General features: G+C 45.9%; 7 protein-coding genes across 14 annotated transcripts in view; 4 read left to right on the forward strand and 3 right to left on the reverse strand.

Annotated features, from left to right (window-relative positions):
• Positions 1 to 7,668: 7,668 nt before the first annotated feature.
• LOC144113438 (uncharacterized) lies at positions 7,669 to 18,945 on the forward strand. 2 transcript variants are annotated; one of them, XM_077646512.1, is made up of 5 exons: positions 7,669 to 7,937; positions 10,647 to 10,662; positions 13,070 to 13,217; positions 16,863 to 17,265; positions 18,454 to 18,945. In XM_077646512.1, the coding sequence occupies exons 1-5, from the start codon at positions 7,875 to 7,877 to the stop codon at positions 18,778 to 18,780; spliced, it is 957 nt and encodes a 318-aa protein (XP_077502638.1). In that variant the 5' UTR covers positions 7,669 to 7,874; the 3' UTR covers positions 18,781 to 18,945. The 2 variants fall into 2 exon arrangements, with proteins under 2 accessions (XP_077502638.1, XP_077502639.1); XM_077646513.1 differs by lacking the exon at positions 7,669 to 7,937 and adding an exon at positions 9,066 to 9,143.
• Positions 18,946 to 22,465: 3,520 nt separating this feature from the next.
• LOC144113437 (uncharacterized) lies at positions 22,466 to 31,905 on the forward strand. The gene is made up of 2 exons (XM_077646511.1): positions 22,466 to 22,728; positions 30,387 to 31,905. The coding sequence occupies exon 2, from the start codon at positions 30,443 to 30,445 to the stop codon at positions 31,859 to 31,861; it is 1,419 nt and encodes a 472-aa protein (XP_077502637.1). The 5' UTR covers positions 22,466 to 22,728; positions 30,387 to 30,442; the 3' UTR covers positions 31,862 to 31,905.
• Positions 31,906 to 32,158: 253 nt separating this feature from the next.
• Positions 32,159 to 34,676, reverse strand: LOC144134849 (uncharacterized). The gene is made up of 2 exons (XM_077667663.1): positions 34,012 to 34,676; positions 32,159 to 33,387 (listed from the first exon to the last, which is right to left on the reverse strand). The coding sequence occupies exons 1-2, from the start codon at positions 34,379 to 34,381 to the stop codon at positions 32,618 to 32,620; spliced, it is 1,140 nt and encodes a 379-aa protein (XP_077523789.1). The 5' UTR covers positions 34,382 to 34,676; the 3' UTR covers positions 32,159 to 32,617.
• Positions 34,677 to 39,568: 4,892 nt separating this feature from the next.
• Positions 39,569 to 87,605, reverse strand: LOC144113439 (alanine--tRNA ligase, cytoplasmic-like). 2 transcript variants are annotated; one of them, XM_077646514.1, is made up of 21 exons: positions 87,495 to 87,605; positions 86,775 to 87,024; positions 84,438 to 84,626; positions 80,890 to 81,035; positions 78,914 to 79,117; positions 75,630 to 75,774; positions 73,221 to 73,360; positions 72,493 to 72,634; positions 69,413 to 69,512; positions 68,380 to 68,504; positions 67,705 to 67,849; positions 64,397 to 64,557; positions 62,080 to 62,196; positions 56,842 to 56,979; positions 53,570 to 53,710; positions 52,555 to 52,631; positions 46,864 to 47,053; positions 46,634 to 46,687; positions 46,277 to 46,399; positions 46,009 to 46,197; positions 39,569 to 39,851 (listed from the first exon to the last, which is right to left on the reverse strand). In XM_077646514.1, exons 2-21 carry the CDS (start codon positions 87,003 to 87,005, stop codon positions 39,624 to 39,626), a joined length of 2,985 nt encoding a protein of 994 aa, XP_077502640.1. In that variant the 5' UTR covers positions 87,006 to 87,024; positions 87,495 to 87,605; the 3' UTR covers positions 39,569 to 39,623. The 2 variants fall into 2 exon arrangements, with proteins under 2 accessions (XP_077502640.1, XP_077502641.1); XM_077646515.1 differs by having other exon boundaries at positions 87,485 to 87,599.
• Positions 87,606 to 102,253: 14,648 nt separating this feature from the next.
• LOC144113094 (uncharacterized) lies at positions 102,254 to 103,839 on the forward strand. Its single transcript, XM_077646016.1, has 2 exons — positions 102,254 to 102,543; positions 103,571 to 103,839. Exons 1-2 carry the CDS (start codon positions 102,254 to 102,256, stop codon positions 103,635 to 103,637), a joined length of 357 nt encoding a protein of 118 aa, XP_077502142.1. The 3' UTR covers positions 103,638 to 103,839.
• Positions 103,840 to 117,153: 13,314 nt separating this feature from the next.
• Positions 117,154 to 117,870, forward strand: LOC144134857 (uncharacterized). The gene has a single exon (XM_077667671.1). It carries the CDS (start codon positions 117,177 to 117,179, stop codon positions 117,687 to 117,689), a length of 513 nt encoding a protein of 170 aa, XP_077523797.1. The 5' UTR covers positions 117,154 to 117,176; the 3' UTR covers positions 117,690 to 117,870.
• A 12,697-nt stretch (positions 117,871 to 130,567) lies between these two features.
• The window catches only part of LOC144113440 (LIM domain-binding protein 2-like), a 302,492-nt gene continuing 288,880 nt past the window's right edge, over positions 130,568 to 144,179 (reverse strand). For all 6 annotated transcript variants that reach the window (XM_077646521.1, XM_077646520.1, XM_077646517.1 and 3 more), the window contains one exon: positions 130,568 to 132,793. In XM_077646521.1, coding sequence (XP_077502647.1) covers positions 132,512 to 132,793 — 282 coding nt within the window. In that variant the 3' untranslated portion in view covers positions 130,568 to 132,511. The remainder of the gene's footprint in view (positions 132,794 to 144,179) is intronic.

Genomic DNA, 144,179 nt, shown 5'->3' on the forward strand with positions numbered 1-144,179 from the left:
TTCACACTTGTCCAAAAATCCGGCGAGCGAAGCGGATTCGGCCGCTTTTGACGCCGAGCGATGCGGAAAGCGGCGAGGGCGATCGGGCTGGACCCAAATTTTTCGTGTTCGCCGCCGCCGCGGCGAAAAACATGGCGGCGCCCTTCGACGCAGGACCCCTCGCCTCGGAATGAATTCGTCGTTGTTGCGGCCTTTTCAGCGCGTTCACTGGCCATAAATCGGACACCGGTACATTGCTTCGTCTCACCTCACCTATAAGCAAAAGTATAAGTGATATATTTGCTTTATTTTTTGTTTAAAGTGACGATGCTGCTGCTACTAGGCTTAAGAGGAGCGCCGGTTTTGTTGACAGTACTAGTTCACGTCCTGACAAGCAGATGACGCCACTACGCTGGATGTTTCGTTGCGAGTCTGCACACGCTGAACTAAAAATGGGAATGTGCCTGCGTTTGCGTACGCAAGCGTGCATACAGTTATGGTACACAGGCAGCATCGATTTATGCTCTTTTCTAACCATATCTGTGTACGCCGCGAGCGGTGACGTGTTGGCCGGGAAGTGTGTGGAAAAGCGAGAAACAGCAGCGGCGCGGCGGTTCCGCCTCGCCCGGGCGTCAACAGATGTGAACGGGCCCTAGTTTTTCCGGCGAGCGAAGCGGACAAGTGTGAACGCGCCCTCCCCTTTCACGCTGCCGCGGTGGCTCAGTGGTTATGCCGCTCGGCTGCTGGCCCGAAAGACGCGGGTTCAATCCCGGGTCGCGGCTGTCGCATTTCGATGGAGGCGAAATGCCAGAGGCCCGTGTACTGCGCGATACCAGTGCATGTGAAAGAACCCCAGGTGGTCAAAATTATCCGGAGCCCTTCACTACGCCGTCCCTCATAGCCCGAGTCGTTTTGGGACGTTAAACTTCATAAAGCCAAACCAAACCTTCGAGCTTTCGCTTTAATACTTACATCCGACGCCAGTGGAGTTCCATCACAGAAATGTTTACCCGTTCCCTTTTAACTACCGTCGAAGACGTTCGTGCGGGTTCATGTGCGTGAAGAAAAAAGACTGGTATAAGGTCGGTTGAAATTGTGCGAGAGCATGCAACGGACATGTGAGACGCCCCACCGGGGCAGTCGCGAGGGAGCGAGGAGGTTTTAAACTGAAGGCACAGCACACAGTTTCCCAGAACGGCACTCGCAGAGCACCATAGAAGCGACTGAATGCCGCTCGGCAAATGGCTGCACCGACCAGATCGGCACAACGGAGGCGACTCTCGCTCCCCGAGCGAGCCTTCTAATCCGTGCCAGCGCTCACACGCGGCGCTCCGATTAATTAGCAGCCAGCTGCGGCGCAGATCAAGGCTTCGCCTCACCGGCTGCACGCTCTGGCCGCCGGCACGCTAAGCTGTCACGCTAAGCGTTTCGGTTTGATGAAGCGTTGAAGCTAAGCGCATAGTTGGCCCTTCAATCCCTCAGTTGGGCGTCGTCAAACTTAAGTATAGCATGTAGTTCTCGCTTCAAAAAAATGTAGGGAAGCTGGTGTTCCATCGCAACCACACACGACATAAACATAGTCATAGCATCGAGCCTTTATTTTGCCCGCACGAATTTCTACAAATATTCATTTTTCCCTAAAACAATGTCCGACTGGAATTCCCTGCCTCATGATTCACCTCTCCTTCCTTCGACCTTTTGAGAGCCCATATATCTGACTGTGTGGTTAGAAATGATGATTATTATTGCGAAGCAATACTACTTTAGGTCGCACTTCAGCCCGTTCCGTGGCGAGGCGGTGGTAGGCACCATTGACCTTTAGCGTGACCTCGCTGCGTGACGTCACACCACGTGACCTAGAGTGACGTCACACCAGCTGTGTAAAAACAGGGCCCCATCTCACGCCATCGCGAGGCGAGGCGGTAGCCACCAACGGCGGCCTAACTCCCGCTCCTCTCACCAGGGGCGCTACGGTCAGAGTGACGTCACACCAGCTGTATAAACCAGCTCCGCTCCTCTCGCCAAGGCAGTCATACAGCCAGATGTTACGATGGTGCCTACGAACAAGGCAGCTGGGCAGAATGCAAAGAGGAAGCATCAGCGAGCTACGGAGACGGAAGAAGAACGACTTTCTAAGCGGCGTGCCCAGTATGCAGCTCGGCGACAACGTGCAACCTCCTCTGTGGAAACAGCAGAAGCAAAGGAAGAAATTATGCCCGACAGTGAGTCTCCTTCTACTAGTTCAGAACGCGACTAAACGGCAGAGGCGTGTCCAAGAAACCCCGGAACAGCGGCAGCAGCTGCTCGAGAAGGAACGTGCGTTTCGAGAGAAGGAAAACGAAAAGCGAAGAAAACAGCTTCGCAATCACCAGGCTTAACCAAGCTAAGCCACGGCCGTTTTTTATTAACTGTGCATAGTGTGCTTCTTTGCCTATGTGCCTGTGTTTGGGGCATGTACTCCCGCAAAGTGTATTTGCTTTGTAACCTTGTTTATTTTTGTTATTATATTTCTTGTTGTAAATTGTAACTTCACCATTGTTGGTGATCCTAAGGCATAGTGCTTACTAACAAACGTATGTACCCTCTCCTGCTTGGACCGATTCGGTCTGCAGTATTCTGTAAATAAATAAATAACGAAAAGACACGTATAGCAAAATGCGTTGTGCCGATTGGTTTGTCACTGCATTCTCACAATGAGTGCATCGTTTCCACGCCCTGCACTCACTGTGTCAATGGATGTGAGGGCTCGCGAGAACACCGGTGAGAAACCAGTGCGTTCACACTGGACACCAGAGGAGGACACCAGAGTGTAATGTCCTCATCATGTTCTCGAATTCAGGAGAGCAAGCTGCCGGGCTAGTTGGTGATGCGTGTTGTAAACTTGGAAGCGCAAAAAACTGGACGACGGACAGAGTAAGGGAACACAAAAAACAGGTTCACGAGCGCTACTACCAACTGTTTATTCATGCTGAGGTACAGAAGTTATATAGGAACAGAATTGTCGAGCATGCGCGTGGAAAAGGCACACAAACCGCACAATCACACAAACCGCACATCAGACATGCGCACAAGCTAATCAAAAAAAGAAGATTCATCGGAATGTGCCTTTTTAGATTCTTTTTTTGATTAACTTGTGCGCATGTCTGATGTGCGGTTTGTGTGCCTTTTCCACGCGCATGCTCGACAATTCTGTTCCTATATAACTTCTGTACCTCAGCATGAATAAACAGTTGGTAGTAGCGCTCGTGAACCTGTTTTTTGTGTTCCCTTACTCTGTCCGTCGTCCGGTTTTTTGCGCTTCCAAGTTTACAACATGTTCTCGAATCTACACCCGCCAGCCTAACCACACACTGCTGATGTGAAGGCAGTCCGGAAGGCCACCGCAGTGAGTGCAGACCGAACGGCCCGATCTGTGCAGCTAGGACTTGGAGTCTGCAAGTGAACAAATAAATTTTCCTCACGCACCCACGCGCCCAGTGGGGTGGCGAGGAGAAGCAGAAAGGGGAGGGGGGTAGAAGGGGTAAAAGTCAAGTTTAGAGCATGCATAGCGCCTCGGCGGCAATTACCTCGTGTCTTTTTCGTGATCTCTGAGGCTTGTTTCCTTGCGGCCCTTCTGCCCTGTTTCCTCCGGAGGTGGAGTGCACAAAGCAGCGGTGCACCACAGTGCAGTCGGTAGCGAAAATTTACGGGATGCGGGTGAGCGAGAAGAGAGAGAGAAATAACTTCATTACGCGATAGCGTATACAGCTCGTTCGGTCGAAAAGCCGTCGGCGTAGAAGTAGTCGGCATCGCGTGTCGGAAATAATGGGGGGCTGAGTAAAAAAATCGTATCATGGTAATTTGTGGTTCTAGTGATTGATCATTGATTGGTGTGTAATAGGCGATTACGAGTTAATGAAATCATTGTAATGAATTGATTAATTAAACGAAATACAAAATTGAAAAGGGGGTTTAAAGGCATCAAAATGCTGAGAATGAAAAGGCAATGCTTGATGATGCTAATTAAGAAATTTTAGAGTGCGCAATTGATCAACTAATTGATTTAAACAATTAAAAGTTCAAAGGTGTCAAACTGCTCAGAATGGACAGCCTAATCCACTACGCTATCGCTTCATACCCTTAAGGCGGAGTTTAAGTGTCCTCTACAATTTTGACCAAAAGGTATTGGAGACACGTAGGGCCCTGTGTCACGTAGGTCCCTGTGCCACGTAGGTCCCTGTGGCATGTAGGTCCCTGTGGCACGTAGGTCCCTGTGTCACGTAGGTCCCCGTGTCACGTAGGTCCCTGTGGCACGTAGGTCCCTGTGCCACGTAGGTCCCTGTGGCACGACCACACTGCACTACACGTTCATGAGTTCAGTGAGGTCATGAGGGGGCCCAGGGACCTACGTGTCCCAAAGAAATCTCTTTAGGGGCCGTCATGCAATTGAATCCACGGAAACGCCTTGCAGTACGGGGGAACGTGCATGTTCCCTACCCTGTATCAATACTAGGCGATTTGGCCGCGAAGCAGCTCAGCAATAAATTTGTGCCCAAGTACACGCACCCCGTAATATTTTTTTTCTGCCCACTATACGTGTGGTGACGCCTGATCGCGTACGTGAGGTGAGAGCTTAGAGCGAGCCCTCCGGCTCGCGTTAATTTTGAACCCGCGATGGTGGATGGTGGTCCTGCGCGCTCCGCACAGCACACGAAAATGCGCACACACCTAAGCGCAAGCACGCACATAATGTATTTCGAATAGCGGTAGTGCATGTCAAGCAATCTAAACAGTGATGACGAAGCCATATTGCAAGATTTCAAAAATCCACTGCCAACAACGGTGTTGACACGACATTCTAGTTATTCCTAATTTTCAAGAGCGCTTTCCAAACGTGCTGCATTTCCCCGTTACTTCCTCAACATTTCTCAAACATGTCCTTCAAAGCAATTCACACAGCATTCTGCGCAGAATGGCAAGTGCACCCGCGTACAGCAATCGCGCAGCAATTTGTATGCTCAGGAGAAGCAAAAATTTCACAAGATCACGGCAGTGCCTTTCAGGAACTTTTAGCGTCGACGAAAAAAATACGAATAAGCCCACGTGCCCCTCAGTCGTGAAAAAACGGTAATTAGCGGAACAAATTGTCTACAATTTCCTAGGGCGTACGTTGCTTTTTACCTGTAACTCCTGAGAGCAAGCTTGAGCGATTAGTGTTTTTTTTTTTGTCAGAAGCGAATTCGAAGCAAATAGTAATTACATTCGATCGAATCGAATAGTTCGAATACTTCTGGCAAAAAAAAAAGGTTGATCGGCACAACATGGAATTTCAAAAACAATATATTTTTCCAACACACAAGGTTATTAAAAGAAAATAAGGAGTGCACTGAAACTGGTTAAAAAACAATGTTTATCTGCATGATCGTACATAAGTACTGTATTTACTCGAATGTAAGGTGAGCCTTTTTCACTGATAATAGAAGTGAAAGGTCACACCTCGCTTCATATTTGAATCTTATGCAGATGTAGTTGCAAATACTATACCGCATTTACTCGCATCTGTAGGTCGACAACCCCCAACCTCGAGAACCGGAAATAAAAATAATGAAGTCGAAATGTAGTCTAGGTTGACCAACTAGGTTTACATTCAACTAAGGCGACCGGCACAGCGCATCATATATTGGTGCATCAGCAGCGCAGTGAGTTAAACTGGTCACCGTAGACGGTGACCAGTTCGCGCACCGAGCGTGAAATCGACGCTTCGACGCGAGAGGAACGCGCGACAGAACACGCCAGATGCAAAGAGATTCGTTTCGTTCCGCTAAAGTTCGGCAGACACCCCGACCATCTCCGCAACGCAGCCGAAGTCACACGATAACGACAGGCGCGCGGAAAGTTTGGTGTTGCTGCTGCACATCAAAAAACACGCTCGGTGCTTCACTCAGTGCCTCATCGGAATCGGTATCTGGCGCACTTTTCGGCGACATCGAATTCGAGTGCTGCCGCCTAATTTTTCCACGCCTCTGCGCGTAAGCCGACGGTTCGCTTAAAATCTGCCGCGCGGCTGACTGAGATAAGTTTCGTTTTCACGACGAGACCGCCAAACCGGTGCATGCATGGTGAAACTTCCGCGTGCTTATCTTCGCATCGGCCTTGTCTGGGAACGTTTTTTGTCCGGCTCCCTAGAAGGTGGGCCGCGTGTCACCTTCGCGACGTTAGCAACTGTCGTTGTTTGTGGAGGCTCGAAGGCGGTTATGACTGTCCGCGGCAGCCATGGTTCTCTCCCTTCCTTTCAGTCTGCGTTTGTGGCAGCATTTGCGCCTGCACCTGGCCGCTATTCGTGCACTGACCGACCCCCGAGTTTAAGGAGTGTGATTAGAAAAAAAAACAATAAGCCGACTTATACACGAGATAATAGGGCTACTCTCGAAACCGAAACCACACAAAGCAAGTTTTTATGATGCGCTATTCCCCTGAGACAAATACTTCGATATTTAAGAGCCGCGAGTGGTTACGGCGCTCGGCTGCTGGCCCGAAAGACGCGGGTTCGATCCCGGCCGCGGCGGTCGAATTTCGATGGAGGCGAAATTCTAGAGGCCTGTGTACTGTGCGATGTCAGTGCACGTTAAAGACCCCCAGGTGGTCGAAATTTCCGGAGCCCTTCACTACGGCGTCTCTCATAGCCTGAGTCGCTTTGGGACGTTAAGCCCCCATAAACCAAACCAACTTCGATATTTCGGATGCCAAGCATTCGAATCGAGTATTGGATAGGTTATTATTCGACCGCATATTCTAAATTATCGAATATTAGCACAACCCTAGCTCAGGGCCATTTGAGATCTGGGTGTATCTTTGGAACCGCAACCACGCACTCGGCATACCTTGGAAGCTGCAGCTCCGCTTTTCGCATTTATTTTTACAGTTGTGCGTTCCTTAGAATGCGCAGGATATTATCGCCGACTGATACCGAAAGCAGCTCTCTCTCTCTCTCTTTTTCTTCACACAGTCTACAATCTGGCTTTCACATGCTGGTAGAACTTTGCCGTTCAACATTTTCTCTAAGCGGCCGAGCAAACCGTACAGCCTTTGTCAAAAGTACAGAGCCCAAGCGCTTTCATAACGGGTCATGCTGTGTGTCTCGTTATGCATCGCCAGCGTCCCAAGCCTCTTGAAGGTGACAAACTTTTGTGCTAACCCCTGCGAAACTTGGGACTTACACGAATGCTACAGCAGCCGCACTACGCGGCTTGGAAGGAAACCCGTTGGACTCTATAAACACAAACGAGAGCGCATACGCGCGTGAAAAGAGCGGTTCGGTGGAGCGATAGCGAGCGGCAACGTCTCAAAAGGGAGAAACTTCCTGCTCCAAAGATTTATCATCAAGGCGGAAGATAAATATATGCCGACTGAAGCAGATAACCGACGGACGAAGAAACGCCGCCATCAGTTGCTTTTCACCGCTTGACCCTAACAAAACTCTCGTCTGCGGCTATCGTATAGCGTGCATAAAACACTTGTAGAGGAACCAGTTAGGGAGGAGGGTGACAAGGGGACGGTCAAATGACCCGTGCAGGAGCCCGCGTGCGGGCAAGCCGCCAGTTACGCCGCGAAGGGCTGCAACTGCTCACAAGATGGCTCTCTTTTTCAACGATCGCGGCAACCAGGAACCGCTGTCGATATTTTCCAGCTGCTCCACGCGGGATATATTAAGCGCGCAGGATCTGCTGAAGGTTGCCTCGGCTCCCGTTCCTTTGTTGTTCTGTGGTATCTATCCTTATCGTACCTGCCCTATCAGAGAACAATGCGCAGTGTCGGATTGTGAGGGAATAAGAAAGAAAGGTGGCCTGCATGGCGCCACCAATGTCCCCTACTCGCTAGGTGCATACAGAAGTGCTCGAGGCAGGGTGCCCTGAAGCATGGACATGGCGTCGCTGCTCAACTCTGTTCTCGGAATCTGCGGAGTAGTTCTCGTTCTTATCGTAAGTGCCTCCAATTCGCGAGTTTCCTGTCAGAGGAACCTCGGTGCAGCGTTTTGCGTTCAGGGCTCATAATTGTAATCTTGTGCATGTTCAATATGTAGGGTTTGGGCCCTATAGATGTGATATAGCGTCTTTCTGCTTGGAGGAAATCATGAAGCGAAACGATGCCAACGCTTATGAGCAGTCGCACATGCTATACTGTGCAGTGCAGTACGCTTCGCTCTTGTGTAGAGCGGTATGCTGCAAAACAATCAAAAGCGAAACTATACTGCAACTATTCTATCGGCTTGAGGTAGCGTGTTCGTGCCCATCTGGCCCGTAGGTCCAAGTGGCTACACTTCCAAGCAATCATTGTCTTTACAACCTGGCAGCTCCGGCGAGACGTCATTTTGCTAGCAGAGCGCTCTACACAAGACTGATTCGCACTGTACAGACGTCACCTCGCATTTCGCTTCCGTTTAAGCGCAGGAATGTGCATTTTCCAACTTGTTCGCCTCTGATATACTCGACAATGTCAGTGCGTGATAAAGACGTGCATTATGCGTTCGCGAGCCGCAAGCTCTGCACTGTGTACCGATGCTGTCTTTATCGCTCTGCTTTCGCTAGCTCTGCGTTCAGCCACAAATATTCTGCTGTCCGCATGGAAGCTAGAGGCTATAGTGTTTCCACGTCTATAACATTTTCCGCATGAAAAAAAAACGACTTGTCAAAAAAAAAACAAATAGCGAAACTTGGCTGAGCTATAACAAAGTGGATTCGAACTCATCTCGATTTTTCCCAAGCATTTACGAGGTTTGGTTTACTGGGTTTAACGTCCCAAAGCGACTCAGTCCATGAGGGGCGCAGTAGTGAAGGGCTCCGGAAATTTCGACCACCTGGGGTTCTTTAACGAGCACTGGCATCGCACAGTACACGGGCCTCTAGAATTTCGCCTCCATCGAAATTCGACCGCCGCGGCCGGGAACGAACCCGCGTCTTTCGGGCCAGCAGCCGAGCGCCGTAACCACTGAGCCACCGCGGCGGCCATTTACGAGGTAAAAAGACTAAACGTATCGACGCTAGTTATTTGCAGTTTTTCTTTATTTTCTTCCAATTTCCGGCAGGATGTCTACATAGGCACAGTAACCTCCATAACATCTGCAGATGACGGCCACACAACACGAACCAGTTTATTTTACTACGTGCCCACAATTCGCAGATAAGAGGGTGAATATTTGCTTTTCATCTTTTACGGGGTTTATGTGACCCTGAACAGCGCATACGGCGAGACAAAGCGAATAGGATGCGTGGACCTTTTTGAGTCCTCTGTTTCGCTTAGCGATATTCCACGCTGAATGATGCTTAAAAAAAAAAGAAAGCTTGGCAAGTCCCTGTAAGCAGAGTCACGGCTGATCTGCCATGCGCCACAATTAGCGCAGCCACCCTTTTGAAGGAATCTGTACTTACACCTCCACATTGTTTTTGGCCAACTTGCACCGCAAGATTAGGGAGCGCACTGAAAAGTGCACGCGATTTGTGTAAACGTAAGCACTCGGGTCAAGTGGGTACAAAAGCTTTTGTCCGTACGCGGACAACTGTCGAAACCAGGTTTGTTTACATTTTGAAGGCCAAGTTGGAAAAAAGAATGGCGCTAAAAAACCTCTCGGCCTTGTCGCCCGCCCCGGAAGCGTGGAAGTGACAATGGTAGCTGCACAGCAACGGCACCCCCTCCCTGGAGCGCCCACTTCAGACCAGCCATTGCTGTCAAAGTTTGCCGGAGCGGCTACAGCATGCTGCTGCAGCTGAGCACAAGGTCTCATGCAGCAGCTGCGGTCGAGTTACGAAAGAAGCGAAACGCATAACCGTCCGTGGGCTGCAATTTTTGTTATTCGTTATTTTTGGAACAACTCCCCAGTAGCGACGCAGATACGTGCCGCAAAAGTTTGCTACCTCTCCGCATTTCCTCACATGAAAGCTTTTTTTCTCTCTCATTGAAGGCAAGTCTCCTAGGTATACATCTCCAAGGGAGGTTATACAGCAACCCAACGAGCAGCTTGCAAATTTGCTTACCTTGCAGTGCGAACGATGAAAAATAAAGAAAACACGTATACTGCCATGGCGACTTAAGTTAGGACGCGGGTTTTCTGATACGCCCTATAATTCAAGGACGATATACACATGTAAATAAGGAGTTTTAGAATAGAGGGACCCTATCGATTACGGAGATAGGAAGGTATATACATTTGCACCTGAAACACGCGAGAGCACTCCTTGTGTTTAGTTAGTCAACAGGTGCGTGCCTTGCGATTGAACGATGCATTAACTTATTTTCGAGCCTTTTGTGCCTCGCTTTCAGTTTGTGATTAGTTTACCGAGTGGTGGGTTTTCGCGTCCCACATCAACATTGCGCTCCGAATTAATTTATGCCATCCGGGGGTTCTGCAGTGGGCACCGATATATCAGTAGATGGGCGTTTTGCATTTCACTGCCATCTAAATGTAGCCGTCGAGGCCCGGATCGAACCCGCAACCATGGGCTCGGAAGCCAAACGCCACGCACACTGAGCCACCACAGGTAGTCGCGTATGAGTGTACCGTTCAAAGTCGCGAAACGTTTCGGTCTAGGTCATCGCTAACGTGATTCTAACCACTAGTTTCCGACTGCGCTTTAAAAGAAAAAAAATCGATGCGCGCTCCAAATCGAATTTAACTGTGCCTTTCTTATTTGCAGGTACTGCAAAACACCGGTGAGTGAACCAGCGATCTACTTGCTTGTCTTTACGCTGTTGCTGCTGCCGCCTTCATAAAGGCATCCTCCCACCAATTGTTCACTGTCTCCTTTATTCTGCCATTTTCCCTTTCCCCAGCGTGGAGCAGTAGTCCAGAGACATGTTGCTCCGTCTGCTCTCTCCTCCTTTCCAAGAAATAAGGCTTTCTCTCTCTCTTTCTCTCAAATCACATTCACGCATAAATCTTGAATTTCATGTTCAACACCTCTGTGGTGTCGTCGTCTATAGTCCGTAACAATATTAAGAGCGAAAAGGTGTGTAGAATGAAGCAATACGTCCCGTTCCCCTAACGGCTAGCATAAATTAACATCCTAGGCTTGTGTGTAATATTCGTGTTCTAAAAAAAAAACAATAAGTGCTCGCATCGTTTTACAGCGAAAGGAATTGAAATGCATTACGTGTTACCTTTTTATAAGGATACTGAACGTTACCATCCAAATGCGGCAACATAAAAGCGTACAGAGGGCAAAACGCTTGTCTAGAACACGTTCTGGGCGTGCTTCGGGCTGAACACGCGACAGCAAGCGATAACATTTGGTTAAAAATGGTCTGGATGTAAGCATGTGCAGTTGAAATCATATGTGATTTCATTGTCTTTTTTGTTTGCCTTCCCGGTCGCAGTGGCTTTGGGAACTGCGGAACACACAGTTTGGTCGTTCTAGACAAGTGTTTTGCCCTCTGTACGAAAACAGTATTACCTATACCACTTCATCAGCAATGTGTATTGCATTAAAACATCGCAAAATACAGTTTCAGCTTCCACCGGGCGCTAGCTAGAGTCACACATATGAAGCCAGCATGCTCAGTAAGCTTCCTCGTGGGTAAAACTCGCGGCGGCATGGAGTAGCGGCGGCACAGTAACAGGATCTTCGGACGGTGTAGTTCGGACTCGAGCCGAAGGCAGTGCCTGCTCACGTTAATCCCATTATTGTCCGCTGCAGTCCCAACCAGTGTGGTCTTGAAATATATGAGTGATTTGCGTTTGTAATGAGCTAGCGTTTGACTCCTTCCACAAGGATATATCAACAACCGTCGCATAAACGTTTCGGTCAGTATTCCGTCAGAGGAAAGCAACTAATAAAGAGACACTGCACAGCACCCTTCGTTTCTTATGCTCCAGCTCAGTCAGTGCAAAAATCAAATTTTATGTATTAATCTAATTACTCAACAGCCAACAACCGTATACATACAAGAGAGCGCACATGAGTTTAAAAACAAACATTGGCTGAAGCTAAGATGGTCTGTTGCGATAAACTGCGTAAGCGGAATGCACATTTATGATGACGTGCTTTTTTATTTGATGTATAGTTTAAAATAACTTTGATGTTTTTTTCCCTTTTGCGCATCCCACTGCCTGAAAGCTGCTCCCGTTAATTTCGCTTTACTCTGGCTGGCTTTTAAAGGGACACTGAGGAGAAATTGAAGTTGGCATGTATCAATAGAATAGCAGCTCCTGATCACAAAAACGTCACTCTTCCTGAAAACAAAGCTCTTGCAATGTAGAAAATAGCAAGAACCAAAATACAGGTATCGCCGCCACAGGTCAATCTCGCAAGTACAAGCGTGATGACTTCCTAGGACAAGAGGCGCCACCTTGGAGGAATTTTCCTTACTTCATGTAAACCACGAATCTCTGAGGCTGGCAAAGAAAGGTTGCGCACCGCACCGCTAGCCGTCAGAAATCACGGAGTCTGCGTTTACGTCACGTTTCACGTCACTCCGTTCTGTGACGTCATAAGAGTTGCCGTGACGTCATAAAAGTTCCCTGAGTTTGAATCAGAGCGGCGGGAAAAACTTTTTCAACTTCGAATCGAAATTTCTTTGAAATAAATGCATCTTCCGCGCCCGGACAAGCGGCAACAAAGCCATGAAATGCCGAACTATCAGATTTTGCTAACAAAAAAAATGATAGAGTTCTCCTCAGTGTCCCTTTAAGGCTCGCTAAAACCTTTTTTAATGCTTTCGCATTTGTTGCATTATACATATATGACCTTACTTGGTGCGCTCGCTGTTGCGTTGTTTAAAGATGTGACAAACCAACTAGCCCGCACCTCTATCCTTGTGATCTATGTCGCTTTCCTCTCTCCGATGTCGCCGCCTCACTTGGAGGCGCCGTCTGCCGATTTCCCCTCTCGTCTCTCGTCGGGGGTGGCTCTGACGCTCGGTTAGCCGGAGGCTTCACTCTGCGGTCACACAAGCCGGCATTTGTGTTTACACTGCTCACACAGTAAAAATTTAAAAAATTACTGTACGTTTGATCAATTGTTGTAATCAACGGTGGTTTTATGAACCGTAAACGCCGGCGCAGAGCAACGTCTCAGTGCTTGACTTCTTTTTTTTTTTCATCTTTTTTCCTGCGTCAAAGCGGTCGACGCAAAGAAGGTGTTCGATGTCAACAGTAAGGTGAAGGATTTCATCCGAAAACTGGAGAGACAACACAAGACAAAAGTTTCTTGGTGGGACATGTACGGCAAGCAGAGGTGGCTTGTAGACAGAGGCGACCAGTATAAAAAGTGAGTCAAATGAAGTTACTCCTTGTGTAAAGCGGTATATGCATTTTGCATGTGCGTGCGTGCGTGCGCGCTACAGCCGAACTATTTGCCGGAATGAAAGCGGAGCCAGTAGTTTTAGGCATTCATTAGTGTCTTTGCATGCCAGGATGCCCTCGCATCTCAGCCATTATTTCACGTTACTCAAGAGATCATGCGTGTTTTGTGTTACGAGTGAATCCTTGACGTGATTACTAATTTACATATGACTTAAACAAGCGGAACGCTTTCCGGCAAGACACTTGAAGTTAAAAAGCACAAATCATTATTTTTTTTTTCTTCGGTGGTGCCGTGGTCGTCACCAAGGGGTTTCACTGCTTCGCCTCGCTAAGAAGTGTTCCAACAAATCGTAGTTAATGAAATGCAGCAGCGCCTCTTTTCTGGACCAAGGCAACGCGCCGCAGCAAAGTGATTCTGTGGACGCGGCTTGCTCTCATTCTGAAAGCGTGTGCCTTGGATGAAAGTAACAAACGGACAAAGCACTTCAAGCTAAATCAGCAGAGAGAAAGCCGCTAGCAAAGGCTTCGATTTTCATATCTTTCACATATATATGAAAATAAATCAAACATTACACACACACCACACACACACACACACACACACACACACACACACACACACACACACACACACACACACACACACACACACACACACACACACATATATATATATATATATATATATATATATATATATATATATATATATATATATATATATATATATATATATATATATATATATATATATATATATATATATATATATATATATACACGAAATATTTCCGCATTTCATATCTTCTGATGGCATTTGTTATCTGAGAGGCCAGTCATGGATGTGGTGCACGCAAAGAAGACCACATTAAAAACGTGAGGTCTTAAAAACCGGCTAACTATGAGGGACGAGGCGTTCGTTAAAATACACCAGAGGCCAACAACAGTCTCTGAAACAAAGAAAAACAGGAAAATGCAAACACAGCCAGGAGCGCATTAACCAACATAACTCGTGACTGCGATGGCTGATGTGGAAAGTCATTTAAACCGCGGTACCACATGGGGGGAAAAAGAGTCATAGACACACCGTGAAACTAAAAAAGGCGACAGAGGGCCAGTACAACATCGCATAAACAGGCTGTGGATTCGGACCCAGTGGAGATGGGTCCTCTTTTCTATAAATTCAACCGCGTCCTATAAAGGAAGGTCAGATCACCGACCAAACGGTTGGATATATAATCTAGGATGGCCATGAAAGTTGTGACCCCTTCATTCTTATGCACTTATTGTGTCTGCGCCTATTATGCTACCATGTAATTTTAAACCTTGGCTAAAGTTAGCTGGAACACTTGATATATTAACCTGTGTCATGATTGGATAACGCGCGCGTCTTGACAGAATTTTATCTTGGTGTGACAAATGGAAGACGGATCTTATCAGAGCAGAATGTTCGAAACAACACATATGCGACAACAGACGGAACACAGAGAAGATGCTTATGAAACTAATGCGCACATTCAACTAGTGTTTATTCGACCGACCAGCACCTGTCTTCCTACCATGAGCAGCACGCGCGTGCACTTTCACGGAGCACATTAAAGAAAGCGCCGCCGATATCAGATCAGGCCATACTGAGAAATTTCAAGTTCTCTACATGGAACACTTCAATTACAGTCGCGCTAACGCATGTGTGAAGGCGATATTGTGCTATCTTCTGGCCCCAAGAATTTCTCACGCTGTCTGACCGTTTGCACATCATTTAGAGTATCCGTATCAATGAAGAGCCGTGTAGGCACGACCGCAAGAATGGCAGCGCACCACTCACTCACGAAGCATGCTCGCGTAGGCGATGATCATCACTGCGCCCCGTCTGGCCTATGTAAACATTTCCGTAGCCAAACGGTACCACGGACATCGTGCGCATCTTCTACTGCACAAACTTATTTTTGTGGTCAGCTTTGCAAGCTTTGTTTTTGTTTGCTAGACAGCACAAACGAGACGATCTACAGGAAGTGGAGAGACCGAGAACTTATGCTATAAACATCCTGATATTTTTTGCACCTTGGAGCTAGCTTCGTTGCGACAAAAAGACCACAGCAAACACTCATAAACGGACTGAAGAAGACTAGGCAGAAGACGAGCCAATCCGAGGCGACCCATTAGTTGATATTTGTGCGAATATGAAATCCATGGCTTTTAACTCAGATTCACTTGTGCATTGAAACTAAACTGAACCACGAGTGCGCATGATTTAGAAAGAGACCTAAGACAAGATGATGTTTTTCCCCTTTTGACAACCCTATAAAGCGGCAGCAATCGTGCGGCAACAGCACATTTTTTTGTGTGTGTCATTGTCACGTGTAGTCCCAAAAATAAGCACAGCATCGCCTGTTGAGCAAAGTGGTACACTGCCAGTCTTGCGCGCACACACCGCTTCTCAGGGACACAGGGGCCGCCGGGCGCGCGCACGACCAAACAGCGCGAGAAATTCATGAAACCTCGCAGATAGCAAAATGCAGTCTTGGCAGGCTGGCACATGCTTTAGCCATGGTTCTTTGTTTCATAATGAGTTGGAATTTCTCGGTTCACCCTTATCCGATTTCCGTAGTGCTTTTTTTGCTGTACTCCTCCGTGAAAGAGTGTGCTACTGTTGGTAGGAATTCAGCAGCTTGTTTTTCGCATAAACACAAAATTAAAGTCTACGTCTGTCCGGTACGCTTCGCTATCTCATCTCCTGGCGCAGTTTTCAGTCATGTCGCACCAAATACCCTCTCATCGCCCGCTCCTCGAATAGCGAAATGAAGCACTGTACAATTTACGCTGAGAAAAAGATACCTGATCCGCTATCTTGTGCTGCAGAGGTAACAGTCGACCGATATTTCTTAAATAATGGTGCAGTACAATCTGCAGACGAAGTGAAATATCTGGTCGTTACGTTAACCGCAACAACGGACCACTGAACGGCTCGCAGTGATGCCCTGTTGTACAAATGGCATGCTTTAGCTCACACACTTGCTGTTTTACTCTTCCCTTTTTAACAAAATTTGCCTGTTTGGATGCTTTTTGCCTTCTTGAAAATGTCCTATGAGAGTTACTAGTACTGTTGACTTCGCAACTGATTTTATGCCTTTGTTTGCGAATTTCTTATCATTAAGTATGTAAATAACTCACTACGGCAAAGCGCAATGAGCGCGGTAGGCATTTCAAATAAAAGACAAAAATCATTAAGAAAGTAAGACGAAGAACAGGTAAGAAAAGCACACAGCAGCGCCAGTATTCGTAACAGCAGTGGTGCACGTTTCTCTTATCTATTCCTAATTCGTACTGAGCGCGCTGATTCGTTTCCGTCATAAATTCCCACCTTATGGCCCAATTAGCGATTTTAGAGCAGTGTAAATGAGTAAATAAATAAGTAAAGAAATAAATAAAACAGAACGGAAACGCTTATACTTTGTATATTTACTGTTCCTTGCCGCGGTGAGTGACCAAATCTCAAATATCTCAGCCCAGCCTTCTTACCATGTTTATCGCTTCCTTTTCCAAGCTGCTGCCGTTCAGTGCCGCTTGATGCGAATGTTCGGGTACAAATCGCCCACTGTGCACCCTGCAGGTACCAAGTGACGGCCAAGGCGGATCCCATGACTTTAGACGCCGAGTCGAACAGGACGCTGGAATCGGACAGGACAGTGAAGTCTTACACCGTCTACGTGAACAGATTCGAGAATCATCAGCCCGATCACGAGCAAAAAACCTTAATTAGGCGCACTACGCGCCGAGAAAAGGAGGTGTCCTGGTTCTCCACGAAAAGCATCAACATCGACGTGGATGTGAGGGCGACGCTTTCGCTGTTCGGCGTCTTCAACTTGGGTGGCAGCTTCGAGTACAGCTACGATCTGAGGAGCGGCGAGAGGCACGTGGAGAAGGAAGTAGAGGAGTTCAGCATCGAAAAGGAGATAACCATTCCTCCTCGCTCCACAGTGGAAGTAGAATGGGTCATCACCGAGACCGTAGAGGTTTGTACCCACGCACTCGGTACTCTCTCATGTCCCTCTTCATTCATGTCAGCCGACAAGAATGCGTTAAACTCCACAACACAATGTCCAGCTGCGTGTGCCCCGCCGCGTCAAAGAGAATAATTAATTAATAATTGGTTTTTTTGGGGAAAGGAAATGGCGCAGTATCTGTCTCATATATCGTTGGACACCTGAACCGCGCCGTAAGGGAAGTGATAAGGGAGGGAGTGAAAGAGGAAAGGAAGAAGAAGGTGCCGCAGTGGAGGGCTCCGGAATAATTTCGACCACCTGGGGATCTTTAACGTGCACTGACATCACAATGCACACGGGCGCCTTAGCGTTTTTCCTCCATAGAAACGCAGCCGACGCGGTCCGGTTCGAACCCGGGAACTCCAAAAGCATTACAAGTCAAGCATGCCGCGGTCGCTCTTCTGTGTCACGTGGGGCAGCCTTCGTCGACCTGCGACCATCGCAGAGCCACAGAGACGCGACGCTAACGCTTTCGAGACGACCCGTATCTCGAGAAAAGTGCTTCACCTTACTTCGCCTAGGAGTGCGGCATTGACAGTAGCCGGGCGCAGTAAGCTGTCAGTGGGTGAAGTTTAGGCTGTTTCGCGAGGGGAGGGAAGAGTGCTGGGGTGGTTAGCAATGCTGATGCTAGTCGCTGGGTAGGCGTGTGGTGTAGGGTATGCCTGTGCGCCATGACTGGGAGCGGGGGCTGCAGGGTTGCAGCGTGCGCGGACGACGCTAACGACACAAACTCGCACAACACCAGTACAGCTATCGCTGCACAATTACATACGCGCAGGCACGAAAAGAAGAAAATCCCCGTGTATGTGAATCAGCTGCTACATGTTATAAAATATTGCGCTTACATTTCCGACCGACCAACGCATTCGACGCGCGGTAGGCTTGACGCTTATCAGGAAAACGCTTTGTAGAGTCGCAGCTGCCGCAACGCTTGACGATCAGACACCGAAGGTCACATGCTGCTATACCGGGTTTCTATAGAGATCAACAGTGTAGTATTTTTTTTTTCGCGACCTTTTCATCCTTTTTCTCCACCGGCTAGCACAAAAGCTGCTATAGCGCCGATAATTCCACTGGAGTTTCTGATAAGCACGAGGAGTAATGTATTGCCATACCCTGATTTGACGTGCATTTACTGCTATTTTTTTCTTCTTTCAGAGTTGCCCGTGGAAATCGGACGTCGTCCTCGACGGATGGTTCGCGATATGGTTCGAGAGGCCGGTGCAACGCCACCACCTCTGGTTCCACCCCATCGACGCGGTCCGCGACCCCGACCTCAAGTTGCACGACCCCTCGGGGGTTGTGTACACCACCGAAGGATTCGCTGTGGGAGTCACCACAGTCAGAAACGACCTGCGAGTCAGGCAGTACAGTCACGAGGGGCCGCAGAATGAGACCATTTATGCAGTGCCGCTGAACGAGAGCGACGTCGTGTCCACGACTCTCATCAGGACGCCACTAGACGACGCGGAAGATGAGCACTAGTGCGATCAAGCATTTTTTGGGGGGCAGCGCATCGGCTTCGTTTTCGTCGCTGGCCACACGCGAGTCAATATCCACGGCAGGGATGCAGAGCGACTTTCTAATCCGGCAAGTCCGGCAAGTGAAGCAAACGAGTTGCCTTTTATTAAACACCTTAGTTTAAGGGGCTCTGAAACACCTTCTGAGCAGTGTACATAAACTCGCTCAATCACTACATTCTCTCGTCATGAACACCTGTGACAAATAATACACTTCTATACACAGCAGAGAACCCACAATCCCACGCGAAAGTTGGCGAGTCCTTTCCGGCGACTTTTCCACGCTCTCGCCCTCCACTGTCGCACGCTCCTGCGTAATTCTGTTCGGAGATGGCTATTGTTTACATTATCTCAGGTGTAACGCAGCCACCATGGCAGCGGCCAGACAGCAGCGTCACTCCGGCGGCTCACGCAGCTCCCCCCCCCCCCCCCCCCCGGGAAATTCCCGCGCCCGTCGGCGGTGGGGTCGGTGGAGGAGCGCCGACCTTTGGGCGTGCAGAAAGTGACGAGAGGAGAGGAAAAGGTACGAAGACGCTGAAATTCAGATTTATATATGAGACAGATACTGCGCCATTTCCTTTCCCCAAAAACCAATTATTATTATTATTATTATTACAGATCTACAAAACGCATTAAAAAATTCTTGCTGGAGGATATTCGTGAAGCAGCGTCCTTTAACTTCCCAGGAATACCCCACCTTTATTGAGAGCCCCTTTCAGAGGCTCTTTACATCTTCGACAAGGAAACGGTGCCTGTATGCCCAAGCGCGAATTAACGTAGAGTCTTAAAAGAAGGGTTGAGCTAGGTTGTTTTTTTTAATTATCCACGAAAAGGCAGGTCTGCGCTGGTACTATTTGTCCGATTGTAAAGTGCAAGCGTTAAAGGCCCCGTTCACCAGAAAATCCGGTGTCGGCGTTGTGAGCGAAAAATCACGGGCATGGCTCTGGCAGGCGGTTCCCAGAGAGCAACCTAGGAGGCAGGTGGGCCACCCAGGTCACGTGACCTTGCGGCGTCATCACGACCTGCTCACCGGATAGTGAGCAAAGTGCCCACCGTGGCAGATCGCAGTTAATGATTGGCCGTTTGGGGAGAACAACCTGGGCCGCACCAGGCCCATCGCTGGGAGCACCTGCCATCGCAGGGCAGTGGCAAATCGTTAAACTGCTGCACCACTGTTCCAGGAGTGGTATGAGGACTCCCAGGGATCTATGAATGTAGAGAATGGACCTTCTGCATATATGAGAACTAACCCATTACGCTATCGCGTCATGCCCTTAAAGGGACTATGCAGTGAATTAAAAGTCGCTTGTAAATGTTTTCGGTGCTTAGAAATGATGCTAAGGAGCATTTACACTAAATATGAACCTTCGGAACTGAGCCAGCAATTTATTATGAATTTCTAAAAACCGGGTTTTTTTTTTTTTTCAAAATTCGCGGCCCGATTGGTGGTCTCGTAGCGACGGATTTTGCAACTAAAATCGTGAAAATAGACGTCACTAGTTCCGTGACGTCGGCAGGCAGGCCACCACATGCTGTCATTCGCTGGAGCCACGGCAGCCACGACGTCACGGGCACACTTCCGGTAGCCGTGAAAGTCGTCTGCTCGTGCCGCCGCGTGAGCCCCTCGGGCAAGCGCGAACCAGGTCACTGCCTTCGCGTATGTGGTTTCAATTTACCTCTGCCGCCGCTTTCTGTCGGAAGTTCCGGAGCCACCCGCAGTGTATTTTTCGTCCGCAACAACAGACAAGCAAAAGAATGCAACGCTCGCCGCAATCCAGAAAGGCGAAGAGAGACCGCGGAGACGCTGCCGATGCTGCTGCTGGGGCGCTGAGTCGCTGAGTGCGACAAACGGAAGTCGCAAAGCGAACGTCAGCGGATGACGTATTCATAGGCGGGGCCCAGTTCCAGAGCTGTTTTCTTTATTTTCTTCTGGTGCCCCGCTTGTACGAAATGAGGGGGGAGAGGAGGAGCGGAATTTTTAATTGTCTATATCTTGGTTCTTATATGCTAGCTCAAAAATTCTTGCACTGGAGTGACGAGTGATCGAATGCCAATCTATCGTCTGCTTTACGTAACCTTAATTAATTTATTGCATAGTCACTCTAAGGCGGAGCTTAGGTGTCCCCTCCAATTATTTTTTTCTTCTTATCGTACAATGAACAGTGTCAGTGCACTTTTGTAAAGAAGTAAGATTCCGAGCTTTGGCACTGCTGTTAACACAATGCTCCACAGCACGCTCCGCTGCTTTGTCATGAGGACCAGTCATGGCAAATCATGGCCCTGACTCACGCGGCGCGACAAACAAGCAGCGGAGGCCAACAAAAAACACTGTAATACGAGCGGTGCATTAACGAACCTTTGACGGCGCAGAATTACGGACAACCGAGTAAAATTCTGGGCAAAAAATGTGACATTGACAAGGAAACAACGAAGTGATTATGATGATGATGATGAATTTTCATGGCGCAAGGGCATCTCTGTCCAAAGAGTGCCATGGCACAAGGTTTTTCTTTTTCTCAAGGTGGGGTCAAAGAACAATTTCCCAGGCATTTCACCCTAAAGAAGCCGAGCACCAAGCAGGGGAAAGCTTGTACCGATTGTATCACCGGTGGGTACCCGGCGCCACTGGAGATCGAACCCCGCACCTCCCGCATGCGAGGCGGATGGAAACAACGAAGTGCTGATTGTTTTGCAGAAACTAGATACCGCACAGTCAAGCCATTTACTTGAGGCAAGTACCTGTCCTTGCAAAGAGACACAAATGTTTCGCAATCAGCGTTTATTGCAGGGGAATTCTCATTTCACACAAACAAGCGACCTCTTAGCGCCGCGTAGATGCATCCATGAATACTCGTGATTACGGCAGTCCATAAAGCATATAAAACAACCGAGATCAAAGAATATTCAATTCTAACTCATCCAGAGAGCAAAACATACGCACTGTTCATGCTTCTGGAGCTCCAGTAACAGTTTATACATTGATAACGATTAGGTCAGCGCTCATTAAATCAACATCCGTTCAACACAAAGGAAACTATTCGCTCTGAGGGGCAATATGACGTTCTTTGCAGCATCCCGAGGAGCGTCATGTATAGCCACGACCTCATCAACAAAAATGACTATATGATGCACGGTGTAGAGCTCACGATTTGGTCAGGAAGCTGGTCAAGGCCATTTTTTTTATGTACTGTTTAATGAAGAAAGTTCACATCTAAGTTTGTTCGATAACAAGAACACCCGCCAGCGACCGTAATTCAAGCCACAGGCAAGAATAGACTCCCATTTTTCTGAGCAGGAAACCCTCTAGCTTGACCTTCGTTGAACGCATGCACGTGCGTTTCGGTAATTCCCCTAGTGCGATACAGAACGGTGCGCGCACTACGAAATGGCAGCCCCTTGAGGTCGTCTTTAGGAAACGTTGTCATACAGCTCGCCAAAGATGGTGCAGCGCATTATCTACACACTGTTGGATGTGGGGTTCGGGGTCGCTACTCGACGCAACCACGGTCAAGGCGACGCCCGCTCCGACCCGGACAGGAGTGCCGCTGAGGGAAGGGGTTCGGTAGGGGAGAAAGAAGACTTGGTTTTAATTACATATTTGCAAGCATCAGAGATCAAAAGTGAGCTGCCTCAACTGCACCCGCCGTCCAGTTTCATACCCTTCTTCTTCCCTAAATTCCCCAGGTTGAGGACGTCTTCGCCGTGGTGGGAGGGGCCGGAAACTTTCACTCGCACGCACTGACATCTCCGCACACATGGATACGCCCCCAGCATAAGTTGAGCCCGAGAGGAGGATGCTGTCGGGGTCCCGCCGAGCCGCGGTAGGTGACGTCAGCTGGCCCGGCAAATCTCCCACGGTCGGCGACACCTGCTCTTCATTCGAAGAAGCTGACGTGCAAGGCAGGAGCACCAGGTCAGGACCGCGACCACCTGCTGGCGGCGGCATCGGAGACGTCAGAAAGGGGTTGTTCTCAAGCTTGAGCTCTGCGCTTGTTCGGGTCCCGGGAAGCCATAAGTATAGTTGTGTAGTTAGATATGCCGGCGAAGGTTTGTGCACGGCAACGGCCGCTTGCTGGCTGCGGCGGCGTCGGGAACTTCTGAAAGGGGATGTTCTCAGAATTCTGCTCCCGGCTTTTTCGGGTCCCACGCCACGACCGGGCGAGGCACGGTAATTGTAGCCCGTTGACACGGATCCACTCAGTGAAGCAGCACTCAGTGCGGCCTGGGAGTGATCTGTCGTGAAGTTGCCCGGAGTTGCTCGGAGCCACACAATAGAATACAGATGTGCTCGCTGACAACAGGCGAGGGTTGCTGTCTCGGTTGCTAATGATGAGAGCCGCTGTCGCCGACCTTAACAACACGAAGTGAAAGAAAAAGCGCTCATGTAAGAGCGGAAAGTGTCGCTATACCACTGTTTCGACACATGTCCCTCGTTAGTTTTGAACGGTTTACTGTATAGTCTGGTAATCGAAGCAATGAGTCTTGGTGCAGGCTGCACTGACACCAACGCAATAGGATCGGCAACCTTATGCGGCGCAGAAGTTATAGCACGCAGCGAATGACGTATTCTGCCGCGATCACTTTCAGCGGGCGTCGATTGGCTCGAGCAGCGGAACCAGCGAAAAAAATTTGTAGATAGGCACACTTTCTGTAGGCGTCATTCTGACATCACGCTGCTGTTTAACGCACTGAGAGAGATTAAGGAACGCAAGAGATGCTGCCCAGTCTCTGAAAAAAGTCGAACGGCCGCCATATGGTGAGCCATTCATCCTTGCGCGTTGACCCGTCGCCGAAAACAGCAAGCCTGAATAACGCAGCCCGACTGACCAACACCTTCCAGGCTAGGCAAGGCCTCTCTGCTCCTCCGTGGCGTCATCACACTACGACGGCGCCGGAGTTCGTGTTCTTCATGAAGGGACGGTGCTGCGCGCTCGTTCGTTCTTGTGTAACTGCAGCGCTACGTGAAATCGTCCTTTGAAGATTTTGGCCCCATGATTTAATGCTGGCATATATGTATGATGTCATTTCCGGTACATAGTCCACGGTGATTAGGTTTAAAAACTGAAAGTTAGCGGTTTCTGGATTATGAATATATGTTGGCTATTCAGTATCTTTTACTATCGCCTAATGTTGCCTGAAAGTCCGCATTTTTTTTTTCCGCGGGCCATTGATATTCCGCTGTGCGTTCATATATATCTTTATTTTTGTTAATAGCTCGTTGCATGACGCGGACTTGGAAATTAATTTCGGGCAAAAATTGAACCGTGTGGTATATCACAGAGCGCCAACTATTTTCCAGGAATCTGACTACTACTTGTAACCTTTTTCTTCCAAACAAACGCTCACCCTCCCTCCACAAACACACGCAAAAAAAAAAAACATTGCCATAAGGTATGGCTCTCAGAACAGCTTACAGCTCCATGCATGGCATCTGAACTGAGCGACTGAGCAGATGCCTTTCGATTTGATAAAATTGAAGCAAGCTGTGTTGCATAAAAAGGATATGTTTATTAAGAAGTACTTGCAGCTGGGCTTGTTGGTGCGTATTCGTGAAAGACACGAGAGCGCAAAATGGCAACACCGACGAGTAAGAGAACAGGACGAGCGCTGCACTTTCAACAGGATTTATTCAAGGAAGAGCGTTTATATAGCCTCTGCCCTTATCCATGCTCTTAATCGCAGTTGACAAACATTGTCAAGTGGCGTCCACATAGACGCCAGGGGTGGATGGGCGGTAACGCTTGTGAAGGGCCTTATCTCTTGCAATGCGTCCTTCGTGATGTACACCGGGTGAGTGTTTTTCGGGAGTGGCGCGGGATGTAAATATTTGCGCTGATGGTCTCGGGGGGAGGTGGGTGGAATACAGAGCAGTGACTTGACCAGGGAGGTGATTTTGTGGTCCATTTAAGATTTGTTGCCTGGTTATCGTCCGAGAGAGTCGGTGGTATTGCCCCATTAAGTGTGCTTCGACTAGCTCTTGTAAGGTGTTCTGTATGTACCCCTAGCTGAAGAAGCTTGCGGTAGCTGTGGTTTTGGGTAGAATGGCCTTTTTGTAGGCCGTTCTTATTAGACTGTTCAACTACTCTGTATCTGAGGGGGAGATGTAGAGGAAGGGGACATGTAATTATTTACAGGCAGAAGGCCTGAATGAGGCGGCGCGTGTCCGCCTCTCTCATGCCCTTGTGGCGGTTGGAGATGCGTTCCATTAGCGTGGCGATGTTTTGCACAGATTTGCGAATAGCTTTTAAGGCATTGGTGTTAGTGCCATTGTTAGAAATGTAGATGCCTAGAACCATAATGTTTTCGACTGTTTGGATCGTGCTTTATCCAGGGTGGTGTGAATTGCAGGAGGGCGATGTTATTTAAGATTTATTACTTATAGTTCCGACTTGGATTCCGAACAACGTAGGTCGCTTGCTGCAGATAGATTTCTGTATCTTCGTGATTACCGGTGTTAGTCCAGACTGTGATGTCGTCGGCGTGCAGGGAGTGCTGCAGTGCCACGATTGCTGCGAATTTGCGCGCTAGTGCAATGAGGGCAATACTAAATAGGAAGGAGAGGACTGGCACCCTGGGGGGTTCCTCTACTTTCCAGCGTGAAGGTTTGGGCCATGCCTAGTTGCAGGCAGCCGGTCCTTTCACGCAAGAAAGCAGTTATGTACCGATGCGTACGGAAGCTGACGTTTAGTGTGCTCAGGGACTGAAGGATGGCGGTGTGATAGACAGTATCAAAGTCTTTGGTAAGGTCCAGAGCCAGGATAGCTCTGGTAAGATTAAAGAAAACTGGGTTGAGTACTTCTTCCTTTAGCTGGAGCATGACGTCCTGAATCGAGAGCCCTGCTCGAAAGCTGAACATGGTGAGGGGAAAGATTATTTTTCAATGTAACGGTTGAGGCTATTCAGAACCACATGCTCCATAAGCTTCCCCGTGCACGATGTCAGGGAGACTGGGCGCATGTTTTTCAGGTCAAGAGGTTTATTTGGCTTAAGTATGAAAGTCACTTTGGCCGACTTCCATTCATGGGATAGGGTGCCGCTCTTTCAATGCTCGTTCACAAATTTGGAGAAGGATGCTATTGAACCTGCATCCGATTGCGGAGTGCCTTATTGGTAATGCCGTTCAGGCCCGGGGCAGAGGTGGTGCGTAGCTGCTGTATAGTGCAGCCCATACCTCTACCTGCGTTCAGGGGACATCCAAGACTGGATTTGGAGTTCCCGTATATGCTGTTAAGCACTCTTGCTTTAAATCTGGGAAGGAGGTGGCAATGAAAGTCGATTCAAGATCCACGCCCTGCCGCTCGACAGTGTGTAAGAGTTTAGTAATTTGCTTGCTGCTGTCTGCGCACGAGGAGCTGGGGTCAAGCATATGGCGTAGGAGTGGCCAGGTGTTTTTCGTGTGGAGGTTGCAGTCACGGCGGTTACAAGGCTGATTCCATTGTTCTGAGGTCAGAATGGCAGCATGCTGGAAGGTCCACCTAAGTACCGTGTGGGCTGCCCGCACTATGCCCATGTTGGGCCTACTGCGGGAAGCCCATATTGTCCACACTGCCTCAACAATCGTGGGACCATTCTTGCGGACAACTTAGGAACAAAGAGGAAGTGTCATTGTCCTGAGGACAATGATGAGGAGCACGAGCCCAACAAGTTTATACATAAAATTCTACCCCTCTTTCCCGCTCAACAAGAGAACGATCCCGCGAACACCCTTTGCAATTATAGCACAATGCGGAAGGGAGAAAGCGGCGGACAAGGCATCGTGTCCGTGACCGAAGCATCATTCTGATTTCCGGAAAGGGGAGGAGTAGGAGGAGGAGAAAAAGCAAAAACTGTTAACTGAGCTGGTGGTTGAAGTCCCCAGTCCAGGACCCGTGGCCTTGGCCGACGGCCTGTCTTGGCCACTCCCCCGTAGTGGTGGGTATGGGCATTTCATGGGCATTTAACGATGAATACGCTGTATGCATTTTAGCAAGATGCAGATGAGCCCTCCCAACAAGTAAGGTGCTATGTAACCTCCTGTATCAGTCCATAAGGACGTGTGGTAACGGGAAGCGCAAACTGCCCCCCCCCCCTAAAGCGCTCTATTCCGCGCATCAACGCTACCTAGCTGTTCGCGTTGCCATGCAAAATATCAGGGGGATAATTGACTGCAGGAAATGGGAAGGGTTGGAGAACGTCTCGTTAGGAGGGGAAGGCGGGCTGCGAGAAACAGGGTCTACAGCAGATGCATGAGCTCGGATTCTCTGGCCTTGGTCAAGAGAGAATCTAGGACTCCGCAACGGTCATCTAGGCCATCCAGCGACCGGGTCCTGTGTCCTGTCATCACAGCCCGACGGCTGTCCCTGGCAGGGGTGCTCCCTGCGTGCAGTCTCGTGGACATGGCAGTACCCTACCAAGTGTCTTACCTTGAGCTGAACGGGTTCGCTGCAATGTTGGCGGGGCCCTTGTTACGTGGTCTGTGGTTGTCGTCACTTGTGGGCTGCGAACTGCCCGTGATGGAAGCCGCTCCTTTTGAAGCCGTGAACGTCCACGGATTCCCCGCTGATGCGAGTGTGGCATATAGTGTGGGCGCGCCAGTTCTCCAACAAATATGCTGTGAGGTCAAACCATGACTAAGCAGGAATAGGAAGACATCCGAGCCGAGTTAGGCTTATAGGCAGGGTAGGGCTAGACGTATGGCGTCACGCCTGTGCTTCTTCCCCTGCACACTGCGGGAGCGCAGCATTCTGTCATGATCGTGGAGACCGGGCTAGACCATGTTGAAGGCGATGCGGGTCACATTGCAGCGACGGTGAGGCGTAGCCCTGAGATTGTTCCATTGCGGGCGGGCGGTTGATAGTTCGAAACGCTTCGTAGGCCTTCTCGACACCTCGATTCGAAGCGTGACCCAAAGCTCTGTGCACCACAACTTTCTTGCTCGAAATCTCGTCTTCGGCTGCTCTATCCACACTCTACTGATCCTGTGGACGGTCTGGTGAACGTATTACCGGGTCTTGGCAAACGTGATAACGTCCTGCGGGCCTGCCTTAGCGCCAGTGGTGTCGGCGTCACCCGTGGCACGTAGTATGCAGTCGGCAATACAAATAAAGCCTCAAGTTCTGTTTTTTCTGGGTATTTGGTAGCAGCGCTGCAAACTTCTTCCTTTTCATCTTCTTGACCGGCCTCCCACCCTACTACAGATATGTTTATTCTGCTGTTCAAAATTTCTTGCTGCAATCTCAACTGCCTTGTTAAACCTTACAATATTTTCTTTTCTTTGTATTATTACATTTTGACTTATTCCATAAACCTTTTTTTTATCCAAATTCTTTTCCCTTTTCAGTTCATGCTCTACTTTAATTAGAGCCCACCCGTGTTGCTCTCTCGCATGCATTTCATCTGCCTTTCTTATAAACACGTGAATAGCAGTCTGTGCCTCCAGATTATTGGCCGATCTCCCAGTGTGGGTATGCGCCATCTTTTGTAAGTACAACAAAACAACTTGAACCTTCAAGTGTGCAAATTTATAACATACTTCCGGCGCCGGACAGTGGGTGCCCGATTCAAATTGTTTTAGACATTTCCTCCGAAAATGCAAAACCTTCCCCACCCCACATTCTAAATGATAACTATAGATCATTGAAGGAGCCCTGCTACTAACGTTGATAGCAATAGGCGCCTCGCATTTTAACGAAAACGTAAACGTGAATATTCTGTCCGCCTCTAGACTGGTCCTTTTCCTGCGTCTTCTGGATTACGCTCCAATTTTTCAAGCAGAGTTTCTGGCAGTAGCGCTTGCTCCACGCAAACTAGGGCCCTCCTTCCGGAGTGGCAGTCATTACTGATTATCTCTGTGCTCGTCCCTCGTTTCGCCTGTTGACTCTTTCATCTTAACACTCTTTATATAAAATCACTGCTTTCACCACATTTGAGACTCGTACATTTCATGAGTATCCGGTCACAGCGACATTAAATGAGGTTGCTAATAATCTGAAAAAGGCGTCCCTTGGCGGCCCCGTGTTACCTCTCCTCCCGCCTATACAGCGAATATCGCAGCAGCTAGGTTTCGGAGATGTACTGTTGGGGACAAAAGTCGCCAGGATATGTCATCAGGAACCGAAGTTGATAGCTCTGTGATTATCCGCGGGCTGGAGACCACACTTGTCGAGGTGAAAGTCAGACTCGCGTGCTGTGTAGTCTGCTAGTGATAGCAGGTGATCGCTAAAAAGCATGGCAGCTATTAGCCAAAATCGTTTGTCGCGCGTCCTGGAGAATTTTGTCCCCTATAGTACATTATTAAGCGCGCAAAACAGGTATCTTTTAGCTTCAATTGATTATCAACATCTAAGACATTCCTGGAACTGGAAATTTTGTATAGCAACACATGGTGAAGTCTCTCTGACGAGGCTGGGCTGCCGCATTCCTCCTCTATATTTCTATTTGCACATTTCTGATCTGGCGCTTCCTACACTCTGTACACTTTGCCGTGAGCCCGAATCTACAGATCATTTTTGGCTCTTTTACCACCGATTCACCTCTCTGAGACGAAGGTCATTGAAATAGCCCTTGCAGCAACTTGGCCTTAATTTCAGCAGACCGCCCTAGCTATCATTTGGCGCTATTACCTTCGCGTATCGCCACAGGTCTGTTTGTTCCACCGTTCAAACTTTCTTGCTGGAATTTCATCGACTGCCTTGCTAAATTTCTCCTGCCACAACCTCTCAAGAAGTTGATGGGACAAAAAGCTTGCACTGAGAAAATGTTCTTTTCTAAACTCTAACTTGCGGTCAAGTTTTCGAATGGTAGCAATAGAAAGCAACCTGACGTTACAACGAAAGAACATCGACAACAGAAATATTGCCTCGGAAACAATGGCAATGACACATCAGGATTCGCGCTGTCCGGTCAACTTGACATTAATCCATAAGTGTGTCGAGTATACCCTTTGTGAAAAATATACAGGTTACGGCCGGGATTTGCTGTTGAGAGTATTGCAGCACCTCTGAAATTTTAAAGCTCCGAAGATGTGAGGGCTATGGCTACCTTAACCATCCGAGCGATTTTGAGAGCTGGCGATGCAAGACGAGCCACACTATGTGGTCCAGAAGCGATCGCGGCGTATATATAAATTTCGACAAAGTCGTTGCACCCTCCAGCCAATAACGTATACTGGTCACAAAAATTGCACCTAAGTGTTAGTGCACAACACTGTCAATTGAAATGAGGAAAGAGAACACAAAATAACCAAATGTCGAAATAAAATAACTAATAAAAAATACAAAACCAGCCGTTTACTGCATAGACGGCACCCTCAAGAGTGAAACCTTTCGGAATGAGTTATTAGCTTTTAAACACCGAAGCAAGCAGAATGTCGCTTGACGCAGACTTTAGTAAAAAAAATAAAAAGTGGAAGAGACACAGATGGCGTTTCTTCTTCCTTCAGACTGCCCGCGCAAGCGGACGGTGGATGCAGAGAACGATGAAGGGCAGAATGCCTCGCGAGCGCGTGGTGACACGTGTCGCAAACAGGGGCCGCCGCATAAGAGCCCGAGTAGCCCGAGCGCACGGTCGTTCCAGTCTCGTTCTCGCGCGCAGCTCGGTCGGCGGTCTGCCAGCGCCCTGCTCCTTGGAACGTAGCTCCTGCCCCGAAGATGGCCAAGCTCCCGACCCTGCTGCTCCTGGTCGCGGCGGCGGCGGTTCCGCTGGCGGCGGTCGCCGATGCGCCGACTACGACGCAGCCCGCGGGTGGGCCCAGGCACGACGGCAGCGGCGGCGGACTGCACCGGGCCGGGCTGGCGCAGGCTGGCGAGGCTCCCGGAACCCTGGCGGGGGCCCTCCCTCCCGGCCAGCGGCACAGCGCGGCAAGCCTGACAGCCCTGGCGGCACAGGGGGTTCGAGGCGGCAAGCGTGACGACTACGAGGAGCAGTACGATGACGACGACGACGAGATCATGGGCATGTCGGGCGTAGCGCGCCTCAAAAAAGGCGAGCAAATGGACAAGCTTCAGCCGTTCCTGAGGGATATCGAGAAGCTCTACTCGCGCGGTTTTCGGCGCTCGCACGTGATGCGCAGCAAGGCGGCTCACGACGGCTGGAAGGACCTGATCCGCATCCAGCATAATGAAGACCAACAGCTCTTGGCCGCCGACGCCCAAGACAGGAATGCCACCGTGGGCGGAGAGGCGCTACCGAACGTCTTCCTGGCAGGCCGCAAGCAGGTAAACATATCGGCTCTGCCCTACTTACTCAAGCAGCCCACGCTGACTGTTCAAGCCAGGGACCTCAGCCACGACGACAAGGTATCGTTCTACATGTCCGTGTCGTTCGAAGACCAGGTAGCGTTCCATTGGTATCTGAACGGCCGCCCGCTCGAGGAGTACGACAGCATGCAGATCCTGGACATGAACACAGTCATCGATGCCGCGAACAAGAGCACCCATTCCCGAGTCTCGCAAATCGAAATAGAGCACCTCCTCAAGCTGCCCACCAGCACCGGCAAGTACGAGATCAACTGCACGGCTACTGTCGACTACACGCAGCACAGCCTGAAGTACGTCATCGAGCCCCAGCTAACCGACGACTGTCCACCAGCAAACTGCTACGACCGTCATGCCATCTGCCGAAACGGCAAATGCGTCTGCGACTCGCCCTACCCGGTCAGGCTTAGTTCCGTACACACCACCTGCCGCACCGAGTCGTTCCTGGAGACCCCTTGCCACCATCACGAACAGTGCCAGTACACAACGAACAACAGTGAGTGCCTCGAGCAAGGCTGGTGCGCCTGTAAGAGAAGCTTCGGGCGAACGCCGCAGCATGTATGCGTCAAGAAGACCGGCGTCAACGCACGCTGTGACACCGACGGGCAATGTGCACTATACAACGCGACCTGCATCCTCAGCCATTGCACTTGCAACTCGGACTCCATGGAAGAGAATGACCACTGCGTCGTCGTAAGCCGCTCGGTGAACCACCTCCACTCGGCCACCACTGCCGTCAAGCCTCGTTCTGCTACCGCAGCTCTCGCGGTAGCCGTCGCCCTCGGCGGATTCTGCGGTCTGCTCGTCTCGTGAGCCTGCACTCTCGCACTCAAGAAAATAAATTCCCTCTGAAAGCAGTCTTGAGTTCTTTTCTGCCAGTAGGCCAGACAAAACTTGCGCGCTGCCACCGTGCATTTAGCAGCGCCTCTGGCACAGCACGGCGTTGCAGGTATTATTCAGTGCAATTTACAAACTAGTTCGGCCCAGTTTAAAATGTTCCTGAAGCCTTTTACGTCCAGATCACCGAGTCTCACCCTTGAGCTAGCACGTACGAAGGAAGGCTACGAAAGTTTGCAGCATCATTTATTAAACTCTCAGCATATACCGAGTAGCACCTTAACGTAAAGCCCGGCCGAGAGCAGCAAACTGTCACCCGGTAGCTGCCAACCTTGATCTGCTAGAGGCGCCTGTGCAGTGCTGGCACCCAAGGTGGTCATAAACCTCCTTGCTGGCACCCATTTCTACAACTGCTGTGGACAACAATGGTACCGCGAGCATCTCCGCTACCTCGTTTACAAGATCCGCCATAGCGGCCGCGCATAATAACGTGGCATAGCTCCTCTTTGCTCAACGCCGGCGTCTCAACATAACTCCGAGCTACAAAACGGGCCTTTGAATACGTGTTCCAGACAAGTTTATGCGCTCCAGCAAACAAATGTTATGCCTCACATTCTGTACCACCTGCGTCTCTCGAACCGAAGTGCAGTCATGTCAGCCCCACTCGTCGCAGTTCCTTCAACGCTGTGACCCACTGTCCGGCCACTATGTACAGCGCGCATCCTCGCGGCACTAGGCAAACCTTAGCAGCGCGACTAGGACGACGAGCAGCTTCACCGGGGAGCGGCGCACTCCCCTGCCGTACGGCAGTTTGTTGGCTTCCAGATGCTCGGCCAAATTGACGCAGCGATCGTTGAGTTCCTTTTTGTGGCTAAAGCAGGTGCAGTGGTTCAGGATGCACGTGGCGTCGTAGTCGGCGCACTCCTCTTCCGAGTTGCACCGTGATCGCGCCCCGACCTTCGGCACACACTTGTGCTCTTCTGTGCGGCCGTAGCCCTTGAGACAAGCACACCAGCCGTGGCCGGTGCACTCGCTATGTTCGGTGGTGTTCAAGCATTGTTCGTCATACATGCAGGGCGTCTCCAGGTAGGCCTCGCTGCGGCACGTCACGTGCTTGGACAGGAGCCGCACCTTGTAGTAGCCCTCACAGACGCACGCCGAGTTCTTGCAGACGGCCATGCGGTCAGCGCACTCGGTGCTGGTATCCTGGCATGCGTCGCTCAGTGGCATGTTCACGTCCAGATGCACTGTGGCCAAATCGTAGTCGGTGAGCGTGGTGCAGTTGAACGTGTACACGCCTGTCATGGTAGGCAACCGCGTCACGCTCTTGATAAGCACGCTTGACACGCGTCCCTCCGGCACAGTCTCTTCGGAGAGAGAATCGTAGTCCTCCAGCGGCTTGCCGTTTAGCGTCCAGAAAATGGACACCTGGGACTGGTACGCGACGCTGCAGAACAGCTGCACGCTCTTGCCCATGTGTACATCGTAGATGTTCGGTTTGCCTATAAGGAGGGAAAAATCGTGCTCGAGTGAAAAGACCGGCAGTGCCTATGTGTATGGTTATGTGTAACTGCGCTGTTGAGATATTGAGCCCGAAGTTTGCCGAATCATAAGAGCGAAAGGTTTACTCACTCATAACCTGGTCAAATACGTCATGAGCTGATGCGTTTTTTTTTTTCAGCAACAGAAACCAACCAGATATCTGCGTGTAAGGCAATAAGGTCGCTCTGCATCTCTTCAGGCAGCACTTGCTGATAAACAAACGAACCCTGCCACCCCACATTTACGCAGGGTGCACAAAATGTCCATGAAGTGCCGGCAAACTTCGCCCCCAAGTGAACTACGCCAATAAAAGGTTCGAGGAACCGCCGTCTTCAACCAGCGGCTCACGCCTAACACGCACATCCCCTTAACGACTATCCCCTTAAGTGATTATAGAATTAACAGTCCGTTTCCTACGTAATGTCATAGACTTTGCAAGAAAACACACACGAAAATTTGCTTATTACCAGACCTCTGAATGAAACGAAAGCCGACTGCAACTTATTCTCTTAAGCGCCACCTCTAGAAGTGCACCAAAAGAGTGCCTGCAAACACAGTGCGAGGTTGTAAGCGGGAATGTGTACCTCTTTCGAATTTCATATTCTGCGGCCTGTTCTTGGCGGTGAGAATGGAGCCCCCGACGGGTAACCCCGAGTGGTGGTCGGTCCTGCTCCTCGGCGACCGGGACACCCTACCGGCCAAGCTGCCGAACACCGGCAGCTCGCCAATCGGCCGAAATGGCACTCGCCGCCGGTGCAGCAGGCCCGGTGAGGGCTGTCGCCCGAGAATGCCCAACACTGACTTGCGCAGCTCCTCAGAGATGTGCGGGTCGTGCTGCCACGACATGTTCTGCAGGAACTGCGACAGCTCCGCCCTGGGCCCCCAGGCCCAGCGGGCACCGCCCGACGGGGCCACCAACAGCGGCAGAAGGACCGAGAATCGCAGCGACAGCATGGCGCGGACGGGCCGCGGCTGGACACTTTTTCTGCCTCCCCGTTAGAGCAGCGAGGACGACGAAGAGCTGGCTGTCCGAAGGCGCGCGCTTGCTACTCGCCGCTCCTTGCCCAGAGGGCCACGAATGGCTCGTAAGCAGGGCCGCCGCAGCAGCTCCGACCAAGAGTCCTGGAAGTGGGACTCCAACCACAAAAAACATTGTCAACAAGCTGGTCCTTTGGCGCCGACACTGCAGCCCACGCACGTCGGTGGCTCGTGACCAGTTGCTCCGCACAATACCGCTATGATACATCATAACCACGTTCCCAAATTAGTGCCGTGTTATGACGCGCGGGAGCTATACCTTCAATGGCTGTAGTAGATATGCATAACAGTCCACGGTACAAGATGGGTTTAGAGCATATCAAACCGGTAACCATCGGGTACTGCACTGAAGGCCAGCCTTAATTAGCATCAAATGAATCGACTATACATATATTCAAAAAAAGGTGGCCCAGGTGTGTGACTCAGTCACTGGGAAGTGTATAGAAAGGAACCAGGCAGCCTCCCGTGTTTTGAAAGAGACGGGAAACATCTAACACCTGGCTACTGTGGATCTAGTTGTCCAATTTCATTTTCTTACGGTTATGCACTGTGCAAAATTGTAGCAACAAATATGTACTGCCTTTTCCAGGTGTCCTGCTCAGATAACTCGCTACTGAGTCATGCACTGGAATACTCACTTTACCCTCTACCCCTGAAGTTTCAAAGCTAAGCAGGAGCGAGGATGAGTCGTCTGCTTACCCTCCTGCGATAGGATCTGCACGGGTGCCGAAGCGCCCTGCTACACGAGTCAACAATGAACACTGTGAATGGGACACCTTTGTTAAAGAATGTAAATGCTGATGCAAGCAGCATATAACAATTTAAATATAATTTGATGTGCCCCACAGTGCGAGAGGTGACATGGCAGTTCACTTTTCAGTAACACTGGGCTGCGGCATGCTCACCAAGTGCGTTGCCCCCTAATTATATCAAATAGAAGACTGGCTTAGTTGCACCTCAGCCGATGACTCACCAGGGGTTTCTACGGGTGCGTCTCCAATGTGCGCAATAAGATGGATCACCACGCCGACCATACTCATGTAACTAAGGCAGATAGCACAGAACATTTGCAGCCTAAAGTCAAGTTTCGTATTACCTTCTGTAACTCCAGGGCTCGTCCTCGTAAAAACCAGCTGGAAAAGCAAAACCATGTCCCGCCAGCAGAAGAGCAGGCTGTAGGTGTACGGTATTATGTTAAAAATAATGTGTGATGAAAGGCATCATGAACCGAGGAGCTGGTAAGTTTCTTAACACAATATGACATATTTTTCTTCCCTCGGGCAATCCGTTGAGCAAGAAGTGTTCTTGGATCATGCGGCGCATGTCAAACGATCAAGCCTGTTGCTTTGAGTGGCCACGCAATTGAGTAAAAAACATCGAAGTGGTCATCGATTGTCCACCCGCTCTTGATTCAGCTGAATGACGACGAGTGTGTTTAGCTGGCCTGGCTGGCCCGTTTCCGCACAATTAATGATACCGCACAACGATATAATACACGGCTAATGAGGTGAAAGCAGCCAATGACTCGATTTTACTACGTCATAGTCATGACTGTCATCCATGCCACGGCGGTGGGGATGTAAAATAGCGATTGGTCCGGAACAGATTTCTGCTGGCAGAAAATGCGGTTGGTTGTTTGCGTTTGTCGCTAGTCAATAGTAACGTGAGGAAGAGGTTTGCCGGGTTTACAAACCTAGGAGGCCATGGTAGCCACCCCGGTGGCTATAGTTGGATACAACTGAAGATTGCAGTGAAGCTCTGCCCACATTCAGGGCCGCTGCATAGAATTCCTCCATGACAAAAGAAGCAGTTCGTTGTTGGAACTTTTCTTGTTACCTAAACAAAAAGCTAAGAAAAAAATCATGAGCGCTATAATTTTGATATCTGGCTTGTTTATAAAGTCAAACATCAAAAAGCTGATTTCGTTTACTGCTGCGATTGGCTAGCAGAGTAATACAGGACGCCGCGGACCGTGACCCAGTGTTTAGTGCTAACAACTGCTGTTGCTTTTTTACTTTTAAGCTGTATCTTCCAGCGGCTCTACCGGAGGTGGCTGGGAGTATTTGTGCACAGTCTTCCCCTATATACAGTGCGCGGTTTGCTTTAGTTCACTTACCATGCAATTTGAAAACTGCTTTTTCGTATCAAGCTATGTAAGCTGTCTGAATTATTTCAACCACTGTATTAGTAAGCAAATGTTGCGCACACGGCAGCATGTGCGACTCCCAAGCTTGTGCGATTAAGAGAAATAACCAGCTGATCTAGTGCCTGTTGGGGTATGTACTGCATCATAACACACATTTATCGCGACATTTTAAAGATATCAGCTTCGAAATGTCGTTGCACACTGTCACACTTCTTCAAAGTACCTTGCTGAGAGCTAACGAATGGTTGCCTTCATGGGTGTACCTTGTGAAGCCTGAAAAATCTTTCGGAAATTTTGTTTAGATATGTTCCTGTATGTACTGCACCCCGTCTAGTACCCCCAGCGAAGTATATTGCGGTGTTTTAAAAATACATTGACCAAATTACGTTTCATACTTCCACATTTTGTTCTAGGATGTACTTGGCTTTTCTTCACGAATGAAAGCTGCTTTGACAGCTTTTGTTTCCATACATTTTTTCCCTCACTGTTACTCCCAGCTAGGGGGCCTAACCCCAGTGCAGACGTACCCAGCCGCTGACATCAAGTGAACAAAACAGCGCAAAAGACAAGGATGTGACACGACAACACAGGCACAGCCGCTGACTCAGCTGGCGACAGCAGCGTCACTACATCTTGCTTGCGTCGCAGATTTATGTTGGTTGCGCCCGCATCCTTGCCCATCCACAACTCGACAACCCTGCAGTAGCACCACGGCCATTTTTCAATGGAGTTGACCAGTACGACAAGAGGATCAGGTACAGGTCTTGGGTCTTCTTCAATGAAGTTTTGATGATTTTCACTGCGTTACATCGCTGAAGCATCTGGACCCCACAGCAAAGGTGGATTTATCGGAACCGTCTCGTCCTTCGAGTTTCCTTCAAGACCGTGGGAGAGAGTTGCAATGGACCTGTTCTTCTTCAATAGCCACTGGTGGTTAATCGTGACTGATTATTACTCCAGATATCCGGAACTGACTCGTCTAGAGAAGCTATCATCTTGTACAGTGATCAATCACTGCAAATCAATTTTCGCCCGGCACGGCATTCCAGAGGTGGTGGTCTCCGATAATGGTCCGCAGTTCTCATCCTCCGACTTCACTAAGTTTGCTCAAGAATACGGGTTCAAGCACGTCACATCAAGCCCACAATACCCTCAGAGCAATGGACTCGCTGAGGCTGCGGTGAAAATCATCAAAACTTCAATGAAGATGACCCAAGACCCGTACATGATCCTCTTGTCCTACAGGTCAACTCCATTGAAAAATGGCTACAGCCCCTCTGAACTATTGATGAGGAGGCGGTTGCGGACAGATTCCTCTGAATCCCAGAAGGCTTGTTCCCCGTTTGCCAGACGCCAGTAAACTTCGGAATTTTGAAACCCAATACCGCGAACAGCAGCGAAGAGATTATGATAGACGACATGGCGTACGGCAATTTCCGACCTTTCTGGAAAGAGATGAAGTCTGGGTTACAGACTTAAAGCGAAAAGGAAACGTGGTGGCGCCCGCAAGCGAGCCTAGGTCATATATAGTTGACACTGGGAACGGCACTATACAGCGAAAACAAACCCATCTTATCCATTTTCTCAAGCCTGCGGAAGAGGAGAGAGACAACCAAGACGTTGTGTATGACGAACCTCTCCCTGAGACTTCAGTTTCTCAAGAAGATTCACAAACAACCAGCGCCGACGCCTCCCATCAGCACACCAGGTGTGACGTTGCGTCATTCCTCCCAAGAGTTTGCTTTTCTGTCAGGGGAGATGTGGTAGGTAGTAGCCACATGCAGTGACTAGGCCGTCTGTGTGGCTTGGCTAGGCTACGTTGCTGCGCGCTCGCGAAGGCTCGCGGCGGAGGGCACATGTCTCGGGCTTGTGCCGGGATTCGGCTGGCTGGAATAAAGATGTCCGGTTGGCGTCTCAACGGTCCTGCTTTCCTCAACTCGACACGTAGGGCCCCTCAGCATATAACTGATATAAAGCCATTTGTAGTCGATTCTCGAGGCACTGTGATTTCAAATGATATCGCAACAATGCAGCGGCAAGGAAAGAAAAGTAAGTAGACAGGACCAGCGCTGTGTCAACTGCAGGTTCATTGGCAGCACAGTTGTGCATGTTTATCAGAATGTACCAACTAGCTGAACACTTCATTTCACTAAGTGATGTAACTGATTTCATATATTTGATTCGGTTACCTCTTACTCATAGCGCAAAGAAGACATGGACAACATAACAGACGGGACTGTTCCGCCTATTGTGTTGTCCTTTTTTTGCGCTGTTTCCAAGAAACATGAACGGCCACTACCACGCAAAGTGAGCAAACCGATAAGGCGGAATGGACAAAAATTGCAGAAGCTAAACAGTGTGTCGGCGCACGCTATTATGAAATGCGACAATATTAATGGGTTTATCTGAGGCTTGCCATGTGGCAAAACCAAGAAGTGGGTTCTCAGCAAGCAAAGGGTAATCAAGAACATGCGAGTGGCGCTGGACAGCCCGTGCTTGCATTCAGACATGACACGAAAGGGTAGACAGCGGAAATCTGTTCTTGTTGCAGCCGAAGTGCAGCGCTTCTTCAGTTTCGCGAGCCGCATTCGTCGACCTGACGTCTCGCTTCCCAAATCAGGCAGGTAGGGGCAGCAAGGGTGGCTTCTTTTGAAGTTCGTCGCCTTCGAGCACTCTAAGCAGCACTTCGCTTGCGCTCTTTTTCAGCGACTGCATTTGCATTGCCCATTGCAACGGCACCGTGGCGAATCAGCGGTGCCCACAAAACTATACTCGAAGATGCCTTCACGCAAAGCAAACCCAGCACATGATGAGGGCAACACGCCGACTGACTGCATGCACCCAAGCCCCCACTCCGTTCACCTGCCTCCTTTCCCAATCAAATCGTTTTGTTCTGAGTATCCAGAATTTTTCAGAGTTTACTTAGAGAAATGTTTTGCAGTTAATAGAAAGAAATAAGAAATAAGGTACGAGGTTGCTTGAACAACTGTACAATGAACTTTATGCCTTAATTCATAGATGGACATTTGATTGTTTTTTGCTTACTTGCCCACAGTGAGCTTTAGCAAAACTGACAGCAGCTTCTTCAACCGCCTTGATGTTCAGATCTCCAAATGATGCCTTCACGTTGCAGTAAGTCTCAGTAGTGTGTGATTTGGAGGACATGAACTTCTTTAACATCACATAGGGCCCCACGGCATTTACCCAAGCTTCTGCGCGAAATGTGCTGGTCAAGTATTCCTGCAAATAAAAAGTGTACAGAAGCATAAGCAAACCTTTACTATGACAACATATGTGGAACAAAAAATAGACTAAAAGTCTTATCTGTCATCCTTAAGCCCTTTTGTTCTTTACTTAACCTCCCATGACATGTACCAACATAACTTTTTTCACTACTGGTACGAAGCCTCAGTGCTGATTTTAGTAGGAAATGAATATAAGGCATAACCCAGGGTTTGTTGTGAAAGAGTTTCCAGAAGACGTGCAACACAAGAGTCATGCACATATATTGATGTCTAAAGCTGAACTTCTGCTCTCGCAAAAGACAACACAATAAAGATCAATGCAAGCAGTGAAAAATATGCTACAATTCTGATGCATGAAATGAGCCACTTGAGAAAACTACTACACACATTTATATATTAAAGATTGGTTTGGTCTATAGGGGTTTAACGTCCCAAACGACTCAGGCTATGAGAGACGCCGTAGTGAAGGGCTGCGGGAATTTCGACCACCTGGGGTTCTTTAACGTGCACTGACATCGCACAGTACATGGGCCTCTAGAATTTCGCCTCCATCGAAATTCGACCGCCGCGGCCAGGATCGAACCCGCGTCTTTCGGGCCAGCAGTCGAGCGCCATCACCACTAAGCCACCACGGCGGCTTTATATATTAAAGAAGGGTATCAAACACCAAGCAAAGGGGGAAGATGATAACAAAGATGAGAAGAAAGGTGTTCAAAAGGATGGCCACATTCTTCTTGATCATCACAAGCCTCACTTGCCTTTACTATACAGTATTGTGCATTTTTATCCTGAAGACTTTCAAAAATTTCCCAGCCTTAACCGCTGGCTCATTTGCGATGAAACTGCACACAGAGCTTGTGTATTATGGTAACTTTTGTACTGCAGCAAGTTTGACAACTGTACTTACTTAGTTGAGCCATGCATGATGCAAAAACATTATTGCCTGTGTCGAGATTGGCGAACTGAAACCCACAAATGCCGTTTTTTCGAAGGGCAGCAGTGGCGCCATCTGTTTTCTGCTGTCAGCCTGCGACGCTTTCGGAGAGTACGAAAGCAGACGATATGAGCTGAACTGGATAAAGTCACTCCGCAGAAAAAGAGATCAAACAATATTCTTTGAAAGGTAAAGTCTCATTAAATCAGTTCTGATATTTTTTCCTCTGAGTTAGGCAAAAATGTTGAGACCGCTTCAGTTGAAGCAGACGAAACAGCCAGAACTGTGTAATCAAAGGGCCAACTACTTGCAACACTCGCCTTGACGCCTTGTAGTAACGCTTTCCACTGCAGAAAACAGATAGCGCCACTGCCGCCCTTCAGCGAAAAAAACGCCGTTTGCGGGTTTTCGGTTTGCCGATCTTGATGCAGACAATTATGTTTTTGCATCATGCACGGCTCAACTAAGTAGGTACCGTTGTCAAATTTGCTACGATACAAGAGTTACCATAATATGCAAGCTCTGTGTGCAGTTTCACCACAAACAAGCCCGCGGTTGAGGTGAGAAAATTTTTTAGTCTTCACAATAAAAATGCACAATACTGTATACAAACATATACTGCGAGAGAACAGAACGGTGTCGACGCTTCGACTTTTGAAAGATGAAGCTAATAAATATGTAAGCCTTTTGGCAACAACAAAAAAAACATGCTCCAAATTGTATGCTGTAAAGCACAGTCATAGCTGTAGATGTGGCATGTTAAAAACTGCATGCTAAGCACTGCAAGGCTGAGTGGTCTAGTTACTTGTTTCGTCAGCTTGCAAAGTTCAATTGAAAAAGAACTGGTTCACAGCCAGCCTGAGCTTGCTCTTTCGACCATTTTTCTTTCTTTCTTTCCTACATGCCCAACTAACTGAAAATAAGACACCTTCATGCTGCGGCCACTGAAACATTAGTTGGTACATGTCTCAAAAAGCTGGAGACAAGACAATAAAAACAAAAGCCATTCTCAGATCAGTTTTAGGCAACAGATAACATTTTTTGTGCGAGTTCAACAGAACACAAAAATAATAAACCAAATAATACCCCAAACACTACAGTAAGATACAACTCAAGAACGAAGCAGCAAATGCCCCTCAAAGGGGGCCCTCCAGCCATTGGTGTACGGGTTAACCCCGTTGGACCTGCTAGTGTGACATCAAAGAGTGTGGCAGATGAAAGGGGATTCACCACGGCTTAATCGGATCAACTGTGACATCATAAAAATTGGTCAACGCCATTGGCTGGAAGGCCTCTTCTGAGGTGCACCTGCCACTCATTCTTGAGTTGTGTCCGACTATAAATCACAAGCAAAAAAATTCAATGCAGCAAAGAAAAGTCACAATAACAATGCGGCACAAATGCAGACATTTAAACAAGTAGCTTCACAATATTTCCTGCAGTGCATAATGACTAAATGTAGCAGACAAATCACTGTACCTTTAAACTTGACTACAAAAAATTGTGACGTTTATATTACTTAAAGTCTAGAAACATACACGAGTTTCAGCACACCAACAGCATATCAAATGACCACAAGTAAAGATAATAATTAAGGTGCACACTATACGTTCTTACATTCTCAAAGACTCAACAGACATTCAAATGCATATATGTCTGCAACATTAAACTTTATGGAGCAAATTTTGAAGGAGAAATCGCAGTTTGGAAGTGCCAAGCTATTCCAATGTGCAATCTGGAGGTGAAAAAATCATTAAAGCAACTCAAGAATATTACTTATCTCTATGATTAATTATAGCAAACATAATATAGTAACAGGAATGTCAAGAAATTGCTGTTTTTTGAGACTGGCTACTGGCATAAAGTGCTTGCAGCACAGACAGGCAGCAACCTGGGTGTTCCCTTTTTAATAATTTCTGCATATTCATATTCAACACCTTTTTGTTTGCCCAAAGGCGAAACTACCTTTTAATAACGTAATTATTTTGCTAGCCAACATAGAGCTGAATGCATAGGCTGCCTTCAACTTCAACTAGCAAATGACAGAATATACAAAAGACAAAGCTTATGTTCAGGCATGGCAATAGCACCAATGCAGCAGTTCCTACACTGAATCTGAAAAACTAAGAAAATAGCAAAAGAAAACTAGCCCTTGCCACTAATCCTGCCTCCTACGCTCTTTGGTTTCGCTGACTGTTGGCTTCCGTCACCTTGCCACTAATGCAATTTTTAGCATAGCAGTAGGCAGAGCAGAGGTGTCAGCCCTCGTGTCAACACAGAAAAAGCCTTCATTATAACTTTAACCAATTATCCCCTTCGTGGATTACTGTAAATTCAATGTTAAGTGCAATATACCTCAAGCAGAGAAACTTCTTTGCAGAGGTGCTAGGAAGCAATTCTTTGTTTTTATGCCCTTTTTAAACACTGGTGCAATGAGAACTGAAATTTCTCTCCAGTGGACTACTCTGGCATGTGTTTTTTGTTATTTATTATTTTTGTTTTTTAGCTTCTTTATTTATGGGTCATTCCACGCCAAACGTCCCAGACGTTGCGCTCGACCATCTCCAATTTGTTTAAAAAAATTCATGGAAACTTACCGCAATATGTGTAATGAAAGCCAGAAATATTTTTGCCGAAAAAAATTTATTCATGAGGTGAGGGCAGTTTGAATATTTAGAAAAGGCGAGAAACCAGGCACTGCTCAATAATTAATAAGTTCAAATTTTAAAAACACTTCAAAAATTTTGTCATTGAAATTTGCACAGATTCTGCCTTTCGATATAATTTGGAGGATGCAGCTTTACATGGCATAAAGATTTTTAAAGAATCGAGAAAATTATGAAAATGTGTCATTTTTGTCGTTTTTTGTTTTAAATATCAACTTGCTCTCCGAAATTCGGAAAAAGCCATTTTGTTCCCCTATATGTCTAGTACCTATAATAAATGTTACAGAGCATGAAACTGCATGCACCAATGTAAAAAAAATACTAAATTTGCAAAAAGTGTGTTTTGAGTCAAAAATACTTGTTAATTTCACCCTGAGGTGGTCCAAGTAAAAATACAAACAATAACGGGTCACATAGAACGGTTTATTGCCTTTCATTTCTGAAACTTTTATCGAAGTAATTTTTGTTTAAAGAGAGAAAAGAATTTTTGAAGTTGAGCTCTCGGGTCGCAAGCTGTGTTGTTTCTTAACGCCTCTTCACTGCAGAACACAGCACCTGGCATGGCACGACACTTATGGCCAGATAACTTCGTTTGCTGTCGTTCGCTGTCGTGCATTTTTAGGGCTGGAGCTAAAGAAGATATCACGTGACATTCGGCGGATGGTATGCAATAAACGAGATTGTTTTCGCTTTCGAAGTTCGAACAAACCCGCTTTGGTGCGGGGTGGCCAAGAGAAGAAAAAAAAAAGGCATTAAGCGTGCTGTCTCGCATGGACCATGAGGAGGGCTGACCAGCTGGCATGGCAGGCGTATCACAAGTGCTTTATATCCAAATAAGGTCACGGAGAGCGGTCGCCTCGAAGCACATGCACGTGAAGGTGCGAAGTGCACACCGCTGCGGCGAGTAACGCGACATGCTCTGGCAGTAAACGCGGCCCGTTCGCGCATAGGTGTGTCGCTCGCATGAATGTGCTTCACCAGCATAGTGGCTTGTCTACAGTTGTCGCTGGAGTATTAATGCAGAAATTGCACTGATTAAACCAAATACAACAAACACATCACATTGGAAACAACTGGGCATGAGCCTCTGACGGCCACAAGGGTCAGGTACCATGTGGTGCGGTTGCGTCGCGGATTGTTTGAACACCGGATCGTTCTGGTCATTTCCAGATCGGTGTCTCACAAGCTCTTATGCTGGTGATTATGTCTGTCATGGCGCCAACAACAATGACTGACTGCGACAGAACCACACTGAACAACTAGCTCACTTGGGCATGTGCCGCCCCAGCAACGTTAAGAAAATCTTTTCCCGCGAATACCTGTCTGACTACTCAACGTTCACATGCTTGCCTGCAGTGCAAACCTCACTTAAGAGCTAGAACTATAGATTTCGTTTGGCTACAGTGTCAGCAGTATCGTGCTCTGCGGCGAAGAGACGTTAAGAGACGACGCAACTTGCGGCCTGAGAGCTCAATTTCAAAAATTCTTTCCTCGCTTTAAACAAAAATTACTTAGATAAAAGTTTCAGAAATGAAAAGCAATAAACCGTTCTATGTAACCCGTTGTTTTTTGTATTTTTACTTGGACCACCTCAGGGTGAAATTAACGAGTGTTTTTGACTCAAAACACACTTTTTGCAAATTTAGTATTTTTTTTTTACATTGGTGAATGCAGTTTCATCCGCTGTAACATTTATTATAGGTACTAGACATTCAGGGGAACAAAATGGCTGTTTCCGAATTTCCGAGAGCAAGTTGATATTTAAAACAAAAAACGACAAAAATGATATTTTCATAATTTTATCGATTTTCAAAAAATCTTTATGCCATGTAAAGCTGCATCCTCCGAATTATATCGAAAGGCAGAATCTGTGCAAATGTCAATGAAAAAATTTTTGAAGTGTTTTCTAAAAATTTGAACTCGTTATTCATTATTGAGCACTGCCTGGTTTCTCGCCTTTTCTAAATATTCAAACTGCCCTCACCTCACGAATAAATTTTTTTGGGCAAAATTGTTTCAGGCTTTCATTACGCACATTACGGTAAGTTTCCATGAATTTTTCTGAACAAATTGGGGATGGTCGAGCGCAACGTCTGGGACGTTTGGCATGGAATGACCCTTATATTTTGATTCATTTTCAATGTTTTTTGCTTTTATTCTACTTTATTTATTTTAGTTTTGATCACGTCATTTGATTGGTAGGTGAGGTGAACACTTCCTGCCAACGGACACTGCCTACGGACACTCATGAGGCAAGTAAGGCTTTCGCCTTAATAAAGCAGGTAAAGGAAAGCGGGGGTAGACGCATACATGGGTTTAGATGTTCGTGGAATCCAAAAAGCACTTCAAGGAACCGAAGGGTTCGATGGAACCCAGTTCAAGAACCCCCCATGGCTTAGGCACTAGAAGAGTGCAATTATTCGTGCAAATGCCTGTTTGATGCTACAAGCAGCAGAATTTCTTTTCTGCCACAGCTTGCCACAATTGCCACAGCCTGCCACAACTGCCACACTTCCTTCACTCCAAATGACAAAGTGCTACGGTTGTCGTACCTGCGGAACAGCGCAGTCTATCCGAAGTTCGTCAGGATGAGTGTAAACTGCAACAAAGTATGGCTTAGGTTTGCATTTCTTGAATGCCAACTTAGATACAAGGTTTCCATCAGCACAAAAGTCAAGGCAGGAGACAACGAAGCTTGAACTCTCCCAAATTTCCAAGGCTTCATTCAAATGAGCCAATACCTGGAAGAGGTGTTTAAAACATATCTATTAACTCAAGCCAGCAATGAAATAATAACACACAGCAGACTATAAAACATACCCTTGCTTCTCCAAAACTCCGATTGTACTTTCGGATGATGCTGTCTATACAGCGTTCCATCTTCAGAAGCTCTGACTCGGATTTCCTCTGAAGCAGCAGAGAAATTTCACGTGCAGCTGCAATCTGGTTCAATGTAACAAGCAGCCAGAAAAAAAATTAATACAATTCTTGAAGACATGCACCCAATGTAATATTGTGTCCACAAGCGTAAGAAGAAATCTGGTACCCTCAATGCTATTCTGTTTTTGATGAACACAAGAAATACAAAAATAAAACGGACATTTATTCTTTTGCTTATTGCATTGAAGCATATTGGACAACACTTAATTTAAGAAAAATGGCCTATGAAAGGCTTACCTTTCGGATTGAAGTCAGCTTTCTCTTGCAGGCTGCCATTCTTATGTAGTTATCCTGGAACAAAAAGCATAAACAGAGATCACATGCTGCCTGCAGCCCACCAAAAGCCAAATGAGCAGTGATCTGAATAGGTGGTTTTATGCATTCTTACAAAGCAGTTAAATGCAGACACATATGCTCTATCTTTGAGGTAACATGACAAAAGAAATGATCTTCTGAAAAGTACCTACCAAAGGTATATGGGCCAAAGTGTCAATCTCTTCAGCAAGCTCATGCATTTGCCTCTGGATACTCTCATCCTGGGAACGCACAGCAACAGCCAAGGGCCCAGCCACAGCACAGACAGACCTTACCATGGTGCCCATAGACTGGTGCGATGTCACCACAATATCGCCAAGGTCAGACAAGGATGAGACGTGCCTTTAAGCAACATGAAAGACCACATTTAAAATCCACAATGCAGAGAGTGAGCACTGCTTTCATATGGCCAAAGCCTCATTCCATACGGTCAACGACACAGAGTTTGTGACAGATACAGCAAAATACAACAGTAATAGGAAAAAATTTAGAACTTCTTCCTTGTGACATAAAACCTACTATATAAAAGGTGAAAAATGTGAACTTATACGGGCACTCATATGAAGCAAGTTGCACTGTTGACTGTGTAATTAAGGACTGCAAAATAATTAACCAGATAGGAACATAATCATTTTCCAGTTGATACATTATCCCTCACATAAGGCCCACAACTAGTTGACAAAACGGCTGGCTGTCTGGTCATGGTGCACAAACCTCACAATATACAGCTGGCTGTTTCTTGTTGCATGTGCCTCATATAGCTTTGCAACTACTGAACATTGTTGGCCATACTGTTTCTAGCTGAAATCTGAATCTGGCTGACGCAAACAGTGCACACTCACAGACAAAAGTTTGCAGCATACGGATTCACAGGAAAAAAAATTATTTCTGTGTTGCCACGGTCGGCAGTCAGCTAAATGTTGATTGAGCACCTCCGTCTCCTCATGATTCGAGGCTTCTCAATAGACTGCTTTTGCAGGCACCACATAAATGAATTTTTTTACAACTCAAATCTCGCAAACTTTTGTCCATGACTAGTATATGTGTCTTTTATGACCCGATTATTTGCAATATAGCATAGTAATTTAAACTGACATGTGAGGTCATTCCTTTGCGTTACTGACTTCCAACGTTTTTAGATTCCATCTTTTAATTCCTGCTGTTCCACTTGTAATTCTGGAAAACCTCATTGCAAACATTAACCCACTCTTCATTCAGTACACAAAATTTTCATATCACAACACTTTTTTCTTGTGCCCCTGCTAACTCAAAACTTGACTCTGGTGATGACAGCTTTTCTAAAAAAGGCTTACACACTCAGCCAAGCATGGCCACAGAGCCAAACAGAGCTGGAAGTATATGTAATGATCTTGTACTATCCTCTAGTCTCCACTCCTTGTACTATCATCTAGTCTTGTACTATCCTCTAGTCTCCACTATCCATAGCCTCCACTTAATAACCTGGGTCCTACTAAATACTTTGTTACGATTAATAACTTGATCGCTATCTAATTTCTTGTGAGTTATGGGAAAAAGAAGGCAAGGGACATCAATACTACTTAAACCATATTATATGGTTTCACCACATAGACTTTTTCGCCAGTACCCTTCATCAACAGGGGGGATGCGTAGATGTTCTGTGCATAATACTTCTTCATGTATACCCACCCACCACATGTAAGCATAAGAAATGGTCTAGATCAGAACTGCTTTGTGATGGCCAGTCTTTTCTCGCTTGGGGCATTATAAAGGTCTCCCCATGCAGAAATCAGCCTTTTCTCAAATATCCACAGCATCCTTCAGGACCACTCGAAGTGTTCTTCCAATGATGTGTTGGCAGGCAAATCTAATTCAGCTCATATTGATTGGAACAGCGTGATATTTAGAGGGAAGTGCAATCATTCCAATGTACTCATTGATATAGCATTTTTCCATAATCTTAGGCACTTTGTTATCACACAAAACACTCCTTACGTAAGACTGCACTTCACTGCTGAACTTAGGCTTTATTTCGGAGCCCCTGGAGTGCCTCAGTGTGTCTGCCAGCGTAACAGAGGGAGTGCCTGACCACAAGCTTGTAGTGTACGATTTGGTCACCACCTCACAGCCCACTGAAAACTGAAAAGCAAAGCAAAGCAATTTTTTTACCCTCCGCAGTGGATCAGCGCTAGTCTACTGAGCTGGAGTACCCAGGTTCGAACCCGACCGCAGCGGCCGCATTTCGATGGAGGCGAAATGTAAAAAAGCTTCCCTAAGCTGTGCGATGAACACATGAAATACAAAAATAAAACGGACATTTATTCTGTTGCTTATTGCATCCATCGAAATTATTCCGGAGACCTCCACTATGGCACTTCTTTCTTCCTTTCTTCTTTCACTCCCATCTTCATCCCTTCCTTTACAGCATGGTGAGACAGTAACTGCGTCATTTCCTTTCCTCAAAACAATTTTGGGATTAGAATCAGGCAAGCGATGTCAATATTCTGCGTTATTTAGCAATGTCATTTGACAAATTTTCACAGTTATGAAAGCAGCATAATGGTGCAACAACAGATGATATGGGCTTTCTGCAAAGAAACAGTTCATACGTGCATTAAAAAGTTAATTTCCCTGCAGAAAAAGAAAATAAAGAAGCACAATCCATGGGTAACATACAAAATACTCTACCTTAAACACAAGGCAGCAGATTAAGAAAAACAAAAGGTAAGCAATGGCATTAGTGCCGGCACACTTCGCACTTGTCTACACACCAGGATAAAATGTGCAGGATTTCATTTATTTTTTTAACATAACAATGCACTTTCCTGAAAAGACAACCCTAGAAAATTCTGGGCACATCTATCAAAGAAAAAAGAGCCACTGATTACCAACAGGCACAATAACAACATAGTTAAGAACAGCATAGCTGACAACAGCAAGAAAATAGCGAACATGCCCAATGCCATTTTTTCGTGTGCCTTCACCACCAACAATGCCCGGTTGCCAGTGGAAGGCATATCTGACTGCTCACTTCGGCTGGACACTATGTCATGCGGGCATGACAATATACCCAACAGTTTTATCCTGAAATACACAAAACAATAATAAAAATTCTGTGCATCATTTTCAATTTCAGCCTTTTCACCAGCGTTGTGACCAGAGATGAGAAAATAACCAGAGTAATGCTAATTCATAAGATTGGCAGTTTACTAAGCGGACAAAACTATAGACCAGTCTCATTACTGTACTCCTGTAGCAAAGTTCTTGAACCCTTCCACAATCACTCATCAGCAGAGGTGTGAGAATACTGAAATTTTCTAATACTACTCAAATATGAAAATGGAGAAAAAATTCCTTGCAATGTTGAATACTTGTGCAGCATGGAAAAAATTTCAGAAAAAGATAGACAAGGAAACATTGTTGCCCTTACTTTTTCAAAATGGTTCACGGTCTTTGCAACTGAAATTATACTGATTCAGCACCGTACAAAAATATGACATGCACAGAAATGTACAATGCCTTATCATAATACAGCACAACAGAATGCAACCTATGATGCGGTCATGCAAAACTACTAACAAAATGTACTTAATGAATTGACGTGACTAGCAATTAAAAATAATATATGACAGGTGTAAGACTGGCCTTCGGCTTTGGAATCTTCAGAGGCTGGCGCTTAACAAAGAAGACGAAGAGAAGCGCTGAACGCTCCGTCCCTCGTGCGTGCTCTGGACTGACTGCTGCCTCTTGTCTGTGTCTGGGCTGTACCGCTGGTTGTTTGCGACGCAGTGCTTTGGAAGACATTCCTTATTACACAGGTAGTAAAAACCCCATTATTCGGACTTTAAAAGACTTCTTGAAATTCCTCAATTATCTGCAGGTTGCATTATTAAATACCACTACCCTCCAGCAATAAAAAAAAAACTGCCAAAAATGTGAAAATGTGGTGAAGTCTTGTGGAAGGTTCCATCACACAAACAGCGAAAAAGCCCACAAGGACGTGCAATTCTGGCGAGCTAGAAGAACAACGCAGACATAAGAACAAGGAATGCACACAGGCATTGGAACAGCGAGAAGAATGACTAGCAATGCACCAGTCGGTGTTTGAAAGCAGTGTGCAGCTGAGTTTGGATGGCTCGCAAACACGTAGCCTATAGCCACCGTTGCTGTGGCTTGGCGGTGGAGCTCAGAAACCCAAGCTGCGCAGCCAGGCTATTTTCCTATCGTCGTTACACCCGCCTTTACGCGCACATCAGAGGTGCACGGGTTACAATGCACCGTGCAATACGCAACATATTCATTTGATCGCTTACCATGCCGGTGACACTTCGATTCAGGCTCCCTTCGGGAGCCCCATACGAAATGTCGCAAGTGGGCTTTTCCACACGCCATAATTGACCAAAACGCAGTGGCGGAGCTCACGCTTTCACAGTTGCGAAGGTGACAGGATGAGCGGTGCGAGTGATGGGTGTGGGTGTTAAGTATACGTCACTCATTATGGAAGGATCAAACAAGCAAAAATAACCACACGCTTTCATGCTGTGATTGTTCAAAGTGGGTAGTCAGCCACCTTGTTCTGATCACATGTAATATGTAGGAAAGCCAACTTGCAGAATTCCGCACAAGGTCCGAGCCTATTAGTTGGTTTATGGGAGTTCAACGTTCCAAAGCGACTCAGGCTATGAGAGACACCGTAGTGAAGGTCTCCGGAAATTTCGACCACTTGGGGTTGGTTCTTTAACGTGCACTGACATCGCACAGTACACGAGCCTCTAGAATTTCGCCTCCATCGAAATTCGACCACCACGACCGGGATCGAACCTGCGTCTTTCAGGCCAGCAGCCGAGCGCCGTAACCACTCAGCCACCGCGGCGCCGAGCCTATTAGTGTACGAATGTGGCTTGTCCACGCAATAAATGATGACGAAAGCGAAATGGATGCCTTTGTACTGTTTTCCTGGCACTTTCAACTCTATCTTCAGATAATTTGCGAAGACACTAAGGTTTTGCCACAATCAGATTTATGAAAGTCAGCTCGGTATTCAATTACTGCTGAATAGTTGCGAATTTTGAATTACCTCAAACATCAATTTCTTGAATAGATATGAACCGAACAATGAACACATTCGATTCGTATTCAAAATTTTGAATATTCGCACACCCCTACTTATCTGCCTTCCTGAGAACAATCAACTCTTGCATATAATTGACATGCTAGCAAATATAATATATGAATCTGGGATGCCGATTTGACATTTTTCGACTTCACGAAAGCTTTCGCTGGGTTCACGGTTTATGGGGGTTTAACGTGCCAAAGCGACTCAGGCTATGATGGACACCGTAGTGAAGGGCTCCGGAAATTTCGACCACCTGGGGTTCTTTAATGCGCACTGACATCGCATAGTACATGAGCCTCTAGAATCTCGCCTCCATCAAAATTTGACCACCGCGGCCGGCATTGAACCAGTGTCTTTCGGGTCAGCAGCCAAGCACCATAACCACCAAGCCACCGCAGCGGCTGGCGAAAGCTTAGAATCTGGTGTCACATTATAAGTTGGTATACAAGCTAATCTATGTTCTAAAAAATGGTAGAACAGTGCAATGGCTTGACTCCTGTTTAACCAATTGCACCCAGTTTGTAACAATTAACAGACACAAGCCACAAAATGTGCATGCTCTCTCCAGAGTCCCATAAGGCTCTGTTACTGAGCACCCCTTTACTTAGCATTTGTTCACACCTAGATGCCAGCGATATCTGCGTACAATGCCATTTCTCTGAAGACAGCATGTTGTTTCAGACCACATTAGAACTCACTCAGATACTAGGTTAGACACACCTCATAGCTATTATTGAACTGAACTTACGTTCCACAACAGAGCTCTTGAGAAAAGAGATCTCCTCCATTTCCAATGCTTATAACAGTAACTGTACTGGGATAAGTCTGGATTGAATAGGATTGGGAAGAAAAAAGGCACATGTATATAGATAACAACTGCCATGAACATGATCTGCAACTGCTGTCATCATTCTACGGTATGCACTGCAGTAACTTAAATATGTCGTAATTATTCTATATTAAACTGAAAATAGCATATTGCTCCCATTTACCAAATTAAATTAAATTCAGAATAAATATAAGAAACATAATTTTTCAACCCTATATAGTACTATAGTGGATAGAATCAGACTAACATTAATAGAAGCCCTTATATAAAATCCTTCTTATTGTGCTCAGTACAAGCTCTGCATACAACCTCTACACAGTGGTCTAGCACAGTGGTGTAGCAAGAAATATTACATTGCTGATGCCGCAACAGGCTAAAATTTGCCCATTCCATAGGACGAGGAGTTGGTCGCACTTCGAGAAGAGGGTGGGGAGAGGGGGGGGACTTCAGCTTCATAGAAAGAAAAACTGTAGGGGACACTTAAGCCCTTCCTTAAGGATATGACGTGATAGCGTTAAAGGGAAAATGCCCATATATGCTGAACTGGTCATTCTCTACTTAACATTCATAGACACCTGGGAGTCCTCATACCCCTCCTGGTACAGTGGTGCAGTGTTTAAGCGATACTCCACTGCCTTGCCATGGCAGCTGCTACCACGGTGGGGCTCACGAGACCCAGGTTGCTCTTACCAAGTAACCTCTCGTGAAAAATCATTAACTGCCACTTGGGTCCACGCAGAGGGTCCATGCAGAGCTTTCAAATTTGGCTCGAATGCCCGCAAAGACCACTTCTACAGATCTGTTGCACTAGAAAATGCCCATCGAAATCATTTCAGGGCCCCTTTAAAGCTACTGCATTAAGATAATATACAACAACTAAAGTTATGATTAAAGCACAGAAACTTGGAAGTGTGCAAGCAATGTGTAGCCATACCTCATTTGGAACTTTCACTAGCTTCGGAAGAGCCAATGCATCTGCTTGCAGCATAACTGTTCTAGTAACAGTGCAACCATCTTGAATCATTTCCCGGCAGATATCCTGAACCTCTGCAATCTGTTCATTTGTCAAATTTTTCTGAAAAAATATTATGCAGAGAGATCAAATGCACAAAAGCAACCAAACTATAGCAAATGGCATATATTTTACTGCATATAAAAAAAGCCAAACTTAAAATACTAATGCATTCCCAATTGTGAACTATTGGCTCACAAGTGGGAATGCATTAGTTCACAATTGGCAACGAGGTGCTGGAAGTGGTAAAGTACTTAGGGCAGGTAGTGACAGCTAATCCGGATCATGAGAGGGAAATAACTAGAAGGATAAGAATGGGGTGGAGCGCATATGGCAGGTTCTCTCAGATCGTGAATAGCAGATTATCAATATCCCTCAAGAGAAAAGTGTACAACAGCTGTATCTTACCGGTACTCACCAACAGGGCAGAAACGTGGAGGCTAACGAAAAGGGTTCAGCTGAAGTAAAGGACAGCACAGCGAGCCAAGGAAAGGAAAATGATAGGTGTAACATTAAGAGACCGGAAGCGGGCAGAGTGGGTGAGGCAACAAACGCGTGTAAATGACATCCTAGTCGAAATCAAGAGGAAGAAATGGGCTTGGGCAGGGCATGAAATGCGAAGGCAAGATAACCGCTGGTCCTTAAAAGTAACGGAGTGGATCCCAAGAGAAGGCAAGCGTAGCAGGGGGCGACAGAAGGTTAGGTGGGCGGATGAGATTAGGAAGTTTGTAGGCATAGGGTGGGCGCAGCTGGCAAAGGACAGGGTTAATTGGAGAGACATGGGAGAGGCCTTTGCCCTGCAGTGGGTGTAGTCAGGCTGCTGCTGCTGCTGATGATGATGATGGTGGTGGTGCATTCCCAATTACAGCCTCTCACCGAAATGGCTGTCACACTTGTAACAATAAAGACCACAGCCTGGGGAGTATGACTTCTTTTTATTTTCCTATCTTAACCTTGCGGTCACCGAAATATACAATGGCCAGACAGCACACCTGCAGTCTTTTTCAATTAAATTAACACAGTCAAGACATGATTAACTAGTTAAGAATAATGAAGGCACTCTAAATCTCCAGTGAATAAAACTTTCCTTCAGCTGAAAGTACTTTGTGGTTGTAGCCTGTATTTGTCGTCCTGCAATAGCGGCATCCACTGCAAGGCCTGGGTGGCACTGTCTTCATACGCAAAATAGAAACGTAGCTGCCACTTAAACAGCAGTTTCTAATTGCTCCTTGACACCTTTGTGATTGTAGATTCAGCTGTTATCTCACCAATAGCGTTGTTAAAGCAATGCCTAGCATCACCTAAATAACAACTCTGCTTACAGAGCTGTTTTAATGTAAAAATGGTATTTGACTGCTCAGGGCCCGTGCACTGGTGAACACAAAAAGCAAGCCACCAGTTAGTCACAAAGAATTCTTACATTACATGCAAACAGCTTTGTGAATTCATCCACTGATTAACTCACACTATGCAAAGATATAATAGAATTGTACAATCAAGTGCAGTCAAATATATTTGACACTTTCCCCTTCTCAACAGGGCCCTTTTAGTCCTTCTTGCAATTTGATACCTTCGGCATTCCACTATAGTCACATGCAACTTAAGAATGAAGCGGCAAATGCCCCTCAAAGGAAGCTGCCCATCAATGCAATCCACCAAATGTCATAACATGGCAGTTAATCCGGTTAATCCGTTAGTGTCACACTACCTAGTGCAAGGAGTTTGACCACGATGCCAGGACAATTGGCCGATGCCATTGGTCGGAGGGCTTCTTTTGAGGAGCACTTGCCACTCTGTTCTAGAGTTATCCCACTATCACGGTCATGGTCAGGCTAAATATATTATTATTATTTGATGCCAAATTAATACAAGTCAGCTGTGTGGATAATATTGCAACATTCAACGTGCATCATGATGATGATGATGATGCTACGCAGTTAAAATTCCAAGTTGACAGAAGTAACCCACAGCGGAAATCGGCAAATGTGCCAGTGGACACCTCTGGTGATTTTACACATTCTTTGTACACATTTATTAAAATTATTTACCAAGAATTTTATGAAAAAATAGCTCTGCACAAGGAAGCATGCAACATTAAAAAACTTCAAAAAACAAAAGCACTTGAATTCTCAATATCTATTGGTAACAATGCACCGCCACGAACAAAAGTTAACATTATGTGGATTCACAGAATTTAAAAGCCAGGAAGCATGAAAGGACGTAATGCTCTATCCACTGGAATGAATAGCAGCTGACTGCATAGTACGGCAACACAGAAGAGCACATATTTTTCTGCTAACCTGCATCCCATAACCTTTTGTCAACAACTTTCCCTATAGTCAGATACAGCTTAAGTCTGCAGTGAAGCTCCGCCCACATTCAGGACCGCCGTACAGAATTCCTCTATGACAAAAAAGTAGACCGTTGTTAAAACTTTTTCTTCTTGCCAGAACCAGAAGCTAATCGCAAGAAAAAAAATTATAACCTCTTGAATTATGACACCTGGATTATGACACCTGATTTCGTTTACTGTTGTGATCGGCTAGCGAAGAAATACAGGATGCTGCGGACCGCGGCCCAGTGTTAACAACTGCTGTGCTGTTTTTTTAAGTTGTATCCTACTATAAGCATCAGCCACTATTCAACACAAATGCATTGAATATCACTCCTATATTAAGAAAGACTGACCACAAATAACCCTGAGAGTTAAGCTAGTTAGAGGCAAATCGTGATTAAAAATTTCATACAGCATCAAAAAATAAGCGATCACAGAATAATGAACCTAAACATACACATATACACACACCAGTATTAGTGTGTATTCTTAGCTAAATCAGCATCATAGCTAGATGTTTACACATCTATGAATCTATGAATATAAAGTACATCTTTGTACAAAAGTAGGCGAAATATGTATAAAAAATACCACTAACCCTGTTTGTGAAATTTAGCAAATCAGCTGTTCTCTTCGCAACAGCAGTGCACAGAGATGCGAGTACACCTTAAGCCCTAATTGTCACAATGGTTATTACAAGCCAGCATATCACAGGAAGCGCTGCTTACTGAAGCATGATGGCAACTAACGCAACTTACAGTGCACAAGCGAAAAGCATGTACAATATTGAAAACTGCTCCAGACTTCACGTTAAACCACCCAAGTAAAACTATGCTGACAGAAAATTAAAAAGGCTCACCTCAGCCATGAAGTCAAACCGCAAGTGGTCGCTATCAACCAATGATGACCTCTGTTCAGTAGAACCAAGCACCATTCTTAGCGCAGCATTCAAGCAGTGTGTAGCAGTGTGATGCATCATGCACCTAGTCCGGTGTTGCTAAAAAAAGTAATGTGAAAAAATATAAATAGAAAAGAATATAACTCAAAAAAGCCCCTGAAGTTACTCTAAGGATCAGAAGTGTGCAAGCATTAAGCAGAAACAAAAATTACGTTAACCTTTATACTGATAACTTGTCAGCTAATACACCTCAAAAGCAAGCAGTTATTTAAGAAGCTAAAAAGGAGCACTTTGATAGTGAAGTTACAGCACCAACAGTGCTCTTGAGTCTCTTGAGCGACACTTCCAATCATGTAAAAACTGACTTGAGATGAAAAACAGAAGCACTGCACATACAGAAACATGGCATCAACTGTTGACAGATTTCAAAACGTGAGGCAGTTAGCACTAAAGAACTACTATTGACCTTGGAGTGCAGAAGACTGCCCCTAGGAAAATTCGACGATGACACTCCTCACTACACTCACTATCAGTCCCAAGGCATTCCTCATAATCAACAACAATGCATTTCAGGGTCTATTTAACCCTGTAATGCCCAGGAATGGAAAATGTCAGATAAAAGTCATGGACATTAAATTTAGCAAACTTTGATGATTTCTGTATGTCTAAGGACAATAAAACTCCCCAAAAATGTGCAAGCACGTATCTGTGTGGAGCAAAATTAAAAACTGTTTCATTCCTTCTAATTCAATGTTACAACCACAGAAATTTTGGCTGTTTTGATTTTGGGTTAGCCTTTGCATGAATTTATCGTTCAGCAAACCTTCCGCATCTCTGGCAGCTGACAGTTATAACATTCTTGGATAAATATGTCGCAAAAGATATTTTCTGCAATTATGTTAGCAATTCATGTAATTCTGTGAACTGAAATGAAAGACATTCACATTTATGTGGGGCTTTACAGGTTTAAGCTGAACAACCGATTAACAGTGTTTTGTCATTTTTGTATAAAAGAGACAACTGCTTTTATCTCCAACTTAGACAAGTAGTATCTGCACAGTAAAGAGTATTGTAGCATCTGTAAAGCAGATAAGGTGATGCTGCAGTTTATTTTCAACACTTGAGCTATAACAAAAATGAAGATGCTCAATATGCTGCAGATAGAGCAATAGGTCCATTGCTAGCAGAGTTGCACTATACTATGCATAGAGAGTTTACTGGAAATGGTGGAACGTTTTAGAGTGTTACTCAGGTGTGCCTGGCCCATAAAGACCATGTGAGCCAGGTAGTGGCCCCCCTTGAGAATGGGTCATCTGTAGCCATGCGATACAGGAAGACATGGGAGTGGAAGATCTTGGTAAGGCTGCCGTACAACTACTGTGGTCTTTGATGGCAAAATATCTCGTACCCAAGTACAAATTAAATAGCCAGACACAACTGTGCAACTTCATTTTGCCCTCCTTGGACAACAAAGATGAGAATTGTCCTAACAGAATCCCACAAATAAATACAAATGCCAGATGTCAGTGTCAATACAGGAGTTTGAAACTAAATTTTCGCATGCCACGAAATTTGGATTCCACGGTGAATATTTTGCTGCACTTGGAGAAAGTGCATATTTCCAGTGTCTCTGCTTAACTGTGCTCTGAGAAGTGAAGCTACTAAAATAGGCTCTAGTTAAAATTTTGCTTTTCATTAGCCGATGGAAAAAATGCCGGAGTGAGTGCACAAGAAAGTAAGCAAAGCAAAACTTGCAAATTTTGAATAAACTTGACCTTCAGTGGGATAAGCCCCAATAGTACACCTTTTTCACAAGATGTGGTGCCCTCTGGAGAGTGGCGAAAATTCATCTGCTATGGGCTGAAATAAATATGCACGTGGGAGACGGAGGCGCGATCTGGTTCCACGAGGAGCCAGCTGCACCTGTGAGGTGGCAAGTATGTGCGCTTTACAGCTGCCGCCATCTGTTGCATGCACCTGTTACTAACATGAACTGCGCGTGCACAGTAGGAGCAGGCGGTTTCATTTGCAACCAGTGGAGCTGGAGGAGAAGAGACGCCATGTGCAGAGCTGGCTTGTGAAAAAGGCGCATTTTCATCAACCAAGCTAACTCCACCACAAGATTACTGCCTCTCCAACTGATTTCCAATTAGCTCTCCACTGCACCAGCTGCAGCCACCCTATTGCACCCAATTTCCCAACCTCACTACTCAACCTGATTCTCTACCACTCCCAAAAACATTTCTTTGGCTTGGTATTCACTCTGTTACCTTAATGGGCCACCAGTTATCTGTTCCACTGACTACAATGTATTACCATCAGGCCAATCTCATTGGTGATTTTGGCATCATGGTATGTGACAAGCACATTACGTTTGTTCACATTCACATTTTGTATTCTTATAAATTCCTTAATCAAATGAGAGACTGCCCATACTTTTATGTTAAAATAATTAAAAAATCATAATCTGAACGATGAAGCCGTCGGATAAAAATATTTAGTGCAGCATGATTGCTAACTTAGAAAAGCAGAACTATAAAACATATTTCCACTTTTGACGTCAGTAGGGGTGTGCAAACATTACTATCTGATTCAATCTGCACCACACTTTTACTATTCGAAGTATACAAACCTCTTAAACATTCAGAAATTATGAAATTTCCTGTTAATGCAGCCAAATGTCGTGGAGTTCATTTCATTATTTATTCAACATACCTTACAGGGCCCAGAAGGGCATTGAGTAAGGGGGGCAAAATAATGGATTAAGTACGATAGGAACAATGTGTTAAATACAACACGCAGTACAAGGCAAAAAAGTAAAAGCAATTATACTTATACAGGGCAAATCATAAAGACAAGGCACACATCGCTGCGAGCAACAAAAAAGTGCACAGAAGATAGCAAGAATGCTTCGCATGTGCCGAATACATATCTAAAGAAAAAGCAGTAGCCATAATAAAAATGCGAATTATTGAAACAGCACAAGAAAGCTAAACATAATACATTAGCAGCGAGGAGAAAAAGAACTTATGGGACACAACAACATATAAAAAGACACCATGTCGTTAAAGAAGATGTTTGTGCAGCTGGTCTTGGAATGGTTGGTGGTAGCAGATAGATGCGATACTGTCGGGAAGATCATTCCAAAGAACAATGGCAAACGGAAGTGCAGAAGAATTGAAGGCTTGGGTTCTTCCGTATATGCGTCTAATGCTATACTGATTATGTAGGCGGCGTGACATGCGTGAAGGCTCTTCAAGGGGCAGAGAAGATGGCCTGGTGCTGTGTCGATATTTATGAAGTAAGCATAAAAGAGCGATGGAGTGACGAATATCTAATGGTTCGAGGGAGATATCAAGTTTGACCTTAGTGATTCTGAAATGGCGATTGTAATTTTGTGTGATGAAACGAGCGGCTCTATTTTGTATGGCTTCAACCATGTTGATAAGGTAGTTTTGATAAGTGACACTCACTGGTTACAACTTTCAAACTCATATCGCAAAATCAACTTCCAGCACATGATAAAAGCGCACGTGAGGTAGTCATAGATAGTCATCCTGCACCAGTGCTTATGTCGTTTTCGGTAATACAACAATAACTGGCGCGATACGCACAGAAACGAGGCTTGCAGAGTGTAAAAAATGTGCAAAACTGCAATGCATGTGCGTTGTTTCATGGTAACTGCCATCATCCTACAGAATTTCCACCACTAAGAACCTAGAGACTGCAAATTTTGTCACACGGTACAAGAAAAAAGTGGATGATAGAAACAAATGCCTCGGAGCCAGCCTGCACAACTGCATCTTGCGCGGTATGACCCGCATGCTGTCTTTCGTGGTGTAGTTTAGTTTTCGCACCATCACGAGCTCATCACAAGGCTGGCAGTGTGATGAAACTGATACACAAGAGCTAAGCGAGCTGTCTCATCAAGAATGTTGCATTCAGTGTGGCATTTCATGGCCAGCGCTTTGTCGTCAGGTGTTGCGAGGAGTGTGGAAGGGCTCGTTCCATTCGCACTGTAGACCAAGCTGCTACTTTTCACCCATTTCACGAGCCACCTTGCTGCATTTTGCTAGCAATGCATTCTGCCATGCCCTCCCAGTAGCAGCCTCTGACACCACCTGAGATATCTGGGCCCCTTACAATACTGCATGCCAACATTCAGTACTGAACAGCTGCTTAGGAGCACTTCCAACATTCAGTAAGCTCTTTTGTGTTGTACGCATCGAGTCGAACTGTCTATCATATTATACTTTTTTTTTTCACCAAAAACAGAATGTTATTACAAAATTGCACCAAACTTATTAGTCTCCTAATGAATAAAGTTACACGATACACTCTCCCTTACTTTAATGCCTGGTAAGGCATAAAAAGAAAAATTATGCCAATGATGAGTAAAATACAAAACATGAGTAATACATCCATTTCTCTTCACAGCTCTGTTTCGCTAAAAAGTTCTTGTTTTTAATTTAGGCTGCCTGCATTCATATTAAAAACGATTTAAAAATATTCAATTCTCAGCCAGTTTTCACCTTTCTCAATTGCTTCGCAGCCACACCATTAGACGCCAGTCATGTGACAGATGCTTCAAAGAAGCCATCTTATGTTGTTTGTGTCTTTTTTATGCCACAATACAGCCGTTTATAAGTAATCTACATAGTGCTGCATTTAGAAGCTCCCATTTCTGTATGCAATTAGCTTTATTTCCAGGTAAAATGTGTAGTGCCCCTTTCAGGCATTTCAGTGACTGAAATGCAACTTAAAGAACTTAACAAAAAATATTTGTGCAAAGTGCTTCAATACATACAATGAGAAAAAGAAATATGAAAGACAAGAATTTTTTTTTCTGTTTCTATGTGCAGGACAAATATACAATAATGTGCCTTCATTAAATCTCAACAAACTTAACCTGTAACAAGTGTTAGTAAACTATGTAGCAGCCTAGTTTTAATACCAAAAACACACATTTTTGGCATAGTCTTTCAACTTATGACTTACATCACCACAGGTAAGCAAACTAACATACAGAAAGAAGGTAATAAGATATGTTACCACCAAAAAGAAAAATAGTGGTGTAATGGCACACGAAGATGAATGCATAAAAAAATTACTAACACTAAAAAATAGCACAGTTAGTGGACAACATAAGACTAAACAATAACAAGTGACTGAAATAGCAAACTCCAATCAGTTTCTCACTTTGTCAATGCACATTTCTGCCACGTCATCCCTATGGACTAATCCAGCTGTGACCAGGCCTTCGTGAAAAACAAAGCCACCACAGTCTTTCACATTTTGAACGGTGACCTCACCATTCTGAAAAGAAAAAAAATGAAAGAATATTATAATGGCAAACTCGCAAACACAAAGTAACAACTTGGCACTCTTTGTAGGTGGCCCAGGGATGCATGGGTAGCAAAAAGGCAATGCTTCCCATATGACAAAGGCTTGTTGACCCTGACCTCGGAAATGATAAGTATAGGTAAGAAGCTGATTAGCATGTTTACTATATCCTGAAGTACCAATGAGTGATGCTGCGTATGCCAGCTGTGCTACTTGAATATTCAGCCTTTTCATGAAGTGTGGGCATAACATCATTAAAAAGATAAGTGCAGATTAAGAGCGACCAACCTCCTTACTGGGCAGAGTAGCCATGACTTCCTAGCAATCCACTACACATGCTATGTTCCATATTTACACAATTGTAAGGTGATCTATTCCTCAAAATTTGAAAATCCGAAGCGAGGAGTCGACTTAAGATCGAAACTAAAGCATTGCACCATAAATAAAGGCGAGACAAACGAGATAACAAGCAGGCGATAAGCGGAGACTGCAGGATAGTGCTATCGCGTTCTATTATTAAAGGCCAAGAGTAAACCACTTCCAAGTTTTTTTTTCCAGAAATCTGATATAGGGGGGTCGATTTACATTTGAGTCAACTTACAATCATGCAAATACGGTAGTATGTCATGGGTGCCTTGGATGGAGAAAGCATGCTAACTGGAGAAGGCTGATGGACATGCACAAAAAATTTAAAGAATGTGCTGTGTTTTTTTTTTTTTAATGGCATCTATCAGGGCAAGTTCCAGCTTAAGAGAAGCCAGGGTGATAGCAAAGAAGGCTGTCACATTTTTTGACGACTCTTCAGGGAGCCCATTCATACAGTATCTACATACTTCAAGGCAGAGCAGAGATGGGAACCTTCCTGTAATGAACTAACCTCTTACAATAACTGATACACGAGTGATATAAGGCTTTATGTACTTGAACAAAACCTTGAAATTCAGCAATATGCTCATATTCACCCAAGTGTTATGGACCTCCCTTCAATCCATCATATTAAAGCACACATTTGTAAACAGTACATAATCAGGCATTGGCTGCACTGAAATCTTTACATACAGAAAACAGAATAAAAGACTTATAATTTAAAGAAAGGACTGATCTCTATCAATAGTTAACCAATTAGAAGCGTGAAGTTAGCAACCAGTAGATCACATGATTAGGCACTCAAGTTTCTGACCAAGTTTCAAAGAGCCTGAACAAAGCACAGGTGAAAAGCTGCTTTGTAGCCGTTATGGAACATGACAGATGGAACATGACAGAGGAAAACTGCAATGGCCTCAATGATGATTCAGGATGTACAATGCCACATTTTGCAATCAGCTTGCAGAGAGAATGTGGTAAACAAAATAACCTGCTCCATTTTCCCACTAATTCCTTACGCTATGTATGTAAACCCCTGCGCAAAAGCAGAGAGACCTGGCGAGCTGCCACAAATGCATGCCAGTGCTTTCTCAAGATGCAGCGCCTGTTTTCAAGGTATGCATAGGGTTCCTCAGCAAATATGTTAGCCTGCTTGTCCACACACTTCTGCCAGACACACCTTTATACACAGAAAAATCGCATTCAAAGCCATTCCCATGGTCTCTCCACTTTTGCGCACGATTGTATCACCTTTTACTGTGGTCTTACGGAGTTGTTCAAGACATTAGCAAGGTCACAATAAGCCCATGAATGCTCTTACAGCATGTGCATCTGCCACAATTCATAACGCAAAAATAAGCACTCCCGAACCTAGCTGTTAGCTTGCTTTCATTTCTGAACTGGTTGCAATATGCCACAAGGGAATGCCCAGCCACACTAAATGGAGTTCAACACAAATTTTTCATGTCATTCTCTCCGCACTAACTAAAGTGCTTTCATATAGCAGTTGTCACATCTGCCTGCAACCAACAGTTAGCAACAGCAACCACATGAAGCTAAAATTTGCAATGTTTATAATCATACCTAAGCCCACATTACAGTGCTTCTTATTAATTACTTGCGAAGTACTCATGCAAAGTATGGTCCCCAGCATGTGGCACAAGATCAAACAGTAAAATTCAAATAAATGGTTAAAAGATCCAGAACAGCAATGCAAAACACTGCAAAAGAAGTGTAGTCATAAACCAAGAAGGAAGTTGGTTATGTGTCAGCGAACAGTACATCTAAACAGTGCACATGGGGCAAGTACCTTAGTTTTAATGCATCCAATGTCAGAAACTTGGCCTCCACTTTCAAAGTAAAAGTTTGTGGCATCAGTCACAATAAGACACTGCTCCCCATGTCTGACACTGGCAACATTCTGGCCATTAAAAAATATAGCCTTGACAGTTGCCTTTAATGAAGGGAACTCTGAAATAAAAACAAAAGTTACTGAACACTGTTGGTACAATTCTAATTGCGAGCATGCATAACACTGAAAGACAAGCAAAACGCTGGAAGACCAACCATGTGTAATGCTTTTGCAACATGTGATGCAAGTAAATAGATGCAGTCACTTGCAGAGTTCACAGAAATGAATATGTCACATTTCCGGCACTGTACCTACTTCGTTTCATGTGCACCTGTCAAGCAACTTCTACAGTAAGCATAAAAACTTTTGGGGGGTATCTATTAGTAACAATCACAGATGGTTTCAAATTCAGCATTTAACACCAAATATTTTTTTTTTGACAGAATCTAAACAGAACAAAAAGAATCAGCACATAAGTACACGGTGAGTACGAGAGTTAGGAGCAAAACAAGTCTGTTCACATTCACAAAAATGAGCTGAGGAACTGCAAAACATTTCTCAGGCTAAAAGTTTAATGTGAACGACGACCATTAATACATATCACACTGCCCACTTGACAGACAGCATTGTTATTTCATCTGGTAACTTGTTTTCATGGTAGAAACTGTGCTGCATATTCGAAGAAGGAAAATAATGTGTGAAAAATTAGACTGCCACACCTTACATATTAGATTTATAAAAAAATTAGAAGAAAACTATTAATTAGTTTAGCTATTTATATAATTCGAGACACCTAATTACACTGTGTTGGCAATGCAATGATATTCGAAGCTTTCGATGCCTTTGCTGGACATGACTGGTGAGGCCTGCAAGACCCTGGGTTGCTTTTCCCGCGCAAGGCTTTTCCCAAGCTCTTCCCATACAACATCTGCCACATGATTAAAAAGAAATAATAGTGCACAAAAGAAGATGGGACAAACAAGAAGACACGGACAAGCACTACCTTTCAACTGTCTTCTTTTGTACGATATTAATGCTTTTTAAGTATGAACAGTCAACATGCCCAGACTCATTCTCTTCTGATGACCTGCCACATGAGAATTATGTGACCTCGCTTTTTTTTCCCTGCTGAGCTTTCTAATGCTATTGCCTTAAAACTAGTTCGCCTAACAAATCCCTTTCCTATGGTCACTCTCACTTGGCACTAGACAAGCTTTGCTTCACAGCCTACCACGCAAACGGCTGACTTTCCACTGCTGCACATATATGGCCTTCCTCACTCTACCACAGATGAGTTGAAACTAGTCTGTCTCTCTCTGTCTGTGCATGTGCATGCGTGTGCACGTGTGTATTCCTTCTATCTGAAATCTGCCTGTTCGGTCAGTCATTCATAGTGCAAATCCAACACGGCCACTTAAATTTTCTCATGAACAAGTGCAGTCTAGTGGCCACATTTGTTATTGTGGCCACCAGACTGTTATTGTTATGGAGTCAATTACCATCACTATTTCGCTACCACACCATAGGCTATTGGTCATATATGACCGACAGTTTGAACCTGCCACCAAAAAGTTCAAGTTGGAGCTCCTGAACAAGGTGAGCCATCTAGTTTGCTTCTACAACACCAACTTTTTGATTTCAGTTTTTTTTTTTCTCATTTTCTAACGCAAAAAGGTGACGTGAAAAATGAAATTTTGACCAGATGTAGCCTGCCGGTCAGCGGTCATGGCATCAAATTCGCCGCGCACTCTTCAAAAGCAAAAGACTACAGCGAGCACTTTAGTTGATTCTGATGCCAACATTTTTTTTTTTTTTTAGAGCAGCAGTTGCGAGTTAGACAACGATCTGGAATGGTCAGATTTTAATCATGAGACTGAGTCTTAGAAGCCCCAGACATCAGCCAGTGCTCGCACGTGTTATCATTAATGTCGTTTTTTAGGTAGTGCACTTGATTGATAAATATTGAGAGTGATTTTATTTGGTATTTCAGGGTCTTTGCAACATACTGCCAAGATATTTTACCAAATGTGCCAGCCGATGTTTGATTACGATGATGTCAAGGAAGGCCATGCCCCCTTTTCACCCATAGAATTCATTCGCTATCAACCAAAAAAAAAAGTAAATGAAGAAAAGGAGGAACTGCAAGATCTGCTATAAGAAAACAAAAACAGAACTCAGAACAAGTATCATGAGCAGCATGTTCCAGATTTATCTCCATTTCACGTCCTCACGCAAATGCTTTCTCTAGTGGCACAGCAATCATATTCCCTAACTTGAAAGGTCACGAAAAGTGCAGTCTATTATGTATGCAGCTGAAAATGACAAGGATGGTAGCTAAGAACATCTGCAACGTTTGTATATCTAAGTTTTTTTTATAATCAACGTCTGGATCAGTGCAGCGACTTGTTTTTGTTTTGCTTGTATTTTTCTTTTGTTTCGTTTATAGGTGTTTAACGTCCCAAAACAATTCAGGCTATGACGGACAGCGTAGTGAAGGGCTCTGGAAATTTTGACCCCCTGGGGTTCTTTAACATGCACTGACATCACACAGTACATGGGCATCTAGAATTTTGTCTCCGTCGAAATTCGACCGCGGCGGCCAGGATCGAACCCATGTCTTTTGGGTCAGCAGGCGAGTGCCATAAGCACTGAGCCACTGCAAAGGCCTATTCTTCTGTATTACCAGCATATTTCACCAATAAATTTTTGAAAAGTTTTGCATACACAACTCTGGCGTTTTTGTTTTTTTTTTCATTCGGAAGTATAACAAATAAAAGATAGTTTGATGCATACGGCACTTCATGAAGAATTAATTTTTACTTTAAAACACTCAAAATTTGGCATTTTTTGCAGTAGCGAAAGAGTTAATACGACCAGACTGCCCAGAACAATTGCAAGGTTACCCATAGTGAGCATGTTAACATAACTGAAATCAGCAGGCACCTTTCAGTGTTAGTCAGAAAATGCAATGTTCTAAATTAAGGTTTCACCCTTTGGCACACTTTTCAAAGCTTCGGAAAGTCACTCAGTGAACTGCAGTGTGTCATTAACTGTCACCCATGCAAGTCCTTGAGTGCTCAGTTCAAAGGGATAAAGCATGTAAAACAAACTGTAATACTGAGGCTCTAAGTGCGTTAAATGTTATCTCTCAGGGTCATGGGAAGTTTTTCATTAAATCATGCACTTTCTTTCTTCTTTCAAAGAGGGTGCTGCAATCAAAGTGAAGCCCAACCACACTGAATGACGCGAAACATAACAGCACTTACCATAGTCGCCATTACGCGATACGTAGGAGTAAATGCCTTGAGTGTCAGTTGGCAGAATACCTGTGTCTCGAAGGTGTTCAGCATGGCCAGGCAATTCATGCACTAAATGTTCTGCATGCCTTGCCTGGCCGGAAGCAGATTTTTCCTGGGACAAATAGATAAGCACAGGTCTCAGAAATGAGCTCTTATGCAAGCATCTTTGAACAATTAATTGTAGCAAAGAATTCAAATCTGCCCTCTGTGAGCAAACAGAACTTTATATGCCAGTCATGTCGCACTGTAATACAGTGGCAACAAAAATGAAATTCCAAGCCAGCCTATGATGTAAAACAAGTTCATAATATATATTCATTTTTCATTATGTAACCTCACATAAACAATAAATCTTGCATTGCACAGATATATATATATTATATCTCATTTCAATTATTTGTTTGAGACAAATCACAAGGCCATAAGCCCCATAGTTTGTTCCCCTTATAGTCTAACAGTAATCCCACCAATGGTGATGAGTGTATGGTACAACCATGGCTTCAGTACATATAAAAATATATAAAAAAGCCTTTTGGTCTAGAACAAAAAAAAGCACAATGCTTGCAGCAAGAAAGTGTTTTTCAGGTTTTATTAGGCACAGCAAAACATTGCTAATATGATGGGCAAAGGTTATATACCAACCTGAAATTCCTTAAAAAGCTGAGAGAACAACTCCCAGTCAATAGACAGGCCTCTTTCTGCAGCCAGATCTGCAATCAGATCCTTCTGAATGCCATACTGAGAATACATTTCCCAAGCAGTGTGTCCTGAAAGAAACAAGAAACACACAAAGAATTTAAAAAATAAGCGGCATGAATATATCTCCATAGTTCCTACGAAATCTCAGTAGAGACCACACGAATAGAGTAATACTGAATAACTTGAGGGACTTCTTAACCACATTCTTAACAAGAAAATGAGATAGCATTCTGGTTGCCTGCTTTGGTGCCTACAATGAGTGTCTAATGTTGTTCTTGCGATTTTCCCGCCAAAACTCCTGTTGAAACCTGTTACATTGCCTTTACACGGTATGCATGGGTCACCTTCTAGAATGTTCCAGTACTTTCCATTGCATTATAAATCGTAATGGATTATATTAATTTGAACCACTACCCAACTTAATCCACCTAATAATCCCCATTAATCCATGTTAATAAATTTTCTGGGGTAGGCCTACTTCCAAAATTTTGGCAGTCCTTTGGAATTTTTGGTGGTGGGCCAACTTCCAAATTTTGGAGTCCTCAGGTTTTCAAACTTAGCAGAGCCTTTGGATTGGCCCAGTGGTGGTCACTTGGTGATGATGATGTCACGACCTTCTCAATCGCATTCATAGATTGCAGGAAGTCCTCACACTACTACTGGCACAGTGGTGCACCGGCTAAGCAACACACCACTGCCCTGCCACTGACAGACACAAATGAGGCTTGTGAGACTCAGGTTGCTCTTCCTTAGTTTCCGCAAGGCTCATGCATAGTGCCACGGTGGGCAGGTGGCAACTGGATTGAATCTGGTAACAGTGGGCAGTTTGCTCACAATCTAGTGGGCAGGCTGTGATGCCGTCACAAGGTCACTGACCCCAATTGACTAATCAGGGAATTTCACTGCGGAAAAAACCGGAGACTACATGACAACAACCTAATTGCTATCGCATTACTAAAGCAAAGCATCAAGGTACCAGATATAACATTAGCTGGCTTCGCTTCATTCAGTGCAGCCTCTGCTTTACTCATCTGCCATAGGTACTTGTCTTCCTCAGAATTCACAACATTTTTCACCTGTAAAAACCAAACAGTGCACATTATGCTATGTACACACATACAGAAGAATATGCTTTGCAAAACAGATACAAAATTTGACAGACTACATCGCTTTGGCAAAAACAAAAAACATGCATGACATGTGTAAAGGAACTGCTTGATATACTACTACCAATTCCGAACACCATTGGAGCAAAAAAGCTATTGTTGCTATTTAAATCAAATAAACTGCTTAATGGAGAATTTCTGATGACTACTCGAGGATGGGGAAAGGGGCTAAAGCATGCTTTGTGCCCTAAAAGACACCCATGTAATGTAATGCCAGAAGCAACACTGAAAGCTGTAAGGCAATGCACCCCCCTGCTCAAAATGACCCACTGCTTAGCCCGCTGAATCACATTAACATTAATCTGGATAGCATCCCCATGGTCAGGGATGATCATTAAAGGGTTTGCAGTCTGTGTTGCACTCATCTCACACTGAAACAATAAAAAGCGTCCCTCCATACAGCTATCACTGCAAAACATTTTTCAAAAACAACAGGTAGGCACGACATATTCTGACTAACAACAGAAACAGCTGGAGGCAATCTTGATTTCTCAGGCACAAATATTATAGTGTACTAGATTAGGGGTAGCGGGTGGAGGGAAGGCTGAGCACTGAGGCCATTTGCACTGATGCCGAGAGATGGTGCTGCCGCACCCTTCACCTGGCATGAACACATGCGCTAGGAGCAGCACAGCTAGTTTGCTTACAAGGCAGACATGCTGAGATGATTAATCAGACTCTCTTTGGTTTAACCTTGTACCAGATAGCTATGGACAAAAGCCAAACTGATATTATTCTTTTTATAAAGTCACTTGTAACAAGATATCAAATGGTGTGGTAGGTGTGCGAGCAAGTTCACTAATTTGCTGCAGCTAACATGTGTACCAAGATGAGAGCACATGGAAAACCTTATTGTGTTTAAAAAAAATACAATTATTTTGTTGACAGTGATGAATGCATTACATATTAGCAAGCAGGTGAATTAGGTAAAGCTGATCACCACGTACCTCACATACTCCGGTTAACGTTCGCAAGCTTTGCTGTCTGTCACGCTTCACTATCTGTCCTATTCTGCCTTTTGACGACCAACTAGGTCCAGAAGTGCGAGTACATAGATGATCAGAATTAGGCTGATCGGTTCCCTCTCAATAGTGTACTCAACCGTATTTGAATGAATAAATATTTTATGAGGGATATGAGGTCGCAGATGCAAATGTGATGCACTAAAATATTTGGTGGCTGTTGTTCTTCAGTATGGTATTTTTCTCAGTGCTAATGGTTTTTGTTCATAATTACGATAGCCAAGGATAACCGACACTGTGGCAGCTGCTGAGCGCTCAAACAAATCAGACGACACTGAGCACTATGCATAATTTCGTACCATAAGCGCTGCATCATAGCTGACAATAAAAAACACAGGTATGGAGACAAATACATGCATCATTGCTTCACGCGAGCCTCTCCTGCTGCCATTGCAACTGAAATGGTTATGTGCTCATATTTCATCTTTTTATTGTATCGAGTCTGTGCATGTCCGGAGACCAACATAAAGTATGCGACATCTACAAGAGTGTTCATTTCTTCCAGTCTTCGAATAAAATGCATTATACAAGCACTAGACTATAGTCGAGCTAGGTACTAGTACTACACTCTATTACAGTCGAACCTCGCTATAACGAAACAGTTTATACAAAATGATGGATATCACAAGGAAATGACGATTCCCTTTGGAAGCTCTGTCAACACGGGCTATAACGAAGGTACAGCTATAACGAAGTAATCACCGAGCTCCTTCAACTATGTTATAACGAGGGTCAGCTGCATTACTGGTTTAAGCTGGGCATGTAGCCAACCACACATGGAGTAAATGTGATCTCCTTGGAGATATAGAAAATGCTTATTAATACAGCGTCTATTGCTCCATGAGCTGCCCAAATGGAAACTCCCTGAAAACTTAGGAATGGGGTATTTTTGCTCATATTTTTCATGTGTTCATCATACGATCCTGATAATGTTACACTTGTAATTATTAGCAGCAAATGACCATGTTATGCCAGCAGAAAATGCCAACAAAATGCTCATCTTATAGTATAAAAAAAATGACATTTCTAGCAATCAGTAGCGCTGTACAACTGCGATATGCATGCTGCGAGAGCAATAGCTACTACTAGTTTTATTATGCTTCTTTTATCAGAGTGGAACAGAGAACCCCCTAACTAACTCGGCACTTGCTTTTCTCTAATGTTTCTAAATGTATTTTAATTAATTACAGAAGGCTTGGGGTCATTCCGCTGACAGCAAAGCTGTTCTAACTCGGAAGGTACACAGGTATATTTAACAGAATGGTTGCTACTACGTCTGATTAACGGATACCTTTGATTAACACCTTTGATATGCAGCTTGCAAGCCGCATAAATTGATTCATAATGCTCATCCGGTTCACGCCATAGAAGCCCCTTCGTATATGTTCGGCATCCCTTCATAACTGAGGAGGGACAGATTTGAAGCATCTTCTAGTCTCTGCTCAGTTTTACATCCGCCGATGACGTGATTATTGTTATGACGAGGTTCGCTTATTCTACACATTAGAAAGGCACTTGAAAGCAGGGTGCACACCCCATGCAAACAAACCAGCAACCATAGCGGCGCATTCAGGAAGTGAACAGGGCCGCCAAGTGAAAGGTCTGCCGCGCGACACTGCTCCTGTGATAATTCAGCAATTTCTCCCTCACGCGCTCTGCTGGCGAGTGCCTTCCCTTGCCCCACTACCGCTAATCTAGTACACTGTACCAATACTCTTATGAAAGATGAGCTAGGAACAGAAGAGCTAGGAGTTGCTTTTAAACAGCAGCTATGAAAGACTTGACTATGTACAGTAAACTGCAGTTGAAACATTTAGGGTAAATTTGTTGTAGAAGAACCTCAAAAGGTATTTTCGAAATATACCTACCAGGTTCACATTTATTCCTGGGTAAATGTCCCCCAGAAGAAAGTTAACCTCGTCAACTAAGTGTGCCAAAGTTCCTCTGTCACACTTCAGGTGCCAAATAACTGCATGAGATGCTTTGCGAATAATCCTCCTCAATTTGTTCCTAAGGGTAGAGAGAAAGGCACAGTGTAGTAATACATACTTTCATAAAAATCAGTCATAAATAGAGCAAATTATTCGTAATGGCACACACATTATGGCCTCAGTCACTGTTCCACCACTAAACCACAGCAACCACTACCATTTTACAATGGCACATGTAAAGTACCCTGAAAAAGTTCATAAGTCACTAGTCACTTTCCATGTGACCAGAGCACCCACGGCCACTGAGCCGTGCAGTGCATTCCTGCTGAGGTTCTAGCACTCCAGAAACTTTAAAGAGTAAAAAAATACTCATCACAGTCTGAGGCATTAAGCAATAAAGGAATGCTGCAACAGAAACACTGCACTGCTTGCTGACTGTTGTCAAATGTAAAATCGCCTGGTAACTTCCAAAAAGCATTGTACATCCCACCCACAGCGAAGTGGATTTAAAATGCATAACACAAGTAAAATCTTCACAACAAATTTGCTGTGCAGCTTATTTTCGTTCATTTCTCCCTTGAAAGACGTGGTTTGCAAATGAACTAGACACATAAAAAAAATGTGAAACTAACAAGCAAAATCAATCGGCAATTAAAATGGCTCACCCTGCATCTGCATGCTCTGGAAGAACGCCATCGGATATGGCCATTGTGAACATGCGGGCATGATCTACAGCAGTGCGGTAAGCAATGTCTACAGAACAGTTGCTGCCCACAAGACCACTGTAGGGATTCACTCTCGCTTTCTGCAAATAACCAGCTCTGAATCACACAGTTTATCAAGGCAGTTTTTCAACCTAAATCCTTCTTACCACAAGCTAACGATTTTGTCTAAATTCGCCACAAACCTTATAAAAAAACTAGAGAACTACTTGCACTCTTCACTCCTCCATTTTTTAAACCATCAAGCTGGCATGCTACACACATTCCAAAACTAAATTCATTAATTCAGCTTCTAAAGTCATAAAAGGGCGTCAAAATTCTTATGAAATGTCAGTGCAAATAAATGCAATGCAAAAAGATGGTGTGTATTTACTCCATTTACTTGTGCTAGTATTTTACATAACAATGAACCAACTAGCTAAACCTCACACTTTGTAAAAATTTTACTACAAATGTCCGCTTTTGTTTCACAGATGTAAGTACAGTCAAAAGACAAAAAATGTGTGGGTCCTAAGAGGCAAGAAATCACAGTGCCTGCCATAACAAAAAAAAAAAAGCAATTTTTAAATGCGAGAGCACGTCTGGGCAAACTCAGGGCACTTTTGGTGTCATTCTGAAGTCAAGGTACACCCTTCTCCTACTCAGAGAGAAAGAGTGTATAAGAGGAGTAGAGGGTGTAATATCCCTGTCAAGCATGCAAAATAAAGTGCGCTTACAGGAAGTGCACTTCCTGTAAGTGCTACACATTGCTACACATGCTACACATTGCTAAACGGGAAAGCAGAGGGTGTTCGTAGATACAAAAATAGCGGCTGGCTAAAAACAAAATTTTTCAAAAAAGCGATTTGTAAACGCAACTTTCACAATTATGCTCGTTTAGAACAGTAGAGCAAATAAAAATGAACATAACTTAATTTTTGGCCACAACCGTATTAAATTTCTTTTATGGTAATAGTGTAGTAAGTCAAGACAAGTTCCTAGCACATCCACAATCCAGACAACAAACAACATGGCGGACTACAATGCATTTCAGTAATGTTCTGTTTTGCTGGTCACTATATCATAAAACAATTTCACAAATAAAAACTACATGTAACAGGTAAAATCAACGTCTATGCGCACTTTGTTATATATTACATTTCAGGCCCGAAAATTACTGCCGTCGAGGCTACATAGTCAGCCCTCAAAGTGTGTTCTGTGAACGCACTCCGACGTGAGGGTGCATTTTGGCGACTGCACTTATGCAACGCCGTTTAGATGTGCCAGAATGCACTTTTAGCAAGTGAAAATCTTAGTAAATGCACTTTACTTTGCATGCTTGACAGACGTATAAGAGTACAGAGAAAGATAGCACAAGCAGAGCAGCAGACATGAGAGCGGTAGGAGGAAGGGCATTCATGAGAAGATTGGTAGAAAAAATAAGACAAAAAAATAGCATGTTTTCATACAACCAGCTCGGCATCAGGAGCTTTGCATGTGCAGAAGGTGTGCCCTAGGCACATGTTAGGCCTGTGCCTTTCAGTACACTACATATGCAGACAGGAGAAAGAAATCCCAGCAGACAAAAAAAAAAAAACAACAGCACCTAAATACAGTATTTCAATGTTTCTTATTGAGACACATGGAGGCAAACATGCCACATAAAATACCCAGAGGTAAAATAAGGGCACTCTTGAGTGCAAGCACGAGCATGTTAAGCTGCAGTAACATACAACATGCCAGACAGAAATGGAACAATGTTAGATGTGTTTGCATACAGGTCATACAATGAAGACAGCAAAAGTACTGCGATGAGCCTATTAATGCTATTACATTACAATGATATTCTGTGCAGCAATCTCAGCAGTAATTTCACCTTATTGTGATTGAACACTTTCTCAAAACAAACAGCAAGAAAACATACATATTAAAACAAGTACTTGATTTCAATTCACTGTATGCATTTATAAAATGGCACAGCTTAAATGACAAAGCATGTGTAATTTCACTATTTCAGTGAAAGGCAAGCAATAAGGTAACCTCCTTGCAACATACTGTGACACAACATATCAAACAACTGCACTAATCATCATCAACCTGACTACACCCACCGCAGGACAAAGGCCTCTCCCATATCTCTCCAATTAACCCTGTCCTGTGCCAGCAGCGGCCACCCTATCCCTGCAAACTTCTTAATCTCATCCGCCTACCTAACTTTCTGCTGCCCACTGCTACGCTTCCCTTCCCTTGGAATCCAGTCCGGTACCTTTAAGAAAAAGCACGCATAAAAAAGGCAAAGCATATATAAAAGATATATAAGCTTTGGCATCAAGATTTAACACACACAAAAAAAAAAAAATCTTCAGCCACTACCTTTTGCAACGCTTCAATAAGAGGTAAAAACAAGTCTGTGTCATAATTTGACTTCACATTCTGAAGAATTGCAGCAAGACGCTCAAGTCCCATTCCTGTGTCCACATGCTTCTTCGGCAGAGCATGTAAATGGGCATTAGCATCCCTAAAAAAAAATCAAAATACTCTTTTTATATTCAGAATACTCTATCTGAATTTACAGCGAAGGCAGAGCACAGCTCTCCTAATGAAGAAAAACCTCAAATCTAACACTCCTAACCCTTATCTCATTTTTAATTTTGTTTTAAAGGTATGCACGCCTGTTTGTTATAAAGAAGTATAAGAAGTAGCGTGAAGCACGCATACATGCAAAGAAGAAGAAATATGGAACTGCTTGCTTAACGGACGCCATGTGATTCATGTCCTGTGCTCCGCATGCCTAGGATGATACAACACTACTATAGTTTATCGTCTTGTTGTTTTCTTTGAAATGCCACTGTCGCTGGACGATCCCCTTAAGACTGGAAAATGGAGAACACTCTACATATAATAGCGGCCCCCTGTAAAGGTTTGCAATTACCGACCCATTTCCCTTACCAACGTTTTGTGCAAAACATTTCAAAGCACTCCTTACTCAAACATATTTCACCATCTGCAATTAACAACACCCGGTCAGTTACCAGCATGGCTTCAGAAATGAGCACTCCTTGCACTGCAACACTACCCAAGCATGCATATGATGTCTTCTCCTCATTCGATTCCAGTACCCACATTGACAACACAATGTCCGACTCCCAAAAAGCTTCCAACACAGTACTGTACATCCCTGTTTTCTGAACTGTCATCCGTTGAACTGGCAGATAACATTCTCAACTAGACGCAAGTTATCTATTTCATCACTTTCAAAAAATTGCATTCAATAACTTGAAAACTCAGCCTGTTCCTGTCACTTCAGGAGTTCCAAAAGGGTTTAATTTATATTCCTGTCACGTGGCCAGTTTCAAAGGCCACTGAGTCGAGAGCCTTCGAAATTCTCAATCACTATCGAACTCGAAGGAGTTGTATTGTTGCTACAAGGCAAATCTCACTGGCCATTCAAATGGTTCTCATGTTTTATGCCAAGCTTGCATGACTCCACAATCGCTACTTTCGATTTTGTGCAAATAACAAAAATATTTTTAGAAAAGTAAACTAAACGTTGCAATACACTTTTTCGGAGTCATAGGAGGTTTCTAATTTTATTAAAGGCCTGTTGCATTGTCTTGAAAGACACTACCCTTTGTACCATTTTCTGTCGCAGTTTTGTAAAGCTCTGGCAGCACTGACACAGCTGGCATTTCCATCTTCTGCGATAGCGAGTATAAAATTAATGCACTTTGAACTAGACCGATACAATTTTTAAATTATTGTACAGACCAATATCAGTGTTGTAGGCGTTACCAAAAAAAAGCAACTAAATACGTTAGTCGTCACACTAAAAAAAAAGGAACGCGTTACTGGCCTACGTTACCTACAAGAAAGGTAACGCGTTACCGTTACCGAAAAAAAGTAACGCATGTTACTTGGCCATTACTTCATGGCCACTAATTTTAATTACTGCGTATTCACCTTAAGAACTCCCGATAACACTTTTATAAAACTCACATTTAACATAAAACTTCTAGACCAAACAACGATTTTAGACGAAATCCTGATTTAACGAGAATACTTTGCACAAAAGTGCGAAAGCTTATCAATATTATAGTGGCCTAAAGTTTTCTGTAGAGCTACATGTGATGGCTTCGAACTCTGTGGCCCATGGTGAAGCCATTTTCTGAATGTAGCATTAAACGCAAAATGACACTTCACCGTGAATTCTAACTTCAGAAAGAAAACATCGCTGAACAAATTTAAGGTAATTCTCGAAAATGTGATGTTCCAAAATGCTCCGCACGCTTCCACTCTTTACAGAGTTGTGTGTGTGAGTGGTTTGGGAAGGGGAGGTAAGTGAAGGCAAGTGTGCGAATGCGTGTTCGTGCACGTGTTTCGTGCTTTATGGCTATTCTGTCTTTTTTCTTTAGTTGGGTGCGCCATCAAGGCCAGGTGTTTTCTGGCGTGCATATGAGCCGCAACAAGGGTCATCGAGAGCACCTGTACAGTTTGTTTATTTACAACATCACTATAGGTGCTCTGTGCTTTTTTGTTTTCTAAAAAAGCGGGCGGAGTGGGTGACAATTGGAACAAAAAGTAACTAGTAACGTGAGACTTCACGTCACCGATAAATGTTAACATAGGGACGTTACCCGCTACAGTTCTGAAATGGTAACGAGTACGTTACAAAGTTACCGAAAAAAGTAACGTGTTACCGGTAACACCGTTACTTGTAACGCGTTACCGCCAATACTGGCCAATATTCTACTTCTTGCATTAAAGTTTAAGACAATAATGGTTGCTCATGCTTTGTAGTGTGAACGTATCGTGCACGAGAACGCGCATTGGCGCCGCTTGAAGCAATGCTACCAACCTTGGGCCAACGCTCGGAGGCCCTTGAAATTCCAATAGAGTTCGCACAGACTATTGACTCGATAGCGATTGGAACTGCCCATGTAGCAGTGCTCAATGGCCTTTGAATCGATAGATTATTGGTTCGAGGGCCTTCGAAATGTCCGCGTGACAGGGTATTAGACACTTTCCTGCTTTTAGCTTATATTAATAACATGGCATTAGGCACACACCAAAATCAGGCTGCACACTGAAGACTGCATGATTTTCCCAAGCGTCAATGCCATGGAGGCCCTGCAAGTGCAGTGATGTTTCATTGCATACTAAGCTGGTGCCAGAAATGAATTTAAGCCTTACAAAATGCAACCATGTACTAGTTTAGTAGAAAATGCACTATACGACTATAACAAATTATTGGCCCTCATCAAATCTGAACTATCAAGATTCGACTGTATTATGTTGGCCAGGAAGTATTCTGTTTTATTTGCCTTTTCATTTTATGCTCTCTGAATGTTTAGGTATTCAGAGTTTGATTACCTTTTGTTGAATACAGCTTTCATTTGATGCACGTGTTATTTTCTTGCTTTTTCTGACACTTCGTGATTTTTTGCTTTCATGTCAACACATTTCTTGTCGTTAAACTCTTTACGCACCTAACGTTATGTGTTCTGTCAATTTACATGTATTCCTGCTTACATGTGCGTGCAGTCTTTTTCCTATGTTACACACCCCCACAATAATGCCCCACAGGCAAATGCAGTGACACTTGTACATAAATAAGTGAATTAAAAAATAAAGCTCACGGCTCCCAGAAAAATGCTCACCTGTCAAATTCAATAAACACAAGATTCCACAACTCCACCATGTCACTACGGCCAGCATTCACTCGATGCACAGCAGCTGAAGAGGCAGAGTTCGACTCAGCTAAATCGATGTGAATTTCAGAGCAAGGGCCACACGGTCCAACATCGCCCATCTCCCAAAAGTTTTCTTTCATCCCAAAAGGAAGTACGTGTGTCTCTGGTACACTGCAAGTAGAAAAATACATAACGCAAGCGAGCTGATAAAAACAATGGATACCAAAACTTCATTCAAAATTCTTGCCCTTGCTCATTCTTGCAACCAATCACACAATGGCACCAAATTTCAAAATCTATCACCACCGGAGGAGCTGGGAGGCTGTGGCAGTATCGACATCGCTACAAGAGAGGGCAAAGCGCAGTAGGGTGGGGCATCAATGGGCAGAGGTGGCCAGGGCAGAGGTAAACAAATCAATAAATAAAAACCTTGTGGCTGTGAGTGTGGTTTGTGGTTTGAACCCACGGTGGCGTGAACAGATAGCTTCGCTGACCACTGCATTAAACACTACGCGATTATTGCAGTAGAACATATTGCGTGTTTAACTGCCAGTCTCTCACACTGCGCTTTGGGTGTCGTCGTCTTCATCAACTTCCACCCGTGCGCAATGGATCCAGAACACTGCTATCATATTTCCCTCTTAAATTGTCTTAGCAGCCCCATGAATTTTCAGAAAAAGAGTATTCTGACAGCACCAGAAATAACATGACATGGATTAGCAATTTTATATGTCACTGAGCAAAATAGAACATCAAGGAAAAGTAATAAATTTTGAAAAAGAAAAAACCTTGCACATCTTTGCCTACTACAACACACAAGCACCCATTAATTTGAAGGGCCTCTGACTATCCTCTGATTGAAAATTTGCTATACCCCAGCGGTTGTCAGGCAACGTCTCTAGAACACACAACTGTGAACTTTTTTTTTTTAAAGAGTCATTAACACCAGGGTTACAGCCATCACAATCAAGCAACTTCACCATGCCTCTCTCTGCTGTGCCCTCTATGAGTCGGTTTCTCTCCTCTAAAGGACAACAAGCCTTCGCAAGCGAAATTCCTCTTTCTCCTCCACAGACATCGAGTACATCAGATGTCTACGTCATAACCACGCCAGCTAAGGTTTTTTTGGGGGGGGGCTTTTGTTCCCCAGTGTATTTACAGCACCACTTCACGGTGAATAGCAATATGAATGAAACAAGATCATCAAAAATGCAGTGCTGCTGTGTCATCGTAGCAAAACCTTATGTGCCAGCAAGCAGAGTGGACGAGACTAGCTTTGTCGAAAGAGAGCGCAAACAGGCTCTGATTTTAATTTTCACTGCATTTCAGGACGCATATCGCTCCAATATTTTGCAGAGATGATCATAAAGCCCTGATCAATGCACTGGGTGTCTTTTATTTGAAATGCTCAAACCTGGTAAGCAGCCATTTAAAGGCATTCCAAGAATTTCACAAGAAATGTAGTGCCTTTACTTGCAGATGAATTTCACAAGAAATTTCATGTCTTTACTTGCAGATGATTTTATTCATTAGATAAATTTTCCTGCTCTACTTACACTATAACAAAAGTGGAAACAATTAATGAGGCAGACAGCGAAAGTTCTTTTGCCAAAGTGAGCCTTGCAAAGCCTTTCTTTCTAACAGATGTCATTAAATGTAAAAGCTCTATTGATGTGGTTCCTAAATACAGGCACGTTGTTTACGCCAGTAAAAGGTCACTTGCATGAAATAGGCTTTTAAAGACAGCATGTGATGGATACCATTTGTAATACTCCAGCCACACAAACAATTATGCAAGAAAATATACTTGTACACAGCCACTTCTTGAACACAAATACCTTCTGTATAAACATAGCATTTGTAATTACTTCTGAATAAACTTTCAAACTTTCTTTCAAACACCAAGTGCTTGATAAGAGCTAAGTCAAACAGTAGCGTCTTACCCAAGGTCTAGCCACACCTGACGACACTCTTCATCAGGCTGCAAGCCCAAGGCAGGGTCTCCAGCAAAGTATGTCACATAAAGCCTCTCTTTTGGAAGTTGGTACACTTTTGTGAGCAGTTCCCAAGCCATAGCACATGCTTCTTTCTAAAAAAATAAAGATCACAAGGAAATACAGTATTCGAGAAAATATGTCAGAAATAAGGCAGGAATAATGCCAAAAATCAGCTTACCAAATACAAACAACACACAGAAATAAAGGTAATAAATTTTTTAAAATACTGCAAAATTCAGACAGCAGAAAAGAAAATCACCTACTATTTGTTTTTTTAGTAACTGAAATGCCCACAACTTTCCATCTGACATACTATAAGCCTACTTGTGATGATGTACAGTATGCCTAATTATGTTGCAGCGCTGGTTGAGAAATGAGTTGAACCTTGAAATTATTAACTCTAGAAAAAAAAACTGCAAATAGTGGGGCTGAACGTCCTTGAACGACACATGGGCTATGAGGCATGCCATAATGGAGGGCTCCGGATTAATTTAGACCACCTGGCGTGCACTCACATCGCACAGCACACAGGTAGTGTTGTATTTCACCTTTATCGAAATACAGCCGCAATGACCAGGATCGAACCTGTGACCTTGGAATCGGCAGCCGAACACCAAAGCCACTGAGCTACCAAGGCAAGTGTCAGAAAAAAAATGATATATATATATATATATGCCTGCACAGGTAGTCCAGCACCCGGTGGCAGCCTGCCACAAAACTGGCTTCAATCAAACAGAGAAACAAACGACAGCTAAATGTGGGGGATGGCTACTATAAGCGCCAGCGCACTAAAAGAAGTATAGGCACCTAACTTTTGGGTACGTGATTTTTTTGTTTGCAATGATGCATAAAGCATTATTATACATGGATTACCACCTGGTATTCTCCTATGACTGCTAAATAATTTATAATCGATTTTCTTTCTCGTGCTGTTTCGGTTTCAACAGCTGAATGATGGCTGTGACGTCAAAGAGTGGTTTTATGCAGTGTTGTATGTTGTAGGTGTTACCGAAAAAAAGTAACTAAATACGTTACTCGTTACGCTGAAAAAAATAGGCACACGTTACCGCCCTACGTTAGCTACGAAAAAAGGTAACGCGATACTGTTACCATTACCGAAAAAAAGTACCGCACGTTACTTTTCCATTACTCCGACTTCGCTGCAAGAACTCACGATAACAATTTTATAAACCTCATATTTCCCATAACGCTTCTAGCCCAAACTACGAATTTACCTGAAATCCTGATTTAACGAGAATACTTTGTACAAAAGTGCGGAAGCTTAGCAATGTTATAGTGGCCTAAAGTTGCCTGTACAGTTACATGTGATGGCTTCTAACACTGTGGCACATGGTGAAGCTATTTTCTGCATTTGACATTAAACACAAAATGACACTTCATCATCAATTCTAACTTCTCAAAGAAAACATCGCTGAACTCTCAACAAATTTACAGTAATTCTGAAAAATGTGATGTTACAAAATGCCCGGCATGGTTCCATTCTTTAGAGAGTTGTGTGTGCGAGTGGTTTGGGGATGGGAGGTAGATGAAGGCAAGTGTGTGAATGCGTGTTCGTGCATGTGTTTTGTGCTTTTGGGTATTCTTTTTCCTTTAGTTGGGTGCGTCGTCAAGGGCAGGTGTTTCTGGCATGTATGCGAGCCGCCAAAAGGGTCGTTCAGAGCACCTGTACATTTTGTTTGTTTGTAACATCACTTTAAGTGCTCTGTGTTTTTTTTTTTTCTAAAAAAGTAGGCGGAGGAAGAACAATTGGAAAAAAAAAAGTAACTAGCAACGTGACACCTCACATTACAGAAAAATGTTAACTTGAGCAAATTACCCATTACAGTTTCAAAATGGTAACAAGTACATTACTAAGTTACCGAAAAAAGTAACAAGTTACCAGTAACGCCGTTACTTGTAATGCGTTACCGCCAACACTGGTTTTATGTCACGTGAGGCATAGAAAAACTGCAATATAATCGCTGCTTCCACATTTTTTGTCATTCCGGCTGTTGAGAAAGGCTGCCTTCAGCATTGTAGTGAATTAAAACGATGAAGCAGCGACTACATCGACGTTTTTCCATGCCTCGCGTGACATCAAACCACTCTTTGACATCACAACCATGGTTCAGCTGTTTAAATTGAAACCAAAACAGCATGACAGGAAAAATACGATTATAAATTATTAAATGGTCATAGGTGAATACCACGTGGTGACTCAAGTGTAGTAACGTCTTCCGCATCACTGTAGAGAAAACATGCTACCAAAATTAGGTGTCTATACTCCTTTAAGATCGTGGGCTGTTGCACAGGGGGGACGCCGGGCTGTCATCCGTTCTGCAACGTGTCGCCGGATCACCGAACCAACAGGAAACATCCAAGATCAACACCGTCAATCTTCCATCATCAACGTGGATTGATCCATCCCACAAATTAAAAAATTAACGGTGCAGTCAACAGGATGATAATTGCAATTTTCTGCAGAGCAGACATGGACATCGGCACTATGAGGCACAAGCTGAGGATGACATCTTGGTGAGAGGTCCTGCAGCCACGGTGGAAATGGAGGCGACATCTTAGTGAAAGGCCCAGCAGCTATGGCTGATTATCGCAACACCTGAGCACCCATTGGAGAGGACAGTCGTGACATCCCGATGAGAGGCTTCTGTGACTCTTAAAAGTGAAGAGGAGGCGACATCCCAGCGAGAGATCGGAGGGCAGATCGGACCAGGAGCAGACCATTGGCGAGCACCCGTGTAAAAAAGTACATAGTGCCCCGAAGAAGTTGTCTAGTCTATTCCGCAATGTGTCACCGGATCATCGGACCATCAGGAAACATTAAGATCAACACCACCGACCTTCGACCACTAACATCAATCAATCCATCCCACAAATTTCGAAATTAACCGGAGTCATACAAATTCATAACAGGCTTTAAATGTGAGTACACTCTTGATCACCACAAATAATGAATTTCAAACAGTACACAGACGATAAAGCACACAGTTGACATGCAAGTTACAAATATTTTTTTAAAGCAGCAAGAGGCGCACATCTCATGCATGTAACTTGCAAGAAAATTAGCTGCAGTGGTTCCATAACTTGCCTAGGAATTGTGGCTGCAAATGAGCACTGCTAAATAAAGCTACAAATTAAAAAGTTTGAATCAAAGCAGCCTGTGCACCCATGATCAGAAGGAGAGACACCATACACCTTCGTGTTTGACTGTCTTCAATCACTTACCAATGATGAAGTGCCCATTTGCAAGATTTGAAATTAGATGCGTACATGCAACTATATTATGCATGTACACATACACTATTAATTGCTCAGTATTCGAAAGGAGGTGCCACATCATCAGGAAAAGTACAAAGAGAGTTTTGCACGTACACTATCGGTGAATCTGGTTTGACACATGAATGCCAGTGTTTAGGTGACAGAAACAGACTTGTAATCAAGGTAGCATGCATACAATTGCGTAAAGGTTGCATTACCTTAAAATAGTCTCCAAAAGACCAGCTGCCCAGCATTTCAAAGAAGGTATGATGCGTCAGATCCTTGCCTACATCATCCAAGTCATTGTGTTTACCACCAACTCTGATGCACTTTTGGTAGTTTGCAGCTCGCTGCAAGTTATAAAACTGGTTGGAAGGCTCTACTGTGCCCAGGAAAACTCCCTTAAACTGGAAAAAAGAAAAGAAAAGAACTTATTGAGGTTAGTGCTGAAATAGGCAATGTGTAGAGGACACAGAAAATAACAGCTTCAATTTTCTTCAAAAATTTAGCACTTGATTTTCAGTCAACTTCGTGAAAATTTGCAGCGAGTATTGAATAAGTACCAGACCCCACCATACAAAACAAAAATATTAAGGCTACACATCATAATCAAAAACACTGAAGAACAGTTACCACAAACAGGTGTAGAAAGGGTGCAACTAAACTTACTGAAGACCCCCTTCCCTTTCCTTCCCTTTCGAAATATAGACTGTGGTGGCATGCAAAGCACAGTTTCAATTCAAACGAAACTCAATGCACCTTCCCTGTAAAAAATTTACGGCTGCATCACTGTTACTATAGTCGGGCACAACTCAAGAATGCAGCGGCGAATAAACCTCAAAGGAGACCCTCCACACAATGGTATTGACTGGTTCTCATGACATAGCAGTTAATCCCCGAAGGGTTGAAATGCGGGCCAGTTGGTTCATAGTAACTTGAAAAAAGCCAGTCACAAAAGACAAGGGACAAGAGAAGGAGCGTTCACACCACAACGACTGGACTGTCAACTGAGATTTTTTAGATAAAAAATAGTCCCAGCAAGGCCAGCAGAGCATGCGCAACAGCCACATCACAACTCACAGAAACACAACTCACAACTCACAACTCACATCGCTGCTTCAGAAGCTCAAGAAAGAACGGACGAAGCGGGCTGATGGTGGAGCAACTGAACGCAAGAAAATTGAGGTCATGCCGTACATGCATAAGGTGAGCCACAGCATCAAAAAAGTTGCGGCCAAGCAGGGAGTTAGTGTGGTGTTTTCTGCCCCTTGCAAGCTTTCGGGTCTGTGCTCATGCATTTCTCGAGGCAGGGAAAGGAACCATGTCTGCACAACGCAGCACGAGAACCGCTTCACGGCGTGTGTCGCTCAGGTCGTGTACAAGTTCCCCCTCACATCTGAAAGAGTATACATAGGCCAAACAGGCCGATGCATTAATGACCGGTTGCGTGAGCACCACTCCTCCCTGGAGTCTGATGACGGTGCCAACTTGCCTCGCCATTGCAATGAATGGGGTGTTATCCACTGTTCAGCAATGTAATGATTCTTGGTAGAGGCAAGGGAAAGCAAAAACTAGAAATCTTTGAAGCATACCATATCAGTATGTCAGGCCAAGATTGCATTAGCACAACCTCGGTGCGCCTACTCGAGAAGGAATTCGCTTTTTTAGGCCGGTCACAATAGATGTGTACCTTGTGTGCCCTATGCGCTGTGAGCTGTGATGCGGCTGTAGTGCATGCTCTGCTGGCCTTGCTGGGACTATGTTTTGTCTAATAAATCTCAGTTGACAGTCCAGTCGTTGTGGTGTGAACACTCCTTCTCTCTTGTCCCTTGTCTTTTGTGACTGTTTTTTTTTTTCCAAGTTAATCCCCGAGCGTGAAATCACAGGTGATCGACTGGTGCCTCTGTGATATGGGATTAAACATGACGTCTTGACAATCAGTCAACACCATTGGCTAGGTTGCCTCCTTTGAGGAGGTATTTGACACATTCTTCCATTTTATCCAACTATATGTGCTTTCTTTTAACCAGCTATTGATCTCAAAAAGCTAATTAAATGCAGCGTCACAGGTATTCTCTTGATAAGCCAATGCTTTCCAAGTACTAATACTAAACCAAATGATTATTTATCAGAGCCAATTTATTATTGTGCCATACAAGCTTTTATAAATTAGGAAGAGAGCTCTGAAAAAAAAATCGTAGGTTGTGCATGAAAACCATTAAAAATAGTGCAAGCAATGGCAGGTTTCTCACTTCAATAAGTTTAGCCTTCTACTTCTCAATCAATTACATTACAAATTCTTGAACATATTGCAGTGCTTTGCTGTAGGTGCAAAGCAATGATTGAAAAGTATCTAAATACAAGACGACAAAGTGCACTATGCTTGGTGCTACCTTCCTGTAAAGAACGATCTACCTGAAATAAAACGTGACCTCTTACAATAGCTGACCAGGCTATTGGCAGCACTGCGAGTTGCATTGTGAAACAAAGAACAGTCAGTAGCCTAGCAACAAAAAGCTAAACGAGAAGCTCTCAGATATGAAGGAGAGGCTTACCTGGTTCATGCCCGCGCTAGTAAAAAGAACAGATCTATCAGCAACTGCTGGAACAACAGAACTGGATGGGACAAACTGATGAGCATGGTCTCTGACGAAATAGTCGACAAAGGCCTGGCGAGCTTCACGAGCGCTCAACTTCTTCGTTGGGCGAGTGCAGAAACCACGCATATTCTTGAACCTCAGCCATGTAAGCTGCGTTCCGCACGCTGTCAGTGCCTTCCCCGTCATTCCGGACGCCAGGGATCGCCTGAAAGTCGGAGAATGTCACGTTGCGGTCTGGTAAGGAACCTAACAATTACACACGTAGCAAGGCACGCAGCAATTGAATATCCTACATGAACAACTTAAATCTGCAAATGTCAGTGCCACACACTAAAGGAAACATGGGACGGGATACAACCTGAAAGTCCACAGATGAAAGAAATGAGTATGGATAAGTTCAAAGTAAACTCATTGTGACAGCAGACCCTAACAGGACGATAACCACAGACGACGCCTCTATTAAACAACACAATTTTTACCTAATTCAATCAAACCATGCATAATAAGGTGTGACCAAACCATCAACATGTAATAATTTTTGTGCACTAAACTGCAGGTTTCTCTCACCTCGATGCGAGGAGAATCCTAACTACGTTTCCATCGTCCGTGTGCAATGTTGCATTTCTATTTCAGGGTTCAGACGGTTCAGACAGCATGTAACGTACCAATGCTTACCTCAAGAGTAGCAATTTCGCGCCAAATTATGGCAAGTTGAGAATAAACGGCTCCCGCACGCTGTGAAACCATGCCACCGCACAAGAAGCCTCCGCCATTTCTGCTACAGTTGTCATGGAAACGAAGATTAACGACGCTGTGAAGTTTTTTTTTTTTTTGTAGTCGCCAAGCGACGGAAACGCGTGTCTGTTTTTCCTTCCTCCAAGTCTCGGTGATTTTATTATTTTTATTTTTGCGTACATTTTTTCTAGTTCGCCTAGTCCGCTTTGCTTTGTAACGAAAGCTTGTTTTGACTGCGTGCAAGAAGCGGCATGTGTACGCATGTGTAAAAATCCTAGCACTTCCTCGCGTTTTGTTGATGGCATCGTCGCATATTCAACATGACCTCTATGTGGATTATGACATGCAGCTGGAATCCAGTGATTCGAAAGAAGAGCAAGCTTCAGAGCAAAACCCCGAAGTTCCGGAGTTTTGCCATAGGGCAAGATGTCAAGACAGAAAGGAGTTAAAGAACTATAGGCACCGAGTTTATTGCATGTTGTTGTTTTTTCTTTAAAATGGTGCTTTGGACATTAGAATACATTGATCATCGCGTGGTATTCGCCTATGATCACTAATTTTTTTTTCTCATGTTGTTTCAGTTTCGGTTTCTTTCGGTTACGTGAGGTACGGAAAAACTCTAATATAAACGCTGGTACGTAGTTTTAACTCACTACTACACTTAAATCACCCTGCTTCAAGAGCTATAATTATAACAAACAACGTATAATCAGTTATATTGCCGTTTTTTGGTTTTCTTTTTTTTTTTGCCTCACGCGAACTATCGCAACCATCGTTCGGCTGATAAAAGCCGAAACCGAAACAGCGTCAAGAAGGCACATATCTAAAAATGAAAATGAAAATTTGTTGTTGGGGAAAGTAAATTGCGCAGTATCTGTCTCATACCTCGGCGGGCACCTGAACCGCGTCGTAAGGGAAAAGATAGAGGAGGGGCTGAGAGAAGAAAGGGAGAAAGGTGCCGTAGTGGAGGGCTCCGGAATAATTTCGACCACCTGGGGATCTTTAACGTGCACTGACATCGCACAGCACACGGGCGCCTTTGCGTTTCGCCTTCATCGTAACGCGGCCGCTGCGATCGGGTTCGAACCCGCGTACTCCGGATCAGTGGCCGAGCGCCCTACCCACTGAGCCACTGCGGCGAGACTTTGTACTTGGCTTGGCTTTTTATTGCTTAAGTGCTAGAGAATTGCCGAAAATAATATTTTAAACTTATATTATTGTACAGAAATGTTCTCACCCGCTTTAGAAACACCACATAACAATTTCAAACATCTTTTATACGCGCTGATGTCTTTCAATTGTACTATTTTTTTTTTTCACTGATCGTCACTGCCATCACTTTCGAATGACATTATTTTTACCTTGTAGCACTGAAGGAGACCAAATGACATTCGGTTAGAATGACATTAAATTTGCCGTGTGGCAGGGGTATAACGCATCGTTTGAAAGGAGAAAACACAAAGCAAGCAAAAATTTGGTGTCTATAGATCTTTAATGAAGTGATGTCATTTCCTTCGGTGAGTGACAATAGTTTTTTTTTTCCCCTCCACAGTGAAACTGATACACAGCGCCGTTATCTGATGCAGGTATGCAGCGATCGAAAAGCACACCTGCATACCTGCACCGAGATTAAAGACCGAAAACCAGCAACGCAGGGTTTTCGCTAAAGGGCGGTGGTGGCTTTCGGTTTGCCGATCTCGGTGCAGACAATTACGGGTTTGCATCATGAGCGGCTCAACCAAGTACCCAGACAACACCAAGCGTCCTGAGGGCGCCTTCAAATGGTCAGAACATATCCTCATACCGAATAAGACATTCGAGTAGCTTTTGAGTGCATCGATGGCTAAATGTCCTCATGAAGATGTCTTCAGTTTATACTCTGCTGGAGGACTCGAATATGAAAATTCCTCAAATGTCCAACAATCGTCCTCTGGCAGGACGATATGGCGCAATTGATCGAAATGAGATCAAACCAGCTTTATCTCTCGTACTATGCTCTCATTACTTAAAAAATGCCGGATTATTAAAAGTATGTATGTGCATTAGTGATATAATGAAAGAAATTATTAATAATTGCGACCTCAAAAAAATGTTATTCCTTGAAGAGATGCCTTAAAATATTTTGCTTTTAAACCTGGTATTATGTATCAGACGCTTCAGATGGGGTTGGTCTGTTTAGGTTTTCGGGCCACTCGTCTTTTCCATTAAAGCAGCAGAATTAAACTCCAGAGAGCTCGAGAGCTATAGCTCTCTGCGGTCCTGGGCAGGGCAAACCTGCGCTGTACCTCTTTTTGCTTATTCTGATTCGCTTCTGTTACATTAACTTTGAATTGCAGTCCTATGCAAACAAAGCTCTTGATACAAATCCTGAAGTAGTACTTAAAACGTCCCCAAACATTATTTTCATGTCACATCCTGAGAAAGCGCAATGGACGGACAAATGGATCCCAGTTGGACTGCTTGAGGACCAGGTAGGGCCAACCTGAGGACGTCTGAACATCCTGATGTGGGCAGCCTGTGGTCATACTCAGGACGTCTTTGCGTTAATTGTCTGGGTAATGGTACCGTCAGTACCGTTTTCAAACCCGCTACGAGACAAAAGTTACCATAATACGAAAGCTCTGTGCGCAGTTTCAGCGAAAACGAGCCAGCGGTTGAGGCGGGAAAATATTTAAGTCTTCTGGACAAAGACGCACAATACTGCATACTATACGTCTTACGCATCATTACAAAGATGAAAAAGAAACAGGCAACCAAAAATTTTGTGTCTATACTCCTTGAACTTTTAATTCTTTTAGCTGAAAAGTTGCATTACCGAAGAACAGTGACAAATAATCTGTGAAACATGCAGTGCTTGAAATGAACCCCTGTTGTTACTACTAAACTAAGCTACCATTAATTGTTTCCTTTCTATTTATCTCTATCTTCCTCAGTGCTGCCAGGTAAACTAAATTTCTAAAATCAATTTCGCTTTTCTGACCGCATTTCGAAATTATTCCAGAGTGAAGGCTTGGCTTATGGAGGTTTAACGTCACAAAGCGACTCAGGCTATGAGAGACGCCGTAGTGAAGGTCTCCGGAAATTTCGACCACCTGGGGTTCTTTAACGTGCACTGACATTGCACAGTACACGGGCCTCTAGACTTTCGCCTCCATCGAAATTCGACCGCCGCGGCCGGGATCGAACCCGCGTCTTTCAGGCCAGCAGCCGAGCGCCATAACCACTCAGCCACCGCGGCGGCTTATTCCAGAGTGAAGTTTTCTATATATCCTGAGAACGTTCCGATTCCGAAGCGCGTTTTCGGACGTGGTTCGTTTTCTCATGCGTGTTCAAATTCTGCTTCGAACGTTCGGACCTCAATCGGACGTCCATCGGATATTCTTGTCCATCGGTATTGTGTCCATCGGTATTGGCCATGTGGGCAGTTTTTTTTTTTTCCTCCGTGATTACTGGAGACGACTAGGGGAGCACTATAGGACGCTGGGTGGAGGTTCCGTTTTTTATATCTACACAACTGCATAATGCAGCCGACTGAATTAACATGGCTGTGAAATCTGTGCTGCAGGGGCGCTGCTGTAGAAAGGGGTGCTATTGTTGTTGATAGTCTCTAGTCGTACTGGCCATACCCTCTAGCGCATGTGATAGCTTGTAAACAGAATATGCTTGAGCGCTGTAATAACGCGACAGCGTTAAGGGATCCGTGTCGCAGAAAAGCAGGCCTCGTCGTCGTTGGCTGTCAGTGCAAAATCCCCAGAGAAGCAACCTAGGTGGCAGGTGGGCCGCCTAAGGGCACTTGACCTTGTGTCATCACAACTTGCTCACCGGATTGTGAACAAACTGCCCACCGTGGGAGGTGGGCAGTTAACCGCTGCACCACTGTGCCAGGAGTGTCATGAGAGCTCCCAGGGATCTATTAATGCAAAGTATAGAATGACTAATTCCGTACATAAGGACATTGTCCCATTAACGCTATCACGTCATAACTTTAAGGCGAAGCTTATGTGTCCCCTCCAATTTTTCGGGGGTAATTTTCTGTGGCAGCCACGCAAGCCTGGAAGCTTACGGCTCGCGCTCGCAACTTCTGGAGTCCAGGAAGTCGCCTCAGAGTGCATGTACACCAAAAAAGAATAAACATCCGATCGTTGGGTTGGATTTGTTTCTGCTTATACTGTTCATTGTATTAACAGAGGAATGGTTTGAAATTTCACTGATAAACGTTGAGGTCAATTGAACAGAGCTAGATGGGTTCTCATAGCAGAATAAACTCTTGAGACCGTTTTAAGTATGTTGGCATTCGTACAGCGCCAAAACGCTCAAAGCAAATATGCGCAGCCAGTAGTTCATGACTCAAATCCTATCAAAGTCCGGCTCGGGGCGATGGCAAAATGTTCAACACAACAACCTAGGGACGTCCGCAGGAGGAAAATTGATTTTTAGAATTGGTCCGATATATGATGTCTAATGGACTTCTAAATGATGCATGCGTCTGGGCGTCCTCATCTTTCCGGACGTCCAGCGGCTATTTCATGCCCATCGGATTTTCCAAAGTCTCTTCCTGTCTCGCTTCTCGGTGGATATCTCAAACACACCGTGAGGGAAATATGGGCGCGGTATATAGGAGGGCTGTGGAAAAATTAGACCTCCTAGCTTTCTCAAACGTGCACTGACATCGCACAGCACACGGACGTCAGAAGGTATTGGCCGGGCTCCCTTGTGAGTACCGCTCCGTCGCTAGGCGACGGCCACGTTTCGTTGGAGGCGAAACTCAAAAAGCGCCCGCGTGCTGTGCCGTGTCAGTGCACGTTAAAACCCCAGGAGCCCAGGTGTTCTTGTCCGCAGCCTTCCACTATAGCGCCTCTTTAATTCTCTTGTCCTTCTTTCACTCACTCCACGTGAAAATTTAGCACGTGGTGCACAGGCTGTTTCACATATAGGGAGATATACTGGTAGCGCGAGGCCAGCACGCGCTTCGCGAAGCGCTGCCAGCGCTGTCGCCGACGGCCGGAATGGATCGGCAGCAAAGGCGCATAAGCAATAAGCATGGCCAGCTGCTCTTAACGCGCATGCGCCTGGTGCCCCCTTTCTCACCGGCTCTGCCGGCTCTCAGCAGGAGTGCTCCACTCGCTCCCAGTTTCCAAGTGCGAAACAGCCTGTACATTGGCGCTTCGCTGTTGGTATTGCCTGCGGCACAACTGTGCATCTTCAAAATGCGTGACACGTTCAAAATCAGTTCGTTGGTGTTACGCTATACCCTGGCGAACTTCACCACGCCCGCATTCGCTAGTAGAACGGCGTTAATTCATCCCCGTTAATTTGGAAACTGCCGTTGCGGTCCTGTCCAACGCCCATGTAAATCTAACCGTCGGACGCTCGTTAATGCGCACTCTGGCGGGCTCGCACCGGTTAATTCGGATGACCTTGCGAGCGGGGGCCGTGTCGAAGCATGACCGCCACAACAAGCAATCATCCGAATATGCCTGATGAAGCTGAACTGCCTGTCGCCCGCGGCACCCTTGATGGGCCCCTGACGTACGCGCAACGGCAGGCGTGACGAAGATCGAAAAGAACCCGTCGATAACCCGACAAACAAACAAAAAAAGAGTCCGGCCGCATAGTTTCGTTTTCTGAGCTTCGCTGCCAGCCGATGCCAGTTGCCGACCGCGCATCAGCCTGCGAACTGGGCTTAGCTGCGTCCTGCTTCAGACGCTGACCGACGCGTCGATGGTCTTTTCTTTTTCCGTTCAAAAGGCGTCTTTTCAGAATGCGTTTGTTTCGCTTAAATGTGCGCGTTTCTTCCGCTCTGAGGGCGCCGAAACTGGTCGCGTGTTACGTGCAAGGTCGTTGTGTGAGCGGTGAAGTAGACGCTTGTGTGCAGGCTCCACCGCTACCTCGCCACACCATGAAGGCGGCCGCGGAAGCCGCTATGTACCGTTTTTGGGGCTGTTATGTTTCGACACTCCCAACAGAGTGCGCGCAGCCGAGCATTTCGCCCAACGAAAAATCGCCGTCGCCGTTCACTTTTCAACTCGAAAGCAGACGACCATTGCCCAGCTTGTCACCCAACAAATTTGCTACAATGCGAACCAGGAGCAACATCGTGACGCGGGTCTCCGTTTGGAGCACACGAAAGCTAGCGCCATTCGGGAACACAGCGACGTCACAAGGACATGCAGAGTGTACAAACCTCCACACTTACCGTGCTTTAAATAGGCAGCCTTCATTAGTGCTTATACAGACCCCCTGAAAAGTGTAGCCGTAGGCGCTGGTGGGGAGTTGTTGATCAGCGAAGCTATACTTAAATAAATATTAAGACGGTAGTCATGCATCGTGTAATAATTAACAGGTTTGCATATACGGTTGTGACATTATTGAATTGAAAACCGCGACAACTGCTGAAGTCAAAGAAGTTAGTGTTGTTCTTGCTTCAGGTGTTACATGCCAATATTTCTATTTCTAGCGTGTGTAAGTTTTCATTGGGATCTACCGGGTATTTCACTTAAATGTTCTGCAATATTTAGAAATAATTTTTTTTGAGTTAGAAGAGCGATTCTTTCGTCATATGATTGTCAGTGGTGTAGCGCATCAGAATACGGCTTAGACTCAGAATACAGTTAAGCTCAGCCTTATATAAGGGTATGACGCCATGTATTTTGTGGTTGAATGTCCATATTTAGCCCCGCCGCGGTGGCTCAGTGGTTAGGGCGCTCGACTACTGATCCGGAGTTCCCGGGCTCGAACCCGACCGCGGCGGCTGCGTTTTTATGGAGGAAAAACGCTAAGGCGCCCGTGTGCTGTGCGATGTCAGTGCACGTTAAAGATCCCCAAGTGGTCGAAATTATTCCGGAGCCCTCCACTACGGCACCTCTTCCTTCCTTTCTGCTTTCACTCCCTCCTTTAACCCTTCCCTTACGGCGCGGTTCAGGTGTCCAACGATATATGAGACAGATACTGCGCCATTTCCTTTCCCCCCCAAAAAAACCAACTATTGAATGTCCATATATGCAGAATTGCTCATTCTCTGCTTAATATTCATAAATGGCGGCGAGTCCTCGTGCCACAACCAGCGCAGTGGCGCAGCGGTTAAATGGTGCGCCACTGCACCAGCAGGTGGCTGCTCCTATCACAGCCACCCGTAGGGATTATGCGACCCAAGTTGTTCAGGGGTACACTGACGGTACCCTCTTGAAAACCTGGCGTAGTGAAGCTTTCGCTTCAAGAGGAAGGAAAGAATTGTGCCGGCCGCGGCATCTGCTACCGGATACTGAAGCACCTGAGCTGCAGTCAGCGGAAACGAAGGGGCATCGAGTAGGCGGGGAGATGAAAGAAAAGTGCGAAATGATAGGGAGAAAGGACAGAGTTGGGGACATAGTAAATGGCGCTAATATCATTGAGGTAGCGGTACGTGAGCACGATGTCCGCCCGCGATGTCTCACCACTGCACATGCTTGTCACTGCGGGCGGGCGTCCCCTTGTGCCAGCGTCCACGCGAACTGTCCGAGGCGGCAGCTCTTCTTTGCCCTCTCTGATGCGAAGGCGCAGAGCTGCCTAAGGCGAGGGCACAGGAGAGAAATATGTACAAACCGCGCGCGCAGCGTGTCCTGTCACAAAAAAAATAAATCTCGCGTGCGGTACACTGCGCAGAACAGCCGGTGTGGGGGCCGTAAGTATAATACTCATATCAATTTTTAGAGTTTCGAAAACGCAGTTACCCTCTGCGCTGTGGTCGAACAAATTTTGGCTACATCGCGCCGAAATGCATGCGTTTCGAAAAGTTTGCATGCAAAGCAACTCCTCCAGTGCACGAAACTCGTCGAAATAGCCTAAATTTGTTGGGCCACAGCGCCGCGGGTAACAGCATTTTCGAAATTCTAAAAACTGATATGGATATTACTTACGCTGGGCTACACGGCTCTCAATTAATAAATAGACTAACAGTAATATAGTTGAAAAGGTTAAGAATTAAATATTAGTTAACCAGCTAGTTAACAGTCACCTTTATTCTGATGCCACGTGACTTCGTATGACGTCATGCTCATTTGATGTCATCGCTGATTATACTAATTGATTTGGAGTTACCTAGTCAGTGTTAATTAATTGTGTTAATTAACATTGATTAATCATGTGATGCCATCGTCTTCGTCGCGTGAACCTTCGGCTCGTGACGTCACATGGTGCTGTTTCTTGGGGACACTTTTTGTGCGGACATGACCTTGAGAATGAGCCATATCTAATGCTTTCGCATTAATAAAACGAAAGGTAGCGCGGACGGATACCATGAGTTGCTAAGTGTTATACACGCCAGGGATGATTAACAAATTCCCGCTTTGTTAGAAAAAAATTATTTAACATATGTTCATTCCAAGTTTACCGGATACATTGACTTTCACAGGTAGACATGACGCTAAGCATGTAATACCCCTGTCACACGGGACTTCTTCTCGGCCTTTGCCGTAAAGTTGTCTTATTGCACTAAAGGAGGAAAACCGAAAAGGAGCACCGACGCTGCTACACGGCAAATCCTAAGGAGCTAGAACGCGGCCTCCGTGAATGCCAAAAGTCACCGCTGTGTGTGAAGCGGCGCTAGTAACATTATGAAATTAAAGCAGACGGTAGCACTTCAGCTAAGAGTGCATTCGTTTATGTTGGAAAAAGTAGCTATCACGATAATAAACGAGCGTTCTGATGGTGAGAAACGGATATTTTGAAACAAAGTTTCTTTTTTTTTTTTCATCGTTCTCGGTCCGACCACGGTAGGCGCACTTTTCCGTTGGGCTCCTCGTTGTGTTCGAGAAGCGTGCTTTGTTGCTTGTGTCTTTGTGCACACAAGCATACTCAAAACACGCACACAACAAAGAGCAAACGAAGAAAAACAGCAAAGCGAGATGCGCAAGCACGTGTGTGTCGATGCGGCTGCTGAAAAGCGTTCAAGTCCTTTCTTAGCAGTGTGGATGTCTTTAGTCATAGCCTCCTCTACGGTTAAGTGCACTGTAACGCAAAATTAACCATTGAATAAGATAAATTAGATATTTTTTACGGTTTCAAAACTAAAAATTGCGTCAATTTTTTATTCTTTGAGCTCGCTAGCTGGCGCTGCCGTCTGGGTTGCTCCTTTAAGCAACTTTAAGGCCGCTGACGGCCGCCTTTATTGCTACGGAACTTTATCGCAAAGGTCTCGACGCTTTGCCGTGTAGATGCGCGTCACGCGCCTTTGGGGCAAAGGACCTTAATTTCTAAAGCCTTACAAGTGCCCGTGTGACAGGGGTATAAGGCGAGCCAGTTGAAGAGGTATATGCCATAAGAATCCTTGAGTAACTAACAGGAATTGCTCATGTAAACATACGGATAGCATACGTATTGACAGAAGAGGGAAGCGGCAATGATTTGACGCAGAAAAAAAAAAGACCTTAGCGCCAGTTTGGCCCAAAACCAAGTACAAGGTGGTCGTTGTTAAGAGAAACGAACGGGGAATGAGTCGGAGCAACTCCTCTTTCCCCAAGAAAAAGAGCTCCTCCGACAAGAGATTAATAGCTCCCTTCGAAGACGGCCAAGTATTGGCCACACAGCGCGGCGTCGAATGCCACCAGCGACCGCAGCGCATCGACTGCGCCATTAACTAAAAAGACCCGCGACAATTAACAGGGCATAACAGGCAACAATAGCAAGCTCTTGAGTCATTTTAGGCTTTCCGTCATGAAAGCGGTCAAATGAGTTTCCCAAGTGGCAAGTCCACCACGCAGCCTGCGACGATGTTGACATCAGGTGCTATTGCGCTTGCATGCCTGAAAAAGGCCACTGACGAAGCATAGAAGGCGGTAGGCTGCTTTTATTGAGGTCCAAGATTAACAGAGGCCGCGGGATCCAAAAAGGACCCAAAGAGTACCGCTTCAGGATTCGAGCAGGAGACGCGTCCCCCAGCACGATACGCAAAATACCCTTCAAAGCTAACAGCGAGGACGCGAGGGACAAATTTTGGAAGGCAAAGCTTCCCCTGTCCCGTGGTTTTCTCTATTAAAAACAGTTTCTTCACACTACGTCTGCCACAAGAGCCGGGCTCACCGGTGCCCCCCCCCCCCCCCGTCACATAAAGAAGCATGTGCTAAGTACGCTACCGACACACGCACACATGCGATCTTAGTCAGTGTGAAAGCGGCGTACTTTCTGCATGCGGGGAGTTGAGAGAGGCGTCGTGTACCTTTTACACCTTCTCGATTACACATAGCTTGGTTTTGCTGCTTAAACGATTAGTTGGCGCAAATTTTCCCAAACAGGGGGTCACTCTTGACTCACGTTGGTACGGAAGAAGGGAGAAACTAGGAAGATAAATTAGCGCTATTTTTGTAAAGACATTCGCGGAACTAAAACCAAAAGCTTTTCCGCCACGTGAAACGACAGGCGGTCATCCAGAACGCCAAGAAGCGTTCGGTACCATTCGGAGTGCGGTCGCCACGTACACGAGCCGGTGACGTCCGTCCTCCGGCCATCACGCCTGCTGCTTTTGCGTTGTTTCGCGTTCCCAAAAAGAAAAACAAGTATTTTTTTTTTACCTCATTTCTTTTCTTTATTTTTTTACTGAGAAGCCCTCGTGCTGCGCCTGTCCCCTGACGTTTTTCTTGTTTACTGAAGCGGAGTGCACCCCGCTCCTTGCTGCGCCACCGCATCCAGGCCTTCCGTGGCAGCGTCCATCGCCTTCCACCAGGCCCCGTATAAATGCCGTGCCGTGAGCCGAAGCGCAGTTTACGCAACGCGGCATCCAAGTCGGTGAGTGGCCCATCTCGCTCCGCACCCGCGGCAGCCTTCAGGGTGCTTCTCGTTCACGCCACTGAAAGGGCGTTCAAGCAGTGAAAGTGATGGCGTACCGACGCGGGTTTCACAGATTTGCTTCAGTTTTTTCCACAAGGAGTTTCGGTAGACCAGTCGACTGCGGCTGTCAGAGTGATTGTTAACGAAACACTACATAGTGCACCTTCAGCAGTGCACGTCCCAGGTTCTGTCTATTTCGTCGAGGGCTCGCCTCGTCTTCGAACGAGCGCCCACATACAGATCGGCCAAAGCGAAATATACTTCTTCATATAATGCGCAAAAATTTGCTCGAAGACGCGACCGCGAGTACTATGCGGTTTTGTTTCTTTGTCGTTAATACCCCTTAGTGGAAACACGTGGCAAAAAACAAAAAGAAAGAAAATACTGGACCTGATAAGCTCGAGCGAATCTGATGCACAAGAGCCGACGGATAGCTGACGTTTTTCAGAAGCGCTAGCGATCCGACGGCCACCTCGGGGGCTACAGTGGCGTCCCCTGAGCGATGTCGTTAACCTGACGCGATACCAAAGCAGAGCAAATTTTATACTTTAATTTTTCTCTACGGCTATCAACCACTGATATCAGAAAATCGAGGCGCTGAGTATTTCGATTCAAGTGTGTACTGCTGTGGTTGCAGAGGCCGTGCGCAGCGTTCCACAGCTGCACGTGATCTATGAAGTACGCCTCAGTGGACGTCTCCGGGATAATTTCGACCACGTGGGGTTGTTTAACGTGCACTGACACCGCGCAGAACATTTTTTCTCATTTCGCCTCTCGCAGACAGAGATCGATACCGCGACTTTGGGCCACAGGAGATACCGTATACTGGGCAGCAAAAGAATTAAACAGTGGTTGATTTTCTTTCTTTTTTTTCTTTTCAAAGGAAGGAGTGAGCGTCAGCACTCACTCCTTCAGTGCCAGTGTCAGTCTGTGAGTGATCGAGCGTCAGAGAGTGTACTAGATGGGTTTCAATTCCTCTGCTGCAAGGCGCAGCTGAGGAGATGATCAGCATATCAGATTTCATTGATCATAATTTCTTGCGTACTTTTTCGCAATATCCTTTTCACATTCATTTTTATAATTCAGTCACTGATAACGATTACTCTGCCGCTAGTAGCGCAAGCGTAAAGTAATACTTTATGACTGCATTACTTTCGCAGCTACGGGGACATTTCCCACCATGGACGTGTTTCCAATCAATATTTAGAATACTATTCTTCTTTATTTTCTCCTCAAACTGCACGTTCTGGGAAGATTAATCATCTTTTCCAGCTAGCAATTTTTATTTTGCGCGCAACACAGCCTCTCTTTTCATCGCACTCCGGCTCCAAGAACTCTTTCTCTCTTAACTTTTTGTTCGCACTTTTGAATTTTAAATTTTTCGTGATTCGGTTAGCATGCAGCTGGAATCGAACTTAGCGCAACGAAAAGACATGCAGAGCGAACACACCTGGCGGCAAGGTCGCCGTACACGGCAGAGAAATGGCTGGACCCTTATTTGAACGTTTGATTAGCGTGCCTTTATTTTGTTTCGTGATGTGGTCACCCGCATGGCGCTGCCATACAAGCAAAGTGATCGGCACCACAGGTGGTCTAAAGAGCGCAGAGTTAATATGTAACGCGTGAGGTTAAATGCGCATGAGTGGAGCATTTAGAAGTGTTTTCTGCTGCGGCGAGTTACACCTGAAAGAGACCATTTGTCAAGAAGAGTAATGAATTGAGATTGGCAGGAAAGGGTCCAAAACTGCACGTGTACTATGGACCTGTGACCCAGCACTTAATGAGAGGGCGCTGAGGAAGATTAGCGACCGCGAGTTTCACAAGGAGCGTTGTTGGTGGGAACCGCATGCATGCCAGCCTCGGCCGAAAAAAAGGTCGAAGGGCGCCGCCATGTTGGACACTGGGCTGTGGGAGGCAGCTGCGAACGCCAGCTCGTAGAACAGGAACGAGTTGAGGTATGAAGCTCCCCCTGGCGCTTTCGCTACACCCCCTCCTCCCCTCCACGAAAACAGTTACTTCGAGAGTTATGAAAAGGTCTACAAGGTGCAAGGTATGTGACACCGTTGACACGGCGTAGGCGAATCAGGTCTGTGTTGGGTTTATTAGCAAGACCATGGCTCCAGTTTGGCGCCTTTTTGGTGGTACCTAAAAAAAAACACCTCTTTAGGCAAGAACAAGAATTTCACAACAGCTGGTCCCAGACCAGGTGTTTGCAAACTGTGTCAGCCGCATATCGATGGGTCGGGCTTCTCTGCGTAGGCAGGCGCAGTCTTACCGAAGCGCACTAATAAATATTGTAATCTAACTGTGGATCGATATAGCACAGCTCTGTACAGTTGCGGGTCCATTGTATGAGTGTAACAGAAAAACATAGCAGCCTCAATTTTTTTTTATGACATGAAAACATCTCACCAGTGCAAGGCCTGCTATAATCTCATGAAAACACAGCTGTTGGTCTTGGCGTACAGAGAAGCAATATATACACTGAAGAACTGGCACTCTGAAGTTTGCTTTTGATGGTCAGCAAGTAATCACTGTGTTTAGCTAACAGAACACCGTTGGTCGAGCAGCTCAGTTGCATCGCGTACACAACGAATGAGCACCTACAAAATTAATTTCCAATGTCGCTTGGTGATCAACTCTTCTGACACATATGAGGCATGTTTCTTGAGTAACGTATAAGCCTAAGTGAATGTGGTATGTTTGAGCTAGGTGAAAAAAGTTACTCGTGCATATGCTGCAATGTTGTCGTGTTTACGTTCGTAGAAGATCCACCTTACCCTATGTGCGTTCAGGTGAGGTGGAAACCGGTTATGCATTGTTGCGGCACATTATCGTAAAAGTTGTATGCATACCGCTGCAGGCGTGTGCCCTTGGTGACGCAGTCACCTTTCAGAAGAAATTTATTATTAAAAAAAACGAGAAAAATGAGCACTGTCTGGGTCGTAGGTGATACAGCGTTGGCCAATGCAGCTGTCAGCAACCTAAATGCCTATTCTGTCCTATGCTATGCTGTCCATCAGAATATTTATTACAGTTTCATCGGTTCACTCATCGTTACGTAATGCAAAACATTTCCTTTGGCAATCGCTGGCATACTCCTTAAGGGACAATGAAGACAAATTGAAGTTTCCCTGTATCAACAGATTATACCGCGTACTAATGACAAAGAGACTGATTTCGCTGAAAACTAAGCTTTGATAAGCTATAAAAGGTAAAAAAATGAAGTCCAGCTTTCTTGGACATCACTCTTAATTGTGAGGCAGCAGGGGAATATTCTCATGGTCATACTAATGGGAAAGGTCAAACTTCTCAATGCTTAGCAAAATTTTGCTCTTAAAGTTCGTCCTACGTTCGCATCAAGTAGTCAAGACAGCTATAGAAAACCAATGGGGTGCATTTTTGACAACAAATTGCAGAAAACTGCAAGCGTCCCGAGTAGTGATCTACGGATATATTGATTTTTATGGTGCAGCCTTACGATATGCGAAAAAAAATTGTGTTCATAAATAGCTTTCCTTTGAAAAAAAAAAAGTTATCTTCCAAAATTTCTGGGTATGTGAAATTTAGGCATCGCCGCCACCCGCCGCTTTCACAATCAACCTGTGGTGCATCGACAGCTTTAAGTTTGGATCCCTGCCATTCACTTCCAGACAGTGCTCACGGAGTCTTTTTCGGCCTTGGTGTCACAAGTTTAAACGAAACGAGGGAAAAAAATGCTCCATTATTAGATCGAATTGTCTGGGCAACAATTGTCTTTTGTTGCCAAAGAAGCATCTAAATAGTCATAAAGAAACAAACCTTACTGAGAACAAAAAATGTACTGCACTGCCTCAGTGTCCCTTGAAGATAAAACGTTGCATTGGCACAATGGAAGTGCCACGGCGTCGGGTGGTCGCATGTGCGCAGCCTGCAACCGTCCCCGGAGAGCGGCTGCACGGGTGCCAGCGTCGTCAATGCAGCCGAGCAGTTCACACGGGAGGGGCCCTAGCTGGGCCGCCCTGTTGCTGCTGCTGCTGGCCTGCGTCCACGAGAGCGAGCAGGGCAAGTGGCTCAAGCTGGCGGGCGCCGCGGCATTGCTGGGTGGCGGCAGGGGCATCATCCCCATCCCCATACCCATCCACTACGGCCGCGACGACCACCACCACCACCACCACCACCCCCACCACTACCACCACCACCACCACCCGTAAGCAGCGCAATCACTCGCCTGCGTGTCAGCACACGCGGAAGTGCACGCGCCTGTGTGCACATATGGGTGCCTCACTTATTAATGCTCGGTGTGGACGGTTGCCGCGCCGTCTGTGCATCTCCTCTGGCGTCTCGTCCGCGTCGATGAAAACAAATGACATGTGCTATGAAGGCAAAACAGTGCGGGCAGCGAAAATGAAACAAGTGGAGCATGAAGCTGTGTTCGAGAGGTTGAAAATCGGCGGTGGCCAGTGGCCGCAATGTGTTCACGTATACGCATGGGCACACTGAGCTGCAAGTTGCGGTAGGTGTCCCGGAGGACCTGTTTCTGGGAATAATTGGGTAGCCAGGTATATATACTGCACACCTCTGGAGGGAGGTACCGCTATTTAGCGAAGTGGCGATGTTTAACCGGCTCTTTTCGCAGGCTCCACTGTTTCCGCCTTATATAAAAATACTTCCCCGTAGTTGTAGACCGACATTCATCACTGTACGGTCTGTAAAACCCAGATGTAGGAAGGGTACGAGCGCGCGCTGCGATCAGAGAAGGCGGCTGCGATTAGCCCGCACGCTGGTAAAAGAGGCGACAGTGAAGAGGTTTGTAGTGATTAACTTTCATAGGAACATTTGGGAAGGGATACACACGCACGGCTACTTGCTTGTTATCAGGGGTGGTATAATAAAGCGGTTCCCCGATTCCATGCCTTTTTTTTTTTAACTTCCCGCCATTCACCATCCGATGAAGTGATGCCACGTTCCACGTTGGCTCTTGGTTATTGGCTGAAGCCTAGGGCGTGGCATCGCTTCACCCATTGCCGAAGGCCGGGAATTTAAAAAAAATGGAATCGATTTGGGAAGGAATCTTCCTATTATACCTAAATCATTCGTAGCGAGCGTCATTTCCTTTACTTGTTCGCTTTTAGCTGAATGAGCGCTTTCCTTGCTTCTTTCGTTTATCTTTTTGTACAACTGATTTTTCCTTGACCGAGTCATGTATGTGCGTTTCGCTTCCATATGCCACACAGAACGTACCACCACCATCATGGGCACGGGCACTACGGCGGTCACGGTGGATACGGCGGATGGTGGTGACACCCTCCTCCAAGCGACGAGCTACCCCCATTAGGATGTGACTTCGTGCAACCAACGCGTGGTGGCCTCTTGTCATCTTGCCAGAGTTTCACGCATGCCTTTGCAAAAGCGTACATTCGTGATGTAATGTATCTATTGAATTTAAACCGTGTAGGAGGTTGCAGCCTTACATACTGAGCCGGCCCAAGAGAGCATGAAAAACGAAAAACCGACAGAGCCTATTCGCGTCAGCTTGGCTTTCTATACTCTAGCGCATCAGTCGTTCTGTTCAGGGCGAAGAGAACAATAAGCAGCAGGAAGGCTTCGGTACTATACGTTGTCTGTGAAACGCGAATTAAAGGTAGTTCGGCTTCCGTGCATTAAGGCCTGAAAAGTGCATGGAGCTCTCACGCGACGCAGCCTCGCATTCTTTCCCACGAAAATGTCCCTACAACTCCACGGCGGCAATAAAACGGGGGAATGAAGAGAACCTACCGAACGTTTTCTGACTGCCCCGCTCTTCACGTCTGTTGCTCAAACTCTCCATACATCGCAAAAGACGTGCTTGCGTCTGCATGTGAGCTCTGTAACAGTGGCTCTTTCACTGAGGCGCATATGTGTGTGTGGCGCTTGAACAGAAGCCCATATACGTATAGATGTGCTTACGTCCAAGCGCCACACACATATGGCACTTGAGCATTGCCTGTTTCGATGTCCTTCCTGCACACTCCGGCAGCGCATCCGTCGGCGTCGCATGGGAAAATATGACGCCATTCATCACGCGAGCAAGAAAAGAAGACGGGTTGGAGGAATATACCAGCTGTTTCAGGGAAGCCCGCCACTATTTTGGTCAGCGTTGGCTAGAAAAGAGGTAGTTCATGTTAACTATTAGCCGTTGACACGTCATTTCTTTCCATCGCAATGAAATATTTCACCGCCTAAATAGCATATTTAGACCTCAAGGAAGAGAAATTGATATAGCTTTCCAGCACAAAATATTGGCGGTCACTTTTTGCAGGGATGTGCAGAGTTTCATATAAAGTGTCATAATCGACGAAAAAAGCAAAATCAAAACGCCGCGACTTATCAAATAAACACCCGAAGGACCGAGGAAATAAATTTCATTTCGAAGGTGACGATTACGCTTGAAATTTCTATTAAAAAATTATGTTATTAATGGGGCCACAAAATGTTATTGCAGAAAAATGGCGGACAACGTGCCATACCGCTCACAGTTTAGCGAAATACTTTTTACTGCGTTCGCTGTATGGCATAAAAAAACCAGCTTATATGCGAGATAAAAGATGCGAAATTCACTTGAAACAAATACATCGCTGCTAGGTGCAGCCCATTCTCAGAAAAAGCTGCGAGATCGCTTTGTACACAATTGTGCACATATATCGTGTCAATACTGGAAGATATCTATAACGACTGCACAGCTACTATAGTTCTTCGTAAAGTCAGCAATAAAATTCCAATAAGGAAGTGTGTCAGGCAGGGAGACACGATCTCGCCAATGCTATACACCGCCTGTTTGTTTACAGGAGGTGTTTGGAGGCCTAGATTGGGAACACTTGGGGATAAGAGTCAATGGAGAATACCTAATTTGAGATTCGCTGATGACATTGCCTTGCTAAGTCACTCAGGAGATGAACTGCAAAACATGATCAATGAGTTAAGGCAGGCAGAGCAGTACTGTGGGTCTAAAAATTAACATTCTGAAAACCAAAGTAATGTATAACAGTCTCGCAGGGGAACAGCAGTTCACAATTGGTAGCGAAGTGCTGGAACTATAAGTAAGGGAATACGTCTACGTAGGCGAGGCAGTGGCCGCTGATCCGGATCATGAGATGGAAATAACTAGAAGAATAAGAATGGGGTGGAACGCATATATGGCAGGTTCTCTGAGACCATGAATGACAGTTTACCAATTTCCATCAAGAGAAAAGTGTACAACAGCTGTATCTTACCGGCACCCAACTGCGGGGCAGAAACGTGGAGGCTAACGAAAAGGGTTCAGTTTAAGTACAACGCAGCGAGCTATGGAAAGAAAAATGATAGGTGTAACGTTAAGAGACCGGAAGCGGGCCGAGTGGGTAAGGGAGAAAACGCGTGTTAATGACATCCTAGTCGAAATCAAGAGGAAGAAGTGAGCTTGGGCAGGGCATGTAATGCGAAGGCAAGATAACCGCTAGTTCTTGAGAGTAACGGAGTGGATTCCAAGACAGGGCAAGCGTAGCAGGGGGTGACAGAAGGTCAGGTGGACGGATGAGATTAAGATGTTTGGAGGCACAGGGTGGTCGCAGCTGGCAAAGGACAGGGTCAATTGGAGAGACGTGGGAGAGGCCTTTGCCCTGCAGCGAGCGTAGTCAGGCTGGTGATGATGATGATGATCGTGTCAAAGAGTTAAGCTGATTAAATTCCAATGTTAACCCTTAAACATTTATATATATGAGCTTGGTTTCAATTATAAATTTGTTGCTGGTCATTAGTGACTACCATATCAGTTCCTGGAATTTCGAAAATGTCATTATCCTCGGCGCTGTGGCTCAACAAATTTCGGCAATTCTACGCACGATTCGAAAATCGCGCGCCGGGTTGAGCGCACAGTGACGTCTACCTGTCACGTCACTCCGTGGAGCACGTGTCACGTGACAATTCTGTTCCTCCCGCGCTGCTCTACTAGCCGCTGCTCGCTGCGACAACAGAGGCGGAGCAGAGAAGGCCGCATGGCTGTATGTGTTGTAAAAAAATGGCATACAATGCCTGGAATAACACAGCTGGGAAGCACGCAGTATTATGATTTCCTGATATGGCTATTACTGATGACGTGCCACAAATCTTTGATTGTAACTAAGGGCCTATCTGTCATAGCTAAAACTGCCTATTAGTTAACCGGTTTCCTGGTTAACATGGTTTACATTTTTACTGACGTTCACCCTGACCAATATTACTATGCCGCAAAGGCCATCTCATTACCTCAATAAGCCTATTTTTAAAGATCAGTGGCAGACTTCCCTGAGGCGCCTGGTATACAGCGGTGGAGAGTAGGCGCAGGGGGTACGTGAGGAGGAAAAGAGGCACAGGACAGATAACGCGTCCTCCCATCTAAGCGATATGGCGCCAAAGTTGGTTGAGCGCTCATGCCACTTCTACAAGCGTCTGAGCCCTCGAAGCCCGATGGGCCGCCCGATGTCCTGACACGGAGCCGGTGTTGGTTTGATGCGCTTAGTTGAAGGCTGACGCGCCATTGACAAGTTTATTTTATGCAAGAAGAGGGGAGAGCGCGTACACGAGCGCGTCAACAAGAAAAAAAAAGACAACATATGACACATAATTGGCTAAGCAGGGTCACTGGCGGCGCTTTAATTACCTTCCAGCATGCTATAAATACCGAGCGCAAAGGGGAAAGCCCCGGAAACAAAGCAGAGCCAGCGTCTGTGGAAAGCGTTTCATGAACACAGATGTACAGAAATACACAGCACCGTATTCAGCCAAATGTAATGCGTTCGGTATTTCGCTTTGCCCACACACAAGCAAAAAAAATTAAACGAGAAGATTATGGTGATTAATATGATATAAAGCACTCCAAGAAGTGTCTGGCCTGCTCCGGGGCGAATGCCACACCCGACAACCATGCCGCAGTCAATAGCCATACTGCACTCTACAGTGATGTTCCATTCTGAAAGTTTTACATGTTATAGCAAATTTTCAGGGTTAAAATCTGGCGAAAAGAGAATTTAGACGCTATTTAACAGAGTATACTGAGGGGCCAGTTGGTCAGATGATATTATAAACAAAAACGAAGAAGGGCGAAGACAGGACGGTTGCTGTCTTCGCCCTTCTTCGTCCCGTCCATATGCTACGTTTTTGTTTATAATTTAGACGCAGTTTTAGAAAATTTCAAGACCCGGAATTCTCTCTTTTTTCCTAACTGGCCCAAATTGGCTGAGTTTTAAGCTGCTGTAGGAAAAAAGTCCTTGAAAACGCGACTTTGTGGCAGAATGGAGGGAATTTTCGGTTATGCATATGGCGTGGAACATCAATGGCACTCGATAACCTTACCCCACTTAATAGTCGTACTGCAGCGGCAGCCGTACGTGCGCACACGGCCCACCTGGGTCACATTCACATCGTTCAACAGGTAAATGTAGGAGTTTCTGGTTACTTATATACTATACAGGTTGGACTTCTAGGTTTTTATTTTTGGGAAATTCGGCGGGCTGTTTTCGGCGTTTATTTCAGAACGCAATTTTTGTTTTTGTTTTGTTTTCTTCCGTGACTGCTATATCTGATGAAAGAAGGGCCGTTTTTTTTTTTTCCAGTGGTATAGTGTGTGGCATGCCTGTGCGGTCAGAAATGTCGTAGAATTTATATTGGCTTGATTGTTAGCATGCAACTGCTGTTGCTGTACCAGTATTAAATGATCTCGTCTACGAGTGTAGAAGCTAAGTAATCGGGCCACAAGGCAAAAACGTAAACAGAAGTTTATTTCTAAAAAACTATGTTGTGCAAAAACCAAACGAACGAGAAAAAGAGCAGGCGAGAGCAACAGGCAAGCAACACACCACACACACAATTTCCTCTCTTAGGCAAGTGGAGCTCGACCTTTCTACCTACTCGCCTTCATGTTGGAAAAACTATCTAGTTGTGATAAATGCAAGTGTACACGTAATTCTTGCTTGTTACAGATTCTCGTGCATTTACTGGTGGAACAAAGTTTGAAAGAAACAGACGCTTCGCAGGAACAGACCTTCGAATTGCAAAGAAAGAAATGGTGGCCGCAGCTGAAATCTAGTGGAAGCCAGAGGGCTTTCGGAATGATGATGGCAGCGATGGAAAGGACCCTGAACCGTGGCGGAAGCCAGATTAACATGACACTTTTCCGAGGCGCCTTTGCATGGTTACGCGTTGCCAGTAACTTGTTATGGTTACAAAAGACGTCAGTGTCTTTCTTACATGCCATGAAGAAAACCTCCGTAAACAGTAACGACTCCGATAAAATTATGACAGCCAGTGAGCAGGAGACGCTACGGAGATTGACGAAGTCATGGCGCCATTCGGTCTGCGCCCGGCGTGTGTCTAAAGTAGCGGAGCAATGCCTTAAAACCTAAACTGCACTGCTTAACCCAACGATCCCGTTGTCTCACCGCACTCCTGGCTTCTGCACTTTGAGGGAGAAAATAAAGTTTGATTTGATTTGATCTTATAGCCCACTGTACTCGTACGCAACAGCCAGCAAGCTGCGGCGTATACCTCAAGGATACTGACCTTTTTCGGTTGGATACGAACTTCAAAAAAATGAATTCGGAGCACGTTTTTGAGTTTTTATGTGCTTACGTTCAGTTTTACGTGTTGTTCGACTTTGAAGCAGCCTATGCACTTAGGACAACCGGGCAGTTTAGAAAGCAGTTTGATCATCTTTCCTCCATGAAACAGCCTTTTATATATTGCTCCGCTGATTATAGTCAGCGTGCATAATCGCTACGTCTGTGCTTCTTTCCGTGACCGTGGGCGTGACCGTGGTGCTTGTGTACAACTTTGTGCGATCGTCGATGGACAGGGATTAACATCTTGTGGTGGTGGTGGACCTTGTGAACGCTTCGATGCGTGTGGTGCCTCTCTTCGTACCTGCGCAGACAAAAACCGCGGTAATTAATGCAACAGGTTGTGCCACGAAGGACACTTGTGAAACCCGGGGCGAAGTCAACGTCCTCTCGACATTCTGTCAAATGCAGCGCCGCTCATTCTTAGTAAAGATACACCAACGATTTCGAGGCAGCATTGGCTAACTTCCTTTTCGCGCGAGAAACGTTTGCGGCGCGAAATTAGAAGGTTAACCACGATAGAACTTCAGACGTTAAAATCAGTTGGAGGATAGTATCCTACGCGGCCATATATAGCAAAGGAAAATGGGCTCCTTTGTCTACTGCTTTCGTAGCATGTATACTTCTCAGCGCTATTCTTACTTAATTTAATTGTTTCATATTTTTCTAGGTTTCTCGCACCAATATCGCTGAAATTTGCTAACAGCTGATAACACCGTAGGAGGAAGAAACGTCGTAATATTATACCCGAGACGCTTATTGAGCCAAAGTTTTGCGAGATACGTTAAATCTACGGTGAGTGCAGCTTGTTCCATCCCTTACAGAAATGGTCTATAAATTTTATATAACTCTATTACCTTCCATAGATAGTTCATTTTGCATATTTATAGTCTATAGACAAAACATCAACTAAAAGTGTATGGCCATAAATATATAGTTCGTCTCCAGACTGTCCATAGGATTTGTCTATATATAGAAAGGCTATAGACTGTCTATAGAAATTTTTCTAAGTGATGCACATTCGATCTAATGTATTTATGCGAGCGACCCGCTGTGTGGTATTTTGATGCGCAACACCCACTTCGCGGCAGCCCGAGCAACTATCCTCCCAAAACCGCAGCCACAATGGCTGTCTCCTTGAAACAGCGAGTGCACAGCGAATATGGGTAGCGCACACTCACGGCACCGGGAAAAAGAAGTGCACGGGGTAGTAGTGGCGCTCCTCGACGGGTATGGGCACCAGCATGGGCAGCAACCGGAGTCCCCGGCTGCTGGCGGCAGCCAGAGCCGCCTTGAGCCACTTGCCCTGCAGGCTGAGCGGCACCAGCGCCAGCAGCACCAGCGCCCGCAGCCACTGGCCGCGCATGGTCCGTCTGACGCCGCACTTTCTGGCTGCTGCCTGCGATCGCACCACGAAACTCAGGCAGATGTTGGCGCAACTGCGAGCGCCACGTCATAGATCTAGAAGTCACGGAGCCTTAATTGTGGACTTGTCAGTATTTCCTGCAGTGAACCAATACCCAGGCGTTTCGCTTTCCTGCGTGCATACACCATTGGTCGCGAAGCCATTGGGAAGGGTAGCCGTGGGGAGTGACTGTCATTCAAGCTTTTCACGCAGTGCCAGCTATTTAATACGTTCACTGCGTTGTGGGACACGGGTGGGTGACGTCATGTATTCATGCTGTGCGGCCGCGAATACTGGGTCAGACGAAGCCGTGGTAAGCTGAGATTTTAAAGCGAAAGCTTTCCTGGCGTAGTCAAGCCAAGGTCATCGGCGCCGCAATATGACATTCAAGTGGAGGAGCGCTGGAGGTGTGGCAGCCACGTGACATACACGTCACTCGCCGCCGCTGTGCCGAGTGCTGCGCTGACCGCCGGCTTGGCAGCTGTGACCACGCGACTGACCACGTGACTCGCTGTGACTCACGCGACCAACCACGTGACAGCGTGACAGCGCCGCCACGCTGAAGGCTCGAAATGCTACCGTAATGTAGCTATCGCTACAAAATTGGAGGACGCTTAAGCTTCGCCTGTAGGAGTGGAACGCGACAGCGAGTTGCAGCACTGCCAGGGAGTCCACGGAACGCCATCGCCATTCGGCGCGACGCCTTGCCCGTTAGGCACATCGCTCTGGTACGTACGGTGAAACGGACGCGCGGAGCGGCAAACCACGTAGAAGCGCTGCCAGGTGCCTTGCCGAAACGCGCGGGACTCAAGTAGCAGTCGTAGTTCGTCGGCACATCGTTCTCGACAAACCCGACTGACCACGTGACTCGCCGTTCGCTGGAAAAAGGAGCCGGCACCGCTCTCGCGGCATTCGCATCGCATGCAGTTCTCGCTACAGAAGGAGCGAGTCGGCCGGAGCCGTCCGTCTACGTCGTCGGGACGGTTTCGCTGAACCACGATTAGCTGAGCCTAGTGCGTAAGCACTTCTGGCCGCACTCTCCGGGTTTCAGGGGTCGGTCTGTGTGAAGCCCGGCCAAGTGAAGCCGAGGAAGAACGCCAGCACCGCCAACAACAGAGAACGGAAGCGTGTGAGACGCGCTTCAGAAACCAATGAAGAACGCCAGCATGTAGTGGCCACCTCAATCGCGCTGTGGGTAGGCGTCCACCTATAGGAGGCAGTTATGCGCCTTTCCCTTTCTTAAAACCAGCAGAAGGTTTATACCGGTAATTTTGAAAAAAGGAAAGGCGTATAACTGGCTCCCTGGGTCAGTGGACACCTCAGTCACGCTTTTCGGTACGTGGCGGCGGTGTCCACCTGCAAAAACTGTACTTTCGCACACACAATATTTCTCGTTTAGCAATGCTAAACCACCACCAGCTTTTTTTCACAGAGCCCACGAAATGCACATATGTCAGGTTGCTTGCCACCTGTACGCGGTTCAATATAAGCTGGCGTGGCAAGCAGCTATAGCTAACTGGTGGGTCACGCCGTATCCAAGACCTAGGACGCTCAGGGATTTGGGATCCGAAAATCGCTGCCGCAGTGAACGTTTAAATAGTTGATTTCAAGTATTTATCTTAATGATTGTGAAGTAAGTAAATCACACGCGTATACTTAGTCTCCAATAATCTTTATTTTCTATCTGACAAATTCCCGCAACCAAGGAACAATTTTATGAGCATTAGTCTCACGTTCTGGTCACCGAACTTGACCACCGATACCGCACTTCCTCACCAGAGCAGGATTTGGCCACCCTGGTGTAGTACTTGGCCACAACCATCTATATACTCACCTACGGGGCAGAAACGTGGAGGCTAACGAAAAGGAATTAGCTTAGTTAAGGACAACGCAGCGAGACATGGAAAGAAAAATGATAGGTGTAACGTTAAGAGACCGGAAGCGGGCAGAGTGGGTGAGGGAACAAACGCGTATTAATGACATCCTAGTCGAAATCAAGGGGTCTTAATGGGCTTGGGCAGGGCATGCAATGCGAAGGCAAGATAACCTCTGGTCCTTAAAGGCAACAGAGTAGATTCCAAGAGAAAGTAAGCATAGCAGGGGGCGGCACAAGGTTAGGTGAGCAGATGATATTAAGAAGTTTGCGGGGATACGCTGCCTGCAGCTGTCAAAGGACAGGATTAATTGGAGAGACATGGTAGAGGCCTTCGCCCTGCAGTGGGCGTAGTCAGGCTGGTAGTGATGATGATGATCATGATAGATTTCACGTTAGTTATAGTCGAGACGCCCCGAATATATTCCGATTGTTCCGCATAAGTAGAACGAAAATTTAAGCAGCACTGTTTTATGAACGTCAAGCACCATCCTCAGCATGTTACCTAGTGTATCCGGAAACATGTTTTAATTCATCATTGGATAATTATTTCGTTTCCGTTCACTAAGTAATGATACATATATAGGTTAGGGCTCCGGGACTGTAACGAATCGACGGAAATTGCCCGCCCAACTTCCACGGCTCACCGGTGTGAGGCGAGGAGGCGGGAGCGCGCCCAGAATATTTTGCGCTAATTTCAGAGCACACGCTTAAGTTGCGAAGATTTAGATTTTAGCGAGCCCTGTTATGAACGTTTCTCCGAAGCTCTGCAAAGAGAGAAGGGAGAATCACGGCAGCGCTGATTATACTACATTGTATGCGAGAGCAGAAAAGTTTCTGTCGGGGTTTTAATAATTGAATCTGATCCATACGCTCATTACCTTGAAGCGCAGAGGAATATGTTACAACAATGCCACTGTACGCGTCCCGCCTCCTACCTTGAATAATAATAATAATAATAATAATAATAATAATAATAATAATAATAATAATAATAATAATAATAATAATAATAATAATAATAATAATAATAATAGTTTATTTCCAGGTAAGCGTACATGATAATAACCAGCCCACTTAAGCATAAATGCTTGTGAGAGCGGGTGGGCAGTACATTATTATTGCACCAGTGCATAGCCATGCACAAAATAAACATAATGTTGGAAGCACGCAGCATTGAAAACGGAAAGAAACACCGATTATGAAGTAGAACACTTGCATGTCGCGAAGCAGCGAGGCTCGAAACAAGGTATTAGCGCACGCGACAGAGCATATGCACAAGATTATATTTTCAAATTATACATAAAAAAAAGCAGGAGAGGGCACTTTTACAGATGAATGATCTTTTTTCAACGCTATACATAGGACAAGAAAAGGCACTTTTTCCTATTAATACGATTATCATGTATGTTGCGGCTAAACGCTACTATGGTTGCATTTTTGTCAACGTTAGTGAAAAAAAAATCAAAGGTGTAAAGTAATCCTACAGAAACAATACAACATATTGATTTAGAATACCTCATCAAGCCTTAAATCTTGCAAGCAAATTACAAGTATGGCAGTTACAGCAGCGACGCTGCGTGGATTGACTTGGTCTGCAAGCATCAGAAACATGCCTGCATTATCTACATTGCATGGCGTGCTGAGCAGCGCCGACGGTCAGAGTACGTACTTGTCAATGGAGGTCACGCAGCTGCAACGAAGCCGGCAGCGTGTAAAGGCCGTTTCACATGATGCGATTGTTGCCGCAGCGCAGTGCGATTTTTGCCGCTGTGCGACAGAAATGCGCGTCGTTCTCGTCGCAGGGCCACTGCGACAGACTTTCAACAAGTTGGTCGCACTGTACGGTCGCAGTGATGACCACAGTAGTCAGCCAATAGGAGCTCAGCGACATGACAGGAAAATCTCGAAAACGTTTTATTGAGCTTAAGAATACATCACAGCTCAATATTATTGCCCATTATTACGAAATCAACGCCTGCCACGATGTTTGACATTTACTGCAGCCGAAGAATTTTCGTCCACTGAAAGGCCGCACCGACGCTAGGGTGCCGACGGCACCGACAGAAATCGTTGGCACGTGAAACGGGGGCTGCGATTACCGTTGCAACGACGGTGCGACCGGACCGTAATTTTTCGTTCCCGTCGCACCATGTGAAACAGGCTTAAGCGCTAATGTTCCTCCTGAACCGTAGGAGAGCAGACCTAAAGCCGCTCCAAAACATCCTTCGAAGATGACGTTGTAGGCGTCGAGAAGAGGAGTCATTCTCGTGGCCAAAGATCAAAACTAAAGTAGACGGAATGATTTGCATGTCTACATGTGCTAGAATAGTGCAGAAGACACCGATCGAGCCGCGCATAGCCATTTTAAGTCGCCTGAACAAAGAACCATACTCAAAAAGAAAATCTTGAGGCCATGGCTTCGGCTTAGGTGCAGAAAATCATGAGGCAACATGGGGCGCGCAGTCTTAATTGCATCAGGGGCGGCGTAGCGGCTCTCCTCTTTTTTTTTTTTTCTCATGTGGCCGGTTCTTGAAACCGCAGGCCCTGAGCAACCGAGTCTTTGCCTATACTACATTTTTAACATTTGAATTCTGACTAGAATTGCAAGAATTCATTAATCGTCCCCTATCGCATCCAGCCACCTGCAGTTCTGCCTTATCTGCCTCTCATGTGTGCTGCTTCTATAACTGGCACCGGCATCAATCGAGAAAAACTATTTCTGCGAACTCCATGACTTTCATCTTGCGCTCGTCTGCAAGAGAAACAGCCAAAACGGCCATGGAAACCTTTTCCGCTGTTTAAAATTCCTCTGAGAATAGTTTCTCAGAGTCAACCACAGTTCAGGTTTTAATATCTTAAGGCATATTTGCTTATGCTAAATTTACACCTCGAACTAGCTGATCCCAAAGCGAACGTGATGTGAAGCGAATGGTACGAGCCTACCGCAAAGTAATCACTTTCATAGTCGATAAGTATATATCATCTGGAATTCATTATCTGTATGGCATCTCAAACGGACAGTTAAAGATTCAGCCTCACTTTCACAACAGTGACGTCTTCGACACCTTCTTATTAGTGAAAAACTATCACGACATCAAAAAGAAACGTGCAATTTTATTCGTCGTCATGCCAAACGACTTGGGGTTAGCGTTTTCTAAACAACACTGTGGGCATAGACGTCGGTCTGAGACGTCTGTGCCCACAAAAGCGGGTGTCCTAGGCGCCGCTATTGCGCAGGGCCAACAGTGTAATTAGCCCGACCATATGAACAGTTGCTACGAGGTGGAGGTGTTTATGTACAGGCGGTGATTAGTGCTACGGCGGTCTGTCGGCGATGTGCTTTCAGATGTCCTTTTGAAGGCCTTCCAGACCCGAATAACTTGAATTACTCATTCCGGAGTCACTGATACCATTACACATGGTACCAAGGGTGTTATCAAATTTTTGGGCAGTAAAAGTTAGGTCCTTTTTTCTTCACCATAAATTTTGCTTCCAGCTGTCTGGCATGACTGACGACAAGCGAATGGCCTCTCCGAAGGCGGCAGCCACGCATGCAGTCGGTGCTACACAGTTGAGATCACCTGGTGAAGGTAAGCTCACCTTGAAAAATAAGGAACAGCCTTCAGGTTCGCTGCTCACTGCATCCAGAGTCCGCCTCCAAAGATACTTCAACCTTGTGCTCCTCGTACTTTTATAGGCGAAACGAGTGCGGCCCAGTTTCTGAACGGATGAGAGCCATTCAGCGCCCACAGCTCTTCGTCGTCCCCTCGCCGAGTCCAGGGAAGACTCTTCTACGAGCAGAAAAAGGGGCTTCTTGCCATTTACTTTCTTATTTTAAAAAAAAATAAAGTAGAAGAAGAAAGTTCTGTGGAGCGCACGCGAGGTGGCGCCTTCCTCGAGGCGATGGTGTGGAAAGCGCTTGAAGACTTGCTCGCGACCGCGCGACAGCGTCTACGCACCACTGCACACTTCTTATTTCACTGCTGTTTTCACTGTTCTATATTTGGCTGGCTCCTTCAAGGGCTGAGATAGTAACAAAAGATGACAATGAGAAAGCGACAATAGGCGTCCTCCAAAAATAAAGTTCTTTGCAGAATGCAGAATGACTCCAGGTTCATCGCGGCGCATGCCGGTGCTTGTCTCGATCTTCGAACCGAGCAGGAGGTTGAGCCTGTTGCAAGCTATACGGTGGGGGTTAGCATTGCAATTATGTGCCGGCAAATTCTCCGTAGCGACATTTAAATATAGTGTAAGAGGGGGCTGTGGCTCAGCTGAATCTGCAACACGCGGAGTTTGCAACACGCAACAACGGTCCAGCCAAGCGTTCGGGCTGCGAACGAGCTTGACGCCGCACGGTCGTCTTCTTTTTCACCACAGTTCACCATAGTTCACCACAGTGATTGAGCGTGGCTACTATACGCTACAATAGTGATTAAAAACGACGGTTCGAGGCACAGTTTTGTGAACTGGCAGACCTCTGTCACCTCGCACACAAGCACCCACAACTGTCGTCACCTGCAACAGTTACGTTTTGGTTTGGTTTAGTTTTTATGGGGTTTAACGTCCCAAAGCAACTCAGGCCATGAGAAACGCAGTTAGCTTTTGGAGTCCAGTCCAGTGTCCTGAAGGAATTTTAGAAGAGGGCGGGAAGTCTCCCCCCTTAGTGCCCGGCTTCCAAGCGAGTAAATGAACCGAACAGCTTTGCCGATTCGTAGGCAAGCTTTCGGAGATGCGTGTCCATTACGTTCGATGCATGCAAAGAAAGCATACTTTCCAAGCTAGCACGTAAGGCCAAATTTCAATCTTCGAATCGCAAGCCTGGGCCACTGCTTTAGCGTTACATGAACGCGACCAGGCTGCCTTTGCACAGCCTCCCCCCCCCCCCCGCCACCCCCCGAAAGAAAAGAAAAGGAAGTGAGAGCGCGCTCCGCCATTCTTGCTGCTGCGACGCCATGGTCACTGTCAGTGGTAGCCCCGTAAGCACCATCCCCGAGCCATCATGGGAGTTCGGCAGCACTCGTCGGCGAATGTTCACGACTAGCCAGGCGCCCGACAGCGACTATGCGGGGACTCATGTGGGATCCGCGCCAGTGCTCAACGTCGGCGAGCAGTTGAGCCACGGTGAGCCTCCCACCAAGAAGACACCCGGAGGTGAGACTAACCCACGGGGACCTAAGACATCCGGACTATTCCGGCTCTTTGCCCGCATTCAAAACGAGCTTCGGACACGCTGTGGACCCAAGCGGAGCGGCCGACGCGGCGTATGCGCTATGGCTGTCGGCCGCTTCAGCAAACTGGCATCGTGGATCCATGGACTGTGGCTGGCGCGCAAGCCGAGCGTCGACGGGCCCGAGATCTACGACCTATACAACACGCTGCACTCAGACGAAGAGTGGTCCACCTCTTTGACGGCCGCCGAAGTCTCACTGCAGGGAACAACCATTTTCAAGGACGTGGCATTCTGAGTTGCTTTTATTTTTTTGGTCGATGTCTTTTCTCACAGCCTCAGAATGAAAGTCAAGGACTTGCTTGCTGACAGCTCAGCATATCGCCATCGCAACTCCAACGTGGAAGCTTCCTGCTCTGTACCCCTTTTCCCTGCGTGCGCGCAAAACTGTGCGGTCCATGAAGACATGAAGAGGTTGTGAGCAGCTGTAGCGGTTTGTGAGACGTTAAAAGCTTCTGCCACTGATACGATGTATTGTCTTTTTCTTTCACGGGAACTTAGTTCACCTAACCTTCAGTCCCTCCTCGCCGCCTTGCTTGAGGGCCTCCAAGCAAGGCGGCGAGGAGGGAGTGAAGAAGAGCTCATTTGAGAGTGTTCCTGAGGCATCGTGCACCGCACTTTTTCAGGAAATTCTATTCAAGTGGACAGTTGGGCTAGATGGCTTAGATTCATCTTAGAAAATTGCGGAAGGGGCTCTGAAGACGACGAAAAACTAAACGCGAAAAGCGCAGTGCGATCGTATGCGATCGTATGCGCAGTGCGCATATACCTGGGGTGAAGAAGAAGAAGAAGAAGAAGAAGAAGAAGAAGAAGAAGAAGAAGAAGAAGAAGAAGAAGAAGAAGAAGAAGAAGAAGAAAAGCGCAGTGCGATCGTATACTACGTACTTTCTCATCTTCCTTGTCCCTTGCACAGTTTCAAAGACCTATCAGCGATTTAGAGAGGCTCTTATACAGAACCGTGAACTTCCTTTTGCACATAACGTTTTATATCCAAGGCACAAACGACTGGACACTATTTTAGACGGTGAAACCAGCACAAGACTATAACAGTCACTTGCGAGCGGCTACGTGGTTAACGATCTTGTCCGCCATTTTGCGCTGCTTTAGGGCGCTTTAACTAGCTCAAGGAAATGTGTTTTAAGCTGCTCAAAAGTGTCAATACCTGTGCCTTAATGACGGCAGATGCCCAAGATGGTGCAGCTCGTAAACACTGCAAAAATTTTGGTCCTTAACGTCGTTATAAAGCAGGGTATACAGCGTAAAATACGTGGTGCAAACGACAAAACTCTACTAACGGCTTCTCGGCAACATAGCTTTGCTCATTTGAGAATGTTCCTGAGACGTCGTGCACCGCACTTTTTCAGGATATTCTATTCCAGTGGACAGTTAGGCTAGATGGTTTAGATTCATCTTAGAAAATTGCGGAAGGGCCTCTGAAGACGACGAAAAACTTAACGCGAAAAGCGCAGCACGATCGTATACTACGTACTTTCTCATCTTCCTTGTCCCTTGCGCAGTTTCAAAGACCTATCAGCGATTTAGAGGGAGAAGGAAAGAGAGAGATAAAGACTTTATTAAAGGTTATAGGTTTCTCGTTGGGCACAGGCCACCAACCACTGCGGGTTCGGGCTTCGCGCGAGCCAAGGGCCCCAATCAGCCGTCAATACACGTACCCTGGGGCACCACCGCGGCGCACTCAACCTCCGCAGGGAGGAGAACGACTCGCCGCAAAGTAACAGGCTTCCAAATTCACAAAGGAGACGTTTATTGACGTCGTCCTTCAGCATTACACAAACTCAACAGTCACCCCGTCCCGGGGGCGCGCGAGGAGCAAGGCTCCGCTGCGCGCACGAAGCGACGAGAATAATGCGCGTTATGTCCCCGCGGCAGTGCTGTGATCTCTCTCTCTCTCTCGTGTCGACCGTTGGACCGTATGCGAGAAAGAGTGGGGAACGTCTGTTGGAGATCGCTGGACCCCACAGATCACAGGACTCGTGCTGGAGAGTCTAAGTATGCACTGGTCCGAACGGCAAAGGCCGGCGCGCACAAAACAGCAGCGTTACGCCGTCTCGGAGGGGTTTCTCTCTCTCTCTCTGGGCTCCGCTTGGTCTGGCGCGCGGCCGCCCAATGCGCCCACGCGGGTCCCGAATTCCCGCCAAAAAGCACCAATGCAAAGGCCATTGGGAAGCCGGGGCGGAGCTGGGGCAGAGTGACAGTGATAGTCACCCATCCGCCTTTACGTGTCCTGAGGCGAGAGAAAGGGACAAAGGAGAGCAACGCGGGACGCTGACAGTGGCCGCGCAAAGGCGGCGGCAGGAAGCCAGGATTCCCACAAGGTCAAATTAAGACTTTATACTATGTACTCTTCCGCCAAGCGGACAAGCGCTAACCGGTCGATGTGAGCCGCCGACGCCAATCACGCCCAGGTGCGAGACGTGGTACTAAGTAGGAGGGTCTCTGCGGTTGGAGTTGGGGATGGTGTGGCGGCTGAGCAGAACATGGGTGGTGCAAGCCACCAGGACGGCCATAGCGTTGATCAGGGCGCCCAGTTCTGCCAGCATTAGAAGATGTGATACAGGAAAACGTTGGTGGGGTAGGTAGCAGTAACGCGTGGGCATGACTGTCAGGGTAAGTGTCACTTATCTCACAGCGGGGTGGTGTGGCCATTTATGCAGTGCATGTAAAGGTCGCAGGGCAGGCCATTAGTTAGCGCTCATAAGATGTAAATAAATCTGCATCGATTGAGGAGAGGGGAAGGGAGATGGTGAACTGTTGAGAGTAACTAGCTTAGTTGTCCCGAGTCTTGTGTCTTGTATTCGTCGTTGGGGTCTTAATCACGCCGCTATGGCTAACGCTGGGCGTTTGCGGCGCGGCAGCCGAAGAAAAAGAAGGAAAATATTTTCCTGGAACACACACTCGACGGCGTGTGCTCCCGCGAGCCTCTCCCAGTGCAGGGGCTTGGCCACCCCTCCCGGAAACCTTCGCGGGGTGGACTGAGGGTCGAGATGGAGAAGAACTGGAGAGGGAGGCCTAGCTTAACGTGCCTGCTCACTTTCTCAGCGCCGCCGCCCGCTTCTAGAAATTTCAGGCCAGGTTATAGAAGACCGTGTTTCATGGTGTTATGCAAGATTTCGCGCATCGGAGTTGGCGGTCACTGGCTTTAGGGAAGTCGTCAAGTTCGAGCGTGTAGCTCAAGTGTTATTGTATCAGCTTTGATACCTGGCACAATAGTGCAAACAACGTGGTCCCTCCTTGGGAAGGGCCATAATACTTCACAAGTATGTCAACAAATCAGCCAGAGAGATAGCTGAGGCTGGTGAAATCACGGAAAAAGCAGACGACTGTGTCAGCACGCCATCGGTGTTCTTGAGTGGAAAAGAGCGTCGTTCTTTAGGAATAGAGGGTTTGAACGATTGTGTCTTTGTTGTAGTTTGCTTCCTGGTGTCTTGCTTTTTAGGTCTTAGCTTTATGTTTTCTTTTTTTGTACCGATGAAGGGTGTGCCCTCATGCAGTTCGGTGCCGCTGCTAGTCTTATAGCGTGACTTGTACTGTATACGTATACGCTGCGCGCAGCAATAAACGTTGTTGAAGTCAGCGCTTTGTGATGTCTCCCCTCTTCTCCGTGTTCGTCTTCGAGCTGCGTCAATGAAAGCATGAAATGCCAACACGCCCAGCAACTGGTTTTAATTGTGTAATAATTGTTGATTCAGCTTTGGTAGCTGCGTGAAACTTCTGTTAGGTTTCCGTGTATTCTTGTTGAAGTTTTTGTTATAAATTTCAGTCTTTTTTTGTATAGCATTTTCAGCGGTGTAGTACATCAGAATACAACCAAGGCGCGTTAACTAGCAGGCTGGTTAACTAATATTGAATAGTTAACTTTTTTAACTATTACTGTTAGGCTCTTTAATTATTGAGAGGCGTGTGGCGCACTGTAATTAAATAATATCCATATCAGTTTTTAAAATTCCGAAAACGCGGTTACCCTCAGCGCTGTGGCCCACTAAATTTTGGCTATTTCGACGAATGACATGCACTGGAGAGGTTGCTTTGAATGCAAGCTTCTCGAAAGCGCATGTATTTTGGTGCAATGTAGCCAAAATTTGTTGGGCCACAGCGCCGAGGCCAACCAAACGCGGTTACCCTCGGTAACCTTAAAACGAAGCGCCCAGCGTCCACGATTCACTTTGAGCGTAGTCGGTGACGGAGCACAATTTACGCTTACGCTCTCTCACCATGCAGAAAGAAACGGAGATGCACGAAGACCTTTGAGACACTAAACATTACAGCCATGGGGCATTTTCATAGACATGAACTGCTTGTGCAACTTCAATGCCAGTTTTATCTATGGACCTCCTGCATGTTTGTAAACAAACGAGGTGGCGCTGCAGTCGCTAGCGAGCTCGTGGTAGGCAAAAGGTCGGGGAATGGCGTCGCGGATAGGTGTTGTGCGCGGGTTTTCAAGGCTTGTAGGCGCGTTTCCAGTTTCTGCGAATCATAGCAATGGTCGATGCTTCCAACTTATTAATTTGTCGAAGTACACGAGCTCGCGTTGTCCACGTGCGGCCTATAAAGAGAAATAGTTTGCCACTGTATATTGTATATATGGTTAGTAGTAAACATGTAGAAAGCGTTCCTGCCGTTTATTTATGCGCTAGGCATTGAATAAAACAAGTTTTGACACTTTGCACTAGCCGGAATGATTTTACTTCGGGACAGTAGTGAGGGGAAGTGCTGGCGTTGTTTCGTCGGAGCGAGACATGCGCTCATCGTCTGCTGACATACGTACGTGTCGCGCTGTGCGAAAAGTGGGGACAGCGTCGTGTCCCCGATCTCCTGTCTCGCTTAGCGTTGTTTTTAGCCGCATGACCACGCACCAGCCAGGCCGACTTGTCCTCTTGTTAAGCTGATCGATTTGGTGAAAATTTTTGATTTCTAGAATTTTTTTCTTTCCTAGCCCTGAAGTCTAGTTTCGTGACAAAAAATTATAGCAAAATATTGAGTACAAATTTATAAATTACGCTTTTTAGAAGTGTGGTCGTCAAAAATTGTGAGGTAATTTCTTTGATTTCAGTGCCGCATTTCTTTGACCAAAGCGAAAGCGAAGATGCCATAAACGAGGGAATATACTTTAAGGTTCGTTTTCTTTTTAACCTCCCTGCGTTTCCTTTTCATTCTCTCTCTCTCTCTCTTCTGACCTCTCACATTTTCTGCGACTGGATCACTCACCTTCGTAATTCGCATGAAAATCAAATGATTCCATTTGCCGCAAACTATTCCTGAGACGTTGAGGAGCGTAATAAATCTCTCGATTTTTTTCCCTACACGTGCAGTATTGTGTTAGTTATTTTTTGTAAGAAACGTTTTCATGTAACTATGCATGCATAAGTACTGATCATATAGAAAAAGAACTAATCGCGTCATCATACAGAACAGGGCTTTATGCACATGCTGGCATAAAAAAACTGCGCACTATCTACTCAATTATTTGAGACCTAGCTTGGGGGGACTTGACGACGGTGTTAATTATAATACCCAGAACTGCACAAGGTATAGCTATAAATAAAAGGAATGACTGAAACTAGCGTAGGAATTTCATATTTGCACCAAGTTTACTTACATATCGCATGCATGAATAACGAAAACACTTTTCATGCCGCGTCCCCTCTCAATCTCGCCACGTGTCTGTTAGTTGCACGCTTGCGGCTGCTTCTTTCCAAACAAGCTTCGCGATCATGTATTACCTCATGAAACATGACACATGCATGATGCAATGAAAAAGCATATGGCGTTTAGCACACTTAAGGTACGCTATTCTAAGCACACCAACGCGACCGCGCAAGATTGACACAACTTACCAGACTTCTTTCTACTCGAATGAAATAATTACGTCGTCATATCAAGAAACAGTTTCAAGTAACTATTAAATGTCACAAAACGCGCCATTTAACCATGGTGTGCTATTAACAAAAAAAAACGCATTCCTTGGGGGCGAGTGAACCTGTCGGCGCCCCGTGCACTCCGGCTCAAGGTGATAAGTACGTGTGCAGCTGCATATGTCTTTTTTTTCCTTGAGCAATTATCAGCCTACTATCCTGAAGTTCAGGTGAATGAACGCAGTAACTTGCATGCTATTAAGTGCATTGAGTGGCAGTGCCTATCGACTCCCAGACTTCGCGCTTTACTACCGTGGCCCAATGCCTGTTAGCCAGTTTCCGAATGCGGCATTTATGCGCGAGAAACCTATCGAGGCTAATTTAATATTTTTTATGCCACTACGCGGATCCAGCAGTGACGCAGCTGGTCAATATATGCTGCTTCTGCAGTGCACAGGCTTGAAGCAGCCGCCGGTAACTGCGGCAGCTGCGGTAGGCACGGGCAAGCGGAACCTGTTTTGCCTACCATGCGAAAGTCGCTGCTAACATCAGCGCCACCGCATCTTCGTGACGTCGCGGGGTGAAGGAGGTCCATAGCGTTTTTTGACCCGACTGCCTTGCTTGTGGCAGGCATGGCACAACAATGGCTGGACGGATTTTCACGCCGTTTGTTGCATTATGTTCCAAGATAAATAGTTTGTGCAAATATTTCCAACATTTCTTAATTACATTCTCATTTTTTACACCATTAATTTGGCATGACAATAATGGGCACATTATGGAAGTGCGGACATAACATTACGTGTTGAAAAAATCAGCCTGTTGAATATAATTAGGAAAGTCTTAGCACCAAGCATTCCTTTTAGTAAAATTTTTGCGTTACTGCAGCCTTCTATCATGTTTTGTTTTATGCCATCCGCGGGTGGGACAGCTAAAATAGAATTTGGAGCAGAAAATTGTGTTTTGGAGCAGTTATGAAGCAGAAATATAATTTGGGGGCAGTAATATCAGTACTCTGGAGAAACGAGCACAAACACAATAAACCTTCGTTAAAACACGCTCACATGTCCCTAAATATCGGCGTCATTGAGTTTTTCACGCCGACAATAAGCTTTAGCCTCGAAAGGCTTTCGTGACAAGATTCAGATATATTAAAACCTGGCCTCTGAAAATGTGAAAACTGTCATGAGCCAGCAGTTGGCGCGGTCAGTAGGTCGCACCACGTACCATGCCATGAATCAACTTCTGCCTTCGCGTGCCGCAAAGCATGCCTCACCCCACCACACACCTCGGCAAAATCACTAGTGCTCAATCACAAAAGTTTGGTCAACTTACGGGCTCACTCAAACTCACATAGGTCCGGGCTCACTCGAACTCATGAACTCACTTATTTTTTAGGCTCACTCACTCATTTAAACTCACGACTCATCTGGACTCACTAATTTTGACTCTCGACTCATCTGGACTCTCTTATTTAGACTCATGACTCATTTGGCCTCACCACTCATCTCAACTCATGACTCATTTGGCCTTACCACTCATTTCAACTCATGACTCATTTGGGCTTACCACTCATTTCAACTCATGATTCATAATTGGCCTTACCACTCATTTCAACTCATGACTCATTTGGCCTTACCACTCATTTCAACTCATGACTCATTTGGCCTCACCACTCATCTCAACTCATGACTCATTTGGGCTTACCACTCGTTTCGACTCAAGACACCGATGGGCTGCCTGCAGCGCCCCAGCTTCCGCCACATCCCCGTGCGGCTCATTTCCGCGCCCGCACCGCGTAAACAAGCAAAGGGGAAGGGACAAAACGCCGTCGTCCTCGCTTCCACAGAATCCTCTTGTTCGGTCGCCCACAGACGTCGCCAAGCCTCCTCGCCCTCTGGCGTCATTGGTCGCGAGTAGCCTCCGCTTTCACCAAAGGAGCAGGAAAAAAAGCAAAAAAAAACAAGCACACGCCGTCGTCGCGAAAACAGACCATGATCTGAGACTGAGCCCAGACTCGTGCGCGACTCCCATCATGATCTCGAAGTCCAGACTCACAACTCAGAACCTGATATGAATGTGAATCCAATTCACTCACGACTCGGGCCATGATCTGAATATGAACCTGGGCTCACTTACCGCTCAGATCATGATCTGAACGTGAGCCGAGTGAGCCGACTGACGAGTCCACCGACTTATGCCCCACCAAGAGCAGCTGGGCAGACAGGGAAGGAAGGAAGGAAGGAAGGAAGGAAGGAAGGAAGGCCTCAGACGTTGCTGGTACATACCCACTACGGGGGAGTGGCCAAGGCACAGGCGGTTAATTGCTGAATACAGGAAATTTTTGACAGGAAAAGGAGTGGTAATAGGATGTAGCCTGATAGATTGGAACACGGAAGGACAGGGGTCCTGTTAACTTGGAGATCGAAGACGGGGCAATGGCTTAATGTGCGTAATAGTATACAATGCCTGTAACGTTTCAATGTCGTACTGACTGAGAGCGGGAAGAAGAAATTAGAATGGGAGGCGCTGCGTTTCTTGAAGAAAATTTTGCACAGCAGAGCACACTCCTGTCGCTTCGTCCAAGCAAAGAAGCGCCAATGGAAAGAACAACCGCGGAGGACACAGGCAAGCCCAGTTGATGAAATGGAATTTGCAAAAGACGCTTCCTCAAATGAGAGAAGCGGCGGCAGAACAGCAGGAAGTGATCTATTGTCTCAGGTTCGGCACAAAAAGGGCACAATGGGGAAGCCGCTAGGCCAGATCTGTGAAGGTAGAAATTTAGAAGGGGAAAGCATGCAGAAAAAAGCTATAGGAGTGCCTCTGACTCAGCTTCGTCCTTTCAAGGCAAGAACCATCGGGGGTTGCGAATATCAAATTTTTGGATGCGAATCGCATCGAATGATTTCGAATACATGTAAACATAGGCACATCGAACAAAAAAAAAGAACGCTTTTCACAAAACATAGTCGAGAAAAGAAACATGTATTGCATAAATCTTTATTTCAGTCATTACCTCTATAATTTATGCCCGCTAGGCCCCCTGGGCATTAAATAGCGGAAAGGGGAAAAATCACAGAGTAGCAAAAAAAAACTTCACTTAGCTGACCAATTAACTGAAAACAATTCTAAGCTGTTGTTACGCACTGAATAGTGAAATACTGTAAGATGGCCAGATATTTCCTGACTGGCGGAGTGACGTCAGAGGTTGGAGCGGCGCGACGCACTGCATGCTGGCAAAACGCAGCAAGAAAGCTCTGGAAACACAGCGGCAACTTCGTGGGACTATCCGTTCCACGCTTCCTCGTGACGCCTTAATGGGTCCCTGAAACGGTTTACACCCATGGGAAGAAAAGCGAAAGACCGAGTGATATTGAATCACTCATCATCCTCTTGTAAAAAAATTACGGAAGACACTTTGTCGAGACTAAAGTGTGAAACGGCGGAAGACTGCCACCATTGCCAATGGCGATTTGTTGCATCGGAAACACCACGGAGGCACACAACTCGTACGCATTGACTCTCTTGCGTTGGCCCGTCGCGTCCTTGGACCCTGCGGTGTTGGACGCGCCTCGCCGCCGTGATGCATGCGACGTATACGCTCAGCCTCTCTTCAGCGCCGCTTGCGTTCAGCGGCTGCCGCACGTCGCGTGTTAGGAGACACTGGTTTGGCGAGACGAGGCATCCTTCCCACACGATACCGCAAAGTAAACTGCCGCCACCGCCGCCGCCAAGCAGACAGTGACGTCAGGCCACACAGCGCCCAATCGGGAGGCCACCTCAAGCGCCTGACGACAGTGACGTCAGAGCGCACCATCGAACACTCGGCCGCCACGCGTGCCGATGTCATCCCGCGCGGCGCCGAACCACCCAGACACCCGCACTTGACGACAGTGACGTCACGCACGCGAACCAATCAGGAGGCGCACACCTGCACCTAGGGACAGTGACGTCACGACACAGGAGACCAATCAGGAGACCGGAAAGCTGTGACAGTTTCTGCTAACAGCAGATGTCCTTGACAATGAGCAATTAAAGGCTTCCGCTTTAAAATTTTCTATCCATGGCTTATGGAGCACCAGCATAGTCATCCGGATGGGGGGGGGGGCAAGAGGGGGCGGCTGCAACCCCCTGGAAATTTGGACAATAATTTTTTTCGCTCGAGCTAAAAAGTTGATTAGCACACTCAGATTCCTCATTCCGTAGAAGCGGCATTCAGGATTGCGAGCGAACTTTGCACTCTGCACACTATGACGTAATCTTGCTGGTGGTGGCACAGCAGTGAAAGAATGACAGGCTGTAGATAGCGAACAGTTCTGAGAGGAACACTTGAGGTTTTCTACCTTGAACTACCGAGATCTACGCAGTATTATCGCGAGAACTTCCGCTTTCTAATAAATTGCCGGCTACATTTAGGAAGAAGTCTCGACCGCCACACTTAGTAAGAGAATGTGACACCTTCCCGTGGTGTCACATTTGCTTGTAGACACTCCTTGCCGAAATGACGAAATTTCGACCACTCCGCCACCCAAACCAAGCCTATATAAATCCGCCCCTCAAAAAGCTTGCACGCTTGTAGTGTACTGAAAGATTAGGCCAGCTAGTAGTGTCATTATGCAATCCATTTCAATGAATTAAGATAGGAGCACATAATTATTTGGTCCCAGATAAATGCAATCGCAAATAAATTTTGTGTATAGCTACCTATCAAAATAGGATAAATTAAATAAGCTTTTTTTATTAATGGAAGAGTGTAATTCACGGGAGTCTATGCTTTGCTTCATTTTCTGGTTATGAAAACGATTGTCAAGCGCTTCGGACGAATTTATACAATGTAAACACCCAGAGAGCCACACTGCCATGAAAACGGCTGCAGTGCGTCTGCGGTACGATTTGCCGGAGAAAAGGGAAGGAGGCAGCGTTTTTTATCACATATAAAAAGTGTTCGAGAGAAACACCAAAAAAGGAGTCCCGCGCGGTTTTTCCGTACTGTAATGAAAACAGGTATAAAGGAACGCCGCAGCTAGGCTTCGAAGAGAACGAGTAAAAGCATATGAAATGGCAAAAGAGGGGAAATGACGGCCATATAACATAGCCGACACTCTTCGAGAACGAGCGCTGGCAAACGCCAGGATGCTCTTAATGACCAGCGAGTCAGCGACTTAACAGGCAGCCGAGGGGACCGACAACGAGCAGATCCTGCTTTCGAAGCGGCCGCCCCACTACAGCCTCAAACCCAGCGGCCGGCCAATAACACAAAGTAAAACCAAATACACAGTGCAGTATGTTCGTACACCGTGACCAAATACAAGATCCCTCTTTCCTGAAAAGGCATCCAAGGGCTCTCCTGTCGGGAGCCTTCTCTTCCTCCCCACACATCGCCTTCGGCTCAGTTATCTTGCAAGCTGTCCAGTATCCAAGCTAGTATGCTGTCATCCTTTATTTTTTGCATTTCATGTCTTTATTTCCTTGTATTTTTACCAGGAGCATTGATACCTATGGCTCTATTAATTATCTGCTCATTGTTAATACCAAAGGAATTGTTAATTTTGTTTCTCTATCACATAACACTTATGTTCTGTACTGAATCTTAAATCCAAAGTTGGTGCTGCAAATGCATAGTATACCTTTATATATGTATGTATACATGATTTGTCAAAACGGCACAGACCCCTCAAGCTGTGTCTTCAGCTTTTTGTCTATGCTCCTGACCTCTGGAATGATGTCTAATAAATTTAATTGAAATTGAAAATTGAAAGTGTAACTGGTTCTCTCGGTCAGTGGACACCTCAATCATGCTTCGAGGTATGTGGCGGTGGAGATGACGGCAGAATATTGCTCCAGAGAGGGTGTTGAAGTCATCTGTGTGCCGCATTTCACCCACGGGTTTCCGATGACTGCGGGGTTCTTGCATAATGAGCCAAGTAATGCTCTGGCATTAAAGACTAAAGCAAGCCTACAAATCTACAATATGCTTGAGATGCCTCATGGAACACTTCGCTGGGAGGGATTACAAAACCAAGGCGAGATCTGGAAGTATGCTTACCAAGATAAACAAAAAGGAACTGCCATCACAAACTGCCTGCTCCTTTCGAGTTTACTTCCCGATTGCCTTGGGCATTAAGTTTTATCACATCCCACCCAATGCAATTCACATTTATGAAATAAAAACACTGACAAGTGTTATATTGTGTTTTTTTTTTTGACACCAAGATCCATTGCATAATAAATATATCAAGACGACCTCTGGTGAACAAAAATGTACGCCTGCCTCATTCTGGACTTGTTTAGAGGACAATTCAAGAGAATTATATTACTCCCCACTAACAGTGCAAGCTTCCCTCAGTCACACAGCTGGTCACTCACTGAAGGTCCAACAAAAGGAGTACACCACTGTTATGCACCCTGATGGAAGCAGCCATTGTACCCAGTGTCATGTAATGCAGGTTGATCAAACTCTATCAGGCTAAATGTTGCTACCTGGCAAGAGATAAAAAAAGAAATGAAAAAAAAGTAAGTGAAAGTAAAGATTAGAGACAATAGGGAGGCAACAGAAGCAAGCCATTAAAGAAGCCAACAGCAAGGTTTTCTTCCGTGTGCGTCCACATGAAGAACGGAGAAATCGGGGACAGGGCAGACGTTTTGCAAATTGCAACACTATGGATCCTACTGCCTGCAAGACAGGTCGACCCAGACCCAGACACGCCCTAGCTGTGCATGGTCTAGCCATGTCGAAGGAAAATGAAATTCTTAGAGCTAAGCCAATGCTGAAACAGCGGCCCCAAGGCAGAATAAACTATTTCATTCAACTGCCATACCGAGTATTAAAACAAATTCAAAAGAAAATGACAAAAATGGTATGTGGTAATACTTCCTGCTGCTAAGGAACAAACAGTTTGCCAGCTTGTGATCAGATGTGCAAATGCTAAGAAAGCAGGCGCACAAGTTGCAATTCCCACTAGCACGTTAGCTTATCCCTCTTCCCTGTAAAAAGAAATGCAGGTGCAGGTTCCCAAAGGGTTGCACAAAATTGCTGCACTGGTCTTGACCGTCTGGCTCCATAAACTTGGTGCTTTTATACATTACAACCATAGCAACAAGGCACAGAGCTAACCAGGATTCATGAACATAAAAACCAATTTGGGAGGCACTCAAGTGCATCACATCAGCATGACTTACGATGGTTATGTAGCCCTCCAGTATGGTGTCCAGTAAAAGGAACAGGAAAAAAAGTAAAACAGGATTTCACACAGCTGTTGTAGATGACTGTAATGCATATTTTTGTACAGGGTGCACTACATTGCAAGACGTGGTCTGCCATCACAATCAGGCCCAAAGGTCCTATAAGTTCACTGCTTTCCACATACACAATGCCAAACACTTCCAGCCTTTGCTGTTGATGTGAATGCAAGCTCATGTCTTATCTGGGAAAATGAAACACATGATTCACCATGTAAAGCTACTCTGTTAGTATGACCTATTTTGACTACATTCAGGAGCCCCCACCAAGCCAACATTCAACTTTTATGATCATAGAAATGGTCAGTTTACAATGAAAGTGGTGCAGATAATGGATCATTGGACCACTGTGAGGCAACAAACACAAACAGTCCACTGGCCTACATAGTGCACAGAGAGCCGGAATTGGGTACGGTGATGTAACAAAGGTGAAAACACCCTTTGCCAGATTTATTCTCATCTGTAAAATGCACAAGTTACAGAGAAAAATGGTTAATGAGTCTGCGACAACCACTGTATAAACAAAAACTGCCTCTTCAGAACAAAAATCTTTATACAAAACCTTAGGTCTTTCCTGACATCAAGTAGCCGATATGTTGGCAACTAGCAGGTATGCAGTGAAACTTTGCTGCCCAATGTTGTTTCTTTCAAGGATAGGCCTGCTCTATGAGAACTAAGTGCAACCACAGTTTCCACTTAACTGTCTGAAACAATACTTTAAATAATACACATCCCAACATCCAAAAACAGCGTGGGAATGGGAGAACAAAAACACCGAGTAGAATGTGCGCTACCATAGCATTTTGTGCAACAGCTTGTGCGCGTACCTTTAAAAATCAGCTACGTGAAGCAAATTATCTAGACACCATGGATAAAACAAAACTTTCCCCAGAAAGAGTTTTATGTTCTTGCCATGTACACACAATAAGTTTTAAATGTACGATATGCAGCTAAAGGAAACACAGGACAAGAGCCATGGCTCCCACTTTCATTTAGTGTAGAAACGTAGAATGAGCCAACTTTCTGTCGCATCACTCCTTTGTACAGGCTTCATCAAACTTCGTTGTCACCAAACATAAGAGAGATGGTGCAGTATGCTCAGGACAGAGCCCTAGCGATAGCGCGAGGTGCAAGACAGAAACAGAACTGGTCCAGAAGCATAATGTTTTGCTATTAACAAAATGCTGTATTATATTTATAATAACACTGCAGGAGCTAAACAGAAAGCTCAATAGAACCCTATTGAAACATGCCACAGTCAAGAATAACTTAGAAAGGAGCAACTTATGCAAATAATCTGCCACTTATTGCACAATCTAGAAACACCAAAACAGCCAGCTCCCTTCAGTGCAACCACGATTGCAGGTGTCCTCCATTCCATCTGCTAGAAAAGCTCAAATGATGCCATGGGTCTTGAGGTCAATGTTGCAGGCAAACTGTCTCTGCACACAAGCGAAGTTTTAGGACATTCACCTGTATCCCCCTTTTCCCCTCCCACTTCAAAAAAAAAAAAAAAGAGGAAAAAAGTTCTGAAAGCACATGACAATGAGACAGCACCACGCATACTTGAAACAAATGTTGCTCAAAACTGACCTAGAGAAGCCAGCACAACTTGAGGCTGGCAGCTCCCCATATTCACCGAGCTGATCACTGAAGACCAGGATGGGTGCAGTCACAATACGCACCAGATTTCAGTTTTGCCCTACTATGCAGCCACTTGCAAGGCTTTGGTCTCACTTCTGCGTCCAGACATTTCAGTCACTGACGCCAGTAACCTAGCCAGTGCACTCCATGTAAAGAAAAAAAAAAGAAAATGAGGAAGGGCAACACTTCTATAGCAATAGAGGTGATGGATGCGGGCCAGGCTTGCCCTCTTTCCTTCACTTCCGAGAAATGGAAGTGGCACTGTCCAACCATGTGGCCCAACATTCACACGTGCTTGGTGCGCCTATTGGCTGATGCTTGGAGATGTCTTCTTGTCCTCGGGGGGTGGCGGTGGGCCCGGAGGTGGGGCAGAGGGGTTTCGCTCAGGTGGTGGCCCTGGCGGTGGGCCCTGCCAGCCGGGCGGTGGTGCCAAGGGGCCACCACCAAACTCGTCACCTTCCTCGAGACCATTGGCAGCTGCTGCCGAGGCGTCGTACTGGGTGTTCTCCAGCCGTGTGATGACACGCTCGTCTTCATCACCAAATTCACCCCCCATCAAGGAGGGCTCTCCAACAACCATCACGTCCTGCAGGGTTGGGAAGAGGAAGTTTTCTAGGCAAATGTTTGGCTAAAAAGCAATGCTAGTCTGTCTTGGGAAGCAAAGGCAAATCTTCTGAACCAGCGAACTCTAAAGTACAATGAATATGCAAACACGTTCAGCATAAGAAAGACACCAGCAAACCACACAGGGCCACGAAGCCACTGAAGGCTTGCTACCCAAGTCATGCTGCTCGAAGAGTAATACAAGAACCTGATAACTCCTTGACAACCAAGGCCTCTATGCTAACTTAACTGAAGCTATCCAAGTAAAATAGTATAAACACATATAAAGGACGCATTTTTTTATTTTTCAGATTTGAGGGCCAATTTTCCGGGTGCATGGGACATGTGAAAAGAAAAAATTTTTGAAGTAAAAAAACACCAATCAAGGAATGAACGGCATTTATTCTATGTTCAATCGTCACACGCAGAGTCTTCCGACTCCGAGCTGGTGCTGTAATCTCATCCCACAAGAAGTCGCGCAGCATGTCAGTTGTCAGCACGTAGCTGTTGTTCCGCACTTCCCTCACATAACAGAGCAGTTTGGGAAACTTGCACAGCTTGCCTCAGAAAGTGCGCTTTTTGCACCTTGTTTTCCTCAATGCATCCTTTTGGTTGTGCCATCGTCGGATGCACGTCTCAGCCACGTCAAATTGCATGCCCGCCACAAGATTGCCACATGCTTGCAGTGTGCTGCCGCCCTGCGGCAGCACACTGGCACAACTAACACACCAGTGAACTAACACACCAGCGCAACTTCCATGCCTTTGACCGCCACAAAAAGCGGCAACTGGTGATACTGATGCTGATATGAATAGCGGGAGCTCGCGGTAGAGGAAAGAGTTGACGATGATGACGACCCACGGGCACCATTCGTGGGCGGCACCTGGAAGCTCTTGTGCGCATGCGTGGCCTCCACAATCAAGTGCACCGCTGCTTGCAGCCGGAGCTGATTGCAGAGGTCACAGCGCGTGCACTCTGAAGGCTATTCCCATGTGCGCTGTGGAAAGATTGGGTGCGGCTCTTACATGGATCTTTTTTTTTATATAGTATTTCCTTCGGAAAACAGGGTGCGGCCCTTACATGCATTTATACGGTATAACATCATCTGAACAAGCTGCGCCTAGACCAGAAGTTCTCACACTGGGTTCAACGAAATTCTGTAGTTCCTTGGAGTATTAATGCAATGGCATTAGAAGCCCCATAAGGCCAAAATGTGTCGTCGGCCATAAAATCTGACCACTGGCTGGCGGAAAGTGCCATCACCAGACAAGAGCATTCACACTGGTTGGGGGGAAGTGACATCACCAAATAGGAGCATTCCCATTGGCTGGGGGCAAGTGACGCCACCAGATGAAAGCGTCCCACTGACTGGAGGGAGGTTTTGTCACTGGACTGGATGTGACGCTGCTTCTGATAAAAGCATCAACAGATGCTAATGGTGTCACAGTGCCCACACATAATGCAATTAGGTGTCCCAGTGAATTTTTCCCGAGGTTCCCCGAGCACCTAAATTCACGCATGCCTCAATTCATTCCCACTTCTTTAAGCCACTTCGTTGAGGGACTAACCACACTCTTCACAAGGCCACTGCTAGAGGCTAGTTGATTTGACAACCATACTGTAATTGTTCACTGCAGACTGTGCCACTGTAAGCAGTCATCTAAATTAAATTTGGGAATTAACTTCACGAGGTGCCATGTGTCTGCAAGATCCTTTTTTTGCATGCACATTAGGCAGCAACGTGTGGAAGCCAAGACACGCAGTGTTGGAAAAGCTTTGCGTGTGAACAGCGTGTGAGCATTCACTGCCTTGAACAAAGTGCGAGGTTGCTTAGGGTATGCATTCCTGCACAGAGAAATATGGTGACTCACTGGAAGTTGATGCATGAACACACAAGACAAAACCTGTGACAGGTGGCGGAAGTTCCAGCTCAGATTTGGAGTCTTCTTTTTTTTTTTTAGGGGGGGGGGGTTCCCTGATTACTATATGCAGACATATACAGTAATTCAAAATATTCAAGATCGAAACAAAAGGATCTGGCTGCGTTCAACTGCAGTTGCTTGCAAACAGCACATGCAACATGCAGTTCTACATAATAAATATTTCTAAATCAGGCCCTTTCCATGCAGATGGACTACAGAAAAATTTTTCTTACTCCAATATTCCGGACTTTGTTGAGGAACGGTCACATATAGGAGCGCATATGTATTCTTGACCAATATTTCGTAGTCTCAGGAGCGCAAATGTTTGATTTTTGAGAATAAAATGGGCGCCAGCTACACTGTGGAGATAGTTTTTTTTTACCCACCAGACACGAGCGGGTAGCGCTCTCACAACAAACTGGCTCTTTGCCGCTGTGAAAGGCACCATCTTGGATTTAAATGGAGTCAATTGGACGGACTGCGTTGTACTATTGTAGGTTTTGGTTTCTGGTTCAGATTCTTGGATTGTCTTGCATCTTCTCTTGTGAATGCGTGCTTCTTAACTGGCTATTCAGTGTCACGAGACCCAAAAATAAAGTAGGGGTGACTATGTTCAATAAATGTTGCTCTTCACTACCACTCGAACAGCAAGCCTCCTGTTCGTTCTATGGGCCCAGGCCCCCGCCGCTACACTGGCAATGATTAAGGTGAATCGCACATTGCCGACTACAGTGTTAGGCCCACATTCCCAGCTGCAGCAAAATGCGTTCCCCAGTTCCACAACTTATTCACACGACTTACGTCGTTAAAATATCATTCAGATACTATATTTACATGATTGTAAGTTGTATTTTTTTTATTTAAAAATCCGAAGTGGGGAGGCCGACTTACAACCAAACTAACGTATGGCCCCATAAATAAAGGCAAGACAAACGAGGTACAGCAAAAGCTCGTTAATTCGAACTCGATGGGGACTGGAAAACTGTTCGAATTAGGCGAAGTTCGAATTATCAAATAGGCGCTAGGATGAGCTGTCATAGTGCCCCGCCGCGCGGGCAGAACCCGAAGCAGTCACATCTAGACTCGTTATCGCGAGCTAGCCGCTGCTACGCGTTTGTGGCGGGCATATTCAGAGAATTTAATTCACCCAGTCCTAATGGCAAATGAAATAAATTGATCGGCCAGTTATGCGCCAGAAACAAGTACTATAATGCATTTATGTGAGCAGTGAGCTTTAGTGCTGGAATCTATGACGCTATTTATGCTCCAAAACATGTTTATTTACAGGGAAGGGTTGTCAAAATTAAAAATAATCGTTTCTTTTCTTCTGCCGAGACTCCATCAGCCTCATCTGCAGCTTGCCTAAAACTCCTGCGCAACGCCAGAGTTCTCACTGACAGAGAATTGGCGTGCTGCAACATCGAGTGCCGACGCTACTTCATGTGCACTTGGCAGTGGCATAGTCTCGTCGCCGCTGTCGGACTCATCACTGTCAGCTGTGTTCACCGCACGTGAGTGCTGCGACATCTGCTAGGTGCATGCAGCCTCAATTATATCGGTGTCACTCAAGGGCTCCGATGTCTCCATGCTGCTGTCCACGTAGCTCGCGCTCGTGGCACCAAGAAAAGCCGTCATTGCCCGAACCGCCATACTACGTTGTTTACACCACATGATCGTGACCCAGCAACCGCAGCACAATGAAAACTTGGAACGGCTCACGCCGCAGCATCACCAGCGCGGGTGAGTGCTCCGGCAGTGAAAACCTACTGCGCATGCACCAGAACGCGGGCTTTGTGATTCTCGTGCACTCCGCTTTTTTCTATTCGATTGTTTTACATCTCTGGTAAATTTGGAGCGTGTTTTACGTGCTATGGGTCAACTTCTATCTGCGAGGAGTGGTGTCAGCCAGCTGCTCCTGGATTGAATTAACTGTAGCGGATGCCGACTTGTTCAAATTATCGAGAGTTTTCCCCCATTGAAATACACAGGGCTGTGCCTGGACCCGGGGGTCAGTACGAATTAACCAGAAGTGGGATTTTACTGTACCAAGGATGCTACAGCGTGGTTGCAATTTTATGTGTGCTCTAGAGCTCTACCCAGTAACATTTGGCTATTCTGTACAATTATTCAAAATTATTTTTTTTTTACTTTCAACTGCACACTTGGTGCTCAAGGGAGTGTCGACAGTTGATGGAAGGGCCGCTGTTCGAAATGCGGCAGCACCGCCACTCAGAACGGCAGCGCTTCTGGGGAGTGTCGGTAGCTGATGGAAGAGCCAGTGCCGCTCACGCATAGCTTCTCTTTGGTTCTATTTGACGCATTTGATGACTACTGGCCACATTTTAGCAGTTTTTAATGTAATGCTACGTCAATCATCATTTGTGCTCCGCGTCCGGTAATTGTCCGGCACTTGTTCAAGGCTACATTCAAAATGACCGTCATTCCGCTGCAGAAACAAACTGCATGCTGGGCCGCAAGTTCGACGTCTCAGAACGGGTGATACAGGTGTGGCAGCTACAGCGAGGCAAAATTTTCAGCTGTTCCATGTGATGTTGTGGTGTGGTTGTTTGAAGTGCGGGATTTCACAGGACAACGAAGTGCTGTGGTTGCTTGCGAAGTGGGGGAATTCGCTGGACGACATTAGAACAACATGCTGTGGGACTGCAGCAGCGATGACAATGGCAGCGCTAGCGAGGATGATGGTGCAAGTGCGGACAAGTAGTCCAGTGACTAATACATTTTCGTTTTGGAATGTGCCCATGAGCACACCCTTCTTTTTTTTCCTGACATGCAATATGGGGGGGGGGGGTTGATTTACAATCATATAACTATGCTAGGTCCCACAGACTTCAATAGTTCAGCCTAGAGTCACTAAATAAAGACTTAGAGTACCGTCACTGCAGCACGGCGGTAAGCAGGGGCGGCCATTTTGTTGTTTATCATTGTTGCCAGATTGCCGCTTCGGCAACCTCGCCGGTAACTTTGGCCCAGCCATTTTGTAAACAACGCTGTTAGCCACCCTGCGCTGCGGCGGGGATTGTAGCCGTACGGCATGGAGCCGCTCAGATGCAAACGGTACAGCTGTTGCCTTCCGTTTATGCTTTCGTCGTGCGGAGCTGAAATGCTGCGAGGCGCGGAATCCCTGGTCACTGAGTCGGTCACCGGCAGCACTCGCAACGTCGCAGCACTAGGACTACCACAGTTGCCCGACTGAAAACGCATAAGCCACAAAATGGCAGCCCCCATGAACCGTCGCAGTGTAAACAAGTATCACGTGATGCAAACTGACCAATGATTGTGGCGGCGGCACAGAACAATAGGAGAAAAGAGTGCCGATACTCTAAGTCTTTATTTAGTGACTCCAGTTCAGCCCTTCCCTTCAATCACTACCAGCATTTACATTTCAGCCACATACGTGATCTTGGGAGATTTCTGTTTGTTGTGACCGAGTGCAAGCAAGGATCCACCTAGCAAGCGGAAACTGCATCATTTCTTATTAGAATAGATGGATTCAATTAGCAAGTAACTCACTCCTTTTCCTTCTTCATCTCCATGTGTGCCATTCTGAAGTTTTTCCCAAGCTGCCTGACCGGAGCATTTGAGATCTGTCCCTCGAGGGAACCAGCATGCGATGCCCCTCAGTAAATAACATAAATCTTCATTAAAGTTTCCCAAGCAGCATTTGATATCTGTGTCTCGAGAGGACTAGCATGCAATGTCCTTTCAGTAAATAAAAGAAATATGAGTGGCATGGCAAAATAAGTTCCAAGTGGAAACAAAGAAAATATTCAGTTCATCCTTCAAGTAAATGGCAACAGTCGCCAGTATCTGGCGCCCTCCTGTCTCTCCATCTTTTCTTTCATGGTGCACAATATCGTGTCCAATAGTTCGTTGGCTTCTCTGATGAGAAAGGCAGACACGGTGCCTTGACTGCAAGGGTTGCAACAAGACTTAATGAAACCCAGACTTCGTGAAGCTGAGCAGCAGACTTAAAACTTTACTGCCATTGTTCACTAGTGGTAAAATAAAGAAAAGCAAGGATTTTAAACTTCTGCCCCACAAAATAACATCCCATATCTCTGAAAATGTCTCTTAGGCTGCACCAATGTTCAACATCCAGCCACCCCCACCATTTATTTGACCACGTCAAGCCGACCCGCAGTTCAATGGCCGCAGTAGTTACAGAAGTTTAGCGTTGCAAGGGGGCTCTCTTGTCAGCAAACAAAACAAGTTCGCTTCTAACTTGGGTGATGAAAGCAGTCGCATTTATCCTCGAATGTCGTAATGGAATGACATGGATTCCACTGCAGATGGCAAGAACTTGGAGAAACGGTCTCCGAATTTGTCACAGCTCTTTGTGATTTAGCAAACTCAAGTAATTTTTCGTCTGCTGAGCAGACGATTGAAAGATCAGTTTGAAACTGACGTAGCATCCTAGCGAGTCCGAGAGAGCCTATTAGTTGAAGGATCAACACTGACTTTCACTACAGCTATCCGCACAGCAACGCAACACGAGCAAACGGCAACGGACGCTGCAAAATTCAATGCAATGGTCCAGCCCGAGCAGAGGACAGCTGCAACGCAGTCACAGCAAGCCGTCCACCCATCTCAAAATGCCTCTCCAGCTTCAAGTCAGCATAAGGACTGGCAACACAGTCAACAGCCATCTCAAAGATCATATCGTCCTTCATCAAGAATGTAACCCAATCGTCAAATACGGCTGCAACAAGCCCTCCTTCAATCAACAACGGCAAGAAGCGTGATAGCAACATGCTACAAAGAAATGTTTCCAGTGTGGCTCCAGTCAGCACACCGCTTCAGCATCTACCTGTCTAGCCAAAGGTAAGAAGTGATTCCACTGCTCACAAAAAGGGCATTACCTTCTAGAACGTATGAAATCAATGCACAACATTAGCGCGAGAACTTCATGAACAATAGCCAGAACAAGAATCCAACCATGAGACCTCTGTGAATCAAGTCTATGTCTTGCATAAATAAGATCTGAAGTCAGGCATTCACATTCAACTCCAAATAGCTCACGCTACAATCAACTTCGTGGTGTACCTGGGATGGGCAGTATCCATAAACGATTGCAAATTATTCACAAGATATTTCTCCAGCACCATGCTGCTACAAGTAGCTCTGGTCCCTCTCCTGGATTATTCCAAGCGACCCATCAAGGTGCTAGGCTTCTTAACTGCATCCACCACTTTTCAAAAAGGCACCAGTACTATTTTATGTGGTTGAAGGAGGCACGATATAGAGCTCTCAACTTGTCCACCACCAGGGCCACACTGTAATGCTTCCAGAGTGGTGCAGCCAAATTCAACGCAGCTACCTCCAGTCTTACAACAGGATTTTGTGCCACTAGTTCCAACCGGAGGGGGTCTCAAAAGAAGATACCAACATAAGGTCAAAGTTTGAGGAGAGGTCGAGTCAGTTTAAACAAAGCTGCATCGTCTTCCACTTGCTATTTAGCCAAAAGTGTCCAAAGAGCTTCAAAGCCAACAACAAAGTACAAACCGTAAACATACAACAGTACGGTACAACAAATGGTATGCGGATGCAAGGCATGCACAAAAGAGTCCAACTTCCAAATAGAAGACTTGGTTAGAGTTTGGAAGCCTGTCCTTTTAGAGGCGACAAGTCTTCCCTTGACTCAGGAAAGTTACCAGTCTTTAAGGTCCTGCACCGAATCGTCGAGATGACAGGAAAATATGGAACGCATCCAAGCTGTCCTGTCCAAAGAGTTTTCACTTCCTCTCATGAATGAGCCAACTGAATTTGATCATTTTCAAGTATCTTTTTCAAGTCCTACTTCTGTTGACAGTATAGAGGCTCACTGTCAACCAGCTCCACTGCAACCTCTTAATGAGCAAGCCTACTGCACCTCATCACCTGGAGCACTGAGCTATTTGGAAGCAAGAATTCCTTACACTGTGTCTGCATCTCCACAGCCTAGCCGACAACATCAATCATCCCCACAACTATAGACTCAGCAGCATCAGTGGAACATCTGGAACCACCCTTCAGGGTTGTGGGCGACTCTCAACTGGGAGATCCTCCGGCCTCCCCAATCAGTCATCTGCACTGCTCTGCTCAGTGTGGTGATCATTCAGTGCAACCTTCTTGTGCATCCAGGAGCTCTCTGCAGACTCCCAATTCCACACCGAGAAGAGTCCAACCCATGTAGGGAGGCACCGCAAAGTCATTTGTCTGCATTAGGCCGACCTACAAAAAAAGGAAGTGATCCAAGGGCGAGATACGCCGCAAGCAGCTCACGGCCGAAAGCACTGTACTGCTACTCCAAAGATGACAGCTTCTTTGAGAAAAAGCCGAGCGGACAACATTCGCCGTTAAAGGGGCTATGCAATGAATAAAAAGTCGCTTGTAAATGTTTTCAATGCTTAGAAATGATGCTAAGATGCATTCACACCAAGTATGAGTCTTCGGAACTGAGCCGGCAATTTATTATGAATTTTTTAAAAACCGTGTTTTTTAAAATTCGCGGGCCGATTGGTGTGCTCGTAGTGACCGATTCTGATACTAAAATCGTGAAAAAAGACGTCACTGTACCCATGACGTTGCCAGGCCACCACACGCTCTCATTCGCTGGAGCCACAGCAGCCACGACGTCATGGGCACACTTCCGGTAGCCGTCAAAATCGTCTGCTCGTGCTGCCGCGCGACCCTCTCGGGCAAGCGCGAGACAGGGCATTGCCTTCGGGCATATGGTTTCAATTTTCCTCTGCCACCTCCTTCTGTCTGGAGTTCCGGAGCCACTCGCAGTGGCTCGCCGAGTCGCTACTGTCGTCGCTGGCATTCAGCCGGTACGGCGTGAACGTATAGGGCTCGATGCCCATCGCTGCCGTAAGAGTGAGCAGTCGCGCCTTGAGGTCCGGGTCCATTACTGCTAACTACAACAGACGACAAGCAAAGAAACCCGACACGCGCCGCAATCACACCGCCGAAGCTCCTGCTGGGGTGCTAGGAGCGACAACCGGAAGTTGCAAAAGGAACGTCAGCAGATGACGTATTCATGGGTGGGGCCCAGCCCCAGAGCTGTTTTCTTTATTTTTGTCTGGTGCCCCGCATGTACGCGTTGAGGGGGGAGAGGAGGAGCATAATTTTTAATCGTCCATATCTTCGGTGTTATTGATGCTAGCTTAAAAATTCTTGCATTGGGGTGACGAGTGATGAAATGCCTATCTCTCGTCTGCTTTACGTAATTTCAATTAATTTATTGCATAGTCCTTTTAAGAAATTGCTGCAGGACACTGCCAACGGCGCAGCCTGCAGCATCAACTGTGATGCTCGTGGCTGCGTCGTGTGCCGGGTGAACAAGAAGGGTGGCAGAGACAAGACGGTCCTTGACAGCAATGAAAGCAGCAGTTGCAGCCTCGGTCCAGGTGAGAGCGGATGCCTCTGGGTTGGCCAACCAAAGTAAACTTTCGAGTGGTTGCAGAACAGCAGCGCATCCAGGAATGAAATGCCTGTAGTAGTTGACAAGGCCAAGGAAACGCCGGAGCTGACGTAGTGAGTCCGGGCAGGGGAAGTCCGCGACTGCCTTGACCTTGTCTGGAAGTGGTTGGATACCGTAGGCGTAGACGAGATGCCCGAGGAATGCCAAAGATGAGGCGCCAAACCCACATTTGTCAATGCTAAGAATGAGTCTGTGGTTGGCAAAACATTCAAAGATGAGGCGCAGATGACTGAGGTGCTCAGCGGGAGAGGAACTAATGACGAGGAAATCACTGACGTACGCAAATACGAATGGGAAACCGCGAAGGACGACGTCAAAAAAATGCTGGAAGGTTTGCACTGCATTTCGTTGGCCAAAAGGCATCTTCATGAATTTTAAAAGGCTAAAAGGCGTCATGATGGCAGTCTTCTGTACATTGTCAGGATCAACCAGAATCTGATTGTACACTTTTTGAAGGTTAAGTTTCGAAAGTATGACGCAGCCACGTATGTTGCTGGTAAACTCCTGCACATTCGGCAAGGGGTAATGATCAGGATGAGTGGCCAAGTTGAGGGCACGGTAGTCCCTGCACGGGCGCCAGTTGCCGAACTTCTTAGGGACCATGTGCAGAGGGGCCGATCAACAGCTGGACGGATGGCCGGGGGATGCCAATCTCTACCATGTGCTCGAGCTCCTGGCGGGCAATGCGGAGCTTTTCAGGAGTGAGGCGACGAGCTGTGGCATGCGTTGGTTGACCACTGGTAATAATGCGGTGCAAGACGTGCTTGACAGGTTTTGTCCAGTCGGGGGCGGCTGTCTAAGATGGAAACTCTCTCAGCAGGTCCCCATAAGGTAAAGGGACGGTATGGCAGATCGCAAAGGCGAAGGGGTAGAAAAGGGAGGGCCGGCCAGTCACAGAGTCTGGTAGTTGAATCGCAGAGTTTCTTGCATGCTATGTGAGCCAGGAGGGAGAAATGGCAGAGAAAATCCGCTCCATGGATGGCTTGGCTGACCTCAGCAACCAAGAATATCCAACGAAATGACCGGCGTAAACCAAGGTTAACGAGGAGTAATCGTTTCCTGCAAACTTGTATCTGCGAGCTGTTGTCAAAAGGAGCAGGGTGTCAAAAGAGGCTGCACGGTCACCAAGCAGGCCCAAGTTGTGATGGACGCCAGTCGCTGAGCTCCGACGCGGAAAGGAGCTGTTGCAGTCACTTGCGGTTGGATGGCAAAAGTGTGTTTTAGAATAGCTGCCTTCAATTGGTCACACCAATCCGCTGCTGGGGGACTTGCCAGGATGTCGCAGACCACGAGCGCGACCTCGGCGGGCAGCAAGGCTAGAAGGTAGCTGAACCGGAATTCTTGGGAGGTAACATTCGCCAGGCTTTTGGAAAACAGGCTTCGGCTTGTAAGAACCATACGTCAGAATGTTGTGTCCAGAATGGCGGAAAACAAACAGCATAGGCGTCAACGGAGGGGACATAGGATGGCGGAGCCTGCGAAACATCATGGGGCGCGGCGTTGCTCTCCATGTTTCAGGTCGCCAGTGTAGAAGAAGATAATGCTTCCACGATGTTGCCCCTGTGCGCGCGCCTCTTCCTTCACTTCTTCACAGAGCACGACACCACAATTGAAACTGCAAGTAAGATTGTAAACTTTATCAAACAAAACGGAATTCAAGCTAAAATGAAGCCTCTTAAATGACGGAGCTGATATTCTCCTCAAGTTGGCACACGCGCCGGCATGGTTTTGAATTCATACAGTTTTTGGACGTCGTCTGCCGCACAAACTTGAATGGTAGTATTAGATCACGGAGCTCATCTATGCCAAGTCTTCCGTCCCGAATATGGGAAGAGGCAGCTAAGTGCGTGAGAGGTGTATGGCTTCACGGAGGCGGCAAGCGCGGAAGAAAATGGCGGCCCATTTCAAAGCAAGGTCAGCATACCCGCACCAAAACGTTCAGCAAGCCGACTTTTATATCGCAA

The sequence above is a fragment of the Amblyomma americanum genome, chromosome 1 (genome assembly GCF_052857255.1).
Source record: "Amblyomma americanum isolate KBUSLIRL-KWMA chromosome 1, ASM5285725v1, whole genome shotgun sequence".
Taxonomy (NCBI): Eukaryota; Metazoa; Arthropoda; class Arachnida; order Ixodida; family Ixodidae; genus Amblyomma; species Amblyomma americanum.

Bases quoted from the DNA above. Each gene is read 5' to 3' on its own strand.
- LOC144113438 (XM_077646512.1), top strand. From the start codon at position 7,875: ATGGACATGGCGTCGCTGCTCAACTCTGTTCTCGGAATCTGCGGAGTA. The intron at 13,218-16,862 runs GTGAGTCAAATG...TGCACCCTGCAG, and splicing joins AGAGGCGACCAGTATAAAAA to GTACCAAGTGACGGCCAAGG. The intron at 17,266-18,453 runs GTTTGTACCCAC...TTCTTCTTTCAG, and splicing joins TCATCACCGAGACCGTAGAG to AGTTGCCCGTGGAAATCGGA.
- LOC144113437 (XM_077646511.1), top strand. From the start codon at position 30,443: ATGGCCAAGCTCCCGACCCTGCTGCTCCTGGTCGCGGCGGCGGCGGTT.
- LOC144134849 (XM_077667663.1), bottom strand. From the start codon at position 34,381: ATGCTGTCGCTGCGATTCTCGGTCCTTCTGCCGCTGTTGGTGGCCCCG. The intron at 33,388-34,011 runs GTACACATTCCC...CCCTCCTTATAG, and splicing joins GAATATGAAATTCGAAAGAG to GCAAACCGAACATCTACGAT.
- LOC144113439 (XM_077646514.1), bottom strand. From the start codon at position 87,005: ATGACGGGGAAGGCACTGACAGCGTGCGGAACGCAGCTTACATGGCTG. The intron at 64,558-67,704 runs GTAAGTGCTGTT...TTTTTATTTCAG, and splicing joins ATCGCGTAATGGCGACTATG to AGTTCCCTTCATTAAAGGCA. The intron at 62,197-64,396 runs GTACTTGCCCCA...TTTTCTTTTCAG, and splicing joins TTGGATGCATTAAAACTAAG to AATGGTGAGGTCACCGTTCA.
- LOC144113094 (XM_077646016.1), top strand. From the start codon at position 102,254: ATGTGCGCAGCCTGCAACCGTCCCCGGAGAGCGGCTGCACGGGTGCCA. The intron at 102,544-103,570 runs GTAAGCAGCGCA...TATGCCACACAG, and splicing joins TACCACCACCACCACCACCC to AACGTACCACCACCATCATG.
- LOC144134857 (XM_077667671.1), top strand. From the start codon at position 117,177: ATGGTCACTGTCAGTGGTAGCCCCGTAAGCACCATCCCCGAGCCATCA.